We start from the raw sequence: 144179 nt of genomic DNA on the forward strand, positions 1-144179 counted from the left end.
CAAAAGACCAGAGAACCAAAACTTCTCCAGCCATGGTGGCCAGTAAGATTATGCAATTGCTGGACTGCTTGAGCATTTATATTACCTGGCGTACAAGACGAACATTAGGGAATGCATATAGCAATTAATCATCCCAAGGCACTGTTCGGAAGAGCAAACCGGTCTAGCGGGTGTTTGCTGCTATGATCTGATCAGGTACCTTTTGTGAAGTTGAATGGCCATCAAAAAAATTCCCATTCTGGATAGATCATGTACGAAGTTCCGCTAAGCTATCCAAGTCCAGTTGATATGGTGCAAGTCCACCCTGCTTTATTAAATTAAAGCATAACCTGAACTGGTACTGCCGGCAGAGTAGCGATCGGTACAAGGAGAATCTTGGGGCATTAGAATCCAGGATTTCCTGAAGGAAACACTGTATGGATGGAGCCATTATACATTTGACACGTAGATTCTTCTCTTAAGAACGTTGTCAGGAGGGAGCTAATGTACTCTATGGCAGCAATCGGGTGTGAAACTGATTATGACTGCCCTTGCGGAATACAGAACATAGCGTATGGAGCAGAAGGCCAGTAAAAAAAAAAATTGCTGTGCAAGGACCACGGCACAGAATGCCCAAAGTCTGCTCTAATGGGCCCAACAGACCAGAACGCCCACTGGTGAAAGGATCCATCCTGACCAAAACAGAGGGTGGAGATTCTTCTGCTGCCACCCGCTTTTCACCAGTGATAGATACCGGTCAGAGGGCTGCTTTTTTTCTAGGCTTCACCGCTTCAAGTGGACACCAATATGAAAGGAGGCTGACTGGATTGAGTGGAGTACTTCACAACCAAATCAGTAGCCTCTAGTGGAAGAGACAATGCTGCCTCCATGAGCCCGCAGGTCAAGTTACTTAGTAAAGGCTCCAGTGCAGCCTTCTGATGCAATACCAGGAACTCTGCTTTGTAAGACTACCCAAAACCCATTAACCAATCAGCCAGTTAGTGAGCTGAAGCTAAAAATTGGGTGTGCTCCATTAGGTTTAGTTTTGTTGAGCCCCAGAGATGAAATTGGGCTGATACAGCCAAGACAGAAATGACCCCTCTTGCTGGGTTGAGACACCCTTTGCAGGCAGTTTTGGGCCAGACAAAAAAAAAAGAAAGTATACCTCTCACTGGCATGATTAACTGCTGAAACACTACTGCTGTCCTGCACAATTCCTCCCAGCGTGTTAGCGTGAGAATGGCATGCAAGGGTGTCACGAAGCATTCTACTGGCCAGAAATGCTCTGAACCGAGTCACAATAGTTAGTGAGGAGATGATTGCAAAGGGTCCTTCACCGGCAAACAGTGTATTTATACAAACAAGTAACAGATTTGCAGTTGACGCAGTGAGCATGCATGTAGGTGCCACTAGGTGCAAGGCAGGCATGATTACAATAAGGTTGCTCTGCATCACTGAAGTCCCTGACGAACTACATGTTGCCCATAAGGAAACGGGACATGGCTAAATTAACATTTCACAACTACCAACTTCTGAATACAATAAGATGGATGGAAATGCCATTTCAAAAAGGCTAGGATTTCCCCTCCCAGCACGAACCATTGTGTGCAATTTCCACATGCTCACTCTTGAATACTGAAGACCATGTGAACAAAACATGCAGTGACTAACAAATAGTCTGAGAAAAGCAGTGGGAAAAAAAACACAAACATTTACACAAATAGAGCTTTTTATTAAGCAATGGAGTCATCCATCACCAGGTGTGTACATCACAGTAAAAAACCTTTAAAGACAAAGATTTCAGTTAGCAAACATCTCCCCTAAAACAAGGAAGTGTAAAAGAATATTGACTGGCGCCCCACAAGAATGTCAGACATGAACTTAATTTACAAGCATTTCATTTGTTATATTTACAACAAAATCAAGTTGCGTGCAAAAGTTTGCATGTGTGAAAACAGGCCCTGTTGCGGTATAGAAGTCTGGGTCCTCTCGTTTACCACTGAAATGCGCAGGTCACACTTAATCGATATCCACCAATTCCACTTCGAAAATCAATTTAGCATTGGGTGGTATTCTGTGCGAGTAAGAATCAAGGAAATCAAAGCTTTGGCATGATTACAAAACAAAGCTGCACAATAAAAAGGGAATTAGTAAAGAAAAATACCCAATGCAGAATTCTAGATTAGGGCTCTAGTAAAATATAAAACAGGTTTCACCATAATTTAAAAAGCAGCTGTTGTAAATTGACACATCTTTACTTAAATCACAGGTACAAACACATGATACCAATAGTTGGGTTACAAGTAGCTTATCTCTGGGCTCAATGAAATTCAGTGTCACTGCTGAAACCATCAAAATAAAAAACATAGCGACAACTGAAAAAACAATTTATTTTTGGGTTACAAGTCCACCTTTCAAATACAGGTATTAAAAACAATACTTTAATTACATTTATATTTACATCTTTTAAATACAACATTCAAACATTCTTTATACAATTCATACAATATGTACCAATCATACCAAAATGTGCTATTAAAACACTTGATACCCATGTATTGACAATTAACGTGAAATTAAAAAACAGTTCATTGTCAGATTCAATTTCAGTGATGTATTCGACTGTAGACCAACAAGGAGGTAAGCTCCAGGACTGAAGTTCACAAGTATCACGGCGGTGACTATATAGCGAAGGCTAACAGCACTCTCCTCCCACATGTTACTCGAGCCATAAAAAAGAAACGTCAGTTTGAAAAATTAAGTGACCATAATTTACACTTTACAATGCATCTAGGTATGTAGTTGGTCCATAAGGAACATTTTATTCGCTACTAGTAGTGCCTTCACTCAACCTACTCATTAACACACATAGTACGATGTAACTCCTAGTTCACTGAAATTCTGTACTCTTTAATCCCGATTCATTTGAACATTTTAAGTTTAATTAGCAGGCCCATTCACTATATCAATTTCTTTAAATGGCACAAAAAAACGAAAATGTGTGCAACTAAATAGAACACAGAACCAGATTGTTGGAATACCTAGATCGGGGCTGAAAGTGTGCACTCTGCACTAGTCATTGGCTACTAATAGTGGACTATTGCCGAGTGAGATAGTGTTTGATGCATGTGAAGAATTGTGGTAGAGTGACTTTATGGCTGGGTAGTAGGTGGCAACTTGGACTTTGCATCCCTGACCAAGATGTCGGCAAGTCAACGTAGAAATAATCTCGGACTCTTGCACCATTTTCTTCAATAAGCCACCACGTATTGAAGTCTCATTTAGACATGCTGCATTCCTAAGAAGAGTGCATTTCATTTAAAGGAAGAACCAATAACCAAACTTTGGCACGGTTTCTTCCTATGGGTACATTTCCTTCTGCGCATTAGTCAATTTTAGTTTTGGCTAGTAGATGGCGCTTACAACTATTACATCACAGCTATGAGTGAGATGGACTATGAGGGACACAAAGCTTGTAGAGGTTTGGTTATGTACCCATCTATTGACTGCCCATCACCATGCTAATCCTGATGGCCATCCCCACCCACTTTGACCCTCCTGCCAAAACACACCCTTTTGGGTTAAGCTAGCATAAGATGCAACATCAAACTTTGCTCTGCAAGAACGCTGGCAGGCACTTAGAGTAAATGTCATTCTTGCAATACACTACTGGTGTAATAACAAGGTCTTAATCAAGAATGTACATTCAGCTGCTGGATTTAAAAGCAATATGCAGGTTCTTTGCTATCAACTTGTTAAAAACAAGCTGTTAGATAAAATTTTCATAGAAATAGCAAATCTTCCTGACCTGGGTCAACCCCAGATCTTTTTGCTTTACTGGTAGATTATTTTTCCTTAAAACCTCCGAGTGGGATCCTTTCTCCACACCCACAGAATCTTACTCTTCATGGGCATCACTTTTTAGACTATAGTGTCTTTTAAGAGTTAGCCTCTTTAACAAATTTTGGCAACAAGTGCCTGTTGCTGGGTTGCCCTAAGGGCTCCACATTTCAACTTTCTCTGGCTAACCTTCCAAAAAGTAGTCCAAGGGTAGAAAGGATCTTTGGATCCTTTTACATTTGGTGAAACCAGCACACCCCCACCTTATGTGGAGTGCTGGGGAGCTACAATGAATCCCCTTCCACATTAAAACTGTAAATTGTTACATGGACAAGTACAGGGACAAGCTTATGTTCAATGACTGGTGGCAGTAATACCTTGTATTAATTTAGTGCACCTTTACAGTGGGCTGTGTTCACAGCTGCAGTAAAGGCACCCAAGGATTTTACCAAAATGGCCTTTTTTCACCATTTTAATGTTTCTTGTTCCTTCCGACATTCAGTGCAGGAAATTCCTTTGTGTGATTTGTATCTTCGGCAGGAGTCCCCTAGACTCCCCGCCCAGGCTCCAGTCTGTCTGAAGGCAGGAAGCCAGGGAGGAGTCCAAAACTCATTTGTCTCCCTCCTTGACTGAATGGGGACAAATCCCAGTGGGGAGGGGGGGGGGCTGGCTGTCCGATTGGGACAGGCAGACCGCCCCATGTAAAATGCAGAAGTTGTGCTGTAGTGCCTGTTAAATACTGCGACCCTGGAAGCTGGAGACAAGCCGATCACTGGAACCGAAGAGTATGATGAAGGAAAAGCAGCTGAGACTATAGCCAGCAACCAGAAAGCCTGCTGTGTAACTGGAGCCTGCTGTAGCCTTTCCTTCCAATCGACCTGGAGATTCCAAAGACAACGACCCAGAGCCCGTGAGACCCACTAGACTCAGGAATACCTGCATATTGGGCCATCCCACGTGTGGCTGCCACCTTGCAGGGCTGCAATACCCCAATGCCCTGGGACCTCAAGCCATTATGTGGTGCACAATCTTCCAAATCTTGCTGAAACTTTGTGGGCATCCTGGTGCATCTTCAGTTACACGAATAGAGTCCGAAAAGTCCCCCCACCCAAGTGCTCGATCTTTGTAACAACGAGAATCCGACTCTGATATTCAGTCTTCTGTGCTGCTGTGGCACCAAATCCCCAGAAGCGCATCCAGCCGCAAGGTAAAGCCTTGCCTAGCGCTTTCTCTGTTGATCCCTGCTGCACAGTCCCTTCCAAGGTCCTGTTTTCAGTCAGAATGACAAGGAATCCATCAACCGGGTTTTTGGCTGCAGATCCTGAAGTCGTCATGCTGCAAAATCTTCGATGAGGTACTGTGTTGGCTTGGGTATGTACTTACCTTAAGTCTCTTAGGATTCCTGTGTAGCTGTGAGGTGTTTTGTGATGGGGAGGCCTCTCCTCCGGGGCACCAATCCCATTGCTAGAATCCTGCTAGCTGGTCTTTTGTGAAGCCCCTGAATGACCCTCTAACTCTAGAAGTAAAGTACTGGCCTGTTTGCCCAGTCGTCCTGAGGAACTCTAACTTTTGCTACTTAAGAACCTATTTCGACACTAGATCCTAATGACACCCCCTCCACCCCCCTTTCTGCCACTGAGAACACTTATGCTCCAAGAATAAGGGAAAAGACTTGAAGGGATTGGGCCTTTTGCCTAGAAAAGAAAATTTTTAAAAGTTACTAAAAAGAGTTGATTGGGAACTGTAATTCTAAGTGAACAGTTACAAAAGTTCTTACATGTGTGATGCACTATTCTCAAAAGTATGTTTAACATCTTTCTTTGCAGACCCTTGGAGCGCGGTGAGTGTGTGCCCTGTAGAAACACCCACCTGGTGTTTGGTTTTCGCCCTGTAACCTGTGGGACCCGTGCCCAGGAGCAGGCCCTTGCATCCCCCTCCCTCCCCGCATCCCTTCCTGGCAACCCAGCCCTCCCGCCTCCCGCCCCGCCCCGCCCTCCCTCCGGTGCTTCCACACTTCATACCCGGTCCACCCAGGGCAGCCCTCTGCCCGTGCAGCCCTGCGGCTAAGGGCCCCAAGACCAAGGGCGACTCCAACAGAGGCGACTCCAGGAAGTGTCAGCAGGTGTCCGCAGGGGAAGCCAAGCCAGTGGCAAGCCGTCAACCAGCAACTACAAGGACCAGTATGGTAGGGGGGGGGGGGGGGGCTGGGGTCGGGAGAGGTACAGCTCTACCCTAGATACATGGCCATTGGGCTAAACCAACGTCTACCAATGTGATCACCCCTTGTCGCCCCAAAAGGCATTGATAGCAGGGCCGCCGTGCCCTAATTGCACTGTCTGTTCTCCAAACTGCATTGATAGGCTTCTCTCCCACTATACAGGTGTCTCAAACTTAGCAGGGCCGCCGTGCACAAATTGCATTGTCTGTTCTCCAAACTGCATTGATAGACCCGTACAGTGGGAGAAAGGCCTATCAACTTCAGCTGGGGTTTGCATGGTGTGACGCGCAGATTGCATTGGTGGGCCTCTCTCCCACTATACAGGTCTCTCGTGTAGTAGGGTTCCGTCTTCATATTACATTTTATCATACTCAAACTACATTAATAGACTGTCTCTCAAGCCTTGCAGGGCTTCGATACCCTGACTACATCAGGGAAGTAAGCCCTAGCTGCGCCCCTCAAAGTCATTCCAGGGCCAGCGTGTGCCCCCCCGAAAACATATGGCTAGCTCACCACAGTGAACCACGCTCAGGGAGACGGAGACTAAAGAGAGCCACTGTTAAAACCCAATTATATAACTATACAACCCTTAACTCCACCCTTATACCCCGACCGAGACAAGAACTAAACAAATAGTCAACACTATCAGCTGAAAATACGACCCACAAAGACTAAAACCGGTAGCGGCCAACTTCCACACCAAATACTAATAAGACTAAAACTCCTCGGAATTGTACAATGCCGTGCAAACGACCCACCCAGAGGGAAAAAAAGAGAAGAACAAACACTCCGAAACTGCAACTAAGAACCGCAACAGAACACACCCCCACAGACAGATTAAAAAATCGGACCAACACTGAAAAGAGACAAATCCCTCTACCTAACTCCATACCTCGCTGAGACCTGCTCACCAGATCGAACCAACGCAAAGCCAACACCAACTACATTAAACAACCTAACAAAATCACGAAGGACGAACCCCACCAGATACAACAAGCACACAACTGAATCAATAACACCTTACATCACCAAAGCAAGAAGAACCCCCAACCCACAAACACAACCCCTGGAAGACGAACCAGATGAAAACAAAAATCCCAGACTAAACCTAGAAGAACTATTCGAGGACGCCGACAACCTGAAACCTGCTCCTGAACAAGATCAGAAAACGACCCTAACCAAAAAAAGCCAAACCAAACTACACCTCTAAACTCCACTGCAATCTAATAAATGCGAGCTCCATGTCAAAACACTACAGAGATCTTCGACCTACTCGACGACAATGGCATCGACATCCTCTTCATCACAGAAACTTGGCTGAACGACTACAAAATCACACTCCAAAGCTGCCTTCCAGCAAACTTTAAATGCCTTCAAATAAGCAGGAAGAAAAAGCATCGCAATAGCATTTAAAGAACAGCTAAAAATAAGAACAGACGAACCACTCAACATCCTCAACTGCGAGTCCATGGTCATACACCCAACAGCTAGCCCAAAAACCAACATCACATTCATCCTGGTGTACAGACCCCCAATTTATGATGCATCCTTCGTCAACAATTTCATAGAAGCCATAACCAACATAGCCATCAACCACGGACACCTAATCATACTGGGGGACTTCAACATCTGGTTCGAAGACAGGCATGCAAACTCCCAAAACTCACTGATTGAACAACTCGCCACCATGAAACTACGACAACTAGTAAAAGGGGCAACTCACTGGGCCGGACACACCCTGGATGCAATTTTCGCTGAGGAAAAACTAATCACCACGGAACCGCCAATACAAATACTGTGGAGGGACCATCTCATCCTCCCATTCGTAATCACTCTGCCTACTCAAGTCTGCATCCAACCTCCTAAACTCACAACCACCACCAAAAGAATTTGGAAAGACGTCAAAAAAGGCAACCTCAACAACAGAACTAGACCTAGATGACCTAGACAGGAAAGCTGAGATATTACACAAATGGATTGCAGATATTGACAAGATGGCCCCAGAAAAACCATTCACACCAACAAAAAAGAGCAATGGCAAAATGGTTTACCCCACTACTAAGCACCATGAAAAAAGAAAACAAAAAGATGGAAACGGAATGGAGGAAAGATTACAACCCAGACAAAAAAAACACTGTTCCAGAAGCAAATTCGCGCATACAAGAAGGAAATTCAAAAGGCAAAGAGAGAGAAGTCATTATGCCGACAGAATCACAAATGCCACCAACTCACAAAAAGAAATGTTCCGCATCATTAAAGAAATGAGAAACCCACCAGGCTGTGACAACACCCCAACCCCCTCGGAAAAACTATGCAACAACCTTGCAGACCACTTAAAAAAAAAAAACAATGACATCCGACGAACCATCCAACTGAGGCCAACCAGCAGTGACATACAACCAAACGAACCTAACTCAGAACTGCAGCACAAACTCAATAACTTTCCTGAAATATCAGCAGGGGCATTCGCAATGCTGGTAAAACACAGCAAGAAAGCGGGCTCACCGATGGATCCCTGTCCCCGGACATTTACAAATCAATCCTCACACAAGGAACGCCAGCAGAATACTTCAGAAACCTTCTAAATCTATCACTAGCAACAGGAACCGTACCAAGGATCTTCAAATCGGCTTACATCAAACCACTTCTGAAAAACACAAGCGGGGGACGTAGATCTCTCCAACTACAGACCAATCTCCAACATCCCCTAACCGGCCAAACTCCTCGAAACCTACGTATACAAACTAACCCAAGAATACGTTGAAGAACACCACCTGCTAGACCCAGCTCAAGTCGGCTTCAGACCCACAAGAGGTACAGAAACAGCACTATTATCCATCTGGGATGACCTAAAAACAAACGCAGACTCCAACACATTAGCCTTTATTCTGCTAGACCTCTCCGCAGCCTTCGACACATTTAGCCATGACACCCTAACCAAAAGACTAGAAGACATAGGCATAACCGACACAGCGCTACGCTGGACTAAATCATTCCTAGCAGACAGAACTGAAACCGTTTGGATCAAACCCTTCAAATCCACCCCACGAGTCAACGACTGGAGTATCACAAGGATCCTCGATATCACCACTGTACTTCAACATCTACCAAACCCCAGTTATCAGAATCTTCAAGAAACATCAAATGCTACAACTACGCAGACGACACTCAAATCATCTACAAGATGGAAGACACCCAAGCCGTTCATTCATACTTAACCGACTGTCTAAAAGAAGTCGGTGCCAACAACCTGAAAATAAACCCAGGAAAAAACAGAAATCATGATCATATCCAAAGACCAAGAGAAGGAAACCGCCATCCCATGGCCAACGGAAATGGGATCTTCACCATCACCATCACCATCTAAGGTAGTAAAAAATCTGGGAGCCCTGATGGACAACACCCTAACCTTTGAACCGCAAATAAACGCAACAGTCAAGAAATGCTTCTTCCTCCTCCACACGGCAAGAAAAATACTACCTTTCCTCTCCTTCACACACAAAACACTCACTATCGTCGGCCTCATCATGTCAAGTATCGACTATGCAAACAGCCTCTACCTCGGTATACCGGAATACCTACTGAAGCTACAACGGATCCAAAAAACAGCAGCCAGACTACTCCTCAAATCATCCACAAGAGACCACATCATCCCAGCCATAAGAACACTACACTGGCTCCCAGTAAAACACTATCACCTTCAAAACAATGTGCATAACGCACGTGACAATCTGCAGACAAGGAGCAGAATTCCTACAAAAGAAAATAACAATCTACAAGCCAACGAGACCGCTCAGGTCAACCAACGAAACCCATCTGGAACTAAAACCTTACATCTAGAAAAAACTCAGAGGCACCGCCTTCTACCAGTTAGCCGCGAAAACCTGGAACATCCAAAAAGTAAAAAGGAACACCAAAGATCACCTTAAATTCAGAAAATTACTAAAAACCTGGCTCTTCAACACCAGAGACTAAAAACCGAAACAGTAAGACAAATGACTCAACAAGCCCCTAGAACTGACAGAAGTACTCTGAGCACTAGTAGAGCTGATGCTGAACACAGGGGTCCACCTGCGAGACCCAGGGAGACGGAGGCAACAACCCCAGCCAATCCCTACCATCCCCCACCGCCCGTACAGCTACAACTAGGTACCACGGGGCTGTGGAACGGACGAGATACCACCAATCACCATATAATCTGAAGTATGAACACTAGCAGGTGCGCTGGTCATGTGGGTGGGGGTGAGGAGCATGCAAAGTTACTGAGGGAGCTGACGGAGGGGACAGCTAAATGCTCAAGGGGCCTCAAATGCAAACGGCCACGTACCTTCTGAGGCACAAGGTACGCAAGCATCCAGTCGTGTACGATTACCCTGGAATGACCAATTGGATTCGTGTAGAGATACCAACTAGCCAATACCACTAACAATTTCCTTCTCTGCATACACCAAACCAAACACAACCACAAACCTCCAGCACAACAAACCGCACAAACTTCACTACACTGCAACAACAAAACCACAGACTTGCACATCAGCACACGACGACTACTGGCCGCATACACCCCAGGCCCAGCCGACGGAACCACCGGGCTGAGGCTGCCAACAGCACATCACTTCAATCTTGCACTTTTCCAGTCTCCACCCACTAACCCACCTCTCCCTCCCTCTTTGAGCCGCCAGAGCGCCAGGGGACCACTCCGGTGGTGATAGTGTGCGGTACAAATGTCCTTTAACATTAACATTTCCTTAGAAAACCATTTTGCCATTCTAACAGTGTATGTGAGGGTATATTACTCACCCATTTAGTTTATTATTTATAAAGCGCGCACAGCCCTGAGGCAACTCAGCGCTTAACTTATGAAAAGTTACAGTAAGTGCAATACAGGTTTACAGAGGAACGCAAAAACAGGAGGTACAGGAAAATAAACACAGGTAATCAGGTACATAGGTAATGAAAAACCATGTGTTAACGACAGGTCAGATAAGTATACATAAAGATTTGTGCAACAACGGTTCGTTCACCTTAGTGGGGAATTGACAGACACAATATGGTTAGAGCAGGGGCAGTCACATAAAGCATGTAAAGTTCACCACTTATAGGGAACTGGTGTACATAGTAAGTCAAATCAGGTAGCAGGGAAATGTACGAAGATAGTTCACCTCAAAATGTACATAGGTCAAAACCGGAGGCAAGGATATGCAAGATGGTCGTACGCCTCTTATAGGGGACTTCAAATACATAGAGGGTCAAATCAGTAAACAAGCATATGCAGTATGGAACGTTTGCCTTTTGTAGGATACTACACTGGGTCAACCTTGCTGTAAGCGCCATCATCAGTGCAAGATACATCATAGTTCGAGCATGGAGAATATGCTAATGGAGGTTCACCTTGTGTTGTAGAGCATAAAAGGTGAGGAGTACATAATAAGTGGAGATGGAAGCAGGGCAGTGCAATCAAGGAGTGGTGAGGTAACTAACCGCTCAGTATTAGTTAACATTTATACGTTTAGAGAAGGTAACGATAGGGGGGTCAAAACGGAACAGTATACCAAGGAAGAAGTTGTTCCAGTACCTATATGCAGAATTTTCAAGAACCAGGGTGGCTGATATGTATTACTGCAAAGGTAATGACAAGGGGCTGTGCAGGTTTAGCCAACTTAACGCAAAAATCCCTACAGGTTTAAACAATCACAATTGAGCAAATAGAGGCTAGTGGCAATAAGATAATAGCTAAGAGGGTGGCTAACACCTTGGAGAAGGAGTGTGTGGAAACGGTAAACATGTACAAATCATGTTCCCGATAACGTGCGAGTGTTAAACACAGTTGGACAAGGGTCATAGATGGTAAGGAGGACTACAGCAGTGAAGAGAAACCACCAAGGAGAAAAAGTCAGTGCAAAATTTTCACTGCGGATACAACGCTAGCAGCGCTGGCCAGCAAATGTTCAAATAGTTCCTGAGTTTTTCGCAAAGAACCAATAGATGAAGCATTTGCAGCAAAGTGAACGTGACAGGGCAAGAGCTAAGGAGAGATCAGTAGGGAGGAGCTCAGATAGCATTCTTGTCTACCATTCACCACGCTAAGTGAAAGGGCGAAAAGGGAGTATAAACATACACATCTTACCTTGGACAAGCCAGCCGTGGGAACGTTGCAAGATCCAAGCAAGGACCGGGAAAAGACAGGGTGGAGCCCTTATGCGCAGCCCTTACATGTGTGACCCGGCTTCGCCTCATGGCTTGGCCGGGTCTCTGCATTTGTTGGGGCATTTGTTGGGGCTATCAGCCAATCAGGCTGCAAGAACTGGGGAGGTGCCTCCGGGCAACGAGGAAGAGGAACAACGAAGAAGGCATGGCAGATGCAGCAACTACAGCTGATTGTAGATGTATTCGCTAGAGTCCCATGGTGGCCTGGGGGGGGGGGGGGGGGGGGGGACAGTGGGGGGGTAAATGACAGGGTTGAGCCCTTAAATTCGCAGATTAGGTTGTGCCTGTGATTAGGTTGTGCCTCTTCCCAACAGTAATGTGTTGGTTTCACCAGATTATTCCTGTTAGGATAAAGTGTATGAGTGTCCCCCAACTGGGTCTTGCTTCCCCCAACTTGCTGCTAGCCTGTCCAGAATAGGTCTGCATTAGGTCTTACCTACCTAGAATAACTGAGGCATTCAGGTTTTTACTGTACCTAGACTAAGTGTTCCACTAGTCAACTGTATACTGTCCAGTTGACAGATTATGTGATTTGTTGCCGAGCTTCACGGTACAACTGGTAGGGTCTACTGCTCTTGAATAACTGAAAATTATTTTCAAAGTAAGCATATTGAATGTGTAGGAAAAGGTTCGACTCCCCTAGAACTACCGGTGCTCCAAATGAGGTTTATGCTTTGGTCTGTGTACCTTCAAGCATAGTGTATTTTTATATTTGTGATAATTACGCCTAGATTTATCTGGGCTGACTTATTTAAATAAATCCTTTATTTTTACATACATAGCGTTTCTTTGCACCATTTGTATCGATTCTACAGCCCCCTCTCCCTCCTAAGATAAACCTGGCTGCTCGGTCTACGCTACACCATGAACTCAGGTGGTACAGACAAGAGTTGAGTCTTGTACTGCCTCAGTTGAATGGTTTTACTAAGCCCTTAGTTGGAGTTCAGAAAAACTGTCCCAATACAAGCATTGGCAAAGCCAACAGGTTTGGCTGGTAAATCAGCATTAGATATGCATTGGCCAGGTGCTGCGGTTATATGCCCAAGGACTTGCAACAATTTGCAGCTGCTACCATTAATGGCTAGTTAGTACCATTACTGCAGGGCCTGGCAAAGGCTTATCCCATCCTACACAAAACTGTTGGCATTGCCAATGCTTTTTAAAATGGCTTCATTCACAGACAGAATCTAGAAAAAGGTAAAGGTTACGAGGTGGCATTGTTACAAATCCATGATTGTCTCAGTCCAGAGCGCACCAGACCTGGCAGATTGTGTACATGTATGAAACACTACTCGCATGTGCACCCACATCTAAATTCCACCCAATTCTGATGCCCCATAGTGGCTAATAAGTAACAATAAAATAAACTAGAAAAAGAGCAAAAGGAATGTTAGTGTACTCATGGTATGTAAGGGGGTGAGAGGGATGTTGGAAAAGATTTATACTTTTGAAACTTCACCCATTGATGGTAAAGCGAACACCCTGCATATCTGCTAGAGGTGAACTGCTTATTTGGCTGAGGTCTTTTTAGCCCCACCCTCGTGCTCAAATCATTTGGGGTGCAATGGTATCCCCTTTGAGAAGTCCGATAGCAGTGACCCGATTTGTTCTCTTTCTGGGTGCACTACTGTGCACCTTTGTTTTTTTAAATGTATTCCGGTGTTTGACCTGCAAATGCTAGCCTTTACCTAAAATTCATGCAAAATACTTGCCAATCCCGACCTTCACTTTTGATACAGAAGCCTTTTTAAACATTCCTTAACATACAGAAACAGAAAGAAAAACATTTAAAAAAAAACTCCAAATATCATTTACTACGTTCCTTGATAGAGATTGCACTACAAAAATACCATGGTTTCAAACAGGGGTCCACCTGCAAGTCTTGGCTGAAGTGCCTACTTCTAAAATGTGTGCGACTCTGGTTTAGCTCTGTTGACATGGCATGTCAACACTTCGCCTAGCAATCCTAAACCACCAATAATCAGGGAGATTATTTCCCCTGCACAGACCCAGTACCATAGGTCTCCTCCCCCCCCCCACCCCCTTCCAGGAATTTCCCCAGGTGTCCCTACCCTGATGTTATTCAGTCCTTGACAACCCAAAACTACGTGCTCTTTTTCCGCTACCTCCCTTCTTTTGCAAAATCCAGTCTGGGTCGTACTACTCCATCGTTTCCTTGCCAGCAGTACTTCCTTTGTAGGGTACCGATTTAATTGGAATCTTAGGAAGTTCTGGTGCAGCAGACTACAGGGCATTTTTTCCAAATATAGGGCATTTTCTCCAAATACTTGGCCAAAACATCCCTCCCTTTCGATTCCCAAGCAGTTATCGGGAAGAGTTTGAAGCCCACACTTCGTTGGCAAGTTAGAACCCAATGCCTTTTCTATAACCTTTTAACCAGCATGGGAATTTGCACAAGTTTTTCTCATTCACTTCCAACTCTAAGAGGGATAGGCAGACTTCTTTCCATTTTACCAGCATTTGATCATTTCTCTTTGTAATTGCAGCCCCCAAGATTTTTAAACCTCCATCTGATTTTTCCCCCTAATACATGTTCGCCAAAGGGAAGGTTTTCAAAATGACCATTGCTTCCAAGGAGAACAGTGCCAAGCCATGCCTTATAACTTGGATAGGGACTCCTCCAGGGAGCCTGAGCACTTTCCTCCAAAAAAGCCCCTCAAGTTGCCCCCACAGCCTCATTGGTGTAGGCAGTGCACCTTCTGCTCCATAGGTCATGGTTGGTGGAACAACCTTTAGCCGGTATAAAGACAATGGAATAAGGGTAAACGTACAAAAACCATTTGATGGCATCAGTCCCTGTCCTGCCAAGCTAATTTTTGCCCTCAATAGCTCTACCCTTCGTGCATCATTTCTACTACTATTTAAGGACATTCCCAAGTATGTGAGGTTATCCACCCTTCTGAGCCTTTTGCCCTCTAGGAACCCATTTCTCATCTTCGCCGCCCTTCCCAGCAAATGCTTCATAACAAGGATCTTGGACTTAGATGGATTAATACGCAACCCATTGTAGCATATTTAGAGCACGTCCAATTTTCTTTTCTAGGCCCACTGGTGTTTGGTCCAAGAGTACCAGATCGTCCAGGGACACTATGTGGCCTATTGGCTCTACTTAAGCTTGGGGAAAATCCCCTTACCTCACCCAGTGCAACCCCCCCTCCCCGCCTCCAATATCTGAAATTAATAGAGTAAACAAAATAGGTGCCAATGGGCACCCCTGTTTAAGTCCACTAGATGGTTTTATGGTTTTGGACAATAAACCTGGACTGTTCAACCTGACCTTTGAGAGCTCGTGTAGCGCCATTATGGCAAAGACCAAATCACTTGGACAGTCCCACCTAGCCAGTTTCTGCCATAGTGTCAGTCTGTTAATCGCATTCCCTTCACGAAACCTACCTACAGAGGGTCGAATCGCCCCTCAGCTATGACACATTCTTCTGATATCTGCCAGAGTATACCTGCAGAGATCCCCCCCCCCCCCCCCCATTACACGCAGCAGAGAATCCGTATATAGTTTATGGGGTCCCGTCTCCTTTTTTGAAGATCAGTATCGGGATAATTGATTCCAAGAGGCTGGGACACAACCTACTGCCAAGATTTGATTAAACAGGATCGTTATAAACTCTGCCCATGCCATCATGTCTTTTTTAGCATGATGTTCATTATCATGTGCCACTGGGTCCCTCGAATTGCTTGCCTTTATGAGCACCAAGATGTCCATTTTATCAAAATCAATAGACAAACCCCTGCTTCTCTCAAATCGTTTTGACGTCATTGGCTCCACAGTTATGTTGAACAATTCTGAAAAATTACCAACCCAGGCTTTCTCTGTCACAGCATTCGATTGAATTGACTGAGGACCCAAGTGAATTGATCAAATTCCAAATTTCTCTAGGGTTTTTGGTGGGTATTTCCCATAACATAACTTCTGCATCCTTCTTGAGTTGCAAGGCACACCTAGAATGGGAAAACGGGACCAATTCCTATAAACATGGCACCTGACCCTCTGGAGTCTCTGCCTCTCCTCGGCCGCAACAGAAGGTAGGGATTTTATTGCCTGAATATTTTTTCTTAATGAGCGCTTTGCCAGGACCATTTTAAGGTCACGTACATGCTTTTTTACAAAGTCTGTTCACCCCTGTTTTTTCCTTGAACTCTACCAAGAGCCATATAATCGACAACCTAGCTCCCCACACCACCTCACTTTAGTTTCTCATGTGCTCAATTTTCCCTTTACCAAGTCTCAATCTATTGCAGCCTTGTGTCGCCTCCAGATCATTTGGGCCCCATTCCATTTTTGCCAGAGTTCCACTTCCCCAAACCATTTTCAGGCAATTATGGTCACCATTTACCATCTCATGGACCTCCATACTCGTGAGAGGAACTTGGCAGAGACAAATGTGGTTGATGGTTGAGCTGGACTCTTCAGGTGGGCCTACTTGGCAAATCGCCACAGACCGACCAGCTTAAGATGTGCCACACTTTCAACCCCATCTCCTCCTTCCACGCGCTCTCATTCTCCCCCCTGCCCTTTCATCTCCCCCTTAACTTTATTCCCAACGCTGCTCCTGGAAAGGGCACATTGAAGTCCCCACTTAAAATAAGCAAGTACAGCCAGTATATGTTGCATACAAGTAGATCCAATTCCTTGCCAACCACCTCCACCCCCGATCTAATCAATAGAGCCAATAGGTTAGGGTTGAACAATGCCATCCATGTCCATCCCAGACCGGATCTAACAGCCATTAGGAGGCCTGACATTGACCTACCCTTTTCCCCTTTCCTTGCTGGGTTCAGGAACACAGAAACCATCCAAAGTTATTTTTAGTAACCACGTTTCATGAAAACAGGACATCATATGAAGTAAAATCGCTGATCCCCTCCCCAAACAAGTGAGCAAATCCCCTCATATTCCAAGGGCACAGACTTCAACTTCTTTGGTTGTCCCCCACATCTAGCAATCATTGTCCACCCTTGTTGGCTAAAACTCTAGCCAATCCCAGCTTTCCACCCCTTCTTGCCTCCCCCTGCCCCCTCAGTAAAGGGTTCAACTGTCCTAATCCTGCCATCCCGGCCATTAATGGTTTCTTTGAAAGTGGGTTTTTCCTCCCACTTGAAGTACTCTTTGGCGCGTCTGATCCCTCTCCTCCTCCCCTCTTTCCTATCCCTTCCCCACAGACCCCCCCCCCCCCACCCCCCCCCCCCCCCCCCCCAACTCCCTCCCAATGTCCCATTTTCCAGACCACTCTACCCTCCATCCCCTCTCACCTTCCTCACCACCCATCCTTCTCTGGCAATGCTTCAGTCAGGTCAAACCCCAAGGGCAGCAGAAGGGCAGCGTCCTCCATCAGCCTCTTTCACCAACTTGGAGGCCAAACATAATTTTACGTCATCAGTTGGCGTGCTACTCAAAACTCTGACTCAATCGAACGAACTACACGTATCCTCAGTAGCTGCTGCAACAACCTCAGCATATTTTCCCCCCCCACCCCCATTTAGGATCAATCTGTCTTATGGCCAAAAATCCAGGTCAGTCAAGACACACCTCCCTTCCTTACCAGGCGTTTGAGGGGCCCTTGTGCCTGTTCTTTGCCACACTCTCCCCTGCTCCAATCCCTTCGGATTCAAGTTAGGCACTCCAAGCCAGTGCTCAAGATGCTCTTTCTTTGCTGTTCCAGGGTCATGAATTCTAAACAGTTGAGTGGAATTTTCCCCACAAGTTGACTGTTCACCCCCTTCCTTATTTCAACTGTGTCTCGGCTTACTGATGTTTCCTGGGGATTGTTCTGGCACAGGCTCAAGCTATGACAGAGCCCTCCTGATCAGGAGAATAAGTTGACAAGCTCAAGAGCTCATGTTTTCCGTTGATGAATCACTGGCATTTGGTGAATCTTCTCCCCCATTACCCACATTCACAAGTGCAGCTTCTTCTCTTCCCTCTGCTTTGCTTTGCTGCTCCACCCACCCCAAAGGAGCTTTTAGTTGCTTTGTCGATGTAGGGGTCAATTTCGCATGGTCTGCAAGAAGATTGTATATACCAGTGTCTGCACTGAGTGTGGTTTCATTTCCTCCCGTTCTTGTTTCTTGCCCCTCCACTTGATCCTCTGCTGTGGAGTCATTAAAGGCCATTTCCCAGAAGGCAGAGTGTTGCCGCCTCCTCCAGGATCTCGACCCCATCTTCCTCGGTCACGGCTGTCAGTTTGTACAGAAGCATCCGCCTGATTCGGGAGGACGGATTTCTGTGGCGAGTATCTTAGCCGGTCATCTGGTTTGCCAACACTTACTATAGTCTTCCCTAGTGCCGTTGTTGTGAGAGCAGATTCCTGTCTTGAGACTCTTGGCCAATCCTCTGGATTGCCATCACTTGCTATATAGTCTTCTCCAGTGCCGGTGTCACCAAGGGCATGGCTGAAGTTCTTCTTTCATTCGTCATGTTTTCCATGATGCACTGGATGGCTTTGACCTGTCGATCCAAGTTATTATCCAAGTTTCCCTGGACCACTGATACAAAACCCCCAACATACATCAGTTGTGGGCATCACAGCCAGAAGGGCTGCCTGGTCTTTGATAGTGTCCGTTAGGGATTCATACCATTTTGTGAATGAGTCCAGAACTATAGCCAAGGCAGCCAGTGTTAGATCATTTCTCGCCCCCCTTCTCAGCGTTTCATTCTCTTTCTTACATGGATGTTTGCATGTCCTCTGAGAGCCTTCAACTTTATCTGGGAAGTCAACACGCTTGTCGTCATGTGCCCTCCCAGACTGGTTTTTCCCCTGCCCCAGAACTGCCTCCGGCTCAATGTTCAACTGGGGCTTCCAGCTCAGGGCGAGCACTTGCCTCCCCCTATAGTCTGTCGTTCCCCCCTTTGATTTAGATTGAAGGGGTCTCCCACCTGGACTACTATTTGATGTTAGAATTTTCCGACCTTCATGACGCCATAGTTGGGTTTAAGATAGCCATCTCTGGGACCCCCTGACTGATCTCAACTTGTTCCACATGGCTGACATTTCCTCTGCTTCGCTCAGTCTTCAGGGTACGATTAAAACCAACTTAGTCAAAATATTAAAGAGTTCCAAAATAGGTCACTTCCTGTTTGCTTCTCTTCCCTAGGCCTAGGAGTTTCGCCAACAGTTTCACACATTGGTTTATCCCTTTGATCTCCACAAGGGATCTTTCCTGGCCGTCTTTGTTGTAAAATAAAAAAAAACACCTCTTGGGTGATTTCTCTAACCAGTTGAAGGGAACCCCACCTTGATCACAGTACTCCGAGGTTGATCGCGCCCCCCCCCCCCCCCTACTCCACCCTGGTGTACCACAGAGGACCAGCCTCACTTCCTAACTCGTGCAGATAGGAAGGGGGAGGGGTGCAAGGGAACATGAGTGGGGGCCTGCTGGCAGGTGCCCCTGACTGCTGGGGGGTGGGGTGCAGAAGGACCCTTCCGCAGCCTCTTGATAATGCCCATTTGTTAGAGGAGTTCCTCTCTTCTTGTCCCTCTGGCTGTTTATCAATTAGGGCCACCACTTCACTTTTTGTGCATCTCTTTACATTTTTCTTTCTTCTGGCCTCGTTTTAGTAGGTCATCACTTTGGCTCAGTTGGCGCTCCCTCGTCTTCAGTCTCTGCTCTGCCCTTAGAGCCTACCCTCGCCGCACAATCTCAGGTTCACTTTGAATCTGCGTGGCTCGCGGAACGCTATCCAAACCATTTGGTGTCTCCCTTTCCACCTCCCACGTTTGTGGGCAGCATGATGTTTCCAGAGTACCCATACTTGGCCTCTCATAAGAAGGAGGGGGGGGGCACGAGAGAGCGCACGCGAGAGTGTGTGGGGTGGGGGGGCAGTGCGGAAGGTTCTCTTCGCCTTAACTTCACTGCAGGTACGGCCTGACAATGTATTCGCCATTTCACGCATTACTTTTTCAGCAACTAGTTTGCCCCCGTAGCAGTCAGATTAGCCTCCGCCTTGGGTGCTCAATGTTCCATTCTTGGTGACAAAGCCAAATCCCCAATGCAATTACGTAAGTGGGTCTCGGTTATAGCGACCAAAGTCTTGTACCATTATCATTCAGCTGTGCAATAAGTCTTGTGATACTAGTACAAGTGTGAAACCTCTTTTCAGTGCCTATCAGTGGGGATATTGCAAGTAGGATCATACAGGGATTAACTACGACATGATCCGTATGGAGGGAGGACAGGACACTTATCCCAACCTTCACCTATGAAGATGGTAAGGAGAGAGACTTTGCTAACAGACAAATATATTCAGTGTGGTTTTGAAGACTCTCCACACTGTTTAAACAACAAGGGGTATAAGTTGTATTTGCCTTTGCAGGGGAGACACACGAGGCAAAGCTGTGAATCAGCACAAAACACTATCATGGCCCTCATGTCAAAAGTCGACTATGCAAACAGCCTCTACCTCGGAATACCAGAATACCTCCTGAAGAAACTACAACTCATCTAAAATACAGCTGCAAGACTACTCCTCAAACAATCAAGAAGAGAATACATCACTCCTGCCCTAAAAACACTACACTGGCTCCCAATAAAACATTGCATCACCTTCAAAACAATGTGCATAACGGACAGAGCAATCAGCGGACAAGGAGCAGAATTCCTACAAAAGAAAATATCAATCTACAAGCTTACTAGATTCCTCAGGTCATGCAACGAAATCCGCTTGGAACCAAAACCATACCTCAAAATATTTTGAGGCACCTCCTTCTACCACTTAGAGGCAAAAACCTGGAACAACATCCCAAAAGAAATAAACACCAAAGATCACCTAAAAGTTAGGAAATTACTACAAACCTGGCTATTCAACACCACAGACTCAAACTGAAAATGGAAACAAAGGAAAAAGGATGACTAGACAGCTCCCAGAACCCACTGGGAAGCTCACCCGGATAAGTCTCACCGGGTAGAGTGTAAACTGCTGACACCCACGGAGACGGCATCCACAAACCCTACCTAATCCCACCCAACATACGCACTCGCCCCCTAGTTCCCACCAGGTACCACAGTGGTTGAATTGTCAGGATACGTAGGCGTAGGCAGGTGCAATGGCTGTATGAGTGGGAAGGGAAGATGGGTAGCGCTGTGAGGCAGACAGCGGAAGGCGTAGTGCAGTGAACATGCTAGAGACAGTAACACTTTAACCACTAGTTTTCAAAGTGAAATGGACAAGCTTGGAAAGTTAAAGATGCACCCTACTGAGACCACAGAAGTGTAACAACTGCATACAAACAAGAAGGGGAAATTAAGCAAGTTCAGCTAGGACTGGCCCAGTGGTATGAAAGAAAAACACTAAATCATAGCTACACAGCAAACATTCCTGAAAGGAAAAGTGCATGGACTTGGAACTGCCAAAGCCTCTGTAATTAAAATTAAGGATACTTTGCATCCGGCTGTCCTTTCCTGCCATAAGCCCATTCCGATTCAATTTCCAGGCGAGCCTTCTCACCTTTAGTCATAGTTAGAACACCTTCATCCCACTGTAGAGAAAAACAAAAAAGGTTTGTTAAGTGTAATATAGTTCCCCAAATACAGACTGCTATGTAATGGTTCACACACAGTCCATAAAACAAGAAAAAAAATGGGAATTAGGCCTTCTGCTAATTAGCTTGCTTATATTTTATATATAGAATAGAGACCCTCACAAGAACGTTTGGGAAGAGATACCGCCTGGGAGAATGTACTTTTTTATTGGGGGCGGGGGGGTTAGTGGTAGTATTGGGGAAGATCTAAATTAAGTTCAGGCAGATTATGAAGCTAATTTGAAGTGCAATTTTGTTCACGCTAAACGTGCTCCAACATCTGAAACAGACTGAGCCTTAGCAAAGACTGAATGGGACTGAGGATTGGAGGCAATCTTAAACGAACAAAAACTTGTAAACAGTGTCGCTATTAGCACTTCCCATCAAAAACAGGACAGGAGGCATTCAAAAACGTGGTTGGTGTAGAGCAGTTACAAAAACTAAACCATGGCTATTAACATGTTGGCTTTGAAATTCATTATAGCCCACAAACACTCCTTGTGAAATAACGCAGCATGCTGCAGTTCAGCTGGCCACTTAGATGCTCGAAAAAGCACTTGTCGAGTCACAGTTCAACGAGCAAATACCAATACCCAGTATAGGTAAAACACGCTTGAGAGGTGCATGAAACCGCAAAACAAAGCTATCGGCCACTTTCTAAATGCCATATCAGTGTTTAGTGAAATACTGAAATTTGTGGCACTGGTTTGAGCTGCCCACTTAGTCTGACAACTTGTAACGAAACACACCACTTCTGATCGTTTCCCCAAGAAGCAAAATATAATGCCAGTAAGTATTCATAGAGCAACATCTAAATTGGTAATATAGTTTAATTGGCAATGAGAAAAATAGGACCGGTTAATATTTGGAAATAGGATAGCAACACTGAGAATGCAACTGAAACGAAAATTTCAATGCATTTTATTCCTACAACCGATTTGAAAAAAGAATGGCATAGAAACGTAATGAAACATGGTCTCTCCATGTGGTGGTTTCATTGAATATCAGTTGCTCGGTAATACTCGCAACTCATGTTCTACTATTGTTTAGAGCCGTTTCTTTGTGAAGAGAGTCTTCCATCCCCACTATTGTTCGTTAGAGAACTACAGGCTTTCCTTCATGCACCCATTTGCTTCCGATACCCTTCACGAATGCCATGCAACCACTTCAGTTGCGTGATGGCGCGCACTGACTGCACTGCAGAACTCTCCTGAACGCTGCCAGGTGGTCAAGCAAGAAAGTTCGTGACATTATAATAAACTATACTTACTCCTCGGATGACTCTTCCCAATCCAACCTTGAAACTCAAAGGCCTCCCCACCTTTTTCTTCTTCAAACCTGTAAAAATGGATACATTTTTAAAGTACAGTTCTGTGCAGAGGGTTCTAGTTGCCATTGGTAGGTCATGGTGTCTTGTGTCTTACGGTCCCTTATGTTAACGTAATTCATGCATCACCCAGCGCTATACATCATAGGAGTCAGTGAGAAGAACGCTCTGGCAGGGTACAAAGAACTTATCGGATTCCAAGGTAATGGATTGTATTGAAAAGTGGTTTATATTCAACCATTAAAAAATTAAATCGTTTTGACTGGTTACTGAATAGTTTATAAATAGGTCAGTGCCTCCCCCCACCCACCACACCCGCCTCAAATCCATCACAGCGGGAGGCGAACATATCGGACATGGTGCTTTGCCATGCATACTAGTGCAGCCTCAGTAGCCCACTGTAGCTAAAAAGGCAAGTTGAATGCAGTGGTGACAGCTGAAGGTGTACACCGTACACCCTAGCACCACATTGGTCCAAATCCACGCAAAGAAATTTAGCATTTTGTAGTTCAATATTTTGACAATCTTTGCATTACTGCTCTAGACACACGACACCGTTGAGCCAATAACGGAGTACTGGCTGAATTTCTGAGCAGCAAATAAATCCAAGAGACACAAAAAAGACAAGTCAGCGTGTATTCAATTCAGGTAAATAAGCCAAGCGAAAAACCCATTTTGCACGAACAAATGTTTCAAATGACAATGGTGGAATCGGTTCCTTATACATAACAATGCTGCCGCTTTAGTGAGAAAACAGACACTTACATTTGTGGACTACCTAATATGCAACAGGTAGGAGGTTCTAAAATGCCAACATGTCGCCTTGTTTGCAGAGTACGTCTCCCAAGCACGCATGCAAATAATCTACCTACATTTCCAAGAATTGGTGCCAACAGGGCATTCGAGGGGTAGCAGGAAAAGGGTGCAGCTCACTAGTCAGGAGTGCAGTTGGTTGTGTTACGGTTTCCCAGAAGTGAAATCGTGGACGTTCTATCAAAGCCATAACGCTCTTAAAAAAGCAATGACCTCATCCAGAAATATAAGACAAACCCAACCCAGGACACTTGTGATGGTGTTGTCCTAACCGGCCAGCATATATGATAGGCTATTTTATTTATATCGTGGTCGTACACAAGTGTTTCAAAGCGCGACCAGGCGAAGGGAGGGGAACAAGGGAGAAACAAAAACAACGATTTTACTAGGGCCAGTGACATTGAGAACGCGCAAGTGCATGGGTAAGGGAAAAGGGGGAAGTGCGTGGAAAGGGGGGAGAAATGAAGCGCGGAGCATAGGAGAGAACGAAAAAAAATATGTCAAATAAAGGTGATAAACCATGGCAGTGCAGCCGTTAAGTGGCAAAGTGCTAGGTTAGTCAGATAGCGTGCATCTGATAAGTGAAGAGGGGGGGTGGAGGAGAGTACGGGTACAGATACAGGACCCAGTGCAAGGGGTGGCCCGGAGGCAGTGCAGGAGGGTGGCAGGGTGAGCAGGTACCTGGGACTGAATGACAAAGGGTGACCAGCGGCACAGTGCCTAGAGAGAAAGCAGATCACCAAGGTAGAAGAGGGGCAGAAGCGGAAGGACTTGAGGAGCTTCCGGAACCGTTGATGGTTCTCCAGTTTCAAGGTGGCTTGGGGGGGGGGGGGGGGGGGGGAGTTCCAAAGGGAGGCCCCAGCCGAAGACAGATCTACTCCAAGCTCGTTTCTCTGAAAAACGACTGACCCTAAGGGAGTTGGAGGTAGAGGAGCGAAGGGCTCAAGAGGGGAGGTAAATACGAGGGATGGTAGAAGGTATTTTGGGCCCAGGCCCCAGAAAGCCTTGGACAATGCAGAGGGTTTTAAATTTAATACTTGCATCCACTGGGAGCCAATGAAGGGATTTCAGAGCTGGAGATCCGATCACAGGGCTTGAGGTCAAGGACAAGTCTCGCAGTCCTGTTCTGGATTAGTTGTAGAGGGCGGAGCATGGAGGCAGGTAGATTTAGAAAGAGGCTGTTCCAGTAGTCCAACAGGGACGTCATTTCACCAAAATGCTAGGGGTAGCGGAAGTGACACGACCCCCTGACAACATCACAGGAAGTGGTGTCATTTGACGCCACTCCGAAGTGATATTGCGGGAAGCGATGGAACATGACCCTTCACCCGTTGACAAAACAGAAGTGGCATCACAGCATTGTACACTATGAAAAATATGGTTACATTATCACTATAATGTGATGATCGCCATATGTATCGTTAAGATCAGTGTATAGGCCCATATTACCAAATTACTGTGAATGCAAGCAGATGTCCATGACCAAATGATGTGTTATTATATAGCATATATGCTTAAGCGCTTTATATAGAAAAAATACCTGCGTTGGTACTAATTTATCAACCTCAGAAGGATGAAAGGCTGAGTTGAGGCGTTTAACAGACTAAACCAGTGACTTACCCCCTGAAGTGTGCCTGAAATAAACCTTTGAGTCTAGCAATTATTGTATAGAATTCCAGAAAGACACATTGTTATTCCTATTCCCTAATTGTTTTATTTTATTATAACAATTAGTTTATACAAACAAGGCAGAACAACAAAAATAATCCAACCACACATTCCACTTAAAATTTACTGTTTGGTTGAGACCAAGACGGAGTGCTATATACTTCACACTCTCCAACCTCAGAGTTCTTCAATCTTTTAACATCTCATAATGACCAAAACAACCATTCAGTAGGATCAGGCATCAGCACAATTTGAGACAATTACAAACTGTCCCCTTTTCCAAGAGTTTCTCAAGAAAATCTACCACTGCACAAGTTAACAGCACGTTATGTCCCATTAGCAGCCTACACCACCATTCATCCAAGTTAGAGTCAGGCGGAGCTAATCTGCCCAAAAAACGTGATCGCTGTACTACAATTTGTAGGGCATTCTATAATTAGATGTTTTAGGGATTCCGTTTCAATTGCGCAGAATCAACAGCGATTGTCTTCAGTCTTCGCCTCGTGTCTTCTCCACAAAACTTTAGTTTTGTGGACATTTAGTCGTAGCCTCAGAAACTTATTCCGATGTGGTCGTGAGGGAAATTGACAGGTATTTCAGTAATTGTCTAAACAATTGCAAGACAGACCCAAATCAAGAGATGACGGCATTATTCCTCATTCAAGATCCAGTTCCACCGTCTTAATTTTTTTCCTTTGCCAGCTGGGGGGTTGCCATCACCATTTGCCAAGATATATCAGCAAGCCCTAGGATTCGTCTGATTTTGTTTGCCCAGTCTAGCAAAATTCCTGCATGAGGATTCTTAGTTGTGTGTTCAAAAATCTTACATGCAGGAGCAATATTTACCAAGTGCATTTTGCGTAGGACTGCAATCGATTTCCATTGAATGGTACCATGTAGTGCCTCTGTACCTAGTTCATATCTTATTGCAGCAATCGGGGTACTACACGGGAGTCGCAGAATTTTGATCTAGAATTGGCCTTCTAAAACAGCCCATATTCGGTTGATATTCCAACCTGCTTCAGCCCCATATGTAATCGCTGGGACAACTTTCTGTATGTAGAAGGCCCGAACGGGATTAAGTGAAAATTTTCCGTACTCGAAATGTAACTTCTGTCCTTGCATTGTTAGTATGCCCATACAGGGTTTCAGATCAGCCACCCAGTCACAAACAGATCCATTTATTCGTACTCCCAAATATCGAACTGCTGAAACAGACTCTAAAGTCTCTCCTGCTGCAGTCCACTGGAATCGATTGAAGTTTTATTTGGATGCCATTCCAATTGACAATTTTGGATGTCACTGTTGATTACAAGGTCATTTTCTTGAAATTATATGACTAAATTGGTCAAGAGTCGTTGAAGACCAATTTGAGTTAAATCAACAATACGATGTAATCCGCATAGTATGCCCAACTGATGTGTTGTCTGTTTAATTTCGGAGGAAAGCGTTGGGTTTTTCCAGTGTGCCTGAGATGTCCGAAATAAAGAGTAAACAGGAGTGTGGCTAAAAGGCACCCCTGATTTACACCTTTGGAGGTTCATTTCATTGGTTAGGTGACCAGTTGCATCTAGACGAACTCTGGTAGACGCATCATTGTGCAGTGCAATCAATGGGTAGAGTAGGGTTGATGGACAGGACCAAGAAAGGAGTTTCTTCCAAAGTTTCACGGTTATTGGTGTATTCTTTATTACTTCGGGTCAGTGCTGAAAGTGTTAGACTTGTGGCACGCCTGTTTTTTTTTTTAAGGGGCCTGAACATGAAAGCCAACCACTCCAGAAGTAAAGAGCCACATGGTGCTGGTCACAGCCCAGGAGCTTGCATTACAAAAATAAATACAATTTCATTTTATTTTTCCTGAGGTCGCAGTTGCGACCTCTGGCGGCCCCTAAATGAAGTCCCTGGAGTCCAACCTAGAGGGAATCAGTTTGGGAGACAGTGGGCTTCTGAGGGAAGGAGAGGAAAGAAAGAGTACCTCTAAGGAGGTGCAGTAAGAAGTTAGACTTTTTAGAGACGTCAGAGAGGTGTGCAGAGCTCAACTTGCACACATTTTGCAGCATTCAAAAAGGAACTTACTAGTACAAGGGCTTCATTCAGTGATGTTAGAATCCCACAACACACAGTACTCAAATAATGTCCATCTGCAAAGTGAAACCCTTTGAATGCTAAAAAAACGTGCACAAGTTAGGGTTTTCATATTACATCAAGCACAGACCTAGGAAAAATAAAGCTATGCTTAATGTAATAAGTGTACAAGCCCCGCCCTACCCTTCACACAACCCACCAACCCCCAGGGCCATTACTGGCCCTACATACTAATCCAAGACACCTACCAGCTTCTACATTGTCTCACTAGCTACTGCAACGCCTACTCACAAGCGGGATGCCTCCACCCAGAGGAGGCAACGGCAGCCGTGTTTTCACCCTTAAACCGAACAGGTTTAGCCCATCTGCGAGAGTGAGCATCAAGGCAGAACGCCCACCAGCTCTGCTGTTGGTGCCTTATAAGCCAGGAGAACAATCCACAGATACGGTCAAGGGCTACTGTATCCACTCTGTGAAAAGTGAAGGCTCCTTTGTACGGCATTTAAGTTTCATAATGAGGGGGCATTGCTTAAAATAATGCACATCGTATTACATCTGCATTACCACAGAACCACAAGAATAGGGGGAACAAACAGGACTCTCCTGCTTAGCACCCAGTCTATGATAAAAGTTACCAATGTAGGCAACACTGGTCCCCCGCTAACCTACACTCCATGAATGACAGGGACTGCCCCTCTTTAAAGGGCAACTCGCTGATCGATCAGTCAACTTCTCTCCCCCTTGGCAGCTCCACTATCACCTCTACCACTACATATTGTACCTGTACCCCTCTTCCCTCCCACCTTTCCCACTGCAGTCTAGGTCTGCCCTATGAAGGGACTCTGTCGCTTCCCAGCTGGGTTTACGCTTTGTTAATCCCATACACATGTAAAATAGCAAACTCAAGTCACGCCTCAGGGAGGGCGGGGGAGAAATCGTATATGGTTACACTGTGCTAACTAGAGTTAACCACACAAGTTTTAGTTCAAAACATTAATTTATTTGGTAGCAACAGGAACTTCACTAGCACGTTGCATGCAACTATGTCACTTTAATGAGAGATGTTAGAGGAGGTCTTGCGCTTCCAAATGAGGCCCTAGGTATCCCCCTTCACCTCTGTGTGCAAGTGCAGGCAATCAGTGCTCAGTGACAGTTGTTCACGGCCAATGTTCTATATAGAGACAATGCTTTCCTATGGGGCAAGTGCCTGCAATTTTCAAACCTGCGCATGTTTCCGACCTCACCAATGCAATTCAATAGCCCAATGCTACCCTATGACCCGTCGGAACCCTGGCGTAACCACCCATCAAACATTCATGCAACTTTTGGAAGTGGTCTCAGTTGCCAGCACCACTCCCATGTTACTGGTTACGAAAGGGCAATGTTAGTTCTGAAAGTGCCAAGGAGATCCAGCGACAGTTGACAAATTGAGGCAAGACCCATAAAAAACTGAACATATTGTACTGCGGACTGAGCAAATTGGGTCCAACCTGAACTAGAAGAATGGTTCTGCTACAGAGTCTGCAGTGAGAACCCCACGAAAGTAGTAGCCAGATCTGCCTCTTGGAAACTAAAGTTCCTTTCTTGGCTCTTTGGTTAACTCCAGTCTGTAGTTCCTGTAATTGACCATGTTACCCTTCCTTCAACCTTCACTTCATTCGTTTCCCTATCAGGGCAACACCACATGCTCATCACGTCAGGAAGGGAACAATTAAGTCTGAAATGGTTGTCTCCATTACTAACGGGAACAAGGTACCGCCTAAGCGTCATTTTTGGTTGTCAGTGTTTTCAAGTGTAAACTCACTAGGAGGGCTGCACCTTGAGAAGGGTCTAGTGCAGGGATGAGCAGCAATTGGGAGGTCTTGAAATCATCCTCTTCATGGACATATTCGAGGCTGCAGATTTAGAAGTGGGAGTATTTTACTCCGGATTTTATGAAGTTGGAAGTCGTCCGTTTTTTTAAATGGAATAAATGCTATTCCATAATTAGCATTTTTTATTGGATTAAGCATTTTTAACTCAATCCATGATTCGGTTTAAAGATGCAGGTTTACAATTTCATTTCATGCAGTTAAAACCGTAGGTCTCCTACCCTTGCGTTAGGAATTGGTTTTCAATTTTGCTGCTTTGCCACCATGGATTTCAATGGGACGCCCTGCATGTGTGTGTCTGCTGTCTCGAGATTAAGACTTGTTAGGCTGGCCCCAACCCACACTTCTGCTACCGGATGTCCGCTTCTGACCAGATGCCGGGTAACTGACTTTCCATGACTTGACATCCCTTGTTTGACTGGTGCAGATCATTAGCACTGGTGAACTGGGCAAACATCCCCCAGCCTGGATATTGTGGATAAAAAAGTGCTGGAGCTAGGAATCCAAAGACTGCACTGAAGACCAGTTGGACTGCTGAAGAAAACCATCAATTGCCAAACCATGCACCAGTGAACATCTGCAGCCTCTCCTGCACGAAGGAAATACCCTCAACAGTGCCTTCCTCCCATGGACTGATGGGCTCAACTAATCCTGCATCAGTGCCCTGCCAGACGACCATCCTGAGATCTGACCCTACATTGACACAGTGTCTGGCACAATCACCACCACGAGCTGGAGCTTGCGACTCTGCAGGTCCTCAGCCAACAGAATTCAGCTGCATATGTTGCTCTACATCCTGCAGGGGAGCCTGGGCAGCCCTGCTGAAATAGTCCTTGAACTGGTGATTGGAACCCACCATCCAGTTGGACCCAATCAGACACTTCAGCCACTGGTCCACGATAGACCACGCATGCACCCCTGACCGACATACCCCCAGCAATTCCGACTCCTAATGGGGTGATTGCAAGGGGCCAGTGTATACATTATTGCTGCCGACCTCCCACCACCCCCTCAGCATAGGCCTGAAGTAAAGTGCACTCCCATCACTACCCTTTGCTGGCTGTGGAGTTCTACTCTAGGATTCCCCCTGGTAATGCCCAGTTTGGTGGATTTGGAAGTGTACCTCCTCTCCCCCCCCCCCCCCCGCCCAAGTTTGTCCTAAAGCCCATCACCAAAATGTGTGCTTTGCTTTTAAACTGGATTTTACCTACCCGTTGGCTGTAGCCAAAACGTGTGTACGGGAACTTGAGCCTTCATACCCCCCCCCACCCCTCCATAACCTTTTCAGATCCAAGCAGATTTCTTCCCCCCCACTGGCCACCTTCACCAAAACCCTGTTAGCCGCGTCCAGCTTCAGCGCTACAGGGAGGGTTATGAATCCTGCTTAGTCATCACTAAACACCAGCGTAAGATGTGGCCAGGGGAAGGCAGCCGCAACTGTATCCTAACCCTAGGGGTGGTAACAAGAGGGAGGATCACATGGGAGGAGATGGCTATCAGGGGGGTGACTCCTATAGAACTATAGGAAGATGCGGTAGTCTGAGTGAGATTTCCAAATACCTAATTGCATGCTGTCTGTGTACAAGTCGCTCCTATTGAACTACCCAAAGCACATGCTATGAAAAGCATGCTAGTTGGTAACCTTGGGAGTTCAGGAAGTACATATGAGCATCTCCAATGGTTACGATTCTGCCTTAAAGAGGTCCTAATCCAAGAGTAACTCAGACCCTTTTCACAACCTCCCAACAATGACAAATCTCAGTTCACAAAGCAGTTAAACTGACTATAAAGAGTATAAAGAGGCCAAAGCCACTAATACTTCAGAACCCATAATGCCTGTGGTACTGGGAGGAGGAAGAGGGACTGTCAATCAAAGTTGAGACAAAATGCGAAGTCTAGTTGCAGTGTGAGGCACCCGAGTGGGACATTTGAACTCAGAAATGAGTTGCAGCTGGGGTAAGGAGATGTTGGAGTAATAGTGATAGAAGCAGGTCGGAATGCACCGTTTGCTGTAAAAGCAGGAGTGCCAGCTGAAGTTGATGCGTGAGAAGGCATGTGGCAGTGCAGAGAGCAGTGGGAAGCAGCGGTGTGCGCTCTGAAAAGGTTGAAGCAGAGGACCCCCCCCCCCCCCACCGAGCTGTCAGAGCTCCACAGAAGAACTGCACACAGCGAGTTATGCAGGAGCTGGCAGAGGAGCAGACAGACCAGATAAGATCTGTCGCAGAGCCAGCGAGGAAAATGCCACAGAAGACCTGAGTGTGCCTGAGACTACAGGTGACCCCAGGGTGCTCCGAACAAGACATTAGCAGAAACGAATATTTAATACTGAACCAGTAAAAGCAAGACAAAGGCAGCAAGGGCGCAATTCCTCTTACATGGGACACCAACTAGGGGAAACCTGTAACCTGCATGGTCTACATCCAAAAGGGTACAGAAGAGTAACACAGGGGCACCAAGGGCGCAATGTCCCTTCTGTGGGATTCCAACTTGGGGAAATCTAACCCACATTGTCAAGAGACTATAAAACGCAGCCATTGTTTAAACCTCCCGACATAAGATACTGGTGTGGAGAATCTTGGAACAAATACAGCCACTAAGAACAATTGTAGTTGTAGGAGTTTCTCATCCTGGCAGGCGAGTAAATCAGGAAAGAAGATGATTTGAAGAAATGAGTTTATGGTAAAAAGGTTGGTGGAAAGACTTGTTAACTCCATAACCTTTTTGACAAACTGTTGCATTACCAAAAGTAGTTGCTGTGCTATCCCAACAAAAGGATTTCATTTGAAGAATAAGTGCAATATGCTAATAACTGCTTGGCATTCTGAAGAGAACAATTGCCTAGGTATATGAACTTAGGTTTTGATAGGAAGACATTTGCTTTACCAAGAAGGATATTGTGGGGAATAATAATGTATTGATTTTAAGGCCAAGCATCTGTGAAAGACATTTATTTTAATAAGCTGAAGGAAGCAGCGAATGAAAAAGACTTACACTGAACAGAACTGTTGAATCAGAACTTTGCTCAGGGTATTCCTGAATTGATCCAGGGGAAGGGAGTCCACTCTGGTCACAAGGAGTAGTTTCTAAAACCTTTTCAGTTTAAATTGGTATATATTGCTTTGAACTAAAAGACAGCCAAATATTCCTTGTATAATGGTGTTTGTATTGATGCGAGTGTCAGACTTTTTGGACAAAAGGTCATTTTTATTTAGTTTGATAGACAGGGACATCATTGCTAGGATAGGTAAAGATACGTTTCTCGCTTTTTTTTTTTTTAAACGTAACGACCTGGAGAAAACTATCCCTTTGTGTTGTCTCGCATTTCTGCTCTCCTCCAGGATGCTTACCTCATGCAAAGGGGCAACTCTGTAAGCCTGTGTCTCATCACCTCTCTCGGCCCCCCCTCTCCCTCCCTCCGCCCCCCACTCCCAACTTCCTCCTCTAATGCGAGGGACAACCCGGCAACCCCTAGTCGTCCCTCCGGCCACACTTTCTTCAGCCGCTCAGTCTCCTCTCACACTACCCTCCACCATGTACCCTCTACCCAACCTAAACCAGCCCGATCCCATGCTATCCTTACAACCTCAGTCCACCACCGCTGCTGCATAGACCAGCCCCAGTTCTGTCCTCTTTCACCAAGCACTAAACCCAACAAGTACTTGCCTGTTAATTTAACTCTGAGACTTCAACTACTTACCTGATCGGGATTAACTGCTCAAGTTGTGTCTGAAATACAATTATAAAATCAGGGGGGAGAACATCAACCACTTTCTTTCCCACGTTACTTGGTACAGGTTTTGCATTGCTGAAGGCTATGTGAACAGGACCCTCTGCTTTGTGAGCACTGGAAACAGGCATGCTCCCTAGATGTGACCGATCCCTTTAGGGGTTCTCTGGCAATCACCCTGGACTGCAAGGGCAGAGCACAGGACGTATCTTTCCTGTGCTGGGTACTGGGTCTCAGAGAAGTCCAGGAACAGCCCTGGGTCCCGCAACAAACCGCTTGCGAGTCACACCAACCCAGACATCACCTGCATGTTCCAAACATCTTTGTGCCACATGCCGTTGCTGCTGAGACTTCACCCTGTGTCCCCCTGGCCTCCCTTAAAGGACCCTTGAAACCTGTAAAACCCCCACACTCTACCTTTGAAAAAAGCATTTTGAAACCTTTGCTCCTAAAATTCTTGCCAATCTGTACCCCTAATACACAATTCCCCTTTGTTCCAAAAACTGTTACTCTACTTGGGTGGGTTGTTAGTCATGTGTATTTTTATTAAAGCTTTTTTATAGAAACCTGGTAATCTCATTTTGGGTCCACAGTAGTATGGCTGGGCAAGCTTCTGTGCAAGTTCTTATTCCCTTCTGAACATTATAGCCAGCGCAGGTTACCAAACGAGGTGAAGGAGGTATACCGGTCCGGCTTTTCCAGTTTCACCTTTAGGATTGATCACTGCTGGTTTAGTATCAGTGCAGGGCTGAGTAGGCGCTTTAGCCACCAGTCATCACTGCACCCCTGCTGATCAGTAGTTCTTTCATCACAAATGGTCAAGAAGAGAAGCAAAGATGAGGATCTACATTTAGTTGCAAAGTATGCAACTCAAGCGTATCTCGCCAATCCCTCAGCAGTCGGGTTACTGGATTTAGCACTTCATAGTTGCATTTTTATTCCCACACATTCGCACTTGGTAAGATAAGGGGGAGTTCTGGACCATACCTTAGGATCAGGGTGGGAAATGGGTTGAATGGACCAGCAATACATTGTCCTAAGGGTCTCTTGGTCCAGTCGTGACCATTATTAGTTATAGCTACAGATGTCAAAATTGGGCACATTGTGCTTACCATCAATGCTGGTAATCACTTTCAGACTGGTCAGTATTTTAAATTGTGCTCAATGACCTACTATATTTACAATCATATTACATTTAGCAAGTATGACTATGTAATCAGATATTTTGGTCTAGAGGGTCAGGGGGTGGATCCTGGCTGCAAGCGCCAATGAGAGAAGCATACTTGTAATGCCGAGTTAAGGTATCAATGTTAAGAAACCCAAGCAGAAACAGCCAATCTAAAAATAATTTTAAAAAAGTACAGCTGAGACCACTAGGGGGCACAGAAGGCAATGGCTGCCTGAAGCTCAGCTCCTCGCGCCTCGCGCCGCGGAGACAGATGATTTAGAGAGATCCAGACCCGAAAAACCAAAAATGTAAGGCTTTGATGGCGAGAAGTGAGTCAAGGCAGGGGCATCAAGAGAAAACTGAAGCGCCATGATACCTTCCGGCATGTGTGCGCTTTATACATTTTGATAAACTGCCAAATCGTGGGAGTCCCGCCATCCGAATAAGGTGCCCATCTCCCACTGGGGCCTGGACGCTTGCAAAGAGCGCCAATCTAGACCAGAGTGAAGGGAAAGCGCGACCAAGACAAGGGTTGCAGTGGCACCTACACGAAAAGAAGCAGGCAGCAGCGACCCCATTACAAGGGCCTGCGGGGCTAAGAAAAATGGGTCGTGTCACGCGACCAGAACCAGGGCTGACAAAGGGGAGGAAGCACAGAACCCACGGGCTGAAGGCTTCGCAACTTGAAACAAGGAACGTAGACGCAGACTACCACCCACAAGCAGATAAGTGAAATCTAAGAGCTCAGAAGGAGCGGCGGCTCAGATCGAGACTGGCACCAGGGGGCCAGAAGGACAAAACCAGCAGTGACAGGTGAGAGTCTCCCTCCCCCTGCTGCACAGAGGAACAAAGACCAACCGCGAGGGGGGCATCATCCACAACTGGGGGAGGGAGCGGAGGCGTGGGGAATATCAGCAATCAACCCAGGCTCTGGGGGTATAGGGGGGTAGCCAGCCTGCGAAAAGTAGAGGAAGCGGGCAGGCCCCACAGAGAAGCAGAGTAACACTGCGCAAAGAGCAGTGTCCAGGTGAACACCCCCCCCCCCCCACCGATCAAATAAAGGAGACACTCCCACCAGATTAGTGGAGATCAGCGCAACAGGATTGTGCAATCGCTCAAAATGAAGCCTGTATAACTATGCCTGCAGGGAGGCTGTGGGAGAGGTACCCCAGACACAGCGGGGGGAGGTCCTTGAAAAGCCTGGTTAGGAAAAGCCAAAGAAGAAGAAAACAGCCCATGTTAGCCACCCCCCCCCCTCCAAGCGTAATCAAAGGACAGGCCAACAGCCCCACCGACAAGAGTAGGGGCATGTTACAGAAGAGGGACAGGCTCCACCACTACACCTCCCGTAAAAGGGATCCCAAGGAACACTCAGTCTCCATTGCCCCAAGAGCAGGCAGCGAAGCGCAGTCAGAGGACAAGGCTAGAAGACAGACAAAAGGCCCAAGGGGACGCCCATCACAACACCGCCATAGGGCCAGCAGAGGGGGAGGGAAGCCTAGTACGGGCCCAGCTCTCAAGAGGCATGGATAGGCTCAAGCAATACAGGAGTAAAGAGGCGTCCACCCTGTGGACCATAAAACCCTCACCACGCACCTCACACTCAGCACATTTCTCCCACTACGCCACTTCATGGATTACATCCTTCCTGGAAGGTAGAGCCATGAAAGTGTTCTCAAATACTTCCAATGCAGCTCCTACAATACACTGCGGTGTCCCACAGGGCTCATGTACAGCCTCTACGCTGTAGAACCTTTTCACAAAGCCCCTGTTCGATAAACTGGATGCACTTGGGATCGCATACACCAACTATGCAGATGATACCAAGTGCTCCTACCCCCAACAGGCTCTTATGACACAGACGCCCTAAAACAAATATACGCCACCATTCAAACATGGATGGCCACCAACGGCCTTTGTCTTAATGGGGATAAGACAGATCCTTATTCTTGGCCAAAAGTCTACACTTGCCAAATTAGACAGTCTCTACGTCAACTTTATCATAGACAACTGCACCATCCCAGTTTTAGCCTCAAAACGTTAAGGGTACACATTGATGCAACCCTGTCCATGAATAAACAAGTCAACGCAATTGCCTCTGCATTAAGCTCCAAATTAATTAACGCCATCAAACCTTTCCTAACCAAAAGAAAACTGTCCTTCAATAGCAAGAGCTACAATAGGCGCTAAACTTGACTATTGTACGCACTTTTAGCCGGCACCTCTAAAAAAAACACTCCATGTCACCCAAAATAATGCACTGAGAGCAGCCTTAAGCATCTCGAAAAAAGAACACATCTCAAAAGGAAGACAATCCGTTCACTGGCTCCCTGTCAATGAGCGTATCACCTTCAAGATTCTCACCACAACCCACAAATGCCTCCACAGCACAGCGCCGCCTTCTCTCCGACACTCTCCACAGACCCATCACAACTAAACCCACAAGATTATGCTACTCTAACCAATTTACAGTACCACAAATCAACAAGGCCACGGCAGGAGGCTTCGGATTACCCTACATAGCTCCTACACTTTGGAATAAACTCCCCCCTCTGAGAGCTGAAAGAACATTCACAGCTTTCAGGAAAAAAACCTCAAAACAGCTCTTCAACTAAAAACGCTACTCCTCATCTGCTGGACCAATACACAATGACAATGTTTTCTCATTAATCATGTATGTACGTGTCTGTGTAACTAAGTTCCTTCTATTGCTGTAACTAGCGCCACGATGCCTCTGGGCTGTTTTGTGCGCTTAACAAATACGAATAAATAGCAGAAGGCACCCCCCCCCCCCAAAATGAGCGGTGCTTCAATGAAGGAGGACATTGCAGGGCTGATGGGGTAAGATTAGGGCCCTACGATCTGACATTGAATCCTCCACCTTGGAAAGAGGGAAAGCCAAAAAGATAGAAGGGAACTTAGAAAACCTGGAACAAAACCAGGTCAACATGGACCTGGTGGAAATGAAACTGAAGGCAAGAATGATGGACATAGAATTAAAAAGAAGAACTCACCCTGAAGTGGACGACATGGAAAACCGAGAAAGGAGATCGAATTTACCTATAATTAGCCACGAGGAATTTGAAGGGGAGACACAGGCCCAGATCGAGATAAAAGTACAAGACAATCTACTTTTCAAGTCGGAGGGAAGCAAAATGGTGCCAGTTAAGAGCTCAGAGGAGGAAGAGCATTTGGAAGAGGACCTCGCTCAATAATCGTGAATTGCACTACACAAAAAAAAAATTTGGAATTCTCCTCAGGGCAAAGCAAGTACAGGACATGGAGTTCGTAGAAGGATATGCAGACCCCTCACCACATGGCTCACCGAGCAGGAATTAGTTAGATATCGATTTGCAGCGACTTTTGGGGCTATCCATTTGCAGTGACTTGAAATCAAAAAGGAGAGGACTGACACGCCGGAGGAAGCAAAGCAGGTGCTAAAACACCTAACAAACAGTGGACACTAGGGCCCAATGGCACCCAAAGGGGCCCACTTGCCAAGACCTCAGCATCCATAATGCTACCTCCGATGCCAAAGAAGCAAGGCGTGAACAAAAAAAAAAGTTAAACTGGGATCCCTGTCACCATCAAAACCATCCTGAACAATGAATGAAGGGGATGCCCTGTAAAAGGACAATGAAGCCCCACAACTTAACAATGGAAGGGGAAAGGATTAGAAGAGCCCTCCCGGCGCGGAGTGAGCTCAAACCTAGTTGGCGTCAGTTTAAGAGGCCTCTCAACTCAAGGGACCTCAGTCAGTTTATAGAGGGCGTGGTCCTGTTTAGTTATGTTCACAGTTACAAGAGGGGGAGGGGCCTTCACAGACGAGAGCAATATTGAAACAGGGGGCAGAGTTTCATGCAAAGAAATGGGAAGAGCAGGGAGGGGGCGGACAAGAGAGAGGGGCCAAATGTAGAAATGGAAGAGAACTTAAGACCCGAGCCAGGGAGTGCAATGCTAAAGGGTGGGCACACTTAATACAAGGGGCTGAACTCCCCCGCCAAAAGGTCGCTGTGATGAGGGGAATTTGAAAGAGCCGCCCTCGATATTCTCTTTATCCAAGAAACCAGACTCCAAGCGGGGGATGAGAAGCCACTGGGGGGGAGGGGAGTGAGGCAAAATACCGGGCCTCAGCCGAATACCAGAAAGGAGGAATAGGCTTAATACTGCACAAGTGAATTAGACTGACAAATCCTGTAGTGCTCACCTCGATGGGAGGCAGGCTCCTACTGGTTCAGGGGAGAATGGGTGGTATACATATCACTAACGGGAGTACACGCACCCAGCCAAGGTGAATTCAACAAGGAGGCCATTATCACCATTGCAGGAAGAAGTAAAGGCCCCACAGTGATGGTGGTGGAGGGGAGACCAACGATATGGGTAGAACCCAAAGACCCCCCCCCCCAAAGGCGCAGAGTAATAGCTTCATGAAACCCATAAGGGAAGGGGGGCGCATGGACTTCTGGAGATCACTGAACCCAGACAAGAAGGGATATACATTTAGGTCCAGCGTCCATAAACCTTCACTAGAATAGACTATTTGCTGGTTAACAGGGAATCTAGCCCTAGAACCAGGGGAAGCGCAATCCGCCTAGTTGGCTGGTCCGATCACGACATGGTGACCGCAACACTAGACATGGAGTGATTGGGATAAGTGGCGTTGCAATGAGTTCTTGTGGCGAGACAAACTCTGAGCCGGGAACTCAAGGCCACAATCGAGGAATAGTTCCAGATTAATGACAATGGGGAGGTGGGAAACGCCACAGTATGGGAAGCAGTCTCTTATGAGGGAGGTGGCAAGGCAGAAAAGGGAATGTAGACTGCAGGAGGAGATATTGGGGAATTAAATCTTGCACCTGGAAGAAAGGCTACGCACAGGGAACTTATAAGAACACTGAAGGACAAGCTAAAAGCATTTGAAGATACTAGCCTCCAGGCTGAGAGCACTGAGGGCAGAAAGATGGGTTGAGAGAATTAGGACAGAAGGGGGCTGGGCCACAACCCCAGAGGAAATAGTGAACCACTTCACTAAATATTATAAGGGTCTATATACCACAGAGGGCACCAGAACTGAGACAGATGCAAGAATATATTGAAGGGCAGGACTAACGCCTATTGCGAGCAGAACAGACTCTTGGCATCACCCATCTCACCCGAAGAAATAAAGGTGGCGATGAAGAGGCTCCCGCCGGGAGGGACTCCAGGAGAAGACTGGTATACCAAGGGTTTCTATAAAGAATTCTCAGACACCCTGGCCCCGCACCCAGCTAAACTATTCAACTATATACAAGAATCTGGTCAGGCCTCACCATCCATTACAAAAGTTCATATAGTGATCCTCCCCAAAGCAGGAAGAGACCCCACATGTTGTAAGTCATACCGTCGGATATCATTGTTAAACAATGATGTGAAAATCTACACAAGGGGCCTGGCCTCACGCATGGAAGACATGCCGCGCCTAATCCACCCGGACCAGGTGGGCTTTATAAAAAAAGGCAGATGCCATGCGTAAGACGCTGGTCATCATGGAGCATTCTGAAGGGGTGAACGGGGGACAAGCACTGCTAGCCTAGACTCTGCAAAAGCATTTGATCAGGTGGAGTGGGGGTTTCTTTGGGCCATACTAAAGAGCATGGGCTTTGAAGAAAGGTTCATAAGCGGAATACAGGCAATATACAAAACCCTAAAGGGAAGGGTTGTGGTGAACGGCAAACTATCAGAGGAGTTAGACCGATCAAGGGGAACTAGAGGGGTATGCCCACTCTCGCCCCTCCTGTACGCCCCATCATAGAGCCACTGGTAACGTAATCAGAAATGATATGACCATAGAGGGGGATCAAGGTGGGGACACATTATAAACTGGCTATGTTTGCTGACAACATGCTCCTTTACCTGGAAGACAGCCTGACCTCAATACCCAAAGTCCTGCGGACAATATGAGAATTCAGCAAATGGGCAGGGTTGAAAGTCAACGCTGAGAAACCCACCCTTTTCCCTTACAACGCCTCAAGTGACCCAGACGTAGGAAGCCAAAACATGTATGTAGGGAATACTGATAGCACTTGGAAGCTAAAATACCTGGGTATCAACGACAAGGACGAAAGACCTTCACGAGGCAAACCTGCCACCTCTTGTCAGAATTATCAAGGGACCTAGACAGATGGGCAAAATTGTCAATATCCTGGCTGGGCTGCCTCAACGCGATAAATGGTGATCCTCCCCAAGGTCCAGTACCAGATGCTCCCAATAGACATTCCAGGGAGCCACCTCAGACCTGAAACAATTCCTAAGGAAGGGGAAAAAGCAGCGAATAGCCTACATTACTCTAACGAGGTGCAAGGAAGAAGGAATAACTGGGCTACCAGACTTCTACATATTACCGTGCTGCCCAAATGAGGCTCCTGGTGCTGCACCTAAGAGGGGATAAAAACAAACAATGGGTGGCAATCGAAAACCACCTGCTGCGGCCAGTAAGACTAGGGGGATGGCTATGGGCCCCAAAATCAGCATTCCCAACCAAGGTCACCAACCATTATGCGTTTGGATCCCTCCTGAAATTGTAGGAGAATAAAGGAGAAATGAAGGGTGTCACGACATGGCCATTGTTGCCCCCGAGTTGCATATGCCACCCATCCCCCCCCCCCCTCCCACATCAGAAACAATATCCAGGACCCACAACGCTTCCAGAAATGGTATGAAGCAGGTCTGGAAAGAGTGGGGCAGAAAAGGTTGACAGATGCTTATCACTCCAAGAGGTGGAAACTGGCCTACAACTTAAACCCATGGGGGTATTCCTGTTGCTGCAACTAAGGGGAGTCCCATCAGCCCTGAAATGGAAGGATACACTGCAAAGGGACCTCACGCCATTAGAAAGAATCTTAAGTGAAACCCCATCGACCAAGGGCCTCATCTCTGTTATACAGGACTCTCCTACGCAGCCAAGGGAACACAGTCAGAGTTCTCAGAAAAAGATAAGATAAAGGGCCCCATGCTGACTGAATACTTATGGATGCAAATCGGCCCAAAGACCTCCATTTCAGTGCAATACAAGTTGCATGGTTTAAAGCTACTACACAGGTATGATCCCAAGCGACTCTCCAAAATGTTCAACCAAGTGAGCCCTGCATGCTGGAGGCAATGTGGTGCCCAGGCAGACTACTGGCACATGTGGTGGGCCTGCCAGAAAGTTAAGGTGTTTTGGAAAGAGGTACTAGCACGGATCAAAAAGATTGATGGGTGACGCGCGAGTGTGACCCAAGACTAGTGCTTTTTGGTCTGGAAGAACAAGAAGGCTGGTGGTTGCGACTCCCCCATATGCCTCACTTCCTTTTGCTAGCGGCCAGGGCCTGCATTAAAACTGGAAGTCGAAGCAAATCCCCCCCCCCCCCCCCCCCAACAGTCAGCCTGGGCCCCGGAAAGCCAGAGAACTGTACAAGATGGAGATCATCACAGGAGCACTTCGCGAGATTTCCCCCAAGCAGAGAAAGGGAATGGGCACCCTGCCTTAACATCTACGAATAGTGGGAAAAAACGCCTGGGGCAAGGCGCCCCATTGGAATGCACGAATCCCGAACTCTACGAACACTAACCACGACTCGTCTGGTCTCGGGGGGGGGGGGGGGGGGGGGGGGGGGGAGGAAAGGGTTGTTAATGTTGAAAAGCACGATACAATTGTGTCTTTGAAAATGCACAATCTATAAGTTTAATAAAATGCTCAATAAAGAAAGTTTTTTAAAAAAAATGGTTCAGCTGGTTTGGTTTATGACCCAGTACTTTCACTGCAATAAATATTTCAGTGATCCATAAATTGTGGGAAAGATTTTATTGGGCACAAGACTTGCAGGGATGGAGGCCGAAGGGTTTCTCAAATGCACATCTGTGCAGATTAGAGTTCTAGGCCTCAACAATGGGAAAAATTCAAGAACGCCAGAAATTCCAAAGTTCCTCCACCTAGGTGCAGTGGGACCATACGCCAAGCATGTGGTGTTACTTTTACCAGTTTCAGTTGCATTTTATTACTACCAGCAGGAAATCCAAGGAATGTACTCAATGGAGCAATCCTTGTGCGGCAGTGGTTTGAAGGCCCCATTTTAGATTTGTAATACTGCTATACTCTATTTGACCAGTTTACCAAGTATTCCCAATTTGACTGATCAGTGCACCTCGGTTCCTATACTGGATCTGCTCAAGATGTTAAAATTTGGTCAAGCAAGAAATCTAAGATTAAAGCAAGGGTCACCCAAAATAAGTTTCCAACTCGTGTAACTAAACCACAAAGAAGGGCTGGTCGCCACAGAAAAATGATATCTTGTATGCATGTACCTCCATGTCCCAGTCCAAATGGTGTTTTAAGATCTAGTCAACCAATGCCAAAAAGGTGACCGGGAGCAAGTTGAGCACATGTGCGCCATGGATTTGATAAAACCGTGCTTCGGTGTTATATAGTGCATCATGCACAAATGGGAAACGCGAGCTGGAAGCATACAGTAAATTATTTTATGAGGGCAGGCATTTTCACTTGGAGCATAGTGAAACATTTGGAGAGTGAAAAGGTACTTGAAAAAGCATCGAATTTAACAGAATTGAACTTAATAGGGAAGGCTTCCTGTAAAGTGGCAGGGAGTTGTGCTTAGCTGAGGATTTCTAGACAGATCATTGCACGCCTATACTTGAAGATGGAGCATTTTCACAATTAACTGGGTCATTTAAGGGCTCTTGCTTGGTTTATTATTCTTTGGGTCTTCGTAAAAGACTTTTAGTTAGTGGATACTTGTAGCTAACATTTTCTTAAAACTCCAATTAATAAAATTGACGAAACTAAGTTAGTGTATGCATTTCGCCTCTGCATGTTCTATTGCCTGAGGTTGGCTGTCTGAGACACAAAAAGCAGCAAGCTGTACCATGTATACCTTAATTGTAGAAGGCAGTCCCTGTGTGTGAATCATGTTGGCACACTGTTCTCACAGGCCCATTATAGTGTATGGATTTCAAAATACTCAATTTGAGGTTAGTTTAACTGCAGTATTAAAAAGATTTTAAACAAGCAACTATTGACTCCTTTTCATTCTAAAACTAAAGTCCGAGGGTTGGCGCTGTGTGCATTAGAATAAAAAGGTTTAAGGAACACATTGAAGAGGGTGTGTGAGAGAGGGGGGGAAGGCCTGCATGACTAACTAGTCCAGAGGCATATGGATTCATTGTCACATAGTAGGCCCTCCCAAATACTTATCTTGGAATGACCACTAAACTGGCAATGGCAATTTTCAGGACCTACTTGAGAGACTAAAATCAAGGTATGATTTACCGGCGACTTGTACCAAGGAGGTATGAAACGCTCCAGCAGACAGAACATTTTTCAATCAAACGAATGTTTAAAAACGTGTTGTATTAAAATGAAGTGGCCAGTAGGTGGGAACCTCTGGCATCCCATGTATACTTTAGTATTGGGAAAGCACATGCCCACCACAGCATTATCAAATAAAGCTTCACAACAAATCACAGTATTGTTTACCTAGCAATGTTACAAATTTTGAAGCAAATAAAAATGCAGGAAACAAAACAATTAAAAAAGGCATAGTCTGAAAAGAATGAAAAACACCAAGGGGAGAAAAGATTGGCAGCCTTACTTGTTGAAACATTTGTATCAAATACAGTCCCATTCTCCAATGATCCTGTATACCAGCAATGAACAGTGTCTCCCTTTTTCGGAAATGTAACTCTATCTCCCTTTTTCAGAATGGATTTTGTGTACTTTGGTGGACCCTTATGTAGGAAAAACAGAAAATACAGCATTACCATCGCAGTAGCCCAAAGTAATCAGCAGGAGCCGGGCTTTAATTTATTACAGGGTTAAAAAAAAAATTGCTTAACATTCCAACAAAAAACCATGCCATGTAATGCTAAACCTTTAACTTATTTCTAACAAAAATATACTATATAGCCAGCCTGATTTGGGAAATTCAGGGATCGATTGGTAGGGATTGTTTGGCAGGTAAAGCAATTCCATTTATTTATTCCTGAATAGGAATTTACCGACCAAAATACCCTAAAGATGTAAGTTTAACTATACCCTCAGAAATCTGGGTCTTGCTCAACCTGGTGTACACATTCTGCGGTAGTCGGGACACAGCCAGTGATGTGGTGGCATCAAACAATAGTTGGGTTGGAGAAGTGAGTACCCTCTCCTGAGCTTGCTCAAGAGAACATTCAGTTTGCGAGAGGCTACTGGAAGGTGGATGGGAAAACTTGGTCAGGATACAAGGCTCTATTAGCACTCTTCACCCCGCCCCTATTCTCCCCCAAAATTCAATGCCTTTTCAATTAAATAAATCATTTGCCATTTTAAGGCTTGTGAATCATGTCCCAGTGTTTTGTTATTGGACAAGACCTGGCCAGGCAAGAGGATTCACTCCTGACAAGTTCAGGAGGTGACAGGACCTAACGAGCCCAACAGCTGCCAGACAGTACAGGGATGCTCGTCTGGGTCATGGGACGTCAAGGAAGCAGGAAGAAAATGCCAATCTATCCCTAAATGAAGGTGGTTTCCCAACCTAACAAAAGATACTGGGGGTGGTCAGGTAGTAAACAGTCTTTGTCAAAACCCTGCTATCCCCAATGCTACAGCAAAACTTTATAAGATCGCCTGCACTTCAAGGGAGACTACTCCCTCCCCATAGCAAAATTTAAAGTTTATTGGTATGAAGAAGTCTCAAAACAGAGTTCTGATAAACCGGGGAGGATGTCTCCCTCCTCACAGCGAACTCTTCATAAAAAGAAGTTGTGCCCCCTGTGACAAAATAAAAAGTTTCAAAGCAAAGTATGGTTGAAGTGTTCTGGTGTAGCAAACAGTTCTACAAAAATGTTCCAAAGCAACAAACTCAAAATTGTATGTGGTCCTGCCCGTGACAGTAAGGATTTTAGTAACAGTGGATCTTCTTCCAGTCCCTAAAGTATGACAGTGTAGAGTTTTGGCCCAGTACTCTAGATCAAAACCAATCTACACTACGGTTTAGCAGGGTTCAGGTCCCGATCCCACCCGGACTTAGCATCTCCCCACATACCTTGGTTCCTCAGTTCTTCTGAACCGCAAAACTAGTTCTTGTTCTTCAACTGGGGGCGCGAAGAGATAGGGATGGGGTGCTCTAGCTACTTTGTTGGTTTGTTATAATCAGGCATGTCTGGAGGCACGTGCCTTGTTACAATGCGAACAGGATGAAGTCACTGTGCTCCCACATAGTATCATTTTGGAAATGGCTATCCAGTCTAGGGGTGTGGCGATGTTCCCAACTCTTCAGGTCCCTCTGTATGGATTTCTGCATCAGAAGGGACCCTGGCGGTTCTCTGGTATCAATTTTCTAAAGGACACAGTCCCGACAGGGTTTTGCCCTTTCGCAGTACCCCTTTCTGCTCCAGATATCGAAAAAGTAAGATAACCCCTCTGCAGTGGAGAGGGGGTGACCAAACACCACTGCTGTAACCTTGGATTTCACGATCGGTAGGTGTTGGCGGCTCTGCAGTGGTTCTTCCGTTTTGGGTCACTGCTTCACCTAGTTGTGGTGAATCTCTCCCAGTTTTACAAAAGTGCTCTCTAATCACAACTGTCCACCGTCTGAGTCGTGGGGAGGGGGGGGGGGGGGAGATGGGGTTGGCTGCCCACTGGCTGAGTCGTTGGTCGCCAGACCTCATGTCTACCGGCTGTTGCCTCCTACCAGGACCCAGTGATCGAAGCGAGGGGGGGCAGTCGGGAGCAGTGTTCACTACTTTTATTTTTATCCGTTTACCATTCCTCCATTTTTTTTACATTTTTTTAACACCCATATTCACCATTCTATAGAGGATTTATTCATGTCCCTGTGCCAAGTGTGAAGTTGTAGCAACTTAATGCCCCAGCTGCAACACCTAGTCACATGTTGCACTATGCTCCCACCGATGCTCTTCCCTACCGAGACCACAGTTCCGCTACTTTTGTCTGTCCACTTCTATCACTGCCAAGAACTCCTGCCTTGGGCTGGGTAGTATTGCGGTTCAGCAAGATACCAGTTCTGTGGTATCCCTGGTGCACTCAGCTTCCCTGGACTCTCCTCTCCCAACAGTCGGTCAGCTACCTGGGCCCACGTATCCCTCGGAGCATTCGCACACCTTTATTGGCTTACCAGGCCGGGATCTACTTGTATTGCCCCCAATTTCCAGTATCACCAACCAAATTGCAGTATTGGACCCTTTAATATCAAATAGGAGTCTCTGCTGCTCCTATGGCTTCCGCTGCTCCTGCTACTATGGCTTCCGCTGGTCTACTCTTTTTCTGCCCTTTTCTCTTTGGCTTATATAGGGAGCTCCGCCCAGCATCTCATTACATTCTTTACCATTCATTTGGAAACGTTCGCTTGATAATCCTTTACCCCCCCACCCCCTTCCCCCACGACAAGTGGTCGTTGATTTGAAGGAAAAGGATATGATCACCCTAAGTATCATTACACGCCGGGTTATCAGCTACTGGACGTTTTTACAAAAGGGAACACTCAAGTGACCTGGGTTCTGAAAGGGCCCATACCCTGGCATAGCGTCACTCCTTTTTCTCCCTCCCCTGCGATCTTCCTGCGTTGCACCGCCCCCCAGGGGGGATTCTTGGTTAGCGGCCGACACTGCCCTGGCCCCATGGGAAGACCTTACACCCCCCCCAAAGTAGTGACACCATCTACAAGAGCTTCACAGTCACCAAGCATCACATGTACAAATGGATGCATACTAATTGACCTTTTCACAATTCATCATGGGAGAATTTACCTTTTCACAGTTGATCGTGACCCCCCCCACAATGCAAACCCCCCGCAACCCCCTACCCAATCCCATTATTTCACCCCAAATATATACATGTAAAATAAAAGTAAAGGTCAATTAGGACCACTATTACACTGTTCCTCCAAGTACAAAATTAGACCAGAGTATATGCATCCTAACACCGGATTGGGACAACGAAGGCAGAGCCACATCAAAAGTAAACACTTGATTAAATACTTTCATTCAACAGTCTTCCAAGCAGCACATCAAAACCTGAAGAAAACGAAACAATTGAAGACATGATTATAAAAATACCTACAAATGTTTCTCGCATTGAAAGAATACAAATCTTTTGTTGCACAAACAGGCTTTATACAGAACCATACCAACAGCAAAGATCTCTTTTGGGTGACATTGATCGGAGTAATCTCACCATCAGCCATATTGCTCATTTCAAACAAATTCAGAAATGGCTTGAAGTATGATAAGTCATTTATAACGTGCCTGTACACAAGTGTTGCTAGGCGTGACAAGACAAGGGAGGAAAGAGAGGGAGGACAAGACAAACTGTCTTACTAGCCCTTGGGTCATTCAGATCGCATAGATTCGAGAACGAAAGTGAAAGGGGGCTGGCGGGGCTGTGCGCAAGGGAGGGGAGGGGGAAAAACATGGTAGCAATGGTCCAAGTAAGTGCAGCGCAGCTCTGGGTAGTGCAAGGAGCACAAGGGACTGTAGAGTTACAGTTAAGTGCGTGGTAGGCGCGGAGGAAGCGCAAGGGTGACTGATCAAGAAAGATCCTGGCACCCAGTGAGACTGAGGGTAGCCAAGCAACCAGTCTGAACAGAAGACTGGTCAGCAGGGGAGAGAGAAAGCAGGAGACACTGAATGTTTTGACCCGCTTTCGTAACTTCAGGCAGTCCGGCTCAAGTTTGAGGGGCAGGGAGGCCATTCCAGAGGGAGGCACCTGCAGAGGAGAGAACTACGTCCCACTCTCTGCCTGGAGAAGCGTCTAACCCTTAGAGAGTTGGAGGTAGCTGAGCAAAGGGCTCAAGAAGGAAGGTATTTTGGAAGAGAGTGTGGGATGTAGCGCGGGCCCCGGTCCCAGAAAGCCATGGGGACAATGCAAAGGGTCTTGAACTTGATCCTTGCAGCCATCGGGAGCCAGTGAAGAGATTTCAGGGCTGTAGAGATATGATCCCTGGGCTTGAGGCCAAGGATAAGTTTTGCAGTCCTGTTCTGGAGTAGTTGCAGAGGACAGAGTAGAGGAAGGCAGATTGAGAAAGAGGCTGTTGCAGTAGCCCAGCTTGAGAGAACCAGGGCTCTGGGGACAGTGAGCTTCTGGGGGAAGTGAGAAAGGAAAGAGTCCATTTGAGGAGGTGCAGCTGGTAGTGGGACTTCTTGGCGATGTCCGAGATGGGAGGAGAAAAGAGGAGTTGAAGGACACCAAGGTCCCCCCATCCCCCCAACCTCACAGGCAGGTGAAGAGGGCCCAAGGCCGGCGGCCAGTGCAAGAGGGGAAAGCAGGGGTCCCAACGAGTAAGATCTCCGTCTTACTGACATTAAGGCAGAGATCGTTGGAGGCGCACTATCCTGAATCGTGGATAGACCGTCAGGAGTAAGCAGGAGCCTGAAGGAAAGCAAAGCATCACCCACGTTAAGAGTAGAAGGAAGAGATCAGGTGGGCCAAAGGAGCCAAGTAGAGGTTGAAAAACCAGGGTCAGGATAGAGCCCTGGGGAACGCGACAGGTAGAGAGGTGGCAGAGAGAAAAGGTACCAAGTTGGACTTGGGAGTGGCAGTCAGCCACTCCAGGGCCTGATCCGTGATGCCCAGGTGCTCACGGAGTCGATTGATCAGAATGGCATGGTTTAATGTGTCGAAAGCAGAGGAAGGATAAGAGTGAGGACAGAAGGAACGCTGGAATCAAGGTCACAGAGCAGATCTTCACAGGTGCACAGGAGAGCAGTTTCCGTGTCTCTGGCAGCTCTGAAGCCAGAATGATGGTCATGGAGACAACCAACAGATTCTGTGTGGGTTAGATGGTTTTGTTTAAAATCCTTGTACAAAAAACAAATGGAAATAAAACATTTTACTGTTTACATCACATTTGAACAGGTCACACAGAAACCCAAATGCACAGTATTCCAGTAGTCCCAAGAGCCTACGGGGAGAATACTTGAACACAATTTCGAACACATCGTTTTTTAAAGGCATTATTTTCTGGCTAACTGGTTCTGCTGGAAGTTCGCTTTACCAAGAGTTTGGATTATTTATTTTCCCAAATAGCCAGTAAACCAAGCAGTGCCACAGTTTCCATTACATGTTTGAACCAGGGGAGTGATTTTCCACCCTCCTGTAAAACAAGGTCATTAAGTGCCTCTATACTTACTGCATAATTTGCTCAGCCATACCAATATCCAGGATAACAGTGGTCCGAGTGCCATTTCATTTGACGCTTTTCAGACTAATTTCCATATGTGAAGGAAGATTTGGGCTGCTCTTAGGGCGGCCCTAAACCTTTTCAGAAAGTTTTCTAAGACAGATTGGTATAACTGGGTGAAACCGATAGCTTTGCCATGCCACCTAAATACAAGCTTGCCTTGCCTGCAACTTCAAAACATTTAACATTTTAAAATGCATTTGTTTGGAAAGGTGCAGTGGCTGCTGTATTGTGCCAATGTGAGATTACTTCTAGGAATCCGATAACCCAAGTATAAGTATTGCTAAATCTTATACATCATGAACTATTTGGGTAACTTGTTCAATGGGAACATAATTCTGGCATCGACTTGCTCCATACTGTAAAGACCATTGAATTGGTTTTAGACTGGTTTGTTTCCAGCTCTTTAAACTTGACCACTCCGGAAAGCTGCAGAGCTGTTTCCCCAGTCCATTTGCCGTTTTCGAAATGAGTTAAAACAACAAGGGACTCTTGCCTGAACTTAGAGGGTTATCTGCAGAAGCAGCTAGAATCTAATCATGTATTCAAAGTTTTGGGGCAAGCATGCATTCCAGCCACACAATTTTTCCACCTTCAGCGAACTGATTACATCTTTGACTAAGCTCCACCAGACTACTTCATTATTGTTATACAGGGAGTAAAATGGCCAACAGATGGACAACGTAATATTAAACCTTTTGACCATCACATACTTTTGTAGCAGGAACCAACGGTCCGTCTAATCGTGCTAACCTCCGCCGGAAATACTTCTTGATGACTTTGTTACTACCCTCCATCCAAATCGGTGAGCAATACTTCTTGCCTAGCCCATCCACAATAAAGACTGTGGGAGATGCAGCTGTGGACAAGCACGGTCAAAGGCATCTGGAAACCTTGGGATCATGTCCTTGAAACAAGGGGAATCCCTCGACATCTTGCTTTGTTAGGCTGGTGGGCGAAACCAGCCTTAAGTACAACACAGTCTTGCTCTCTGGACCATCCTTAGATGAGAATGCTGCTTAATACCAGTTTGAAAGAAGGATCAACACTGATCATCTGGACTCGCACCAGTCACCTGCTGCTGCTCTCCACCAAGATGGGCCTGCTGAACATATGCAGGATCACGGAACAAACTCACCATGCCCAAGTGCCCTGGGTCCTCCAATGCCATGAGTGGAAGCAGTCATCCATCGAAGTCAGGGGTGGATCACTAGAACCATTAGCCCTGCAAGAGACTAGTACCACTACTAGCCAGACCCAAACTGCACCCCAAAGATAACCACTGCAACCCCTGGACGTCCCGCCACTTGTGCATACGCAGTAATAGTTGTCCTCAAAAGACCTCTTAAAATGGATTGGAGGGGTCTAGGTCCCCAGTGTTAGTGAACAGGGTAACTGACACTGGCCTAACCGAGCTAGCACGGTAACTTAGACAGAACAGTACAGGAGATCAGGGGGCAGGGGTGGACTGGGAACCAAACGAGGCCCTGGAAATGTGGCCCCATATTACACATTTTGAGCAAGCCCAACCCTTTTCCTATGAGAGAATGTGAAAATAAAATACAAAAGCAGGGTGCAGAGGCCCACCGGGAAATCTCCAGAGAACCCTGTAGGCCAGTCCAGTCCCGTCGAGAGGGGGGGGGGGGGGGGTGAGGGGGGTGTGCAATGGTAGCTAAAATGATGGGTCTACTAAGATCGCAGAAAGAGGCAGGGCTTCATAAGGATTTGGCAATGCTGGTCGTCCTCAGTGCAATGTGCACCATGGTGCTTTGCGCTTCCGGGCTGTGCAGCAGGGACTGCAACCAACACCAGAGCGACTCGCAGAAGGGGATGTGGCACAGATCTACCAGGGGAAGAGGAGAAATGGAAGGGTGGCCCCAGAAAATGACTAGAAAGGGGGTGGGTAAACAAAGCGATCTGGCAGGGGGTGGCCTTTACTGGAGCAGTCCTCCACAACACCTGTATTTTGTATGTTGGTTTTGGCACTATATCCAAAACTTCAGAACAGCCTGGATATACTTTCCTCCAGGATACCATCCTGGTTGCGAGTCATTCAGAGAAGGAATAGGATACCTACTTGGTTGGGGGGGGGGGGGGGGGGGGGGAGTTTCAAGTGCTCTGAAGAATGGGCTAGAGGTCAAACGGGAGAACAGCAAAGTGCATGGACAATGAGATTTATATCCTAGGCACAAAATCAGCAGGGATGGCATTACACCCAAACAGGATTTTGTAACGTCATGATGGGTGCCCACTGACCTGGGACTAAGACCAGCTTACGTTGATTTTTAACTAGTAAAGTACGATGCTACATTTGTCATACGTTGAAAACAAGAGATCCATTTAAAATACAAAATTAAAATATTTTTTTTAAAGTGCGCTTTAATTGGAAACGGTCACGCCAAAATGTTTGAACTACTCAAGCTTTACACAAGTACAAAACCCCAAAATGCACGTGTTCTATCAAATGCCAATATTTTTCTCACAGTAGATTCCAGCGATCATTGGGGCGGTGTGGAGTGAGTTATGGCACTGGTTCAGTGTGGTAAGCTGGTAATTACTTTTGCCTTCAGCACATTAGGTGGGGCAAAAATAAGGTATACCACCATTGAAAGTGACTTGAACAGTCAAACGGGCGATGAACCGCACCAATACATACCTTTCATTCACAGGTTTGCCGTCAAGGATATGTGAGAAATTGTGCCCTGCACCGCTAGGTCGTAGAATGGATTCCAACATAAAGCCAGAATACATGATTGGAGACTAATTGTCTTTAAAAGGCTCCTAAGGAAGATGAAGGACTTGGGACCAGAAGAAAAAGCGGTGGCTATGCTCCACTCAACCTGGTCACAAGCAAGGAGTGGTTTTCATGCAGCCACGGAAACCAGGGAGCCATCTTATTTGGCAAGTGCTCCGGGTGGGATGGAATGCAGTCGCAGAAGCTACATTTCTAAGCTCAGGTCCTTCTGAAGTTCACCAACAGTGAGTGGGGTGGACCGTCCCGTAGCCTTAAGAGGGAGAACGATAGGTCTGGCCCAAGAAGGGCAGGTGTACTGCAATTTGAACAAACACAGTACAAGATAAATACGGATGGCTCTGGATGCCAGACTCTGCATTAAACAAGCTAATGCCACCAGGAAACGAACGCTCGAACTGGTTTAATTTCCCAAAGATGCTTAGACAAAATGGGGCATTCTTTCTTGTGCTCTTAGTATACTACATCTCTGGTTCGGTGGAGCGGCAGGCCTCAAATAAAGCTAGCACCATGGCAGTTAAAGTTCAATAGGCAAGTCTTTGAAACGGGGTAGAAGGAAATGGGGACAATATCAATACTACACACCAACGCACAGCTCGATTATCCTCCGGCCACAAACTGACTGACGAACAAGCGCAATAAGGATTGTGCAAGCAACCTGAAATGTAGGTACAACATGAGGCCAGTGACCTACGTATCAGTGCGTCCTACATGCCAGCACCAGGGTTGGGCCATATGGGAGGGACGGAAGGGCCTGTGACAAACTAGTCACTGCTAACGAAGGTGGAAAACACCACCACTTTTGATGGGTTGTTGGTAAGAGCTAGACTTCACCAGTCGCGAAGCCCATAATGGGGCCAAGGGTAGGACATTCACTGTGGCGACTACATACGTGTAAACACATTATATAGTCCTATGCATCTATGATGCAGAGACCTATCCAACAACTTCCTATCCTTGAGGCACATTCAGCAGTTTAACATTTCTCCTATACAAACAAAACACGAACTTTTATCGTCAAGTCATCCGCTATTCTCAATTGCTCTTGGATCACCTTCGGCATCCCTCCATGTGCCACACAGACTATGTGTAACAGATAATGCCTACTTGGCAAAGGGCGTTACCGCACGTTTGGAATCGAGGTGACTGCACGTAAGTGCATTTAACAAGGTAAGGACGTCAGATTGCAGCGAGACCGGTACCACCTGTACTTCAGAGGCATTTATAAACTCAATCATACCAGGGCCGGTGACATGGTTTCATACAAAGGCAAAAACCGGTCTACACAGCAGCAGCAGCAGGCACTTCAAAGACCAGCATATTCACAAATAAACAAACCTCATCTATTATCTCTTCAGGCTTAGCTTCCTTGGCGTCTTCATCGAGCTTCACATTCTTAACTTGCTCGGTTACTTTCATTATAGTGTCAGTCCCTTTGAAGCGCTGCAAACATTGAATGGAATACACATTAACGCCAAGTAGCACACAGTGTACAGAAGACAATCATACATTTCTAGTAGTTCGTTAGCATAATTTCACTGGAACGTAAACCTGCTAGGGTGCAGGGCCGACACGAATAAACGCGCTTGGGCAACATTTGCACTACAGGTTGGCAACTAACAGGTATGTGTGGGCATGTGGAGGGAAGGGGGAATACATAGTGCTATTAGAGTAAGCACAGATCGTGGTGATGCATGCCCGCTTAAAACTTCGTGCTGTATCGAGAGTGGGGTGTTGGTTGGAAAGTGACGATATGCTTGTAGAGCTGTTGCAGGATGGGTAGATGTCTTTAAGGGGACGGCTGGGCATTATCTGAGAAACTAGGGTGTGAGGGATCGGTTGCAGGGGTAAGCCAGGCAAAAGGTTACTTGCCCCATAGAATGAATGTCTACTCGCCACATGCACAGTACTACATTTCTCATTCACCAAGAGTAAATGATCACTCGCTGGGCTCGGATGTGCCGGATACAACAGTAAGACAATGCAAAAACCATCTGCTCTGTACGTTTTGCTAATCCTTAATATGGGCATTCCAACCCATTCCAGTTTGATCATTGATAATACTGCATACAAATGATTGTTAATTCGCTGCCAGTGATCATAACAAGTCCTACCTGCTCAGCAGTCTTGCCAATCACTGATCGACCCAAGGACAATATCGCTAATCCTGGTTTCCTTTTTGCAGATCACTTGCTTGCTAATCAATACTGCAAATTCTGCTTTACAAGCCTAATCAACAGTCCCATGACCATTCTTGCTAATCCCGTCAGAGGTTATTGCTAAAGTAAGGGTTTGGAGACATGGGTTCTATTGGTCAATGCACTGGAGAAAAATCTGCTTAAATTGCAGATCGTGGACTTCCACCTACAATATTTTAGTTGAGAAACCTCTGCATTAAACATTACTTAGCCAGTATGAGCAGGGTGAAAAACGTGAACTAGCCATTGGCTAGTGATATTGGACTCTTGGGGGAGTAAGAAATTGTGTGCACGTTATGCATCATTTGTATAGCACTGCATGCCATTGTTATGGTTTCAAAGCATGGCAAGGATGAATGCTCTGCGGAAGACCGTACTCTGCATGGAAAGAGTAAGGAATGGTCAAATGCATGTATGCATTTATAGCCAGATAGAGACTTCCTTTCTCTACATACCTTCTAACAGCAGGTGAAGGACAGGTGCTGGAGTCAAGCTTTGAACAGCTGGACCCAATTTTGCATAGGTTTCCGCTGTATTCTATGGGTTTTAGCACTGGGGGTATGTTTAGGGGTCAGGTATTGACAAAATAGTATGCATCTGAAAGGCTTTGTGAACAGCTGGACTACATTGTGCATGGGATTCGGCTGTATTCGGTAGGATGCAGCCCAACAAAGTAGCAAACCCAAAATGGGAACACACTGGAGGCAGAATGCAAATGTGGTAAAATACAGTGGCAAACCTGCATTAGGAACACTGGGAAGCAAAATGCAAAGGGTCACCACCATTTTTGCCCTAAAAACGGATCTTTAAACTATCGGATGCCGATGTTCACAAGAAATCTGGATGTTGGATCAGCATTACTTAGATGGTTATAGTGTATTTTGTAATGTGGTAGAGAGGGGAGACAAGAGGGCAGCCATTTGGTGGCTGGATAGTGAAGTTGACCAATGTTTTACTGCCCAACAGATTGCACTACCCACACAAGTACAAAATGTGATTTGAGGTGGCCTATTCACATTCCCCGTTACGCAAAAAGATAGTCAACATCTATGACCCCGCTGGTGGGTCTTGTACTCATTAAATACAATAAAACTATTGTGTCTATCTTGATTGACTGGGCAGAGCGTGGCAATGATGAATAGGTATTAGGGGGGAGGGGATCTCAGTTGCGGAGATACCACTTCATCATCATAAGGCTAGCCGGGATGCGATGATGCGCAAGGCCAGAGGCGGTTAAGCTTTCTACATGACTTAACTGGTTATGCTTATTGGTAGGACCGAGGGTAAAGCCCCAGGCAGAACTACATAGGAAGGAGGCATAGCGAGGGCTACATTGGATTACCTTTTTTGCCGGCCGCAAAGGCCTGCAAAAATGTGCGCAGTGATCATAACCCTATGTAACTGGCACTGGATACTGATAGATCTTTGTGTGGTAGAGATTAATGGAGTGTGGGGGTGAATCGTATTGATTGCAACAATGAGCAGGTGTGTCGCTCAACTAAATGAAGATGAATGGATGCAACTGTGAAGAGGTCTGCAAACGAGAAGGAAAGCTGATTTTTTTTTTTTAAACGACCTCTGCAGCAGGTGTACATGGTGGGGTGCCCTGTGTCAGGGATGGCAAGACCCACCAGTACATATTTGATAAGCAGATACGAGACGCTAAATGCCTTAAAGTTATATAGTTAGAAACTCTGGTCTGGGGAACGAGTTATAGGGAGTGTAGGAAGCTCAACAACAAGCACCATGATTGGGTTAAGCAAAGGAGGCCACTCATTGCAGATTTCACAATGGCAAGGCTTGATCACTACATTAAAAAGCGGGAGCATATCCAGGATGTGGACATTGGTGAGACACTGTAGGAGTGGTCAGCGAGAAATACTTATCAACCTAGCTGGAAAGGATTGGTGTGGTTTTATTAGCTCTACAGAGTCCCCTCTAATTGAGACTTACTCGGTTGATAAAACCAGTCAAAGCAGCAAATATCCATTTATTATCGACTTTGATCGGGATATGGTTCTGGCTGCAATTAATAGATTTAAGATTTCAAAAGGTGCCTGCCTTAGTGGCCTAGCTAACATTTTATTGAAAAATGGAGCCGTCTAGGGAAATATTATTTAAAAATCTGTGCCAGGCGGGTGCTATACCCATTCACAACTTTAGTCCACAGGCTGCGCTCCTTGCTAGATGCAACTGGGAAACTTTTTGATGTTAGGGTATTGCGAGAGCTCAATATACGGGTGAGGAAAATAAGATTCTAAGCCCCCACCAGACAGGATTTCGCAAGGGCTGGTCGACCTCGCACAACTGATTAGCCTTGAATCGACTAATAAAAGCTGCAAAAGATAATCCCTTTATATGTGGCCTTCACAGACTTCCAAGCTGCTTTCGATACTACGGTGGAAGAAATGGTCTAGTGTACAACTTCCTGAAGGCACAAGTGTGAGCGTGCGTCTGAGTAATAGGGGGCACGCACACCTAGCGTATCCACTAATGGATTTAAGCAAGGTTGTGTGCTTGCCCCCTACCTCTGCCTGGGAGGCTAGATCTGGTGCCCAATTGCACTACAAAAATCAGCCACAGCCACCTTGTGAGGTGGTCTGTTTTATGCCCATTAGGTTGTCATTACGGATACTTTAGTGGTCATACAAAGATCCTTAAAAATAGTGTGAGTTTGCTGCAGAGAACTCAGTGTGAACATAAACAAAACTTGGGCCATAAGATGTCTACCAATGTGGGGTTCAATTATCAAACGGAAATGTATTGTAATCTGGGCCTGCCTATACCCATAAGGCTCTACATGAAGAAATAGAATTTAAGAAAAAGACGTTCCCAGACAATCTTCCTTACACAATGTGGTGCAGCTAGGTGGTAGAGTGCAAGCCCACCTGAAAGCGATCTTACACACAAGTGGATGTCAATAAGCAGTCGCACTTTTCGGATCTCTTTGGAGAACATTTTAAAAAACATTTTGTAATTTAATGTGTTATTACTTTAAAGAACCCACAGCCAAAATAATCAGAAATTGAAACGTTATCTTTTCTGAAATACAGTACACACATCACCAAGATCAACTGTGGACAAACACTGCTCAGCAATAAATAACCACAGTGACAAACTTATACTTTGTCAGATAAAGCTAAAAGGAAAACAAAACACGCACACAGGATCTGCACCTACCTTACATTGAAAAATTTGGTTGTAAGCAGCAACTATTTGATCCTTATTTGCAGTCTTGGCAACATTTTTTATATTTCCTTGTAATTTATGTTCTGCAAGAAACTGAATAGAAGATTGTCAGCATAGCCAGATCCAAGAGCAGGAACCATTTCCACATCATTGGGGACAAACAAAAATAATCCTGTGCTCTGTAGAACATTTATGCCTCACGTACACGAAAAGAGAGCCCCTGGCACATTTCATAATGGGCCTTAGTGCGGCAGCGAGTTGAGTATCTTGATACATAGGAAACCGAAAAATGAAATGTTAATAACTTGACTCGTATTTGGCAAATGTAAAAAAATAAAAAGGGGAGGATAAAGTCTACATTTCTGTGCAGCGCACAGCAAAAACTGCTGGACTGAATTGAACCAGGTATAAAACAACTTGGGCACAAAGTGTTATTCTGGGAAGGTTTGGGGTGATTGCATCCAGCAGTTTTTAAATATTTGATTAAGGGGGTGTCCCTTACCCCAAAATTATAGCTATATCTCCCATGGTCCTTTGCAGGAATGAGGCTTTTCAGAAATGAAAACCCGCCTTTTCGTTCAATATGCGAGAACCAGTTATCGCCACGTATAAAGAAGTTTAAAACAAACAAACTTGGAAGGGCTGTGGGGGCTAGGAGATGCAATGGCTTCAGGTTAGAGGTGGGGAGGGGAAGAGGACACCATGGGAAATTGGGGTGGCCGGGGATAACCGGGGCTATTTGGCAGGATAACTGCAGTTATAAAGGTAAAGGCCATCAGGAATTAAAGTGACCCGAGGGGAGCCCTATGTGAGAGTAGGGAAGAGTTCTGGATTTTGCACACCTTTTTATGGACAACTGCAGTCATTTGTGTGCACTTACAGATAGCCGTGGTTATTTGTAGTACATTTCCACTACAACTGTGGTTATGGAAAAACAAAACAAAAAAGTCAATGAAAGTTACAATAATTAGAATACAAAAAATTCAATTGCATTTTACAGCTAGAGTGAGATGGGGGGCCACAGCTAGTGGCCCAGTAGGGTTTTAAAATATACAGTGGGCATAGCCAAAGGCCGTGCTTACTGGCCAGGGCCAAAAAGCCATGCATAGTGGCCACGAAGGCTGTGGCCACCTAGTGGGTAAAAAATAAATAAAAAATAAAGACATACTTGGGGGGGGGGGGGGTGACATGTACAGTAGACACAGCCAAAGGCCAAGGCTAGTGGGCCAGTGGCATTTTAAAATATACAGTGGGCACGGCCGAAGACCCTGGCTAGTAGCCCAAAAGATATGTATAGTGGCTCCAAAAAGACATATTGGGGGAGCAGTTACAGTATTTCTGGGCGATAGGGATCAAAACATTAATCATAATATTTTTGGGCTGAATGGCAATATAAGATCTCAATATTGTTTGTGGGTTAAATGCTCTTAAATCGCCAACTACATGCGAGTTGTCACAAACAAGACATTCAAAATAAAGTGCAAATACAGGGTTCCTCTTCGAGAATACACAGTGTAAATTTCAAAATGTAAATAAATAAAAAAATAGTATATGCAATAATGGAGATATCGATGCCAACGATATGGCCTCATCCTATATAGATTTTGAAAAGACATTCATCTCAAAAACTATCACCCAGCCCTTATGTACAGTGGACCAGACTAAAGGCCGTCCGTCGCCAATGGCCCGTAACAAACTATGGCATAACAAAACTCTTGAAATACACTGGAAAAAACGTTAAAGGGCAGTTAAGTTGAGCAGATTTAATGCAACAAAACGATTGGAATTCAACAGATGTGGAAAGTCACAATCAACTTAACTCTGTGTTCCCGTTGCAAAGCCCATAAGGGCATACATATCATGGGAGAAGGGATTCATAATGACATACCAAATGGCATTATGGTGACATCAACAGGAGTGCGCCGAGTTCAGCTGGTCATGACTTCCCACATCCGCTGAATTTCAAGGGATTTGTTACATTAAATCGGCTCAACTTAACTGCACGTGGACTATAGTTTGTTCAATGAATATAGAGAGTTCAATGCAACTAGCAATAGCCTCATCAGCAGATCTACAGTCTTTCGCTATCCATGTAATGCATGGAAACCCCCATGCGCCCCGCCACCCCCGCCCCATCCCCTCGACTGTGGTCTCTTCCAAACAGCAGAGCAGGTAACTGCCATTTAAACCAAGGAAAGTAAATGAACAACTACTTTCATATAAGAAAGAAAAACCATTAGTGCACAGATTTGGTCAAGGTCAGACATTCAAAGTGACCAAATCACAACAGAGCCTGAATGCTAAGGTCATATAGGTTTGTACTGAATTCCCAAAAGTAATCATTGTAGGCTCTGCCAACTCCCGCACTTTATTAAAAAACAAGCCAGGGAGATGCAGTCAGATACCCACCATAAAAGCTACTCCCGCACTGAGCCACTAAAATGCCTTTACATATCTTGTTGTGGGACTACAAACATCAATCCAGAACAGTGATAAGAACGGAGTGCTCCAAGATCTAATACTGAGCAAATGTTATAGCCAAATTACCACTGACAGGGCAACAGATTATTTCACCAACACCAGAACAGCGGTACTCCTCGTCAAGTTTAGGAGCTTCATCCCCAGCATGGTTTGACCCAACCACCACACATGCGATGCCAGGTCTCACCACATAACTTCCTTACTAAGTTGCACATTTGGGGTACATCATCCTTGGTTACTCATTCCTCCTCATTCATGGGTTGCCATTCTCACACCCCAATTCTCCTCTTTGCAACTCCTGCTCTAGTCATCAGTTGTCCTCCAAACCCATACCGTATTGCTTAATTTCACCACCCGCACAACTCTCACTGCGCTGAAAGGTACGAAACAGATCAATTTCTACAAATATTAAGACAACAAAACCAGCAGTGCGTCTTATCAGTATACACTTTGGCAAAACAAAGCAAGTCAGAATGAAGGTGCTAGATGAGAAATAAGGCCGTGCAAAGACTTATCATTACGTTTTTCATTCTTTTTCCTAACATCTCACTCATCTTTGTTCTTTAGACATTGGAATGAAAATTGATGAATGAGGACAACTGCCGAAGGAAAATGGGATATCCTAAAACACACTAGTTAATGTCAGGATAATGATTTCTCCTCACTTATCCAAATTATCTAATGTACATGCTACACATGAGCGCTGCATCATTCCGGAATATTCAAACAGGTCTGAAAATGTGTACTCACCCATGTCTAGTGATAACGGACTCTTGGAGAGTTAGAAACGATGTACAGCACGAGTTTATAACCTTCACCTCTGCAGATGTTTTTCACTAAAACTCCCATCATTCCTAGCCAGCATCGTCAATGGCGAGCCTGGTATCATGGGAATTTCAGTCCAAAATACAGAGCCACATGTTCCAGACTCCTTATGTAGATAGAGAATTGATGGGGTGGGGATTAGTTTATGGACAGCTAGTAGCTTGACAAATGAAAAACATCCCAGATTTAAATATCCTTGTAGCATGAAAACCTCACAAGTTGTGAAGAGGTACATGGTGTGAGGGTGGCAACTGGAGAGTAGGAATGAGGACTAAGGAGGAGTAGTAAACACTAATGCACGAGTTAAGAGAAGAATAAATGTGCAAGGGTGGCAACTGAGGAGGACTAATATCAATATCTTAAAATGTAGCATGTGAGGATGAGTGAAGACGAAGGGCTGATCGTGAAAAGAAAAAGATATAAGAGGTCCTAAAATTGATGCTGTACACAGTTCCTCCACAACCTCCCTGCACCCGCCACATCGCAGGGCTGCTTCATACACAAGTCTGTGCCAAGGCTGCGCACGCCTCCTCTTCAGTTATGTACAATAAGTGAGAATGCCTTTACCTCAGCCCTTTCTTCTGTGCGAGGGGTCATCAAACCTCTTCCCAGTCTACTCCAGGACTGAACTGATCACAACCCTCCAAGTCAATTTTGTTTGAGAGCGGGTCAGTCACACCCAACCTCACCACTCATACATAACATGCCACATTGCAGTCCTGGTTTTAACTGCATTCTGGGACTTGTAGTCCTGGGTTTAGAATGGTGAAATCTGGACTACAAGTCACTTAAAAACAGGAACATGCCATCATCTCCCAAATGGGACATGTATGCACTACATGCCATTTTATGTCAGGGCTCTTCCAGTACTAGAGAAAAAACTATTTGGGAATTTCCAAAAATAACCTTTTGAATCGAGAAAGGAGGCAAATTGTGCTGGATATGGCCTAATGGATGTGAAGCGCTAAATGCAACAAGCCAGCAATATAGTTTTATAGACCTCACCCGAGGGTCGCACCAGGTGTTATATGTCCTGAAGACTGAGTTAAAAGGCACTGGCTGCGCTCAGGGCTTTAACGAGATAAGAGCCCATAACGACGGTACAGCCCGAAGGCAAGGTCTACAAAGCCATTAGAACCCAAGGCCTAAGAGAAAGAAGTTCATGGGGGCCTTGAATATTCCCTATGGAATATTTAAGTTTCAAAAAAACATGAAAGATAAAAAGCTAGCCGTGATCACAGTTAAGCGATGTACAATTGGAATGTTGTCATATGCGCTGCATGTTCGGTTTGTATTGTTTGAATAAACTAAAAAAAAATGTTCTTAAAAAAAGATTACAAAAAGCTATTAGAACCCATGTCCAAAGAGAAAAGTTGTCTTAATATGAGTTAAATTATTATATTGTTTTTTTCGGGACTTAAATATTCCTTGTGGAATATTTGAGTTTAAGAATAGCATGACAAAAATGTAAATCATGCTTATAGTAAGCTTTGGCCAATAGATCACCGTTAATGCACAACTTCGAGCTGAAAAGCAAGGGCAAAATTGTAGGCATAATGATACCGCGAGCTATAGTTTCTTATAACCCGCAAATTGACCAATAGGAAAGGAGTATTCACCTGCCCAGGGTTCTAATACATCATGAGGCCCTACAAACACGTATTTTGGGTCACTCAGCACGGTCTCGAATGGTCTCATCTGCATGCTGCAAACAAGACTTCCTCTGCTTGTTTTGAAATCAATTGCTATAATAAAATAACTTATTTCTCACTCGGCAATTAGGGAGTAAATCGCCTTCAGTCTGTAAATATATGATCCAGCCCAGTGTACCAAGTGGCTTTTCTTAAATGCTCAATTAGGGTTTCAGATCCCGTGATAATCTATTAACCCCCTGCAGAGAAGAGCTAACTATAATTTAAGCGCCACACACCCTAGGGCTCAGAGCGCTAAAGAGGAAAAGATGAGGGAGCAAGAGGGGAGTAATCACAGAACAAAGATAATTTAAGGTCAGACCAGGAAGCAATAAAGTACAATAGCCCTAGGGCTAACATTCACAATTCTTGTGTAAATGAGGCACATGCTAGTAATCACAGTTCCGACGTAAGGTAATGTAGAATGGCAGCGTTTTCTAGAGTAGAGTAATTGCTATACTCCCCACCCATGCCACACTTACTTCGGCGGATTGATGCTGGTTGATGGCTGGTCGCTGGCTTACCCTGCCGACACCTGCAGACACAGTATGGAGCCGCCCCTGTAGGAGCCACCCCTTGCTTTGGGGCCCTAAGCCGCATGGGCTGCCAGGCAGGGGGCTGCCTGCCCTGCTGAGCTATGCAGGGAGAGCTCCAATCAGGGGGCAGGGGCCATCCTGGAAGCAGGATAGAGCCCTAGCAGGCTGTGGCGCGCGGGAAGCCCACACTCCACGTGTTATTTAAACACGATTGCGGTCCATAAATGGGACGCGGGGTGCCTTCAGGGCACTCACCTTGGCCAGGGGTCTAGGGGGCTGTCCATTATTTCCTCTTATCTACTACCCAGTGTTCGCCCCTCCTTCTGTTCTCCCAACTCTTCCCTTTATTCCCATTCACTCCTCAAAGTTCACTCTGACCCTCTCCACAGGCCCTGCGAGACACTCCACGCGTTCGGAATGGCCCTCTCCACGGGCAGACCACTCTCTCAATGTTAGTACTCATCAACCCTCTTCCACAGGTTCACAGTTCCCCCATGTTAGTGCATGAATGTCTAGCATCTAACCATGCATCACCGGCACACTCCCGCTGTTGAAATGCAAAAGCTTATTTTACACGAGATACCTCTCGGTGCCGACTCCTTCACCACAAGCCCTCACCACTGAATGACTAGCCACCACATGTGCTCCTCTAAAAGAAACCAACACAACTTGTACCATCAATGACGCAACTATAAAATAGCCTGCACTACGTGCCACTCCTGCTCTACGCCAGGCGTGCACACATCAGCAACCACTCCCTAGCGGGTGGTACACCAATATCTACACTACTATGGCCCATCGGCCTCCCTTCTCCAAGGAGTCCTATACACCATGAAAAGAACCCATCCCTCCGTAGGCGTGCATTATTGTGCAGCATCTTCTTGCACGGTTATACTCAGGTCCTGGATGGTACTAAGCCTCCAGCACAGGCTCTCCCCCACCGAGCACGGGACGCTGCTAAGGACCTGGCAGACCTTTGCAAACTCGCTGCAGGGCCTCTTCGGTGATGCGCAGTGAACAGGTCTGCGGTCAGCAGACCCGCGCCCCCAGGGAGGATGGCCTGATATCCTCAGCAGTCTGGGAGGAGAGATCACATGGGGGCGTCCAAAGTTATAATATAAATAATCGTTATTTATAATGTCGAGATTAATAAAAACCACATACTCAAAAAAGTAGAGCAAACAGCAGGGAAGAAGCAACACTGTTCATTACAGCGGGTTGAGCACAAATCAAACAGTGAATAAGCTCTGATCGAAAGGCTGGCATCTGAATGGAATATCAACAGTAGTTTTATACCAAGAAATGCAATGGTCAGAAATTCATCGTACACTTACTAGTTGGAGAATTGGATTTTTCTATGTTCCCCAGGGATTTCATTGGTTCACAGACATCACCTCAATTAGTGAAGAGTAATTTGAAGCTACCAGTTTAACAGTTCCCCATTACAATGCGTCCCCATGTGGTACCACATGTATTCACATCCCACCGAGGAAAAACTTGTTATTACTGAAGTATCATTTGTGCTGACTGCCATTTGTCAGCACCATTGAGAACGGAACACAAGACACCCTGCAGCTGGTGGGAAAGGGAACATCACATGATACCCATTGGATAATGACCGTCGCAGATAGATACTTGAGGCTGGCCACCTCCCCAGAGCTCATGAATGAACCGTCTGATTGGTTCTCCCAGGAACACCACTCTGTACAGCGTTCCTCTCCCACAGCCACCTGCCAGTGGGCTTCGGCAGTCATGTGACTGGCATAGAGCCACCCTCCCCGTCGCAGTGTAGGTTGGCTAATTTGGCAGACCGCCCTGTAATTACAACACCTTGCTCTAGTTATGTTTGTTCTCGCAATTAGCTTGAGCCCCACCCACCCCCCTTTGGAGATCTGTCATTGGTCACGTGATTCAAATCGAGGTTTCACGTACAGCCTGCTCAGAGGGATTTCCCACAACGTGCGTTTATGATGGCGCCATTTCTATCCTTTCCCTTCTTTAGGTAATCATAGGAAGCATCTTGGACTGTGTACAACCAATGCAACATTACCTCCCATCGTTCCCAGTGAAGCCCTTTGTGCGCAGCGTGTGGCATAGAATACCTGTCATTTCCCATGTAGATGCCCCTACCATCCCTTCATTGTCGCAGTTGGTAAGTGCGTCCGCCCGCACCGCCCCACCTGGCGCTGAATTAGCACCTTTAATACACAAGCAAAGACCCAGTCGAGTGTGTTGCCCCGAGTGGGAGAGAGGGTTTTTAGAAAAAAGCCATTGGCATCGAGCATGAACTGAAGAGACACTGCACTTGTCATTAGGCCAAAAGTTAAAGTCACATAGCATTAGCATGCAAGTAGAATGTTTCAGCAGATTGAAAATCATTTACAGTCTTTATTCAAAATCAGGCATGGGTTGAGGAGGTCGATAGAGAGTAAGAAAATTATGAGGTTGTCAATAAGCCTAGCATGGAGTAGCTCGCAATTAGCCAGTGTACGGCAGACTACTTCATGAAAATCCAGGGTATCTATGTATTAAGGCAATCCCACCACTCTTTCAGGAGGTACGGTCAGCTCTTAATATTTTGTATCCCGGCAGAGTGGCTAAAGAGGTACAATGATTCACAAGAGACCAAGTATCGAGTAGCACAGTTTTGAAAGTATCATGAAGTACATGAGTCGAGGGATAAAAAGAGTGATGTTGCATGGGAGGTCGTATTAATGGAATCCTATAAGAAGAGAAAGATGTCAGAAGGCCTGGTCTGAGTTTGGCTAACATCATAGCTAGACGCGAGAATTAATGGATTCCTGCGCGTAGGCGGACACGACAAAAGATTTAGTTGGGGCTTGGCAATCATCATGGCTAGGCCCGATAATACTAATACCGTTCCAATATTAATAGTATGTATTTATTCCCTAAGGAGGCACCAGTCTCCTCAATCTAAAAGTCGATATCACTTTGAATGTGCAGCGGTGGCTCTTTCATAGTGGACGCAAGGGCGTCGACACGACACACGTTTACGAGTTAAGCAATCCCAGTGAAAAAGCACTCCCAGCTACTGCAAGAATTTTGAGCGAGCGCTCCTGAGCGAGGTGTAACCGAACTGACAGCTCAGTAGTACCCCATCATGCATTCCCAATGAGCCATGCAGGGCTGGGGGCATTTTGCTTGCCTAGCATTACATGGCCCATTGGGGATGTCGGCTATGGTACTACAGTGTGTGAAGGGGCACTCTTGCACCTCCCTGCAAATCCAGGGGCAGACAGAGGGTCGGTGGGGGGCACTTCGGCTCCACCGTGCATATATGCAGGATCCACTCTCAGCTTCCTGTTGTATGCTGCGTGGGAGCCGGATGGCCTTCCTTACAGCAGGCAGCGCAAGGCCAAGTGGACTGGTATTTTTACAAATGTATTTGTGGGTGCGTGAACAAAAGAGTTGTTGCTTCAGTGGGCGTGTTTATGTGCGAGCGTATAAATGCTATATGGAATGTGAGTGAATGCAGAATTACTGCTGATGCGTGTGCATGAATATGAGAGTAAAGAATGATGCCGAGGCATGAGTGTGAAGTGAAAGTCAATTAAGCATGAACGAGGTATATGGCTGCACATGCACCAGCGGGGCAGCAGGCCTCTAATTGGGTGTAGCAGGGGACGGCAGTCAAGGGGACTTTTTTATTTTGCGTCCAGTTTGGACAAAATCTCTGTGGCAAGATTTTTTACTGCACATCAAGAGGAAAGGAAGCATAACAAGAGTTCCCATGTTGTAGTGGCCCACATTGGTGGGTAAAATGTGGGCCAGTGCCATGTAAGAAGACTCAGCATGAGGCATTCACTCATGCCCAGTAACAGATACCATACCACAGTAGCTTAACATGCCTAGAGTGGACCCACTATTACTGGCCAGTGCCACATTTTTGTACTGGGCATTAGGGGATAAGGCATCACAATGGGTGTTCCTACGCGAAATTGCCCTACATTGATGGTTCCAGTCTGGATATGTTTACTGAGCATCAAGGGTGAAGGCAGCATGTGTTCCTATATGGCACTAGCCACATTGGTGGGTCCAGTCTGGGCGTATTTTTTTTTTTTTTTTTTACTGTGCCATGGCTTTTGGTACTAGTAAAGCCAAGAGGAGTATTCTCTTATGGTAATACTGCCATATATTGGTGCAGCCTCCCCACCAATACAACACCTTATAGACTGGATTGCATCAAGAAATATCACCAGGATGTCTGTATACCAAATGTATCCGTCTGACCACTCGTTTGTTGAATGCAGTTTTCAGCTTCCGGAAAAGCCAGCACATAAACGTAACATCCCTGTGAAAATAGTCAGCAGGAACTTAACGAAGATCAAACCAGAGGACCCATGTCGTTGCCTTAAATGAATCAGGGACGCCACCACCAACTCAGAACCCCCTAATATAAAACGTCTAAATCACACACGTGAAGGCTCTTTATCCAAATGTTGCTCCCATGAAAGCCAAGTTATAAGAGATGGAGTGTGCAACCAGAAATAGTTTACCCCAGACCTTGTCAACCTTAACGGGAGACCAGTAGAGCAGGTTTGGGGAAAACACAAATCCGATAAAAACAAGGCAGGATGGAAATTACTGGAAAATATCTACAAAAATAAAAATCTATGAAACAAAGGTTTTCTTAATGATCAAATCAAAATAGTCCTAAGAAACATTTCTAAATCTACAGAAAACTTGAACCGAATGTTCAACCACAGTCTTTCACCCCTTCCAACGAGGGCTGTGCTAGGATTCAACAAAGTTTTTTAGATAAGGTCTAAAGAGGGAATCATGCTAGTGGTAAGATAAAACCTAGAATATCAGAGGTTGCTGATAGTAAAAAGCCTAAGTTCCACTTCATCTCAGTTACTGAGGTGGGGACAAAAAAAAAAAAAAAGGGCATGCGTCCCACTTCCTGCCCGAGCGATCTTCCCGTCAAAACTAATCTTTGGCAACCTAAATGTCTTTATCCCCTTCCAAGTACGCTTTGTAAATGTGTTCTTCAGACACAATTTTGTCCCCGACATCAAATAAGTTGTTTTAACCCCACTGGTGAAAAAGCCAGCCTTGAACCCCAAAGAAGCAAGCAACCAACCTACGGCCAAGCAACCAACCTACGACCAATCACCAACACCCCCTTTTCTTTGAAGATGGTGGATAAAATCACTACTACCCATATACAACGTCTTTAATGTGCGGTTATGCGCCATCCCATTCGGGTTTTAGGGCGAACCATGGGGACGAGCGTGCCCTACTAGACTGCCAAATACACATGCTGAACAACCTGGAACAAAGCAATTTGGGGCTGCTTATATTACTAGGTCTGTCGACAGCGTTCGACTTGCTTGATCACCGACACCTGCTGGAAACAATAGGGAATTGCTCAGAGGCTACGGATTGGACCCGTTGAGCAACAGGAAATCTAGGGTTTACTGGGGCAACGACATTCAGAAACAGAGCAAAGACACTCTCCCTGCAAGACTGCTTTGTTTAATGTGCACATCCGGCCTCTCTGATCTACAGACAAATCTGGGATCTCAATTTACAGACAGTAAAAGTACACCAACGACTCGGATAGGCTAACGGGATGACTAACAACTGGATGTGCCTCAATAGTGCCAAAATTTATGGCCCCATGCAGGGCAAAGCTGGATCTCAAATATGGAAAGCTGAACATCGAGTGCAGCTGCATCCATGCGTTAAATAAGATAAAGGCCCTTTGCGTCTTCCTAGAGGCCTCTCTTGGGGCCGACGCTCAGGTATGCAAGGATGTCAAGGGATCCCAGTACCACCCGAGAGTACTTAAATATTTCATGGCACCTAAGAACTTCAAAACCTTGGTCAGGGCTGTTCTGTCCAGGCTCGATACTGAAATGCCCTTCTGATTGGGGTTAACAAAGACAGTATGCCCAAACTTCAGGTGATCCAAAATGAGGCAGTCAGGATTGTGTGCGGTGCCAAAAAAAAGAGATATTTCAAGTGCGAGAAACAAAAAACTTCCCTGGCTGCCCGTGGTCGTGAGAATACGATTCAAAGCCATCTCCCTGATCCACAAATTCCTCTATGGAAGACTCAAAGTTTACAAGCCATACAGATCTATCAACTCCCAATCCAAGACCCTAGAGATTGAGGGGAAACAGACAGTCATTGCTGGTACAAGCAGTCTTGGCCTGGAACACACAGGAAAACCGTTTGTTAGCATTCCAAAAACACAAAGACTCTTATTTGAATAATTGGCTGATAGCTTGCTCCTTATCCCATTTTCTTCCTGACCGGTGTCGATGTCCACCAGGGTGCACGTGGGCTGTGACGCATGATAAATAAATGGACATGTGCACAGACAACATGAACATTTATACACTCAAATATTGCGTGCAAAGACTTAATGAAAATAAAAAAAGAATGCAAACCCCATTGCAAACAGTGGCTTGTTACCCAGTATCTTACAGAAAGTGTGCTGAAAATGCACAATGTAACATTTTAAACATGTTCTGGGGTTTTGGGACCCAGACCGCATAGCATGGTTCGGACGCCAATGCTATGCTTGGTCCCCATTTGCACACCACAAAAAATAAAAATAAAAACACGTCACCAGCTGCCACTGCCCCTGCCCCATGCATCTACAGCAGGCCCTGAAATCACTGATGGAAGCACCTGGGACCAAGGCAGGGACGACAAAAATGGCCAATTGTAAGCTACTGATCAAGGAGCCTTTTGGGGGACACAAGAGCACTTTTTTTTTTTAAAAATATAATGGAGCCTGCAACCCTTGTGTGCACATAATGCACTCTGGCCTTGATGCCGATTAAATTTATGTTAACACCCTACCACTAAAGTGACGTCAAACTACGTGTTAAAAGTAGACTATTGGGATTCAGGTGCCGACTGCCCTGCTTTATTCAGGCAGACGGCATCACTGCACGTGTTTCGATCACAGCCACAAGTCACCCTTGGGCCTCTACGGGCTTTTCACACCAGCAGCGGTCGAAGCGCATGAAAAGCAGTGGAATCATGTTGCCTGCTCCGCTCCCCACAGACCCCACCCCCAAACAAATTTCAACTGCTTCCTAATTTAAAACTAAACCATTCTCGAACGAGTGCTTTTTAAAATAGAAGTATTTTAAACAACGAGCACTGCTCCCAACCACTGACTTCAGGTACTTACTTGTGGGGAACTGAGAGGGCCATGGCTCGAGGATAGTTTTCTGGAAACTGCTGGGTACGGCTAGCACCAGCCCACTTAAAGCCTTCGTGGAGTTTATGGGCATGTATTGATGGAGTGAGTAGACATCAGGGGACACGATAGGTGTGCCAGAGATTATTGTACAGCACGCTGCAACCCCCCACCCCCCGAGCTACAGTTATAACATCGGCCCAATAAAGAAATCGGCTCTGTGCCAGACCAACGAACATGTGAACGACCTCTGATTAGAATTGTTTTGGGTGGTGGAAGCAAAAAGTAGACCAAACAATGAATAAACGACAAAACACTGCCTAAATTGGATGTCACATGGCCTAAAAGGCCCAGGCTCGGATTGACACGGCTGTTTCTGACGTGCAGGCCCAACATGCTAACGTGGGCCCGTTATTTTGCCCAAAGTGGACCCGTTTTATGAGTTTCTTCACTGTGCACCTTGTAATTTTAACAACCGTTCTGTGCTGGGCATTCTGCCGGATTTGAGATCTGGCACAAACAAAATGCCTCCCAGATCCGGGAAAATCTTTTTGCATCCTCTAACGTAATCGATCTGTTTTTTGTTGCTAAATATAAATCATTTAAGTACAGATTTGTACGTTTAAAAGATGTACACCGTTTGGGATTTTTTGGAAACGCTCCTTAGTTTACTTCTCCGTTAATAATCTATTAATCTGCCGAAATAGAAAGATTAGATACTACTCGAACCGTCAATCACAAAAGCAAACAACTGCCATTTGCAATGGTGTGCAACCCTCCCCCCTTCGCACCACGGCTACTGTCTCCTGCCACAGCCACTGTGCAGTTTCTCCCGGCCACACCAGATGAATTGCCCTGTCACACAGACGCCCCCCATGCGTGTTCCATTATCCATCCGCAACACTAGACGCCGTTTCTCCGCTCCCCGCCCCTAACCCCAGCCGGGTAATTTACCGACTCAGATCCGTGGTCCTGCAGGAACTTGATAATGTCCTTCTTGGGTAGGTCGTCCTTCTTGAGCTGCTCTTCGCTCCATTCCCGTTGCGGTTCGGTGGCTGCCATGACTCTGCTCAATAGCCGCTCTTTGCTGATGGCGCTGTGAAAATAAAAGACGGCTAGGAGGGGTGGGAAGTAGAAGACCGCATGCGGCCTAGGCTCCAAGATGACGATTCTCTGTAGCTAATTAGGCAGCCACCTTGGAAGGGTTTAGTTCGTGTTCCAACCAACGGTGAGCTATCTGAAATTAATGGAAAACATTTTTTTGTCTTTGTTGCCGGTAATCAAAACAAGAAATACGTATAAATCTACTAGCACGTTTTAAAAAAAAATATTCTTTAATCTTTATTTCGATTACAAAATCTGTAATGTCTATCATAGCAAAATACAATAAGACTCCCTTAATTAAATTAGTATTTTTTTTATTAAAGAACACATTGTGTCATTGAGGAAGAGTTTCCTTATCAGGAAGGGTAGCCCATAGGCCTTGGTTTGGACTCTGCCATTACTATTTAGCTTTGCAGGTTTTTTGCCACCCGTAAACTCCCTTCTACCAGTTCTGCTGGCTAGGCGGGATTTTAACTGAAACACTCTGTTCAGGCAGCTTCAGTAGCATACGATTTTTTTTTTGTTCAAAAAATGTTATTGTATTTTCAACAGAGATAACAGTAGATATTACATAACCAATGCCAAGGCCCTCGCAGAAGGACACAGTATGTCAAAGATAAATGACAAAGTGAGATAGTATATAATACATAAAGGACCAGGCTGCAGGTACGCAGAGGGAGCCATATGCTAAGAAAATGCGTAGAATGTTCGAAAAAAGAACATATTAACGATAATCGTTTGAAAGGATATAGGTGTTATTACATAGGTAAGGTCATTCGGGATGCATTTTTTTTAATTCAGAGATGTGAGGTGTTTATTATAAAAAACATTCAAGATGCTGTTGCTGGTGTGCCCCAGTGCTACCTGGAAAGGAAGGTACAATGTAAACTCTGACTAATGTTACTACTGAAAAGCAGCTTGGACACAGAGAGAGAGAGATGAGAAGAAGGAAAGAAAGGAAGAAAGTAGAGGTTTAAAGGGGGAGGACAAGGGAACCCATCCTATGTGAACAGGGGCGTAGGAGACACATAAAATCTTTTTCACACATTTTTTGTAGTCAGTGATGATCATGCACATTTGTACAAAAAAAACAAATATTTATTTCCAATGGAGCAATCCCATTAAAAAAACCTTTGTAAAACAGGCCCAAAGAGTGCTGAACAATATAGGATGGTTCTGGTGTAGTAACACATGCTAGCTTATTTGAGAATCCATGATCGTAGGGAGCAGGACCACTGGCACATTTAACACCATGTTATTGAATGCAACCTGGTAAATTTGCACAAGGCTCGGAATTATAGCAACCGCTTGGGACATTAACAGATGGGCAAGTCAGAAAGCACCTCCAAGCCACAGTTACCGAAAAGATAGGAACATGTGATAATGCAATAAAACGGTGTACACACCCCAACATAAATAAAAGCCGTTCATTACCTGAAATACAGGAAGCGCAAATTATTGTTCCTTGGCAGTGGTCAAAGTGTATGAAAAGAAGTAGTGGAACTATGTTGCCCGTTGGCCTGCCCCACTCCTCACAAAGCGCATTGCCCACCCCATACCACACATAATACAAACCCCCAAACAAATGTGCCTGCTGTTAAAGGGAACATTCAGTGCAGTGCATGGAAGTGCAAATTTCAACTGCTTCCTACACTTTTATTTTAAAACAAAACCTTTCCGGAATGGTTTCTTTTTCAAATAAAGTATAGGAACAGTAAACCGTAATAAGAAAAAGTAGAGGAGTACCACTCCTAACCGCCCACTTCGACCACTGTTCCTTGGTAAGTAAAGTGCCCTGCACTGATAGTCTATAACGACACATACTTTTATCAAGTGATTGCTCCTTGTAGCAATGTGTAATAATTGACTGGTAAGCCGAAACACAGTCTCCAGCTCCTTACGATTACCGCATATTAAAGCAAATATAATCTCTTCATCATCACATAAAATGCAACTGCAAAGCCGCAGTCCACAGGACTATGCAGGAATTGGGAAACACTATGAACACACCAGTACTACTTTGGGCAAACCTTCATGCAGACTTATACATAAGGACTGGCTGCTGGCCTCTTTCTGAAAAACGTGCCAGATGCTGCACAAGTGCCAGTGTGGGGTCGGCAAGCACTTACCATGAAGCGCCAACTAACGACCCGATTGAAGATTACACAACCATGCTTTTTTGCATGCTGCGCCAATTAGCAATATATTTCCAAAGCCAGGCTACGTTTTGGGGATGAGCCAGGCAGGTAGGATGAACAACAATTTAAATTAAATAAATAATAAATGCACGCTCTCTTGCATCATGGACGAATGTGCATGGATGGATAACCCATGGATGGGTCTCTGCCATTCCTGTGCCCTATCGAAACGAGCAATAAAAGCCAGGCCCAATTGTCTGTGCCATTGGAAATACATAACAGGGCCACGTTCTACACCGCGCCTTAAGTGGCCTGTTGGCCTAATTAATACCCTTCTTAATCTCACGTTACGAATTTACGATTTACACCCTGCCACTTCCCAATTAATCTGGTACACGGACTGATCATACTCTGTGAGCTGACAGCCTGTCCCTTCATGCTCCCCAATTCTGCCACAACAATGTTTAATTGATTACCAATGCCATAACTCGGTCACTCTTTGGTTCACCTAAAATATACAGTACCTCGCACACTATTATCATGCAGCATATTATATTTCTCTGGATCAGGATGCATACAAGTAATCAGGATGCATACAAGTGAATTCAAGTTCGGTTTGAGCAAAATATTCTGGGGGGGATAAATTACATTATATCCCCCTGCTTAATATTGTAGGGGGATTTGTCCCCCCGACCTCCATGTCCTACGCCCATGTATGTCAACTACAATAACTACAATATGATATGATATGGCATTTATAACGCGCCTATACACAAGTGTTTCAAGGCGCAACAGGTTCAGCTTGTGAGGCTAGGAGGTTCTTCTGAGAAGGTATGATATGATATGATATGGCATTTGTAATGCGCCTATACACAAGTGTTACAAGGCGCGACGAGGCAGGGAGGGGGGAACAAGGGGAGACAGACAACGATCCTACTAGGCCAGGTGTCATTCAGATCGCGCAAGTGCATGGGTAGGGGGACGGGAAAAGTGAAGGGGGAAAGGGAGAGGGGAAAGTGCAGTACAGGGTTAGTAACATAAAAGATAAATAATAAGGGCCAGCTGGTGGCAAGTGCAAGATAAGTGCAGACAAGTGCTGCGCACCTAGCGAGTACCACGAGTACTGTTGGCTGTGAGGACCGGCTGCCTGGGAATCCTTCACATTCTCCACTTCGTGACAATTCGGCCGGAGGACGTCTTTACTGGCAACACTTGTTTGCCTGACTTCGACTCAGGAAGTTGAAAGAGTGCCCGCCCCAGATTTGGCCGCACCTTTTCCTGTTTCCTTCAAAAACCACCACTTCTGCGCACCCGCGCTGCGCACCTAGCGAGTACCACGAGTACTGTTGGCTGTGAGGACCGGCTGCCTGGGAATCCTTCACATTCTCCACTTCGTGACAATTCGGCCGGAGGACGTCTTTACTGGCAACACTTGTTTGCCTGACTTCGACTCAGGAAGTTGAAAGAGTGCCCGCCCCAGATTTGGCCGCACCTTTTCCTGTTTCCTTCAAAAACCACCACTTCTGCGCACCCGCGCTGCGCACCTAGCGAGTACCACGAGTACTGTTGGCTGTGAGGACCGGCTGCCTGGGAATCCTTCACATTCTCCACTTCGTGACAATTCGGCCGGAGGACGTCTTTACTGGCAACACTTGTTTGCCTGACTTCGACTCAGGAAGTTGAAAGGTGATTTCAGAGACACTTGCAAAGACAATACCACCACGTGTTGGGTTTATCTCTAATATTGGACTTCTCCAGTCGGTGACTGCTCTATAGTACGCCCCAAAGGGGCGTCACAGATATTTGTATAGTACGCCCACAAAACGTCCATAACGTGCTTAGACTCACAATACCCATGTCATAGACACCATACTTACCACCCTTGTTTGTGTTTATTTTTCAGAGTGCCCGCCCCAGATTTGGCCGCACCTTTTCCTGTTACCTTCAAAAACCACCACTTCTGCGCACCCGCGCTGCGCACCTAGCGAGTACCACGAGTACTGTTGGCTGTGAGGACCGGCTGCCTGGGAATCCTTCACATTCTCCACTTCGTGACAATTCGGCCGGAGGACGTCTTTACTGGCAACACTTGTTTGCCTGACTTCGACTCAGGAAGTTGAAAGGTGATTTCAGAGACACTTGCAAAGACAATACCACCACGTGTTGGGTTTATCTCTAATATTGGACTTCTCTAGTTGGTGACTGCTGTATAGTACGCCCCAAAGGGGCGTCACAGATATCTGTATAGTACGCCCACAAAACGTCCATAATGTGCTTAGACTCACAATACCCATGTCATAGACACCATACTTACCACCCTTGTTTGTGTTTATTTTTCAGAGTGCCCGCCCCAGATTTGGCCGCACCTTTTCCTGTTTCCTTCAAAAACCACCACTTCTGCGCACCCGCGCTGCGCACCTAGCGAGTACCACGAGTACTGTTGGCTGTTCGCTGTGCGAGGTGCGCTGCAGCTGGGGCGGTCCTGATTAATTGTTTTATGTGAGATCGTGTCATAATTCAAACTTGTCCATACAAAGTGAATTTTGAGTTGGAGGTTTTGATATCCACCTCCAATAAATTATGGCATATCGGCTCACGACTTACATGCCTCCGCAAATTGCAAACATGTATATTCCATCCACAGTCTGCACAAATCCGATTTTGGATGATAGAATTAATATAAATCCACAAGAATTCCTCTCTGCCCATTCTGTCTGTTCCATAGACACAGGTAAAACTACATCAGCAACACCTAAGTTTTGTTTTGATGTGAATACAGACGATTCTATTGTATCCATATCCTCAATGTCTACCTCTCATTTGAAGGTTTCAAAGGAAGGGGCTCATTCCAATTTAAAGAGCAATTCTCTTGCTCTCAACACTCCGAATGCGGCGGCGAACGCGCGCCCATTATCAGATATTACAATGCTGGCATCAACGCAAAATTGTCCTCGCTTATCTTCACCACGGCTTGGCACTTCTCCAATTTTCTTTCCCTCCCTGTTGCAAGATCATACAAACTCTACTGCAGAGTCTAATCTAAGTGAGTCTCCAATCGCATGGAGTATGTCAATATATCCACCTGTAGATCAACAGCATAGTAAACTATGTACGAATGATCAGTCTCAATCGCTGTCTCAATTACACACCTCTGTTTCTATGTTACATTCATTTGCATTGCCTACACCGAGACCCCCAAAAATAGCTGAGACTGACTTACTCTCACAACACGCAGCTATGATACAACCGGCTATGTTAGCCATCAATACAACTATTATGAGCCTTTGTAAGTTATTTGAGTCCTTAGACACAAAGGTGTCACAACAATCAAGACAATTCAACGATCTAATGAAATGGCTATCAGCCCATTATGTTTCATCTGTAGAAAAAAACATAGTTTTACCATCAAGTGTTATAACGAACTCTGACTACACAGGGAGGAGCGAAACGTCGAAGTCGGCAATGCCTGAGTCTATCCCTATTCATGTGCCGGTTCCAGACAACGTAAAATATACTGCATTACCTTTTATTACTGGCATCATTCGCCCAATTGAAAAAGAGACTGGTAGCCCATTAGTGCAACATGAACCTAATTTGACGGCTCAAACAGACACTACATCAGTTGTTGAAGTGGTACCTCTGTTACTTGAGTCGTCTTATAGCAAAAATAAATATACAATGTGTGGGCCATTTGGATGCATTAAAAGCTAGGAACCCCAAGGTTGCTCCAAAGAAACCACTGGCCTTAAAAAAGACCAAGAATATGGTCAATGTAAAACAAACAAAAAAAACCTTGAATTCCTTTTTCAAAGCCCTGTGTAAGTCATCTGCATTACAAGGTAAAGAAATACCACATACAAACCTCCCTTTCAAGGATGGGCAACCCCTGATGTTTTCAGGTGCCTCACGGACTGATTACTCTCTGAAAAAAATCAATGAGGAGGCTCAGTTGATTCTTGCAAATTCGGCATTTCTGGCAGATCAGACTGCTAAATCTAAATCAATCACACAACAAAATTTGCTTCACTCTGATCTTGTGAAATCCTCTGTAGAGTACACACATGGACCTGTGATATTAGCGACACAGTCTAATGACAAAATATTGGAAGACTCTTCGTCACCTTTGTCAAAGTTGGTATCCTCCATAGAGCGGAATATTGAGGCCGATAAGCAATATTTGGTTCTAAAATCACAAAATGATGCACATAGAAGACACTTTGGAAAATGTTGCACTCCTGACATAAGGAATATCAGAGAAGGAGATAATGAGCAGAGTCAAGGTACATTGAATATCAAAAGTGGGCTGAGATCAATGATGCCTCCAACTAGCACTGTACCATACTCAGACGTGCAAAATAAACAAAAGCTCAAATTAACTCCAACTGATTCTGTATTGCCCATACAGTTAGCAAACTTTAAACAAACGATTGATAACTACCTGGCCACTAGTCTTGCTCAGGCGAAAAATGCCTTGATTAAGTCCTCTGGTGCTATGGAAGACAGAAAGCTTCCATCTTTGGCTTCTACTCAAAATCAAAAGAGAGAAGATGACGAGGATTACCGTGAGTATAAACTACAGGGTATGCCCAGCTTGCAATGGGCGCCCCCGAAAAATATTAGGGAGACGGTGTCACGTCATCTTAATCCACGACGTGAACATTTTTACACACTTATTCTAAAATGCAGAGAGGGAAATTTTCCTACCTACGATCTGAACCGTAAAAGCGTTCTTAACATCTTCCGAGACATCAACGATCTTAAAAAACTTGTGTCTAATGACATTGAACAGATAGAATTCATTTCCGAGCTATCAACATCAATTGTTAGGCTATGGATTCCCTCAGGACTGGTTAGAGATGCAATTTGGCAATGCAGAATGCAACTGTTCACTATGGGCTTTCTACTAGCGGAAGAACCTAAAAAAATGTCTGAGCAAACCCAATACCTAAGACCTAAATCGAACATTTATGGTGGTGTGAAGTATGAGCTGAATGATGCCCCGATTGATGATTATATGCAACAGTAACCATCAATAGTGGATGTGGCAAGTACCATTTCTCTATTAAGTTGGAATACGAGGGGCTATCATCATCTTCCGCGTACTTTTGCAGATTTTAATGATAAATATCAGTTGATAGCTCTTCAAGAGACTTGGCTCCTTGCTCCTCCAATCTGGGACGGCTATGATATCGTTCTACTTCCTGCGCTTCCAAGTGGAGGCCGTCCCTCGTCAGGTCTATTAGTGGGTGTTCACAGTGCTAGTGGGTTTTCCCTTGCTCCGTGGGCTACGGTAGGCGCTCAGATCCAATTAGTACTTATTAAGGGCAATACACAAGAATTAGCCCTATTAAACATCTATCGCAATCCCCTCACCATGAGTGATGTAGTCTTTTTTGATGGTATGGAAGAAGTATTGAATCTAATTTCTGCTCGAACATCGATTATTCACACCATCGTAGCTGGAGACCTCAATCTGGACTGCTGTGATGGTACCAATCTTTCCCCTGCGGCCCATAAATGGGCAACTTTGATGGCAGACAGAAATCTACATAAACTAAATGGGTCAGTAGAAGGGGATACACATTCCAATTTCACCTGGCATCGGGGAGCTAGCACAAGCACGCTAGACTACATCTACGTGAGCACAATGTTGTTTCAAAGTGTCCACTATTTCTCAATCATGCCCCATCCGAACAGTGATCATTGTCTCTTAGTAGCACAATTGGCATGGTTTTGTGAACACAGCTTACCACATCAGATGCACACTGCTGTACCATTGGTTAACAACGCTAGAAATCGACTCAAGTGGAGTGCTCGGGGGATGGAGACTTTTACAACCATTCTGGAAGATGATGCATGGCGTACCAATGGGGTCTCATATTCAGACCTTTTAAAACCATTTACTCGCACTATTGCCATTGTAAAACATAATCATGTCAGCCATCCGCATATTTACGATTCTTCCATCAAGATCATAAAAGCGGAATATCGGAGAATAAGGAAAAACATACTCTTCCAGAATGGCCCATATTGCCGACAACTTTTGAACACTGCCAAGTGCCGATATAAAAATTGGCTCAGACAAAGGAAATCCCTTAGATTTCAACGTGATAGTCTCACTATGTTGGCAGCCATGAAACATAAAAATTCAGCACAAATGTGGCAAATGTTCAAAATCAGCATGACACTCTACAAGGTGACGCCCAAATCAATGGCGTCTCCGAAAAAGACTGGTGCATGCATTTTTCTAACTTACAAACTTATATGATGACCCAGCCTTTGCCAATTTTGAATACAAACCGGCTAGAAATGATCCCTGGCAACTTGATGTGTCTGAAGAGCTGATTTTGTCGATTATAGCAAAACTCAGCTCATCAAAAGCTCAAGGTCCAGATGGACTATCGAATGCCATGTTCAAATCAGACCCAAAATCATCGGCATATATTTTGCATCTCATATTTAAAAACATTCTTGATACCCATAAAATACCATCAACTTGGAAAACGTCAATCATAATACCAATTTTCAAGAAGGGAAATCGGCGTTTACCTGCTAGTTACCGACCGATAGCCCTCCTCGATGCGCCGGGGAAGGTATTTGCAAAGATCATTCTATCCCAATTTAATGCTTGGACACTCCGTACAAACTTACGCGATCCCCATCAAACGGGTTTCGTGGCGGGCATGGGGACTTCAATAAACCTTTTTTGCTTAAATGCAATTAAAATGCAGTGTCTACATGGGGAGCAGTCAGTTTTTATTGCATTCATTGATCTCCATGCAGCCTTTGACTCTGTTAGCCGGGTACTCCTAATGAATAAGCTGCGCGGAGATCATTGTCCTACAATGCTTATGGATATAATACATGCCCTTCATTCAGATACATCAATCATGGTACGATTGACTCTGGGGGGCCTTCTGTCACAAAAAATCTTGACCGCAAGAGGGCTCAAACAAGGATGTTTACTAGCATCTGCCATATTTAATTACTTTATTCAGGATGTAAGATTTGCACTGCAGAATGTTGTCTCGGATTCACCAAAACTGAACGGTTATCCCATACAAACTCTCCTTTATGCAGAAGACCTAGTCTTAATTGCTAGGACACAAGTGGGACTCCAGCGCCTTTTAAATGCATTTATGACATATACTGTTTCCAATGAACTGAAAGTGAATTTCACTAAAACACAAATTGTTGTGTATTGTCCCAAAAGACGTGGAACCTCATATGTATGGTCCATGAATAACATACCGATCATGAGAGTGCCACAGTATGACTACTTAGGTATTGTGTTTGAGACTGGTAAACACCCAAAGGGTCATATTTTGCGCATTGAAATGAGATTAACATCCCTCACATCACAGGCTATCATATTGATGCATAAATATGGCAAATTTTCGGTCCTACCAGCTTGGCACTTCTGGACATCAAAAGCTATCCCAGCACTTATACATGGGTTAGACACCTTTCAAGATATCCCATCTGACTTGTTAACAAAATGGGAGGGGAGATACTGGCGCCGTATCTTGCATTTGCCAAACTGTATACCAGTCCCCTGGTTGAGGTACGAGCTTGGATTAATTTCACTACAAGCTGTCATAAATTGGCGAAAATGTGCTTTTCTTAGAAAATGCCTAGTTTCTACCGCTACTGAAGCATTCTTGAAACTTATTTCATCATATTTTTTTTCAAGTAAGCATCAGTTTATTATATCATGGCTATCATCTGTCTATCATGTGTTAATTGAAGCAGAGGTATCATTAAACCTCTTGTTATATAATCCAGATAAAGCGAAATCAAAAATATATCAAACAGACTGGATTGCTAATAGGCAGAGATGTCTCACATATGTTGATGCTGATGTAATCCGATTTCCCCACAAAAAAATGCGCATACTGCCTGCATATTTAATACGTTGTCCCTCAGCCAAATGCCGACGCCTCATTATGAAATTGCATCTTAATTTATGGGACACCAAAGATCTGTTGGCAAAAAGAAAACTAATAACTCAAGCAGAAAACTTTTGTTGTTTTTGCTTGTTGGCGGAGGTACGAGAGACCATGAGGCATCTAATCATAGAATGCCCTGTTCTCCGTCCACTTCGTGAAATACATTTCGCACGACATTGCAACTATTTACAGCTTGCATCCGAAGATCTAACTTGGTCCTTAATCATAGGATCAAACTATCTCCCTCTACAGATTGCTGCTATAAACTTTCTGCAAAGTTTACACTTAGAATTGGAATCAGAATGAATTGATGCTGCGATATTTTGGTTCACTTTTCTGGTACTTAGTGATTAGCTAAACCTGTGATGCGTTGGATTAATTTTGATTTTATGGTATCGCATAACTCTGCTATGTATGTTTTATATTTCTTTTCTTTTCTCTTTTTGCCTTTGTATAATGTGTATTACAATGTTTTAAATGTGTGAATATTGATGCATTTATACTTAAATTTTGTTTTGAAAGGTTGATTAATTTCAACTAGAACAAATAAAAAAAAAAATAAAAAAAAAAAAAAAAGTGCTGGGAAGGGGGGCTGTAGGGATACAGAGACAGTCCCGCAGTGCAGGGGTTGCCAGGGCGTCAGTGCAGGGGAGAGTGGCTGGGCCAAGGACCGAGATTGGTGAGTGGCCCAGTTGCTGATTCAGTACAGTTTCAGTGATTTAGCAGGGGAGAGGGGGAGAGAAAGCAGAAGCAAAGAGGAAGGTTTTGAGGTGCTTCCGGAACCGGAGATGGTTCTCCTCAAGTTTCAGGGAGGCAGGAAGGCTGTTCTAGAGGGAGGCCCCTGCTGCGGAGAGAGATCTCCCCCCAACTCGTTGCTTGGAGAAGCGGCTGACCCTGAGGGAGTTGGAGGCGGATGAGCGAAGTGCTCGAGAAGGAAGATATTTAGGAAGAGAGAGTTGAAGGTATTTTGGCCCCAGGCCCCAGAAGGCCTTGTGGACAATGCAGAGGGTTTTGAACTTAATCCTCGCAGCCACTGGGAGCCAGTGAAGAGATTTCAGTCCTGGAGAGATACGGTCCCTGGGCTTGAGGCCAAGGACAAGTCTTGCAGTCCTGTTCTGGATGAGTTGCAGAGGGCGGAGAGTAGAGGCAGGCAGATTTAGATAGAGGCTGTTACAGTAGTCCAGCTTCGAGAGAACCAGGGCTCTGGAGACAGTGAGCTTCTGGTGGAAGGAGAGGAAAGGAAGGATACCTCTGAGGAGGTGCAGCTGGTAGTGTGACTTCTTAGAAACATCAGAAATGTGAGGAGAGAAGGAGAGTGTGGAGTCGAAGATGACCCCGAGGTTTTTTGCCTTGCAGGTAGGAGCAGGAAGAGGGCCAAGAGAGGCCGGCCAGAGAGCTGCAGGGAAGGAGGGAGTGGGTGTGCCGATGAGTAGAATCTCAGTCTTACTGGCGTTAAGGCAGAGGTCGTTGGCGGCACACCATTCCTGGATAGCAGAAAGACAGTCAGAGATGAGGGAAGGAGAAGAGGAGGCCAAGGGTAGCCTGAAAATGAGCTGGGTATCATCCGCATAGCACTGAAAGTTGGGGCAGAGAGCAGCGATGCGGTGGGCGAGAAGAGCCAGATACTGGTTGAACAGCCAGGGAGAGAGGTTAGAACCCTGGGGGACACCACAGGTAGAGAAAAAGATGTCAGAGAGGAAAGACCCAAGTTGGACTTGGGAGGGTCGATTTGAGAGGAAAGAGGTCAGCCAAGCCAGAGCCTGTCCAGTAATACCCATGTTAACACGGAGACAGTTGAGCAGGATGGTAAGGTTGACAGTATCAAAGGCAGAAGAGAGATCAAGCAAAATGAGAACACATGGAATGTTAGAGTCAAGGTTCGAGAGCAAGTCCTCACGGATGTTCAGGAGAGCAGTTTCCGTGCTTCTGGCAGCTCTGAAGCCAGACTGATGGTCATGAAGGCTACCAACAGATTCAGCATGGAGATTTAGCTGGGAGATGGCCAGTTTCTCCAGGAGCTTGCCCAGGAAGGGAGTGATGGAGATTGGGCGATAGTTAGCTGGGCAGGAAGAGGGTTTCTTAAGAAGGGGGTGCACAAGGGAGTGCTTGAGAGGGGATGGGAAGACTCCAGAGGCGAAGGAGTGATTGCAGAAGTCAGCAAGGGCAGGAGCCAAGGAGCCGATGTGGTCCTTAATAGTTTTGGAGGAACAGGGGTGGACCTGTGTTGACAAGACTTTCATAGATTGGACTTGTCTCGAAACCTCGTCAGTAGAAAACAGGGGAAAGGCAGAGAAGGAGAGAGGAGGGGTGGCTGCAGAAGGGCCAGAGGATGGGCAGGGAATAGAGGGGGGAGGTGATGGGAGGAGAGTGAGGACAGGATGTCCTGAGTTTTTGAAATGAAGTGAGAGGCCAGTGCCTTACAGAGGGCCTGGGAGGGGACAGGAGAGGTAGAGACTGCAGTAGGGTTGGCCAGCTCCATGCAGATTTTAAAGAGTTCAGCCGAATTGTTAGATGCCGCAGTGATGCGGGCTTGGATAAGGGCTCTCTTCTTGGTGAGAACGGAGAGCCGGTATTGCCTTTGGAGCAGGCGACAGGCCAGTTTGTCAGAGGATGAACATGAAGCACGCCATTTCCTATCTGCCACCCTACACTTGCGTTTAAGGGTGACGAGATCCGAGTCATACCAGGAGTTACATTTGGCTTTGGGCTTCAGACGGATTCTCATGACAGGGGCAAGGATATCAAGAGTATCAGATATAGCAGAGTAGAGAGTGGAGAGGGCTGTGTCAGGGTGGGAGTCAGCCGAGGGGGGAGGAGGGGGCGAGAAGGTGGCAGCGAAAGCCTCAACTGACACACGCTTCATTGGTCGGATGACCGAGAAGGAAGATGGCAGTGATGAGGGTGGCTTTGTCTGTGGGGTAGGGCGGGTGAGGTGGGAGGAGAGGAGAAAGTGATCACTCCAGGAGAGAGGAGTGGAGAGAGGGACAGAGAGGGGAAGGTCAGAAGAGATCAGGGCATCTAGAGTGTGCCCTGCAGAATGAGTCAGCCCAGACAGGAGAATAGAGAGTGAGAGAGTGTTGCAGAAGTCGCGAAAGAGTCCAGAGGGGGGACAGGAGGCATCCAGGTGGATGTTGAAGTCTCCAAGAAAGAGGAGTTGAGTGGTTGAGGACAGGAGTGAGGAGGAGAGGTCCGCCCACTCGGAGAGGAAGGATGAAATTTGACCAGGTGTCCGATAGATAGTAGCCACGGTAAGGGAATGGCTAGGAGAGAGAGAGAGTCGGCAGACAAGACATTCAAAAGAGGAGTAGGTCTGCGTGGGAATAGCAGTGGCAGGAATCCACTCAGGGAAGATAAGGGCCACACCCCCCCCAGCACGGTTGGGCCTGGGCACGGAGAGGATTTTGTAGCCGTCAGGTAGGAGTGTGTCAAAGCTGGTGACAGAGCTGGCCGTGAACCATGTCTCAGTGAGACCGAGTACGTCAAGGTCCAGTTCCTTAAGAAGGCGGCAGATATCAGAGGAATGTTTGACGGCAGAGCGAGAGTTAAGAGTGGCAATGTGGAGAAGGTTGCCATGTTTGAAGGACTTCCGGGGAGGGGTACAGATCAGAGGTACGCCCTGCGGAGGTGAAGAAGGAGCACGGGAGGGGGCAGGGAGGGAGGGTAGAGGCAATGTAGCCGAGGACAGAGGAGGGTGGACAGCAGGAGAGGAAAGGAAGTTGATGAGGTGCGGGAAGCGTCTATCAAAGAGGTGAAGGTTGGCCTGAGTGCCTTGGACCAAGACGGTCCCATTAGCATAGACATTAATGATCGCCTTAGAGGAGTGGAAGGAGGCCAAGAGGACATCCCAACGGGTGCCACCATTAATGGGAGAAGAGGAGAAAGGAGAGAGCACAGAGACCATATGAAGAGTCCATAGGTCAAGTGAAGGCATGAAAAAGAGGATGTCAGTGAGAGTTTCCTTAGAGGAGGCACTGGTGTAGGTGTCAGCGATAGGGAGGCCTGGGTTGGAGACCAGGATGTCCTTTTTAAACTTTTTCCTAGCAGATTTAGTGAGGAGAGCAGGATAGTCAATGGAGAAGCAGTTAGAAAAGATAGGTGAGATAGAGAGCACCATGGGATAGGAGGGAGAGGGGGGGTGCAGGACAAGCACAAGCGGACAGGAAGAGAGCGGCAAGCCCTAGTTTACCACAAATTCAGAACACAGTGAACACAATAATGCATATCAGGTACCCAGTGGAGAGGCCACCTAAGTTTGAAAATCCTGCAAGGGGAGAAAAAACCCTAGTTTACCACAAATTCAGAACACAGTGAACATGGTAATGCATATCAGGTACCCAGTGGAGAGGTCACCTAAGTTTGAAAATCCTGCGACGGGAGAAAAACTCTAGTTTACCACAAATAATGCATATCAGGTACCCAGTGGAGAGCAGGTGGAGCAAACAAGGTGGACCGGCGCCAGGCGTCCCCCGTGGACACCTGCAGACACAGAGGGAGCTGCAGCCGTAGGAGCCGCCCTTTGCCTGAGGGGCCCTTAGCCGTGGGGGCTGCCGGGCAGGAGGGCTGCCCAGGAGGGTCGGTAGATAAGGGGGGGGGTGGGCAGGCAGGGAGGCAGGCTGGAGGAGGGCACCAGGAAGAGGCTGCATGGGGAGGGGGGAGGGAGAAACACAACCACGCGCTCGGAGCGCTAACAAAATGCAAACACAAACACAATTCCGCACTTGAGGCCCAGATGGACCGGCAGGATTTCTATCCTGCAACTGGGCTGCCCGGCGAGCTGCTCTCGACCCCAAGGATCCGCGCAAAGAGGCGAGCGGGGAGAGCAGCCGTCGGGTAGTCCAGAGGGACACCCGAATGGAGCCAATCAGAAGGGGGGGTGGGCAGGGAGGCGGGCTGGAGGAGGGCACCAGGAAGAGGCTGCAAGGGGCAGGGGGAGGGAGAAACACAACCACACGCTCGGAGCGCTAACAAAATGCAAGCACAATTCCTCACTTGAGGCCCAGATGGACCGGCATGATTTCTATCCTGCAACTGGGCTGCCCGGCGAGCTGCTCTCGACCCCAAGGATCCACGCAAAGAGGCGAGCGGGGAGAGCAGCCGTCGGGTAGTCCAGAGGGACACCCGAATGGAGCCAATCAGAAGGGTGGGGGTGGGCAGGGAGGCGGGCTGGAGGAGGGCACCAGGAAGAGGCTGCAAGGGGCGGGGGGAGGGAGAAACACAACCACGCGCTCAGAGCGCTAACAAAATGCAAACACAAACACAATTCCTCACTTGAGGCCCAGATGGACCGACAGGATTTCTATCCTGCAACTGGGCTGCCCGGCGAGCTGCTCTCGACCCCAAGGATCCGCGCAAAGAGGCGAGCAGGGAGAGCAGCCATCGGGTAGTCCAGAGGGACACCCGAATGGAGCCAATCAGAAGGGGGGGTGGGCAGGGAGGCGGGCTGGAGGAGGGCACCAGGAAGAGGCTGCAAGGTGAGGGGGGAGGGAGAAACACAACCACGCGCTCGGAGCGCTAACAAAATGCAAACACAAACACAGTTCCTCACTTGAGGCCCAGATGGACCGGCAGGATTTCTATCCTGCAACTGGGCTGCCCGGCGAGCTGCTCTCGACCCCAAGGATCCGCGCAAAGAGGCGAGCGGGGAGAGCAGCCGTCGGGTAGTCCAGAGGGACACCCGAATGGAGCCAATCAGAAGGGGGGGGGCGGGTAGGGAGGCGGGCTGGAGGAGGGCACCAGGAAGAGGCTGCAAGGGGAGGGGGGAGGGAGAAACACAACCATGCACTCGGAGCGCTAACAAAATGCAAACACAAACACAATTCCTCACTTGAGGCTCAGATGGACCGGCAGGATTTCTATCCTGCAACTGGGCTACCCGGCGAGCTGCTCTCGACCCCAAGGATCCACGCAAAGAGGCGAGCGGGGAGAGCAGCTGTCGGGTAGTCCAGAGGGACACCCGAATGGAGCCAATCAGAAGGGGGGGCGGGCAGGGAGGCGGGCTGGAGGAGGGCACCAGGAAGAGGCTGCAAGGGGAGGGGGGAGGGAGAAACGCAACCACACGCTCGGAGCGCTAACAAAATGCAAACACAAACACAATTCCTCACTTGAGGACCAGATGGACCGGCAGGATTTCTATCCTGCAACTGGGCTGCCCGACGAGCTGCTCTCGACCCCAAGGATCCGCACAAAGAAGTAAGAAGTAAGAAGAGGAAATTAAAGACAGCAGTAAGATAGGAAACCAGTGAGGGATAGACCTTAGGAATAAAGAAGGGATGTGAGGGAGAGGCAGAAGGATGGGCACAAGCAAGTGAGGAAGAAGGCTCAGAATTAGAGATCTGAGAGAAAGATGATAGTCGGGGTGGATGAGGAGATTGGGTAAGAAAAGAAGACAGTAGAGGAAGGGACGGTGCCTGCTCGAAGGGTGGCCACCTTTGAAGAAAAATGGGATGAAAAAAATCAGATGTACTTAGAATGGAGTTCAGTGAATAATCGGGAGAGAAAGAAGATGAGAAATCGATTGAAACAGACGCCTAGGATGAGTAGATTGAGATTGCATAAGATCAGAGTAGTAGGAGCCTTGATCTGAAAGAAGAAAGTCATCATATACTGTGTGATGGGAACAGAAAGACAGCTGATCTTCGTCTGAAAAGGAGAAAGGAGGTACGCCAGCGTCGCTCGAGGTGGCAAAGTACTCGTCACATAGAGTGCAGGTGGGGGGGTGCTAGTGTTGAGATGGTTTCCGAGAATGGCAAAAAAAAGTAGTGAGGTAGAGAGAATCAAGAGAAGAAGAAAGAGAAGAAGACAATATAGTAGCCGCGTCATCAGCAGCGGGAACAGCAAACGAAGGATACGTAGGAAGATTCCAAATGCAAGAGGAAACAAATAGAGGAGTATTAAAAGGCACGACGATTTCAACTTACATATGTCAGAGTTTCAGAGCCAGTGGATGTAGGTGAAAGAAGAGAATGAAGAATCAGACATGATGATCAGAAGAGTAAACCGGGTATACAGAAACAGACGCTTTACTGCATGCGTGTTTAGATTCTGGGACTTCTACTGCGCACTGCTACCATTTACATAGTCTCCAGCCACTCTGCGGATCCTGGGCTGCTCTCCTCCCGGGGGCCTGCTCCTGTCCTCCTTCCCCTGGGGTTCCGGACGTGTGTCCCCGCGGATCTGGCCCCTCTCCCCAGGGGCTGAATGGGCGGCTCGGGCTCCTGTCGCCTGCTCGGTGGCTGTGTGTTAAATTGATAGGGTAACTTAATGCATTAGACCGTTTCGGAGTAGCTGAGTGATCTATGTGGCTGATGTGCCAAGGATTGCAGCATAGGGGGCGGGCCCTGCCAGGATTGGCTACAAAATAGCCTGTGACAATAAGGCAAGCAGGCTGGATTTTTGAGTAAAGAAAATGTTGTCTTAATTTGACTTTAAAATATGTCAAGGAAGAATTGTCCCAATGAAACAAAGTTGTTCAAAAAGAAAAAGATTTATTTCGATTTTTCTTCTGATTTACTTGGGGTTCTTTTCCTGTTTCTGTGTAGGGATGCAGTAAGGACCTCTGGATCTTCTTTTCTTATTAGTCCTCGTAAGCCCACAAACTTCCCCCAGCTCCAGTCTCCACGTCCAGCTGGTTCTGCAATGAAAACAAGAGTGAACAACTAACCCCCTCCAAGCCCTGCCCCTTCCTCTGGAAACAACGAGGAAAATGGTGTCCTGCTTTCTGCAAGACCCAACACCCCGCTTGGGACCGGGTAATGAAGGTCAGTGAGCTTGTTTGTTTGAGTCTGTAACTCGTTCAGTCTGCCGGCATCGTGTGTGGCTGTGTGTGTGTTTTCCGCGGTAGTCCTGTTACGAGGGGAGAAAATGCTAATATGGAGTGGTGTGGCACAGCGCAGTGGCTCTGCTGTTCTGTCCCCAGGCGGCGTCTCGATCGGGTCACTGGCGCTTTCATCTGCCCAGTGGCTCAAAACACATGCTCCTTTGCTCTTGTTTCTATCTTCCCTTGGTTCGTTCCTGTCCGTAAAATTGAGTTCAGCGGCTGGTTTACTCAGCCTGGCGCTGGCTCAGATAGATGCACTGTTCAACCTGGGAGTTCCTGATAGTCCCACGTTGCGTCCCCACCACACCCCAAGGTTTGACTCTGTTTGTTGTAGTTCACTCCCCGCCGAGTTCTCCCTCGATACACCATTCTTTATATAGTGAGGCATTTGGATGCCAATGTTTTCCTCTTGACTGTTACACATACCCCCCCAAGCATCGAGCCGTTCGGGTCAATCTATGGTCTGAGATAGATAGTCTGGAATCAGTTGAAACGCTGCAGGTTTGTGTATGGTTTGAAAACAGAACTCCTGTAAGGTGAGGAACCACCTCAAAACTCTTTGGTTAGAATCTTTGTGCGTAGCCAACCATTGTAGAGGTGCATGATCTGTGAACACCGTGAACCGACGACTGGCCAAGTAGTACCGAAGCGTCTCAATTGCCCACTTTATTGAAAAACACTCTTTTTCGATGGTGGAATATCCTAATTCATGTGGCAACAGTTTACGGCTGATAAATGCCACTGGTTGCAAATCTGTCTCACTACATTGTGAGAGTACGGCTCCCAGACCTAACCCGGAAGCGTCTGTTTGTAGGAAAAACTGTTCCCTAAAGTCCTGGCATCTTAGAACAGGATGGGCTGATATTCTTTTTTTAAGTTCAATAAAAGCTTTCAATGCTTCTTCATCCTTTAATATGTCCCCAGTGTATGATGATTTAAGAGCATCTGTTAATGGACTAGCAATTGATGAAAATAGAGTAATGAATTTCCTGTAATAGCCGATGAACCCCAGAAAAGCTCTTACTTGTTTCTTGTTGCTGGACATAGGTAGTTTTATGATAGCCTCGATTTTGTCCAATTGAGGCCTAATCACTCCTCCCCCAACCACATGGCCTATGTACTTTGTCTGGTTGGCTGCTAGTATGATTTTCTTGGGGTTTATTTTGAGTCCGGCTGTCTGTAGTGAGGTTATAACTGCCTTGAGATGTTCCAGGTGCTCGTTCCAGGTTTTGCTAAAAACAATTATGTCATCCAGGTAGGCCGAGTTATACTGACTGTGGGGTGCTAGTATTTGATTCATCAATGATTGAAACGTAGCAGGACCCCCATGTAATCCAAATGGTAGCACCGTAAGTTGATATAGACCAGAAGGGGTCGCAAATGCTGTTTTTATTTTGTCTAACTGCCTCAGGGGAATCTGCCAGTACCCTTTCGTCAAGTCAATATTGCTAATGAATCGTGCTGAACCCAACTGTTCAATGAGTTGGTCGATGCGGGGCATAGAGTATGCTTGGAAAGAGAATACGTTTCTCAGCTGAAGGATAAAGTTTTCCAGTTCTTTCTTTTCGACTGGGGTGAGTTGGGCCCCCCATTGGACTGTGCAGAAAGCTGGTTCTTCACTTTCTATTATAGCCACATTGACCGGCGTAGTACCATTTTCGGGTTCTTTCCACTCTTTAAGTAGATTTATGTGGTAATTCTGGCTCTTCTCTCTTCGATCCGGCTGCTCCACCAGGTAATTTACCGGTCCTAATACTGCAGTTATCTTGTAGGGGCCTCTCCACTGAGCCAACATCTTGTTTTGGCTAGTTGGTAACAACACCAATACTTTGTCGCCGATTTTGAAGTTGCGTACTCTGGATTTCTTATTGTAGTATTTTTTTTGTGCCAATTGTGATCTTCCCAGATTTGCTCTGCTCTGGCCAATTCCCTTAGTTTAGACAGGCTGTCCCTTAGCTCTATCACATAGTCTGTGAGGTTCATGGTTTCTTCTTGCTCTTCCCATTCATTCTTGGCAATGTCTAAGACTGTACGTGGTTGGTGTCCAAACAGTAACTCGAAAGGTGAAAACCCTGTTGAGGATTGCGGGGCGTCTCTTAGGACCATGAGTACCCATGGTATAGCTCTGTCCCAGTCTTTTCCTGTAGGGGCTGTTACTTTCTTGAGCATTAACTTGATGGTCTTGTTGCACCGTTCTACCAACCCATCAGTTTGGGCATGGTAAATGGAAGTGCGTATCTGTTTCATTTGCAGCTGCTGACAAGACTCTGCGCATTACCCCTGAGACAAATTTCCGGCGTTGATCTGTCACGATTTCTGATGGAATTCCCACTCTTGCAAAGAAAGGTACCAGCTGGTTGCATACCTGTACCGCACTGATACCCCTCATGGGGAAAGCCTCCGGATACCTCGTAGCATAATCCACCACCACCAACAGATACTGGAATCCGTGACTGTTAGGAAAGATTTCATATTGTATGTAATTTTCCCTCCATGTGGCAACCCCCAAACATGTTGCTGCTGTTTTACACCCTGATCTAGACTTTGCCAGAGAAGCGCAGCCTTCCGCCGCACTCCTCTGGACTTTTGCTCAATTCTTATGGGGAAACTGACATGCCCGTAAGACAGCCAGTACTGGGAGACTTCGTTTCCCTTAGTCCTTTCCTCATGTTGCAGCTTTTGTGCAACATGAAACAAGAGTGCACCGTAACTTACATTACCGCGCTCTTTGGCCTCTAGTCATTCCAAAGGCCCTAGAAACTCTTGCTGGACTTATTATGAACTGTGCAAGTATGTCACGGACAGGACTGGTGGCAGCTATCGGATTCTTTTTTACCATGTTATCCGCGCTTACCGCTTTTGCCACAAATAGGTGGCCTGGCTCCCAAAATGGCCATGCCACGAGGTTCTTTGTCCTGTCCGCTGACCGTCTTTCCCCTTCACCTTCCCCCAGGTCAAGCCGACCCGGGGCCGTCCTTATTTGGTCACACACTTTCCTGCGAAACCCCAAAGCTTTTGCGGGCTTCTGCATGCCTTGTGTGTGCCTCCAGGATGTGGGCTGGGATGTCTGTTCCCAATACACATCCTGGGTGCCAGAGAGTCTAGAGTGTCCTGAATGCCTGGGACCACGGTGGTCCGTGATAGGTCCACGTATGGTGTGAGTGTTTGTGAGCCGATCTCCCATTGGGTCCTCTCCGTTTTGGCGCGAAGGGAACTTTGGATATGAGGAGGCTGAAAACACCACTACCATGTCGATCTCCTGAGTTCACACAGAACAAGGGATAAGGAGCCAAGTATCCTGCAACAAGAAGCTGAGTCGAGGAACCTCTGGTGACCTGCTGAAGGTTTGGCACCCTGAGCCGCTGTCGTCCTGCGAGACCCCTCTGCATCTGATCATCCTAGAAGGTCTCGACCCATTGGAATAGTGGGATGAACTATTCCCGGCACCTTCATCAAACCCTGCAAGTAAGCATCTCCGGAAGTGTCCCTGGGCCAACCAGTGGGCTGACCAGCTTACGCAGGACACTTTGCTCTGTCACCGCTGCCGTTTCGGGGAAGCCCTCGAAACTTGGTCTACTGCTTGCTCTGCGTCCACGGCATCCTCACACCAAATTTCGTACACTTGGCATTCCCAGGTCTGAAGTGAGACAAGTGCGCCCGAACCAGAGTAAACGCGGTTGCCATGTTGCGGTAACAACCTGTGCACATCGCTGCATTTGGGACACCCTCTACCCTGCATCCTGCTACGCAGAATCTACACGGTGTCGAGACATCCTGATCATCGCAGCTGAACCTGCCAGCAACGTGAACTGAACTGGAGAAGCCTGGGTCTGCCTGCGTCGGGGACCGGTGAGTAGTCCATACCCCAACCGGTGGTCCCTCACACAGGAGCCTGTTTCTTTTCTACCGCTGTTGCAAAATAGCGACTCTATCCCGCACTCTCACCGTGCCTCTGCCCACAAGTGGAGGCCTTGGTTGAGTAGTGGGGACTCGTTCTGCATCGCTTCATTCACCTTCCTGAACTGCCTGATATCCTTGAAGAGGCCCTCTTTTGTCCATTGGCACCAGCGCGTGCAGGTACTTTTGAGCATAAGGCTCCTCTCTTCGTAGGGCTCAGACTTCCTCCTAGTTAGGTGTATTTCAGATGTCAACCTGGGTCTAATGATTACTTGCACTGCCCGTTTTCCTCCCCAGCTAGGTGGTCTACATAGTACATGCTCCTAACTCCTTAGACCCCTCGGTCTTGTATAAATATTGTATTGATTGTGATGTGTTGGTTTACTTTAGTATTATTGTGATTCTTTGCTATGGTCGATATTACAAAGGCCTTGTAATAAATGTGTCTATAGTTTTAATATAACACCTGTCTGGAGTAATTTGTAAGTGTCCTTGCTTTGTGTGCTCACTGCGCGCTTTCAGTCACCCTCACCCCTCTTGAGACTTAGTCTTGACCGCCGCCCTTGCTACCCTGATTGGTCTGGCTTGTCCAGAGGTTACCCTGTTCCAAGAAACTAGGCTGGCCTTCTGAACCTCTGCCCCTCCAGGTCCGAGTTCAGAAATCCATCTTAACAGTGACTACTGGGCTCCAGGGGTCCCACTAAGTCCATTCCAAACCACAAGGCCACTGAATCTTTCCAGCCACTTCTTTTTCTCGTCCCGTACTTCTCTCCTAGTTTTCCTTGGTAACCGCAACTTATTCTCTATGATCTCAGTATGGGAAAAAGGTGCAATTGTTAGCCACTCTGTATCTGACACACAGTCTTTGAAGGTGGGTAAATCGGTTCCTATTAATACAGGGGTGGGTAGATGTGGCATAATGGCTACCTCCATGGGGGTGTTAACTCCATTCATTTCTATGTTAACTTGTTTGGAAGGGTACGATTTGGTATCCCCATGCACGCATTTTACCGGAATTACGTGGTTCCCCCTCGCCCCAGAAACACTTACTTCTGGTCTGATGGCGGTCTGTTCACTTCCGCTGTCGAGAAGACCTTGCCTTGGAACCCCGTCAACTCTGACCTCCACCATGTTTGGCTCCCGTCTTCTTCGGAATTCACGGTTTTGGATGCATCCAATTTCCATTGGCTCGGTCTTGGGTTTTCTAGGACAAAATCGGGCAATGTGGCCCCATTCCCCACAATCGAAACATTGTGGCTGTCTGTTGGTGTTGGGCCATGACACGCCTTTAGGTTCCACTCTTTGTGGTTTGGGCTCTGCTCCATTCCCTGTTGTTCTCGTAGGGAGATTCTTGTTGATTTCCAACGGTATAGCCCTTGTTCCATCCGCCTTTTGGAATGCAGTGGCAGTGTCAATTGCTTCGTTGAGGGTTGGCCTATGGTGTTGCCGTACCCATCTTTGCATCGCACTGGGAAGGGCTTCCACAAACTGTTCAAGCTTTATCTTTTCGAGTACCTCCTGCACCGTACTGTGTGCTGGTTTTAACCATTTGTCCGTTAAATCATGCACCCGATAGTACAGCTGCCTTGGGGTCTCGCCGTTGCGAAGTCGGGTTTCCTGGAGTTTCTGGCGATACGCCTCTTCATCTACACCCATCCTCTCCAGTATGGTTCTCTTGATGTCCGCATATGTAGTTTCTCCATTTGGGTTTGCCGCCTGGTAGGCCCCTTGCATAGAGCCTGTCAGTAACGGAGCTATATAGTGCCCCCATTTTTCTACTGGCCACTGTGAATCCCTGGCAACCCGTTCAAAGTTTGTGAAGAAATAGCCAGGATCATCACCCTGTTGAAACCTCTGCAATACATTGGAAGGGGCAGGTGTTGTTCCTCTATATGCCACCACTGCCTCCGTGACTTGCTTGAGGGTATCCTGTGTTGCAGCTTGCCGATCTGCTTGGGCTTGCTGACTATGGACTTGCACCAGTTGCTGCAGTTGTTGCTGACCATCTGCCAATGCCTTAATTATTGATTCCATGGCTTGTTTGAATCCCACCCCTGCCACCAAACTTCTGTGACAATAAGGCAGGCAGGCTGGATTTTTGAGTAAAGAAAATGTTGTCTTTATTTGACTTTAAAATATGTCAAGGAAGAATTGTCCCAATGAAACAAAGTTGTTAAAAAAAAAAAAAGATTTCTTCCGATTTTTCTTCTGTCTTCTGATTTACATAGGGTTCTTTTCCTGTTTCTGTGTAGGGATGCAGTAAGGACCTCTGGATCTTCTTTTCCTATTAGTCCTCGTAAGCCCACAAGCTTCCCGCAGCTCCCGTCTCCACGTCCAGCTGGTTCTGCAATGAAAACAAGAGTGAACAACTAACCCCTTCCTTTCATGTGCTTTATATACACACCGTTTAATGAGCCAATTAGGGTCCGGTTTACTCGCCAGGTAATATAAACCCCTTCAAGCCCTGCCCCCTTCCTCTGGAAACAACGAGGAGAATGGCGTCCTGCTTTCTGCAAGACCCGACACCCTGCCTGGGACCGGGTAATGAAGGTGAATGAGCTTGTTTGTTTGAGTCTGTAACTCGTTCTGTCTGCCGGCATTGTGTGTGGCTGTGTGTGTGTTTTCCGCGGTAGTCCTGTTACGAGGGGAGAAAATGCTAATATGGAGCGGCGTGGCACAGCGCAGCGACTCTGCTGTTCTGTCCCCACGCGGCGTCTCGATCTGGTCACTGGAGCTTTCATCTACCCAGTGCCTCGAAACACATGCTCCTTTGCTCTTGATTCTATCTTCCCTTGGTTCATTCCTGCCTGTAACATTGAGGTAAGCGGCTGGTTTACTCAGCCTGCCGCTGGCGCAGATAGATGCACTGTTCAACCTGGGAGTTCCAGATAGTCCCACGTTGCGGCCCCACCACACCCCAAGGTTTGACTCTGTTTGTTGTAGTTCACTCCCCGCCGAGTTCTCCCTTGATACACCATTCTTTATATAGTGAGGCATTTGGATGCCAATGTTTTCCTCTTGACTGTTACATAGCCCAAGCTCTAGAAAATATTGTGTCAGATGGAACTGTCAGGAGGTCATTAGCTGTACCTTTTACTAGTTAATAATAACTGAGGTTTGCAGACTTCTAGGAATTTGTTATTAGATGTGGAGTTAGGGAGGGACTTGTATATTACATTTTCCAGAGGATTCCAGACCTCTGAGAATTTCAGAGTTTCAATTCGATTTTTAAAAAAGTTGAATACGTCTTCTGCCACCTCACAAGTACATATTGAGACGCAGATGAGTGACATGGGGGTAATAGTCTTTTATTTTTGATTTTACTATTTCTAAAATATATATACATTTAATATGTATTAATACTGTCACAAAATAACTTTTCATACTTTTAACATCAATAAACACATTTTATGAAAAGAATCAAGTTCATTAATACACACAATAAATTAGCCAACAAGCTGGAAACGGCTAAGCATGTATTCACGGAATGCATAAAACCCTGCAAGTATATATGTGCAATTTAGACCAGTTTGTGAATGACTACGACACAATTAAGTACATGGACGTTTGGTCTTATTGTCTTAACTCAAATTCTATGTCAAGGCCCGGAGCCTCAGATTATGCTCAACTCTACACTTTTCTTCTCAAGCAGCAAATGTAAAACGATCACAACCATAATAACAACCAATAAAAGAACTATAATTCCCCTGAACATTAAGTGATTTTGTAGTTTGTTCTTAATTGGTCCATGTTTTGCGTGACTTTCTGCATCCAAGCACAGTCCTTGATCCTATACAACTTCCCTTGACTTTGTTCTATCTTCCTCTTTCTTTGCTGCTCCAGCAGCAGATAAGTGCAATTTTATTATACCTTAAGTGGACAAGCGCGACTGTGATATTGGTTGCAGGAGTGTGAGATTATGTGCAACTACAACACAGGCGAAGGCGTGCAGCATAGCGGAGCTTATCCGCACATCGATAGAACGCGACAGGGTTTGGTAGTGTGAGACAGTGATGTCTTCTGATGTCTTCTGATGTCTGACAGTGATGTCTTCCGCGACATGCTGTTCCGTTCTGTTGTTTTGGCAGCTGTCCAGTCTTCCACCAAGATGGCGCCGCTCACTGCTCGCAACAGATCATTACGAGCGTGAACCACAGACACAGCGTGTCTCAACTTTTGTGAACTTTTGTGAATACTGACTCTGTTATGATTGTTCTTTTTCCTGCACCTTGCAGCCCCCTTGCCTTCCCGTTTCGCCTGTTGCTGTAATGCTCTGACCGCTCCTGCTTCCGCTCTTCCTCCTGCCTTCCCTGCCCTTCCCTTGGATTCTCTCCCAGTACCCTTTACTCCATCTTCAGTGATCCTTTCTACGGAGCCTTACCATCTCTACTTCACCTTCAGTGATCATCCTTTGCAAGCGGACTGGCGTTCCCATATTCCTTCTGTGATCATTCTGACTAGCTTCCGCAGGGTTTTTCTGGCTTGCCCTTTTCCCTTCGGATACAGCGCAGAGCCCTTAACGTGGGTTCTGTTTACATCGAGACTCTGTATTCAAGTGTCAAGCGCTAGTTCCTCCTCCTTCTTCATCTACTGCATCATGTTTCTACAAAATATCGGTAAGTGGGCTAGTTCTGTCAAATCTCACAGTTTGAGATGCCCACATAAACAAAAAAAACAAAAAAACGTTTTGTGTCTTGCAAAATGGTACAGATACAAGATCTCGTCAATGCGATGCAGTCCTTGTCTCAGGAGGTACAAGCCTTAAAAGCAGAGACTGCCACTCTATGTCAAATCATGCCTACAAGAGAAACATTGGGTGTAGAGCCTCCTGTAGCCTCCCCTAACATGGAGAAATTTGATGGGAGTCCAAAGAACATGCAGGACGTTCTTAATGCAGGCTCTGTGTATTTTTCCTTTTGTCCTCTATCATTCTCCTCCGATAGAGCCAAAATAGGATTCATTGACTTCAACCTAACCAAGAGTGCTCTTGCATGGGCCAACTCTCTGGTTTCAGCATATAGTCCAGTAATTAGGAACTATACTTCCTTTTTGCACTCCTTCAAGGAAACATTTGGAAGACCAGATCTTACTTATACGGCACAAGAATCCTTACTGGACTTCACCCAGGGGTCATTGGACATCATGCTTACGTGATCAGGTTTAAACAGTAGCTGAATCTGGATGTCCTGAGTCAGCACAATTCACATTGTTCAGGAGGGGCCTGAATGATGATCTGAAAGATTAATTTGCCAGGGTACCGTGTCCCGGTACTTTCTCAGAGTTGATAGCTCTTGTTCTACAGATTGATTATCGGATGCTAGAAAGAAGAACAGAAAGGAAAAAATCTCGCTCTCTTCAACAGTGTTCGTTCATTGGAGAAAATCGTACCCCTGAACCTGAACCCCACCATTGATTGGACGGATCAGGTTGTACATCTGGGTACTCCTTACTGTAAGGAACTCTGTTACCAACATGACCAGAACAAGCATTCTGACCAAGTAGTCTCTACTGATAATGGGTCTTCGCATGTTACTCTTGGGAATATCTCCTTAGTACCCCTGGAATATCAAGAATACATTGACATCTTCAGTGAAGAATCTATTCAGATCCTTCCGCCACATCGTGCATATGTCTATGCCATTGAATTGCAACACGGGGAAGTCGTTCCCTTCTGCAGAATGTTTGTACTATCACAAACTGAGAAAAAAAAACCTCAAAGAATACCTCCAAAAGAACTTATAAAGTGGTTTGATAACCGAATCCAAGAAAAAAGTTTGTCTGGTGTTGAGTCCATGCCTTAATTATAGGGGTCTAAACACCATTACCATCAAAGACAAGTATCCATTACCACTCATCCACGACATCCTAGAAGTGGTTTGAGGAGCAGTCATTTTTATGAAACTAGCCGGAGCCTACCATCTTATACGGATACGCAAGGGTGATGAGTGGAAAACCGCATTTAGAACCCCCCTTTAACCATTACAAGTACAAGGTTATGCCGTTTGGTCGAACCAATACTCCTTCTGTGTTTCAATGATTCGTTGACCACATATTTGCTGACCTGCTTTTCCAGACAGTGATGATATACCTGGATGACATCCTCATTTATTCCGATTCCATCAGCAGTCATACAACACATGTTAAAGAGGTCCTATTCCGACTTCGTAAACACCAACTTCAATACAAATGGACCAAAGAAAGATCAAGGCTATACTTGATTGGCCTATTCGCCGATCCATAAAGGAGATCCAACGTTTTCTTGGACTATGTAACTTTTATCTCAGATTCATTGATTGGTATGCTACCTTAGTTTTGCCCATCACTCGCCTTTTAAAGAAAAATGTCCCCTTTGAATGGAAAAAACTACAAGATTTTGTGCCTTCTGTGCTTTCAAAAGATCCTTCACTACTGCTCCTGTTTTGGTTCAACCTAACGTTCAAAGACCTTTCATCGTTGAAGATGATGCTTCTGAGGACTCTTTAGGTGCTGTGCTATTACAAGAATAAACTGATAAATCGGAACACCCCATCGCGTATCTGTCTCAGACTCTATCTGATAGCGAAAATAACTATACAGTTCTGGAAAAAGAACTATTAGCCATCAAAACGGCATTCAAAGAATGGAGGAGACATCTGTTACTCGGTGCACAGTATCCTGTTGAAGTACGGACTGATCACAAAAATCTTAAAGTCTTACAGAACATGGAATGAAAGAACAGCCGACAGGCACGATGGGCCTATTTTTTTGCTCAATATCAGTTTGTCATCACGTACATCCCAGGAACCGAAAATGTTGTAGCAGATGCACTTTCACGTAGTAACGTACGGGTTCCCGGCGCTTGCCAAAAAGGGCCTATATTCTGTCCTAATACCATTGTCGTGCACGTCAATACCTTCCTTCAAACACTCAAGGAAAACACCAATGTCTTTCTTCAAAACAACCCAAAGGAGAAATCACTTCAGTGGAAGGATGGATTACTCATGAAAGGGAATCAGGTATTTATACCAACTACTCATTTACAACAACAAGTAGTGACCTTATGTCACGACAGCTATAGCACGGGTTCACAGAGAACTTAGGACTCAAGAGGTAGCTTGTCGATATTTCTGGTAGCCCACACTAAGATCCGTTATTTGTCAGTATGTTACCATGTGCCCTGTTTGTGCACAAAGCAAATGGCCTACTTCAGCCTCAATTGGTGAACTCAATCAACCCATTCTTCCTTCCAGACTGTGGGAAATTATTTCCACTGATTTCGTCACTGATCTTCCAGTATCCCAAGGACACACTGACATCATGGTGACAGTGGACACCTTTACCAAACAAGCACATTTTACTCCTTTACCTAAAATACCTAACACAAGTGAGATGGTGTGTGTCTTTCTTAGAGAGATATTCAATTTGGGCGGGCTACCATCTGTGAAAATGTCTGGGAGCATCACAGTATACGTCCCATTTTTGGTCTATTGCATGCTCCAGTCTGGGCATCCAATGTGCATTATCGTCAGGCTACCATACCCAAAGCAATGGTCTTACAGAAAGAACCAACCAAACCATGGAGCAATACCTCTGTTGTTTTTCTGCCATAGTTCAATACAACCGGGCTGCTCTGTTACCAACCGCAGAATTATCAAACAACAACTCAATACACTCCTCCTTACGGACGTCCCCCTTTTTCTGCACCTACGGTTACCATCCATTGGCATTTCCGGTTCCTAAGATTGCTGTTCCTCAAGTACCCTCTGTCGATCAACACGTCTCCACTATCCAAGAAGGACATAAAACAGCTCTCATACAGTTACATAGATCAAGAGAACAAATCAGACGTTATGCTGACAAACATCATTCCTTGCAACCCTCCTGTTCTGCTGGTGATAAAGTTTGGCTGTCCACCAAATACCTACCTCAAAGATTGAAGCCTTCTGAACTTTCTCAGTTGTACTTGGGACGGTTTTGCATTGCTAAAGTTATCAATCATGTGGCCTTTAAACTTTCATTGCCTCTGTCATGGTATAGGATACATCTGTTTTTTCACACTTCACTTCTTAAGCCTTACCACCCATCCAGGAAAGGACATACCAAGACCGCGCCACCTCCAGTCTTGGTGGGTGGCACTCCTGAATACGTGATTCATGGGATTTGTGATTCTCCCTTCTTTAGAGGTGGCCTCCAGTATTTGGTCAATTGGGAAGGGTACGATCCTTCTGAATGCTCCTAGGAACCAGCAATGCACATACATGCCCCACATTGGTCAGGAGATTCCATCAGCTTAATGCCTGGAAGCCTGGCCCGGCGAGTCCTGGGAGGGGGTATACTGTGAGATTGCGGCATCATTGTTAGTTATGGCGACGGTGGTGTCTTCCGCAAGGTGCTGTTCTGTTACGTTGTTTCAGCAGCGGTCCAGTCTTCCACCAAGATGGCGCCCATCACTGATCGCAACAGAACACTATGAGCGTGAATCACAGCACAGCGTGTCTCAACTTTTGTGAGTACTGAAACTGTTATTATTGTTCTTGTTTCTGCCCCTTACATCCCCCTTGCCTTCTCGTTTTGCCTGTTGCTGTAGTTCTCTGACTGCTCCTTCTCCCACTCTTCCTCCTGCCTTCCCTGCTCTTCCCTTGGATTCTCTCCCGGTCCCGTCTTGCTACAGAGTCTTACCTTCTACTCCCTCTTTAGTGATCCTTGCTACGGAACCTTACCCTCTCTAGTGCACCTTCGGTGATCTTCCTTCGTAAGCAGACTGGAGTCCATATATTCCTTCTGTAATCATCCTGTCCAGCCTGCGCAGGGTTTTTCTGGACTGCCCTTTTCCCTCTAGATGCAGCACGGAGTCCTTGAAGCGGGTTCTGTTTACATCCACACCCCGTATTCAAGTGTCAAGCGCTGGTTCCTCCTTCTTCATCTACCGCTTCATGTTTCTACAAAAATAGTGGTAAGTGGGCAAGTTCTATCAAATCTCACAGGTAGGACTCTGGCGTTCTGGTAGTGCGGCGACAGGAGGCTGTAGCTTCACGGAAGTCGCAGCAAGGCGCGACAGGACTCTCGGGGTTCCGTTGCTGCTGCATACTTCCATGAAGATCCGACATAGAATTAAGAACCCAAACACAGAGGAGATGCTTTGCAGAGAAATACAATTAGTGATACAGCTCACAGAGCGAAAGCTTACACAGGTGTCATCTGCTGGTCAAGAGGCGTAGAGCGCCTGAATGAGGTAAGAGATATCAGCTGCTGCAAGATATTACGGGTTCAGGCCCAAGGTAAAACAATATGGGCCCAGTCCCAAGGAAAACTGCATACAGCTCCAGAAGGTCATAAGCCCAGGAGTTGCTTTGTGTCATACGGGCACAGTACCAAGGAAAACTGATATAACCCCCAAAAGCCTGCCTAGCTGTGAATTAAAGTATTGTGAATGGGGCAACCAAAGTGAACTGCTACATGCAGCATATTTGAGTCAATAGAGCAATAATCAACATAATCGGCAGAGAGGTCTCCAGTGAAGACTCGGATGTGCCACACGTGAGTGGTAGTAGAATGAGTCATGCAGTACAAAGGGCACTGAATTCCAGTATGGGCCCATATAACAAAGGCATGGGCATTAATGGACAAACTCTTAGCCTTCTCTCAGGGTATGCAGGAGTTGAGAAGGAGAGTGAATGGGAGAAGAAGGAAAACCCACACGGCACACAGCACCCGTACCCCCCCACACTGGGTAAGCCATAGAAAAAACACAGTGGTAAGAGAAGGGCAGGGTCATGGGGGAAGTACGGACATAAAAGCGTGGATGAATCTGCAGATGAGATCTGGCAGAGCAGTGAAGAAGCATCTGAGATAAACTCATGCGAGTCAGATGAATCATCGTCCAGCAGCACCAGAAATCACTATAATAAGAGAAAGAGATCAGCAGACAATGAGGAACTGGGGGAAGAGTTTGACCCGGACTCTTTAATACATCCCAGGTCCTCGGAATGGGAACCACTGAATGAGAAAACGGCAAACCTGAGGAAGAGACTGAGGGCCCCCTAAACAAAGAGACCAGAAATAGGGTGAGAGTACAGTGACCCAGACAAACTGGCCTGTCTCCTGCTCCAAAGGCAATATTGTCTAACAACTGCCCCAGAAAGAGGGCTCATATCCAAGCCCACATCACTGGCACCACCAAAAACACGGCTGAACTTTTTAAAATCTACAAGGAAGTTGCCAATCCTACTGCAGTCTCCTCCGCTCCTCCTCCCTTCCAGGCACTCTGCACTGCACTGGCCTCCCACTTCTCCTCCAAAATTTAGGACATCCTGTCCTCACTGCCATCTACTCCCCTCCCTACCCCCTCTTCTCTCACCTCCCTTGGCTCCCCTCTCTCCCCCCCATACTCTCCTCCTTCTCTCCCATTTCACCTGATGAGGTCTCTAGAGTAGTCCGTTCTATTAAAGTCTCCTCTAAATAAGTGCTCCCCTGCTCTTTCAGAACCATCAAGGATAACATCACCTCTCTTGCCCCAGCCCTGGCTGACCCCTGTAACTATTCCTTTGGCACTGGCTCCTTCCCTGAACCACTCTCTTATGCACCTCCTCCTAAAAAAGCCATATACTGACCCTTGTTACCCGGCTAACTATCCCCCTATCTCTATCACCCCTTTCTTGGGCAAACCCATGGAGAGGCTGGTCATCCCCCAACTGACCCTCCACACTGAAGCGGCTGGCTGCCTCCATGACCACCAATCTGGTTTCAGAGCATCCAGAAGGACAGAAGCTGCTCTCCTGAACACACATGAAGACCTGTTCTCGAGCCTAGACTCAAACTCTCCCTCTGTTCTGATCATCCTCAATCTTTCTTCTGCCTTTGACACAGTCAACCACTCCATCCTCATAAATCGTCTCCATGATACCCTAGGCATCACGGGCCGGGCACTGGCGTGGTTGACTCCCTTCCTCTCAAACCGACCATCCCAAGTGCAAATGGGCCCTTTCCTCTCCTCCACCTCACCCTCTAACTGTGGCATCCCTCAGGGCTCTATCCTATCACCATCTGGCCCACTTGATCTCCACCTTATCTCATTTCCAGTGTTATGCTAGTGACACACATCTCTCCTTTAAGCTTCCATCCTCAAACTCCTCTCCTTTCTCTCTCATACCTGACTGCTTGACTGCTATTCAGGCATGGTGCTCTGCCAATGATCTCTGCCTTAATGCCAGTAAATCAGAGATCCTTCTCATTGGGAACCCTGTTCCCTCTTTCCCCCTCACTCTGTGGCCACCCTCTTTGGGCCCCCTGCCCTCACCCTCTTGTGAGGCAAAAACCTTGGGATCATCTTTGACTCCTCACTGTCCTTCTCTCCACACATCACAGACCATGCCAAGAAGTCCAACTTTCAGCTCCACCTTCTCAGATGCATGCTCTCTTTCTTCACCTTCCCCTAGAGGATCAACTTCTCCAGAGCTCAGGTTCTCTCTAGGCTGGACTACTGCAACAGCCTCTTCCTCAATCTGCCTCTTTCCTCCCTCCACCCCCCTTCAACTAATCCAGAATAGGTCAGTGATCACAGTTTAAGGGGGTTTATTGAACAATGAATGGAGGGTAGAAAAACGCCTAACCTAAAGTTAAATCTAAGATGGGAGCAAGCGTCGGCCATCAAATGAAAAAATAAGGCAGTCCTAGTGGCGTTGTGTCAAATAAAAGGGCCTATACTAAGAAAAACCTATTGCCAATTCCTTACTAATAATTATAGAAAGAGTGTGGGATAGGGTTTCAATAAAGAAAAGAAGTGTTCCAAATAATATGTCAGGATATGATTGCCAGTGGTCTCCCTTCTCCACGTTTTCAGCACGGGACAAAGTGGGACTTTGGAGCACAGCACACTCCCAGCACGAGCCGACTGTTTCGTATCAGCTATCAGGTTCTTCGATGGCCAAGTCTCTTTTCACAAAAGTCTCTTGCCTTCGAAGCCTGATGTATCCAACAAACAAACAAACAAAACGTTATTTTGCACAGTTCACGTTGGGTGATGGCTTCACCCCTGGGTCCCCCTCTTCTGGGCGCCGACCCCTCACGTATCCAACAAATTAACTAAACAGTTCCCTTTTCAATGAACTTTGGATGATAACTTTCCATCCTGGATCTCTCTCCTTCGGGCTCAGACCCCTTTCAGACGTTCGCCTCCCTCCTTCGGGTTCACTGTGGCTTTTTGTACTTTTATGAATCTTAATGTCTTTTTAAACAGTTATTTTGTCGGTCAAAGACTTTCGACGGTACAGAGGATTTTACAAGACGCCTGTATGACCACTTTGACCACTTCTTGCCCCTTCCCAACGGCTTCTGGTTATGGTAGTTTCTACCATCGCATATTTGCCCAGAGTTTCCTGCCTGAGCACCCACGTGGTGCCGGACTCCTCTGTTTCTAGTTTTTCCCCTCTTCCTCCATTGTATCTTTAATTCTTTCAATGTTCAAATTAGCTGTTAACACAGTTCGGTTTCTTATTGATTCTCCCCTCGACTCACTGGCTGTGATGAACCGCTTGCCTTTCTTTATCCTTGGAGTCAAAGTTAATACCACCAAGACCACCGACCTTCCCCAGCTTGGTTATCAGCAGATGAGGGATAGACATCTGCTGCAACACACGCTGGCTATTGTTTGCTGTCTTATGATTCCTTCTGTGCAGGATTCACGGGCCTTGGTCAGAAAGGGCAAGGTTGCTTCTCTCCTTGTCACCCTCTTGGTTTGCGCTGTCTTTCTCCTCTTCTTGAACTGCCGTGCTGAGTTAGCTCTCACGTTGTGTGGTCTGCCTTGCTCGTCCTGTACTTTCATGCTCCACCTTTTATCCCTGTGGGGAAGGGAAAAGGCTGTCAGGTGTGTGCGAGATTCTGGTCAATTGCCTGATGTTGCCTGATTCAGGTAAACGGCTTTGGTGTTAGTCCGTTGTCTTTTGTGTTGTGCGAAAGTGTTCATGTAGGAAAAGGGGGGGGGGCAGTGTTTTGAAATATCCTACGTGGTAGGATGGGGAAAAGGTGTTGAAAGAAGGGGAACACCGTGTCTCACCCATCGTTGTCCTCCCTCCCACTCACTAAGGACCCCCTCCAGGTGATCCTCCCTCACTGGTCCACCCTCAGGAACTGGATCCAATAGCGATGGGCATGTCTTGGCCACCTGGATGACAGATCCCCGGGGACTAGCTAGGGAGACACCTTCAGGTTTCTCACACCACCTCGAACTGTAGCCTAATCTTCTTAAGTTCTGGAAACTCCTCAAGACATTCCTTTTCTCCTCTTCCTGCCCTCTCCGCCTCTGGTACTAATGTCCCTCTGCCACTGCGACTGGTGTCTGGTCCCTTCTGAGTCATACAGGGGCCAGACCACCCCTGACTAGTCGCCCCAGCATACCTTACCAGCACTTGCCCTCGGGCACCCTTCCCCAAACTAGCCTGATCCTGGTCTGCCCTGTCCCTTGCATTTATCTGCCCCTCCCCTCTATTCCCCCTGGCACTTGCCCTCGTTAGCCCTCCTCAGCACTTACTCACCCCCTTGCGCCCCCTTTCCTGGACATCCTCACCCCCTCCCATCCCTGCCCCCTACTCCTCCCTCCCCTGCATTTATCACCTTTTCTTTTCACTTGCACGGTAGGATTGTTACAATGCCAATATAACCGTCATTGTTTGTTTCTTTTTCCTATGTCCCCCCCTTTTTTTCTTGTGGCACCTGGAAACACTTGTGTACAGGCACCATACAAATGCCCCATAAATAAATGGTGCCAGATGGGGTGGCACATACCCTGGAGATAGATGAACGTAAGCTCACCTTCATGGGGAGGTATGGCAAGGACGTTAAGAGGGACATAGATAGATCTTGGACAGCGTGCCATAACAAGCCCTTAAACTTTGTAGGGCCAATAACGAAAATCTGGCAGCTCACTGAGGATGCCAAACAGAAAAAGGAAGCGGACCCTGATATATTGGCAGGTTGGGCACAAAGGGTGATTTGTTTACTAGGAAATGCCAATAGTGCCATGGTGACCGAAAGAAGACAGTCTATCTTAATAAAGATTGACCCCAAACCGGGTGAATTGGCCTCATCGGAAGCAGCAGCAGCGGCTAAGGGGAAACTGTTTGGAGAGACATTTATCAAGGTTATGGCTACATTTGCTAATATGTATGCCTCTCTGGACAAGGCGTAGGCCTCATTGAAGAAAGTATTTGGCAGACATTTTTTCGACGGGGCTGGCAGAGGCAGTGTCCACTCGGCAAGCCGATACTCTTCATATAGGTCCTCTACCAACAGAGCCAACTGGAGAGAACAAGAGTGCCGTCGTCTCAACACTTTGTTTCAATCGAGAGGAAGAAGTCGAGGCAGAGGGTGGAGGTCCAGTGGTAAACTACATCCTAATAACACAGGTAAGAGCGTTGTCCGCAAAGCAAGACTTGCAGCTGGATGCAAACATTCCACCCATGGGGTTAGGGGCGGATAGCGCAGCCTATGCACAAGTGGAGTGAGATATCCAGAGACTCCTGGGTATTGGAAACGGTACAAGGTTTTAAATTAGAGTTCTGTCAGGAACCGGTGCAGGCGTATCCGCCGAGGCCGCTCAATCTTACCAGAGAAGACAAAGAATTATTGGACATGTAGAAAGGGAATCTGTGGTAAAAAAAAATGCCATTGCACCAGCAACTGAGGTGTCGGTATGCTTCATAAGCAAAATGTTATTAGTAAGGGGCAGACACAAAGTCAGACCAGTCATCAACCTCAGGGCGCTGAATGCATTTCTGGTCTACATGCACTTCAAGATGGAGGGAATCCATCTATTGAGAGACATAGGGCCTCATTACGACCCTGGCGGTAAGCGAAAAACGATGCCGGTAAATGATTGCCGGCATCGTTTTCCACTAGGTCCGATCATGACCCGTGACCGTTAACTATGATGCCATTAGCGGCATTGTAGTTAACGCTCCCGCTAACTGCACCAAGGTCGCGCGCACGCGACCTGCCTCGCCGTAAATAGCGGCATGGCGCAAAGCTAAGCGGATCACGACCCAAGCGGACATGCACCTAACGTCATCACAAAGGTCGTTAAGTACCTTACCGCCATGGTGCTAATTACGCCATCGCGAACCAACCGTAAATGGCCATGTAAAGTGAACCCAGCTGCCACAGGTGCACAGAATCAGCACAGGTGGAGGCAATACAGACTCAGGAAGTACAAAAAGAGCACACCCCACCCCTTCCCACACCCAGTCACACTCCACAATGATACCAATAGGACTAGCAATGTTGGGGCTGGAGGACCTGATAGCAATGCAAGTGCTACAACAACAACAGGCAGCACAGAGGAGACGCAGGAGGAGAAGGAGGGCAAGGCAGGGCCAGCAAGCCCCACCAGCACAGCCAGTGCCACCACGCAGGCAGCCCCCAATCCCACGCATTAGAGCCAGTCCATTCAACCTCACTGCTGAGCAGATCCACACCCTGTACCGTTTGGACCGGGACACCATCACCGCCATCGTAGACATGACACACAACGACATCGTCAGCATGATAGAAACACCAACTGCCATCCCACCCCTACTGAAGGTAGTGTCTGTACTCCACTTCCTGGCCACAGGCACCTACCAGCACACAGTGGGGCACTTGCATGGCATTTCACAACCATTATTTTCACGTAGACTGATCCAAGTGCTCGATGCCCTCCTCAAGCACACAGACGACCACATCTCATTACCACGGACTGCCCAGGAGATTGCAAACACCAAAGTGGGTTTCCATGCACTAGCCGGCATACCTGGTTGCATTGGTGCCATCGACTGCACCCATGTGGAATTGGTGGTTCCACATGCCATGGAGGTACCGTACCGCAACCGTAAACTATTTCACTCAATCAACGTGCAAATGGTCTGTGACTCCAACAGGATCATCACACATTGTTGTGCCCGATTCCCCGGAGCAACCCATGATTCAATGGTCCTGAGGAACTCCACAATACCACACTACATGGAGCGACATGCAGGCCCAAGATCCTGGCTACTCGGTGAGTCTAATGTCATGACCATGTAAATGTGAAGTGGCTGAAAGGGGGGGGGGGGATGATGCATACTCCACCTGGCTGAAAGGGGGGGAATGATGCATACTCCACCTGCCTGAAAGAGGGGGGGAATGATGCATACTCCACCTGGCTGAAAGGGGGGGGGGTGATGCACACTCCACCTGGCTATGAGTAGCAGAGACAACGGAGCCAGATCATACCCTAAAGCAAAACAAACTTCACCCAACACCAGTAAACCCAATGCCTGATGTATGCAGCCCTACCATGTGAATGAGGTTGTGTCCCAACCATGGCACAACCATCTGCAAGTGCACTGTACCAATTCTGACCACATTGACTACAACGAAATGCACCTACATGCACGTCATCAAACACCATCAACCGAAAAGCCTGTCCCCCATAACTGCGCACGAAGGAGGCACATGACGGACAGAAACATCAACACACCATCACACAGACAGCAGGGCCCCCAAAATGTCCCTATAAACATCAGTATTGCTCACTGGGGTCATGATGAGGCCGACAGCAATGTTGCAATGATGTGAGCATTGACATCACAGGACACATGCCAGGCCACCAAAACAAACGGCATGAACGAACACAGTGGATGGGCACTCACAAGGCACTTGACCCCCCTGCATACATTGGTTGATGGCATGCAAAACAGGCCATGAGAGCCATGAGCATATACCGGTCGCATAGTGTGAATCAAGTGCATTTAGAAGTGGTCCAAAGTAACAGTTGGATGCAAGCCATGGTGGCACATCAAGTTTCGAATTAGACGTCATGACTGACACATACATTCTCGCCCACATACAGGTGTTGCAGGCTATCCCCTGAAGAGGTGGCTCCTTACACCAGTCCGGAACCCACAGAACCAGCACGAGGAGGACTTCAACCGTGCACATACACATACACGTACCCGTGTGGTCATTGAGCAGGCATTCGGCCTATTGAAGGCACGGTTTCGCTGCCTCAGCAGGTCTGGTGGGGCACTCCTGTACCGCCATAAGAAGGTGGCAAAGATCGTCATGGCATGTGTCATGCTACACAATATGTGCGTCAGACGAAATGTGCCCCTGCCCCCTGACGCAGAACTGCAACCACCTGACGATGAGGATGAGGAGGGTGCAGATGGGGCCGCACCTCATGGAGGAGGTGATGCACAGGAGGGGCGTGAAATGCGTCAAGATATCATCAACCAATGCTTCTAGCACACACGGCTGGTGTGTATGACATGGAGACGGCACTTGGGGCACTGTGTGTGTCGGGGACATGCACACTGTGGACTGTACACCAATAAAGCACACATACGCAATGAACAATGTCCACACATTTGATTTGTGAAAAAGGAAAATGTGTATTTTAAATGTGAATTGTTGTGACACACCCACTCCCCCCTCCCCCCTCCCCCCTGAACACCCCAACACACCCACTCCCCCCTCCCCGCTCCCCCCCTGAACACCCCAACACACCCACTCCCCCCTCCCTCTCCCCCTGAACACCCCAACACACCCAATCCCCCCTCCCCCCTCCCACCTGAACACCCCAACACACCCTGTGACTAAGTGGCTAATGTTGCATGATAACGGTGGGCAGCCGCTATTGCAAGCCCCCTCTCCCGGCCCCCAGGGCACCCCTGCCTGTGCTGCGCAGGTTCCTCCCCGATCGGCGGATGAGGCTGCTTTGGGTGGAACTGGCAGCGGAGGAGGTCCCTGCCTGCTCATGTGCACACATGTCCCGAATGGAGTTGGCTAGCTCTGAGAGCACGCGCCGCATGGCGGCAAGTTCCGCACACATGTCCTTTGAGGAGGACTGCATTTGAGCCCTCAGGGTCTCAGTGCTCCGCTCCATTTCAGCCCTCAGGGTCTCAGTGCTCCGCTCCATTTCAGCCCTCAGGGTCTCTGTACATTGTTCCATAGCTGCCCTTGCCCCCCCCACATTCTGCAGCATGCTCATTCATAAGCGAGGAGAGTTGTTGCTGGCGTGATTATCTCCTCCAGGGAATGTTGGCTCTGCTGGCCCATGCCTATTGCAGATGGTGGTACGAAGGGGCTGCTCCCCTCCTGCTGATTTTCGACAGGGCATGGGGTGGATGGCCAGTCCTCATCTTCTGAATGCCCCTGTGTGGGATCCTCATGGGGGCTGCTCTGGGACAGACAGGGGGAATGATGGTGGTCAGTGGGGGGTCTGACATCGGGCTCCTCTGTGTCACTTTCAGAGCATGCTGCAATGGCAGCAGTTTCGCATATGGTACTGCTTCCTGCAGAACCTGTGTCTTCTGTGGCGAACATTGTGGGGATGTGTGGTGCTGCTGCTGCTGCCATGCTGCCTGCTGTGGTGCCTGTCAGTGGCCCGGCCTGTGTACTGGCAACGGATTTCGGCTGCTGCGGTGTCTTGATCACTCCAGCTGAGGTGGAGGGTGTTGGCACAGTGGTCTTGGCCCTCTTGGCTGGTGTTGTGGCAGGGGTGTCCTCATCCTTGGGGTTGGAATTTGAGCCTGTGGTGGAGCAACGGAGGGAGAGTGTTATTGATGGGTCTGCGGACATTGGAATCGCGATGACTGACATCATTTTGGTTACTAGATGCAGCACATTTGAGGCAGGGGCATGCAGGTTGTCTCCTTTTTGTGTGGCTTTAGCATGGAGGTATGTGGGTGCCTGCAGTTAGGGTGTGCATACTACATGTGTACAGGGTGGAGGTCGGATATGGCTGTGGGCAGTCTCCTGCTGATGTGTTGCATTTACACTCTAGGGCAACATTGTGCTACACATGAATGGACTTCAGTGACTATTGCATGGCTTGATTTGAGGCATCTACCTGCATCGCCTGATGTCGGTGCTCCTCTCTCCATCCCTCCTACCCCTTCTATGCTCTCCATGCCGATTGTGGAGGCACAGATTTCCTCCCATCGCTGGAGTTTGATTGGGGAATCCGATCCTCCCCCGGTTGCCAGGCCCAGGTTGCGGTTTGCGGAGAGAATGCTCCTGACGCGGAGCCTCAGGTCGTCCCACCGCTTTCGACACTGCTGCGTGTTGCGGGGTATGGTTCCCACCGCACTGACCCGCTGTGCCACCTGGCCCCTTATGGCCTTCTTCTTGGCAATTGCCGGCCTGGTCATTTGTGTGGAGAAGACCACCGCCGCATTCTCCTGGAGGGTCTCCGCCAGCATAGTGAGTTCCTCCCGAGTGAAGCGGTCCTGCCGCTGCCGATCGCAGACTTTTTTGACAGCTTTTGGCATTTTGTAGTGGGAAAATGGGTGGGTAATGGGTTTTGACAGGTCTCAGGGTCGGATGTAGAGTGGTTGGGGAGTATGGCAATGGATTGTGTTTTTAAAGATGGCCGCCATGCTCTTTCCCGTTCCTGTGCGATGACGCTACTTACGGTGACCGCTAATTACGGTCGCCGCTGTGATGGATGGCGGTAATGCACCCTGCGCGGCGTACGATGCCGGTAGGGGCCGATTTGGGGTCTTTTACAGTATGGCATAGTTTACATTACCGCCATGGCGTAATGCTCGTGCGCGATGGGTCGGAATGTGCCAGACTTTACAGCATCGCACCAGGGCGTAAACGTTAATTACGCCATGGCGGTAATGTTGAAAACTTACTGCCTGGGTCGTAATGAGGGCCATACTCTAGAAGGGGGACTGGTTAGCAAGAGTGGACCAGAGGGACGCATATCTGAAAATCCCCATAGCACAGAATCAGCGTCACCTACGTCAGTTCCTCTGGAAAGGACAGAGATGGAAGTTTACAAGTCTCCCTTTCAATCTGGCATCAGCTCCTTTGTGCTTCATCAAGCTGATGAAACCAGTGGCGGGTCATCTGAGGGAACAAAGCCTTAGACTGATTATATACCTGAATGACATGGAACTGCTTTTAGAGCAAGTGAAGCCCACAACCGACTTACTGAAACAGTTGGGTTTTCTGATCAACTAGGAGAAGTCGTAAGTAATCCTGCCTCAATCATTGGAGTTCCTAGGTTTCATAGTTGACACCGAGCAGGGATCCTTCAGATTGCGGCTCGAGAAGGTGAATTCAGTCAAGAGCATTCTGGGGAAAAAAAGGATATCCCTGAGGGGTCCAGCCAGATTAGTAGGCTGTCTATCATCATCAATTCAAGCAATTCTTCTGGGCCCACTCCATTATCGAGCATTATGATGACTCAAAATACAGCACCTCAGACAGAGGCTGTCATACGAGCAGAGAGTCCACATTTCGCAACAAGCGAAGACGGAACTGGTGTGGTGGTACCATCACATGGAGGCCTGGAATGGGAGAGCGATATTTGGATCGTCCCCAGACCTTGTTATAGAGTCAGACGCTAGCCGATTAGGGCTGGGGAGCCCGGTGCAACAATTTGACAACAGGAGGGAGATGGTCAGAAGAAGAGCTGGCCCTCCACATCAATTGCCTCAAAGTGTTAGCAGAGTCATTTGAAGTCCAATGCTGGATCCAGGAGAGAACCAAATGTTCAATACTTCTCAAGATGGACAACTTCTCTGCAGTCAGGTACATCAATCGCCTTGGCGGGACAAGGTCCAACATGCTAACAGAGATTGCAAAGGATTTTGGGTATTTATGTCTTCAAAGGAGGGTCAGCGAGGCAGCGGAACATCTACTGGGTATTCAGAACCAGGTGGCAGACTAGAATTCAAGACACCTGAGAGATTTCAGTGATTGGCAGCTGGACTAGACGGTATTTCAGAAAAATCATGATACATGGGGGCCCTGTCAGACAGAACTGTACACATCGAGACTGAACAGGAAGTTAGAACGATTTTGGAGGCTGAATCCGGAAGTGACTGTGACAAATGCCTTTCCTCAGATCTGGGACCCAGCCACAGAGTACACATTCCCTCCGTTCACCATGATCCTGCGAACTCTCACACAAGGAGACAGAAAGCGAGATTAGTCTCAGTGACTCCAGAATGGAGAGGCCAAGCCTGGTTTCCAGACCTGTTAGAGATGTCGTACGACATACCAATCTTACTTCCCCAGATAGAATCTATCATATGAGGACCAGCAGGAGAGCATCACCCGCTGGTTCAGATAGGGAGTCTGAACCTAATAGTATGGGCAATTTCAGGGGATCCAGGACTAAGCCAGAACCTTTGGGAGAGGCTCCGAAGTTCATCTGGGAATCCTGGGCACCCAGAACCAACAAAGCTTATAAAGTACCTGGTCAAAGTGGCATAGCTGGTGCCCGGAGAGGGACGTACATCCAGTTCGAACAGATGTAATTCACGTGGTGAATTTTCTAGCTGCGTTGACGGCACAGGGTAAGGCATACCGGACAATCAACACATATCGTTCAGCAATTTCAGCTGGACATGACAGAGTGGAAGGTAACCGTATAGGGGAACATCTGCTAGTTTGTAGGTTGATCAAAGGGATAAAAATCATGAAACCTCCAGCTCCAAAATACTTGTGGTGTTGAAGTTGTTCGAAACATGGATTGACAACAAAAATGTGTACAGGAAGGCTTTATGGGAAAAGTTGACTAGCCTTCTTTGCCTCATTTCATGCAAAAAGGCTTCTGATGTCAGGGTGAGAGAGGTAAATAGGATAACTTTTTCGTTCAAAAAAGACAAAGACCGGGATTAGGATGGTAGAATACACAACCTTTCCAGATCTGCCTAAACTTGGTCTGATTAGATGTCTGAAGGCCTATGAAATCACAACAGCACAGCACAGACCCACAGGGAAATCCCAATTATTAATAGCTGTGAGGAGGCCATTATCACTTGTCTCTCCAGCTACCTTGGCAAGATGGGTAAAATGGTGCATGCGACAAGCAAGCATTGATGTGGAACAGTACGGAGCACATTCGATTAGACGTGCCATGGCATCCTAGGCATTCAGGAGGGGGGCAAGATTGTAAGACATTTTGAAAGCAGATCACTGGTCGAATGAGTCGACTTTTAAATGTTTTTGCTTTCGACTGATCGACCAGGTTTCTACGTTGGTGGTGAGTAAGCTTTAAACAAGCATAATCCGAGCCTCTGGGTCTTGACATAGAATACAGATTTTCAATACTATCGTAACAGAAAGTCATGATTCTATGAAAGACACAGGGGCAAAGGATTATCCCACCCTAACAATCGCGAAGATGGGATGCCATGGAGTGAATGGATAATTTAAGTGGAAGTATTAATTACATTACTGATGTATTATTTTATGCAATTGCGCGCCCAGTCAATGGTAGTTCTCAATAGGTTTATTTTTGTTTTGGCAGGTGCAGATCCCAAAGTTTCAGGGTCATGAAGTATAGGAGAAGATATCAGTTCAGGTTGAGGCGTTAACCAGTTGGGACGCAAGTTAAGAGTTGATGGAACAGCTAAAGAAAGAGGAAGATAGAACGAATTCAAGGAAAGTTGTATAGGATTAAGGACTGTGATTGGATGCAGAAAATCACATGAAAACATGGACCAATTAAGAACAAACCACAAAATCACTTAATGTTAAAGGGAATTGTAGTTCTTTTATTGTTTGTTATTATGGTTCTGATGGTTTTAAATTAGCTGCTCGAGATGTAAAGTGTAGAGTTGAGCATAATCCTTCGCCTCAGTGTCTTTAATAGAATCATGACTTTCTATTACGATAGTATTGAAAATCTGTACTCCGCCTCTTTGCATATTGCACTTTATCGTATCTGCTTGCAGGTTAAAAGATTGTTGAACTGATGAATTTAAAATATGCACTGAGGCTAGCAATGCATTTAAATGAGTGTGGTTTTTCCTATTCTTATGTCCACTATGGAGGAAGGTAATATGCACTATTAGTAGGCTAACTATTTTAACTATTCATGTTTTACTATTTGTAAAATATTGAAATGAATTAAATTGATGTGTTTTCGTGAAAGAAATTGATTGTTACCGTTTTAAATTAATTATTTGTTTGTAGTAATTAATTTATATCACCAATGTTACTTTAAGTTGTAAAATATTCTACATGAACTAAACACAATAAAATTAAATAAATACAAAATAATCATTGTACACCTTAATTATAGATTAAATACAGATTTTCCATACTAATGTGAAGGAAAGTCGTGATCCTATTAAAGGATTAGGCTAGACTCCTCTATTTACTTCTCCAGCAGCAATCTAAACAAACACAACTCCAAGTGCAAACATAAAGAAAAAACTACAACTTGCAGGTAAATAAGTCTTTTTCATAGTTTGATAGGCTTCACTTATAACACGTGACTCCTCCACCCAATCGTAATCCTTGGCAACCTTAACCTTTCCTGTATCTCTCTTCTCCTCCTCTTTCTTTTGCTGCCTGTGGAAAAAATCCAAACTTTGTGCCCCAACCGGTAGACTCTGCAATCCTGACTGCAACCGACTCCAATTCTTGAAGAACCTGCCAGTTAGGTCTCTGTGCCTGCGGAAAAAAACAAAGAATATCTCGGATTGTCACCAACTTTCAGGGCGGGCAACCGCAACTCTAGCTATCCGATGCGCTCTTCTATAATCACTGCTCATGCATCCTCATCATGCGCTCACTCACATCTCTGTCGCAATTTCACGGGTGTGGATAATCCTTCGCCTCTGTGTATTTAATAGAATCATGAATTTCCTTCACCTTAGTATGGAACATCTGTATTCTATGTCAAGAACGGAGGCTTGGATTATGCTTATTCAAAGCTTACTCCCCACTAACGAGGAAACCTGGTAGATTGATCTAAAATAAAACTGCTTAAAAACTGACTTGTTCGACAAGTCTGCAGCTTTTAAAATTCCTCTAGACGCGCACCAACGCTCAGTGTTTTAGACACCATTCCTCCTCTGGCTGAATGCACTTCCTATGCCCTAACATCGATGCTTGCCTGCTGCATGCATCAGTGGACCCATCTGGCCAGAGTAGCGGAAGAGACTGCGACTCCCCGGGTGGTCCAAGCTGTTCCGTCATCATATTGCAAGCCAACAGACGCCTCAAAGGGCAGAGCTTAGGCTGCTCTGGTAATGCTGGGTATGAAACTGACCTAATATTTGTCTTGGTCCTCCTGTTAATATAGAATGTAACTCCCGGAGGGGAAAAAGATTGGTCGACATCTAGAGCCCAACGTCAGAAATTCTTTTACAGGAAATAAGACAGAGCAAGGTTGTAACTTTGGCCAAGAGGGCTTTCCTTGATAGAGCCTCGTTGTCAGGCCAATTTTGAAACAGCTACAGGACTTCATTAACATCCCACAGTTAAGAATAATTGGCATCAGACGGCTTAACAACCATGCCTTACTCCTTTCAGCAGCCTAAACACCAAAGGGTGCTCTCCAACCGGTAGGCCTTGAACGTGCTTGTGCCCTGCCAAAATGGCAGAGCAGAAAGTATTATTTGTTCTGTAAGCCCTGCCCCGAGCTGCCAAAGCAGCCAGAAAGCTGACTAGATGAGTCACATCGGTTTGAGGGGGATGCACGTCCCTAGCCATGCACCAACTACACCATTTGGCCCAAGCGGCTTTATACGACATTTTGTTCACTATCAGCCAGGACTCTGCAATGAAGCGTTAAGCTTCTCCCGAAAGGCCTGACTTATGCCTATAAGGTTCATATTCCCTAGTTGGACTAGGCATGTAACTCTCCTGTTGGACCTCAGAGAATTGTTTTGTCCTGGTGAAGCATAATGGGATTCTCTCAGGACATCTCTAGCAGGCCTGGGAACCATGCTTGCCCCCTCCAGTCTGGCATCACTAGAACCAGCTTTTCCCGCTGTCTCCTTGCCTGAGCCAGAGTCCTCTATATTAATGCAAACGCCAGCAAAGCATACTCTGTTTGTGGACCCCACGTCTGCAGGAATGCATCTGTCGCCACTGCTTACAGATTCGGCCTCCAGCTGTATAACCGCAGAAGCTGTCTGTTCAGCCTTGACCTGAAAAGATCTGTCCAGCAGGGGGCCCTCCAGCTCATGATCTCATGAAACACCTCTGAGTCCAGCTGCCACTTGCTGGCATCTCGCAGGTAGCTAGAATTACAGTCAGCTCTTGATTCTGAAGGTCTGGGAGATACTACGCCATCACGCTGATGTTCCTCTGGAGACAGTAATGTCAGAAATCTTTTGCTAGCTCCGTTAGCATCCTGGCATTCATCCCGGCTAGCCGGTTGATATACCTGACTGCGGAGACGTTGCCCATCTTGAGTAGGACACAGCACTTCGCTCTCTCTTGTGTACAACATCTCATGCTGAAAGAGCCTGCTAGCAACTCGAAGCAATTGATGTGTAGGCTGAGCTATTTCTCCTACCAACTTCCTCAGGTTGCCATCTCCCTGCATCGGGCTCCCCAACCCCATCGGCTGGTATTCAACTCGACCACTAGCTCCATGGAGGATTCAAAAATAGCTCTGCTGTTCCAAAAGTTCCTGTGGTAAAACCACCAAGACAACTCCATCTTTGCTTTGGGGTCGTAGGAGGAGACACCTTTCCTGAGGTGCTGGATCTTTAGCCATTGCAGTGCCTGCTAGTGCAGCGGTCCTGGAAAGATGGCTTGAATTGTGGAGGCGAACCGACCAACCACTCTCACCAGTTCCCTCAGTGATATCACGTCCTTTGCCAGGGGCGCTTCGATCTCCTTCTTGATCGCGTTCACTTTCATTACCACTAAACTGAGGGAACCCAACAATTCCGTCGACTGGGACGAAGAAGTCTCAGATTTTTTACAGTTGATTAGAAATGCCAGCTCCTGAGGCAGTGTAGTTGCAAGTGTTACTTGCTCTTGCAGCACATGATTGTTCTGACACATCAAGCAGATGTCGTCTAAATATACTATAAGCCCGATGCCCTGTTCCCTCAGTTTGCTGACTGCTGGTTTCAGTAGCTTGGAGAAGCACCACAGCATTGATGCCAGACCAAAAGGCAAGCAAGTAAACTACCATCGCTGCCACAAAAACTACAGGAGGCAACAATGGCTCTGATTGATGAGCACCGTCAGATAAGCGTCCCTGTGGTCTATCTGGGCCAGCCATTGCACCTTCTGCAGGATGCCCGCAGCAGGTGAATCCCCTCCATCTTGAAATGGCAGCACACCAAAAAAGCGTTCAGTACCCGGAGGTTGATGACTGGTTTTAGTTTGTGCTTCTCTCCCACCAAAAACATTATCCTTTTCGTGGGAGAAAGACTGTTACTCCTATTTTGTGCACCAGCCGAAAGGCACTGATATAACAAGCCCTGTGGACTCCTCACGCATAGACTGTTTGGTCAATTGACTCTCGAGCCAATACAGCTAACATTGATGAGCATAGGCCGTACCATCCCCACAAGTCCAAACCAGGATTCATCAACCCGCAATGCGACATACCCACAAAATTTGTGGGAATCCTCAAAACGCCTAGCCTTGAGAAAGACCCGGTAGGGTTGAAACACATGTAGGCTGACTAACTAAAACTAGCCTTGAGGAAGGCCTGGTAGGGTTGAAACATATGTAGCCTGACTAACTAAAACTGACAAATCATTTTGTTGAAATTTTGGAAACCTCGATTACTTTATTCCACCAACCAGCACAAGAAATCCGGGTTCAACACCTTATCAGTCAGTACATGAGGTTTAGGCAATGCCGCCTCCTCCCGTGATCTTGCTGCATGTTTAACCAAGTCAGTTCACATTGAAATAACATACACCACACAATCAATCTCCAGGTGCTGCGTGAGTGGATTCAGTTTCTAGTGCCCAACCAACTTGTTTACTTGCACACTGAATGCTCATAGCTTTTAGTTCATTTTGCTTTCGGACAGAACAGTCAGTAGGCCTGAAAAACATGCTTATTAAGGGTTAACTGATTATCAAAGCTCACACTGAAGGCCTGCAGATTTTTTATTTAGTTTTCCCTTGAATCACTGGGCATCAACAGGCACAAGATGGTACTGAGAGTTCACAGTGACTTTGGGTCAACGTGATAAAACACCATACCAAAGTGCATCACAGCCGGTGTCTAGGGAGGTGGGGCAGGAGTGAGTTGGACACAGGTGCAATATTTTTCCATCGAAAACATGTTTGTGCAGAAACTTCAAGGGTTTGAATAATGTTTGATGGACAAGCGTATTCCATAAAACCACACACTTTCTGGAGACAAAGGGGAATTTTGCCAGTGAACTTGCTTCGTGTACATGGAAAGTGTCATGGATCATGGCCTCTTGTGCTGTTCATAACTGCTGCATCTAGTTGGGTGCTGGCTAGAGGGGCTGGTTGCAAGTCCAGTCCAGAGAGTCCAGTCCGGGTCGGTACCCAGTTGAAGGGATCCCTGGCGTAGTAGAAACACCTAAGGAATGTAAGATTGTGCTCCTTGTAACTTGTGTGACAAAGTGCAAAGCAACGTCACTCCAAAACGAGGATTAAATTCTTCTTATGATATCCCAAAAAGGAAGCAATAGCCCCACTCTTTTCCTGACCCTACAAACCTCCTCCCTAATGGACTCATTAGTGGTGGTCATCCTGCCGTTGCCCTAAAAAGTACCGGTACGAGGAAGAAGACAACCTGCCTTCCTGAAGATTACCTTGTAGGTGCTGACACGATGGGAGAAGAACTGAGGAATAAGGATTACCTACAGGAACCACTTTAAACATTCTAGTGGTTGCCGATTTCCCATTGGTTCCCTCCCAATAGAACTCGAGGAAGAGCATCAGGAAGTATTGTTAAGCCTTCCCTGGAGGAGCAGGGAGCTGGAATCCTGTGCAGGGGCAAAAGAGACTGTGGACCACTATCATATCCAGAGAGAAGGGGAACCATTGGTCCTCAGCAGTCTTTGGGGAACTAAGGAAGCCTGGCATCTCTCTCTCTGGGTACAACCTGGAGAAAGCAACAGGCTACAAAGGACTGAGGGAACCAGCTGATTTCCTCTGGAAGAGCGCAGCTGGGGAAGACGCCAAAGGAAGAACTTAGAGCCCAGGAGTAGTCGTAGATGTTTACCAGAGCTGCAGACGACCGGGACCCTCATGGTCCAAATACCAAGGTACATGAAGGGGGGGGCTGGGAAGGTGCAGGGAGACGGCAAATACCCATTGAGGTCTATGGTAGCACCAAAGCCCAGTGCAGCATTAGAAACCTGATACACGGGTAGGGGACCCATAAGAAACCATGGAAGCCACAGTTTAATACTGGAAAGGGACAAGGACCCATTGAAATCTATGGAAGTAAAAGTAGTAGAAGTGGAAGAAGTAGTAGACATTGACCAAAATACATGGAAGGGGAATGTGGGACTCACATCCTTTCTGGAAGAGAGCCATACTCCTAATCTTCATAGTCACAGTACTTGGAAGACAAGTGAGCCAGGTCTGCCAACAAAGGAACTGAGACACGGATCTGGAACCCACACATTAAGAAAGGATAGACAGTCCCTGGCAGGAGAGTATAGCAGGGCTGTGGATTGAGGACCGAGTGAGAGCTAAGAGGAGGGTGACTTAGCCAATGTTGAAGTGGAAAAGACCTCGGGAAGAGGGTTGTTCCAGACCTGGAAAAGTTAAGGGGATGGAGTCATCCATCAAGTTGAGTGAACCATTTGGATATATGATACTGATGTGAAACCCAAGTCAAACTTTACTTTGTGCACCTTTGGAACTTTGTTTTGTTAAGGAACTTTGAAAAAGATATTCACCTTTCACCTTACTTTGAGTTCATAGTGTAAGGGCAGGAAATAGGTTGTTTTGGACACAACAGTGGACTTATTTGACAGCCTGACCGACCCCTTAGTTTATTGTTTTGACAGTTTATTGCTTTAAGGTAGGGAAATTCCTTTTAGCCATAGGGAAAGATAGGTATTTTCCAACCTCTTATGTTTAAAATAAAAGTTTATAGACCGAAACATGCCACCGCTGTGTCTGCCTCATACTTCCATTGGTTATTAGCAAGTGTTTGGCTGGCTTACCGCAGGGTAAAAGTGAACAGGAGCGGAAAGTGGCAGGTAGTATGGGTTCACTATTTCTTGCTGCACTCAGGAAGATGCATGAAGGTGTGTTGATTAAAGAAGCGGAAATTGAATGGTGTGGTCTTATCACCAGAGGAATTGTTGAAAATGGGATCAATTACTTCTAACGTAATGTTAAGGCAGAGGATTCAGGGAGCGCAGGGAGCACAAAAAACCCATACATTGCTTGACTGGCTAAAGACAGCATTAACAAATTTATATGCAACCCCCATGGATATGGAAGAAACATGAGGGCCTTGGCATTCATTGGTAGAAGCGATAGATCAGCTGTGCGAGATCGGAATGCAGTGTGCATGTTACTAAGTGAATTTTGTAGGCCATGATATGGAAGTGTTTACTTCAGGGATGAGAGCTTGCCTGCTGCGAAATGCCCCCAGCCACATGAAAGGGGCTTTGTTATCACGGCCTGCACAAGAAAGACTGATTGGAGAAGGTTCCATGTGTTAAAATCGCAGCAAAAATGGCCGTGAACACAAAATATTGTGGCAAAATGCTGTGGTTTTGATGCCGCAATCCATGAAAAGGATGCGGGTGACACCCCCGCAACCCCCCGGCACATTATACCATTTAAGGGGAGCGGGGGACACCCCTGCAACCCCTGCTCCCCTTAAATGGTGTAATGGGGTACACCTTTAACAGGTCAAACCATGGCATTTTTGCCGCAATTTCTTTTACAGGCGATATTTTTGCCGCGATTGTATCACTGCATACCTTGGAGAAGTAACTATGCTACTTGTGTAGTTAGAGGGTTTGGTTGAAAGGAAGGCTGCACGCATTGTAGAATCCGGTGCAGATTCAGGAAAAAAGACAAGCCCAGTGCGCCCCCTGAGGAAGAGTTAAAACCAAAAGTACACACAAAGGGTTACCCTGATGGACCCAAAGGAGAATGGGGCTTAACCGCCCCACTGCTACTCTTGATCCGGCACTAATAGCACTGGACCGAGTAGCAGTAATGCTAATAGCTTTGGGCAGTATCACGGCGCAATTAGCGCTGTGATACCGCCCAACTCGTGATGAGACCCTATGTCCTGGTTTAGTTGCCAGAAATTTGGAAATGGTGCACTTAAATGATGTACGATTTGCATATTACATTGATGACATAATTCTGACTGGGGAAGACAAAACACATGCAGAAAATGCTACTGAGATATTGATAACACATATGCAGAAATGAGACTGGGCAATTCCTTCCAATACGGTGCAGGGGCCTGCTCAAGGGGTTACATTTCTAGGTCCAATATGATCCGGCTCTATAAAGAAAGTTCCTGAGCCTGTAATTGAATTGGTACAACATATGACACAACCTGTGACTTAAAACGAGGTGCAGAGATGTATTGCGCTTATAGGCTTCTGGAGAAATCACATGCCACATATAAGCTTAATTTTGAAGCCAATTTACAAAGTTACCAGGAAGAAGCATGCCTTCGAATGGGACATTGATCAGCAGACTGCCTTTAAACAAGCAAAAGATGCTTAGCAGAATTCCGTTGAACTAGGTCCTTTGACAGCTGAAATAAAAGTGCTTGTGCATGACAATGTTGCTGTGTCTGTGGCAGAGACAACGACAGAATAGAGTGCCACAGGGGTTCTGTTCTAAAAAGTTCACTGATGCCATGATCAGTGTGACGAATCGGACAAACACGTCACTGAGTCCCTGGAAGAAAGCCTCTCTTACTTGCGGGTGGTTATCTGCAGGAAAACCACGTGGGACAGGACAAGTTCCAGGGAGACAGTAAAAAAAATGAGTCAAGTCAACCCTTCAGTCATACCTTTTGGGGACAACCATGTGCCAGTGCAACATTCCTACATGACTTATTGTGATATGGAGACTGACTTCCCAAGTTTGTCTAGCCCATAACTTCATTTACCTCCACTCCACCTTTTTGGTACTGAGACGAGGAAGAGGGATGGAGTAATGAGAATGACTGGACACGGTAAGCCAACGCCACATTCTGGTCATTGAAAACTGCAAAGAAAGACCGAATTCAAAGATGACACAGATGAACCGAATTCAAGAGGAGAATGAGAGGGCCAGAGACTGGAGAGGCACCTGACAGATGCTGACACTGTGGAGGACACCGAAGGCAAGCAGACTGCTGAGCCCAGCGCAGAGGCCAATAGTCACAGTGTGCAGAGGAGCCAGGTCAGGAGAAGTTCACTGCTTTTCCGTCTCGGGCAGCCAGAGCTGCCGAACACAAAGGAAGACAAAGCAGGAAGCAAACAACTCATAGGCTACACTGACAGTCAATGGACTGGGAGCGCAGACACCCGTGAAACACGAGGAACGCTGAAGACGCTGCAGAGAGCCAGTAAGCCCAGGGAGAGTGAGCGGGTTACCAAGGCACTTCTGGGTGAATGCCGGGCAACGCGTACTACGTGAGAGAGCCAAAGTAAAGGCAGTGAAATCATTACCAATATGAATATTGATGAGAGAAAGAGCCCAAGTAAAGGCAAAGCAATTATTGCTGATACGAATATTGATGAGATAAAGAGCCCAATAAAGGCAAAGCAATTATTACTGATACGAATATTGATGAGAGAAAGGGCCCAAGTAAAGACAAAGCAATTAATACAGATACAGACATTGATGAGCAAAAGAGCCAAGTAAAGGCAGTAGAACTATTACCGATACAAGCATTGTTGAAGAGAAGAGCCTAACCAAAGGCAGTGGAACTACTGCAAGTACAAAATGTGATGAATCCAATGAAGTCATCACAGATTCCTCGGCGGGAACCCCCTCCCATGTGGCCAGGGGATGGCTGCCACTACCGGATCCTGACTCTGGGGGTGGTTACATGATGGAGGATCACATGGGAGGAGACAACTACTGGGAGGTTATTATGACTTCATTGGAGGAGTCACAGTATTCCCCTCCTTCCCATGAGAAAGACCCCCAAAGCCCCCCAAAAAACAAGAACGTAATGGCCTGTTACCAGATTGATTCCTCCCTGTAGAAGAAGTCAAGGAATCTTTTCTCTACATCCTTCTAGCCAGGCTCCCACTTTCCACCCAAGCACTCATAACTCATACATAACACCCTTTGTTCTTGATGTACCTTTATGTAAACTACAGGAGAAAAAACATTTAAGGGTTAAGAGTCCAAAGGTTACCATGACCTCTAATCTGGATGTGCCTTTTTGTGAAAACTATGAGAAAAACCATCCAGGAGTTGAAAGCCCAAAGAAAGTTATGGACTTCAACTCCCATAACCACTCAGGTACTGAGACGAGGAGGAAGACAAGGGAGTTTGTGCAGAGTGACAGGAGCTTGAAGTGCAACATGCAAACTAGTCATTTTTCTAAACCTGTAATGAGTGGGGCATTTAAAAATGGCATCCACGCTAAGGAGAAGGGAGATGCAGGTTCAGAGAGTTGTGCAGAAGGAGAAGTTGCCATTCACGCCGGGGCTCCTGAACGCAAAGCAAAGGAAAAGGAACGCTGCGTGCGAGCAAGAAGGGATGTGGAGACACCGGGAGGAGTGCAGAATCTCCTGGAGGTTCGGTCGCTCAGTGAGGCAGCAGACTTCATCCTGGGCCAAGAAGGAGAGCTGGCGTGTGACCGCTCTGAGGGGTCAGAAATGCGAGGTAGACAAGTAGATAGAGTTTTCTCACAAGTAGCCATTTTATTAAATAACAAGGGTAAGAAAAAGGCCTCACTTTTCCTAACCTAACAAGGATTTCCCTGCCTGTCAAATTAAGTCTAAAGGAAAACACTCTAATATCAAAAGGTATCTGTCCCTCACACTTATACATAAAATACAATCATACAGGTATCATATGGCTAGTCAAACTCAACATAAATAACAGTTAAATTCAAACATAAACTTTGTAAACATGTATCCTTGTTACCTGGGTCGGATCCCGTTCCCCAGGATTAATGCAGGATTTACCAACCCAAGGTTCCACTCAAGAAAGTTATTTTCAATAGCCAAGTCCTCCTCCAAATGCAACACAAAGTTCTTTTAAAGTTCTTTTCACTCCAAAAGTCTTTCACACGGCACTTAGATTTGCTAAACAAGATTCATCACTCTTCCAAAAAAATGATTGTTCAAAGTTTTCACAAGCTCTTGCTTAATAAACCGAAAGAGTTTGGGCCTCATTACGAGTCCGGCGGTAACCGTGCCGGAAATTCCGGCAGGTTACCGCCGGACTCGTATTACCATCCCGACTCCTTGATTGCCGGAATCACTGGGGCATTACAACCCTGGTGACCCGGTAATTCCGGAGGCAGAATTCTGTTAATCCCCACTCCCATGGAGTCCCCTAGGACTCCATGGGTATGGGGAAGTGGAAACACTGGCACCATGCTGTAATGGTGCCAGTGTTTCCATGTCGGCCTGCAGGCGGGTGGTGTTAAACCCACCAGGTCAGACCTGGCGGGAGTGACACCTCCCGCCTGCAGGACTCTTAATCAGCCGGTCCAGAAAGAACGGTGGTGGCGGATTTACCACCACCGTTCTTTCCGGACCGGCTGACTCGTAATAAGGCCCTTTGTCTTCACATTTCTTCTTCATAAAAAATAATGTTTTGTCAGGATGGTTTTACCACAGTTCGTCATAATACAACAGTGAGCTTGCCACTTTCTTTCCACCACGACCTTCTACCACAATGCAGTACTTGAATGTCTTATTCCTGGTTCACTAACCTGCCAGGACTTACCACTAAAAGTCCCTTTTCTGGTGTACTCAATTTCCAGGATAAAACCTCTACCACTATTACAAGTACTCTGTGGTGAGGATTGCTTCAAAACTCTAGAAAAGTCTTTAACTTTCAACAACATTGAGATTCACAACTTCTTCCATAAGGGTACAATACACATTGACATTGTTTTTTCCTTTGATTTATTTGCTACATGCAATGCAGGTTATATTCCTCTGCCCCTTGATGATTGCTACAAGGAGGGCTTCTCTTCTGCCACCTTTGTGTTCCTTCTACCACACCAGTTGACTGCTGGTAATGTCTCCAGTTCAAGTTTCTCTCTTTAGGAAAACTGTTTCCCTATTTATTTACAATTGCCCCGTTTGGCTTAGGAAATGCTGGTTGCCATCTTCCCTTTTAGGAACACACCTTCTTTATAAACTATTAGGGAAATGGTATCCATTTGTATTTATAATGGCCTGTCTTTGGCTTAGGCAATGCTGGTTAATATCTTGTTCAAGTTTGCCCCGTCTTTACTTTGGTAATGATGGTGACAATCTGGTTCAAATATTGTCCCCTGTGAGGGAGGCATGGTATCGCAAGTAGACACTGACACAAGAGCTGCAAGTTTCAAAACCTTTATTCATGGTTTAAAAGGGGTTGGAAAACTGATATCTTGCCCTATAACTAAGATGGAAGGATTCTCAAACATCAAACTAAAAGAGAATACAGTCCTAGTCAGTCCTTGGTTAAAATAAAATGGCCTATACTAATAAACCTAATGCCTGCCCTCTTTCTAATACAATAAATGTGTAAAGGGAATGTGTAATGCAATTAGGAAAATCAGTGTTCAAATGAAACTCCCTTCTCCACGTTTTGTAGCACAGGGTAAGGTGGCACACTTGGACCTTGTGACACACTCTGGCTTCAGACACAAGGATGCAGTTTGTTTAGTGGACCAGGGCCCACTTGGCCTCCCACGAAAAGTCACTAGTTTAATCGCTGGACCTCTCAGTTTTCTCTCACTCCAACCCAGGTAACCTTTTTGCTTGTAATACAGTTCAACAAAGGTTTGTTTCCTTCTGGTTACAACAATTCAGCATAGGTTTCCGTCCGCCAGGCTCACACCTTTTAATCACAATTTGTTGGGTTCCCTTCCCCATGCTTCAATCACACCTTCATAGGCTTTCCTCCATCAGGCTTGAGCCTCCTTTTACTTACCTTCCGCTGTCGAAGACTTTCGAAACAGCAAGGCTTTTGCTCTTACCTCGGCATGACCACTTCGGCCTCAAAGGTCATTTTTTCTCTCCTACACCAAGGCTTCTTGGTAAATGTAGTTTCGAGCATAGTACTTTTTTCAAAGTTCAAAGATATCTCTCACATTCAGGTTTCCCTCTGCTGGGATCAAACCTAACAGTTCAAAGACATCTCTCACATCCAGGTTACCCTCTGCCTGGATCAAACCTAACAATAGTTCAAATCTTGCATCTCAGTTTCTATCTCTTCCCACGCTTCTACGGCATCAGACATTTCACAGAGACTTTCGATTGGGCAATCCTCTTTTGCCGGACCACTCTGTTACTTTGTATCTTTAATTTACAGTTCTTTACAATGCTTTGCTTTCTCCTGCGTCTTATCGGCACATCCGCAACCTTCATTCATCGGATACTGTTGCTGCCAAGTTTCATTTAACACAGACCAGACTTTCATTGCTTTCATCAACTAACCGGCTATGTTAATTCTTTTTCGTCTTTTGCAGCTTTGATCCTGAAGTCCAGGCTGATACCACAACTGCTGCTGCACCTCCCCAACTCTGCTGTTCACCCGGGAGGGTGGCTGGTATCCTTGAAACACAAATTTCCAGTCAGCGGTCTATTGCGGAGCACCCCGGGGTTACCTATCAAAGGCCAACTCGCTGGTCTTTCCCTGTGCTTCAATTAGACGTGCTTCAACAACTTCTTCTCTGTTCGGGGCTTGGGCGTCTAACAGCTCCGGTCACACTCCCGCGCCTTCTGCACATGGAGCCTGCTTCGCTCCTTGCATACTCTGGGGCACACCAGCCACCAGAGCAAGGCACAGAATTAGGAGAGCTCCTCTCTCCCACGAGACAGCCAGTATCTTGTGAAAAACCTGAGGGCGTTTCACAACCTAGTCCCCAGGGATCCCATACTAAGGTGACCAGGGAAAGGCCATTGCTTTTGGATCCAGACCCTGGGGGTGGACAAGCGAGGGGAGATCACCTGGGTAGGGGGTCCACGGGGAGTGGGGAAGAGAGGGGGAGAGTGGGGAAGATAACCCTGATGGTGAGACATGGTATCCCCCTTTCCTCACAGTCCATCTAATGCCTGTACCTACCTATTTTATGGGAAACTACTGCTTCCATAATTCCTCCCCACTTCACAATGACAACACTACTAAGCCGAGGAAGATGTGGAATGAGGCCAGGAAGTTTACCTCCAATGACTTGCAATGGCTCTGTCCCTTTAATGAGACCAGGCAGAGTCAGGCACATAATCCTAACTACACACCTGCTACTTGTTAACAGTTAACACTCCCTATCAGGACAAAAGATGGCGCGCACATGCACACTCTGAGTGAGGCTGGGTATAAGAAGGAGCAGCCCTTCCGGAGCTGATGCAAACCAGGCTTTCGAAGTTGGATGGCCATGGGATTGATCAGCACTTGCAGAGAATGAGAGAGAGCCAGGTGTGAATCCCATACTTTCGTAAAGCTGTAAGCGTTCTAAGACTGAAACCGATTGAGAAGAAAGGATATACCTTCAAAGTGCTTCAAGGCGGTCTCGCTCCCCTCCCGAGTGAACAACAAAGTCGGGGAGTAGCAGAGGAGGTATTGGTAACGGCCTTGACTGCTACATGAAAGGCTTTGAAGAAAGAAACCCAATTAACACGAGTGAGTTATCGAAATTAAACTGTAACAAGAGTTGAAGGTTGCGTGTGTGCTGATAAACTCATTGATGGAAAAGGCAATTTCTGAACTGTGATGAGAGTATACAAAGTAACAGAGTGGTCCTGTGAGACAGAATCGCACATTTGAAAGTCCCTGAAAAATGTTTGAGGTTGTGATAAAGCGGGAAACGAAGGCGAGAAAGTAACCGCGATCATGAATGAAAGTTGATTGCGTGGAAAACCGAAGTGTATCAACTTTAAATATGCCAAAAGGGCACATTATGAACTTTAAGCACGCCAAGAGGGCAAAGTAAATAAATGGTAATTCCAAGGAACCAAGTACCAAGAAGCATTGGTGTTGAGAGTTGATGAAGATTGTCAGATTGTTTAAAGAGAGGTTGAAGTGGTCATACAGTGGTCTATGTAAAATCCTTGCTGTTTGAAAAGTCTTCAACAGTAAAAGTAAAGTAAGATAAAAGTTGTATGAAATTAAACTCGGGCAAGGGAACCCCACAAAGAGAAAAGAGGGTTTGAGCCCGGCAGAGGGAGAGCCATGTGAGAAGTGAAATTACAAAAGTTTGTGAAAAGGAAGACAGGCACAAGTCCGGCAGAGGGAAACTTTTGTTGAACTGTTGCAAAGTAAAAGTCAAGTTTGAAAAGAAAGGCAGGCTCGAGCACGGTGGAGAGAAGCCTGTGTTGAAATGTGGTAAAGCAAAAGTCAAGTGTGAAAAGAAAGACAGGCTCAAGCCGCGGTCGGACTGGGACAAGAAATAGGCATGGGCACCTAAAAAAAGTTGCCTGTCTCTCGCCTCAAAAAGAGGGGCCCTCAAACCATCATCCATGAATCGCGTCAATTCACGACTTTGCATGCACCGGTAAGATAACCAAATGGGCGACTAGACCTGCTGCAGAAATCTGTGGAGGAATGTTAGATATCAGGTGTGACCTGCCGTATAGAGGCATCTCACAAATTGTAAGCTGGACTTGAGTATCTGGCACACACTACCAACATCTACCCCACTTCGTTGGTGCCACCCGGTACTGCTGGTGATCCCACAACTCTCTGAACTTGCAGGGCATAGCTCCTGCAAGAACAGGTTATGCTTGATAGCATGCACCGTAAAATAATCCAGTGGGGTAACACATTTGCTGCACAAATCTGACAAATTAGGTTGTGTGTCGCACAGACATCACCCGCCGTTACAGAAGAATCACAGATGCACCCCATGTTCTGGATGTGAGTACCTGTGCTGGCCCAAGCTGCCTGAATCTAACCCTCTCCATTGGTGCCACCGGGCAGCCCAAGGCAATCCGATAACTCACCATGCAAGAACAGGCTATGCATGAAATGGAGTGGGTTAATGCATGTGTTGTACAATTCTGGGGACTGTGATGTGTGAAGTGGTGGAAGTGGAAAAAGAAACTAGTGGTACTCTGGCTGCATCCAAAAAGGAGTGTGGGATGGCAGAACAGCGGTGGAGGGGATGAGGGGGAAATGGACTAGGAGGATCACAAACCTTAGCTGAACAGCAAAGCGCCACTCTTCAAATTTGATCACACACCTTCCAAGCTTGACTGGGTACAAATAGTTTAGATTTCAAGGCCATCAGTAACAATGTTTTATAGAGTTTACTTACAAAAAACAGAAATGGCAACATGTAAATCCTTATAGCAACATGTTAAACCAAAAGAATATCATTGTGGCTTTCATTTTCACATCCTGAATAGTAAACTATAAGTCCCAGAATGCAAGATAATGCCAACCTGAAAAATCTATGTAAACACACTGTACTTTCAGTGATTTAAGACATGCAATAAAATAAGTTGTGTAATAAACTCAGACATAAAGATTCTGTGTCACAATCCTCCAGCTCTCCCAACTCCTGTCTGCTCATCCATCCATCCATGGACCCATTAATATATACACCAACCTATGCCGTCCATCCATCCATCCATCCATCCATCCATCCATTCATTCATTCATTCATTCATTAATTCATTCATTCATTCATTCATTCATTCATTCATTCATTCATCCATCCATCGGTCAGGTGCCTCCGTAGAGCATAATAGAATTCAGGTGGGAAGGCATTAACCTTGAAGAGCGTTTTTTAAACAGGTGCTTTTGGTCGATGAAGCTCTGTTGCTGGCTCACAGACAGCTGCATCATAAGAGCAGCAGATTAAGGGCCTGATTCTTGAAAGTGTTTTATAATGGCACAATCCCATAGGAAAACGTTCCATGAATTAGGCTGTAAATATGTAAATGTTGTGTCTCAAAGATGCTTCCGAGCTTTGCTCTGTTGAGGGAGTCCACTTAAAAATTTCACATAATTAGGATAATAAATAAATGCACTTTCTGGCTCCATATTTACAGTCTGGTTCACAGGATTGAGCAAAGTCTGCAGTGAATTGCATGTAGCTGCAGGTTCTGGGGCATTTCTGTGTAAAGCAAACTCACATGCTGAGCAATAGACAGGGACTCTATGCCTGCAAAGTTCACATTGCCATTAACTCTCATATCCTCCAGCATACAGCTGGCACTTGCAGCAGTAGTGGTGGAAGAAGGGTGTATCACATTGGTTGTGCTAGGCCAAACTGTGTGGAGTGTGCTCGACGCTGACTGAACGAGCCAGGTTCAAGAGCTAACTGCAGAGATTTAATCTTTGGCCCTGCATATCCATGCACTAATTCAACTTATCTTTTCATCAGAGGCGAACCACAAGATATTCTCCCCAGAGAACCGGACCTGATGCATCCGCAGATTAATAATTGCTGGAATGCCTCATCTACGCGTTGTTGTCCATGAAGGTGATGTTGAAAACATTTCAATAGTGACATAAAGCAACTATTTTTGTGCACATGTCAAGATATTAGTCATCATGTGGAGCGTACTGTGTTGCTGACCTGCACGGAGACCTGGTCTCGGCCGATTTAAATGAACATAAAACACCCCGAATTGTCGAGGCGTGTAGTCAGTTTACACATGCTTCCATGTACTGCAAAATTATACAGAGAGAGTTACAGAAATGGGCAGCGCCAGCCGCACAATGGAACTTAATTGTTTTGAAAAAGAAACTAGACTCTGAGCATGATTTCTAGAACTATACAGAATGGAACAGACAGTGTACTAGATGTATTAGATCAAACGAATAATTGAACGCTGCCATGCATACACTTTAGCGTATTCACTGTTAGACATGTTGTAAAAGATAAGGAAGTGGGGCCTTAGGGTGCATATTTTTGTAAGATATATAGATTACTACTGGGACATTCCACTCTGTTAAAAAGGCTGTTTTCATAATGTCATGTTCCATTGAAGTTTGTGTACATTGGGCAATTTGCCTGCTGGGTATTTCATTTCATTCATACACACTCTGCTACAAGGTGCTGAGATTTATTTTCTTGTTCATTCAGTTAACTTCATGAAGGCACATTTTGAACAAATAAATATAGTTTTAGATTTACTGGTAGCACTAGGAATACTCGTAACAAGAGACCAAAAGTACTAAGGCATGGTTGGGTGCTCTGCTTTCTTTCTCCCTTTGACCCTCAGCACATCTGTCCGTTTCAAGGAGTAGTCGGGTCATTTCTATTCATTTTACAGAGGTTTCAGACAGCGTTGTCTATCAGAGCAATCACTAGTTAATTTAAGTGGCTTTACAACAGGGGTCTCTGCATGGAGTGGATGTGCCTCGAAAACTGGGCTTGCAGACGGTCTACAAGCCCAGTCCAGTCCTCCAGAGATAAAAATGCTATAAAGAGTAGATGACCTGCCGGGCACCACCCCCTTCATTTTATGTTTCTATCTTCACTTACTTTTTGTGATCACGCTGGCCCAAGTGCGTGCACAAATAATGTCTTCTGCTATCCACCTAGGCTGGGCTGCAGGGCTGAGTTGGGCCAGGCGCAGGCTGCTGTCCGCCTGCTGCAGCTCCGAATAGAGGCCTTGTCGTTGTTACACTTGCAAGTTCCACGTGCTTTGCTTTGCCATAGCCAGAGGACTGCAGGCTGCTGCTCCATGTCCATGTGCGGTGGGTGTTGTGGTTAGTGGCCGACCACACACAGACCCAGTAGCACAACACACCATGCTCATGTGGCCTGCTCACTTGATTGGCTGACATGCCAGTCAAAGCCACATAGCAACGGCAGGTCCCTGGCAGTTGCCTGGCCTCTACGCCCAGGATCAGAGCGAGGTGGCCTCTACTCTAGGCAGGCCATCCCGCCAGCCGCCCTCCCCCAAAACAAACTTGCACACAACACAGGACAGGAACCGCCCACAGGAGGAGGCGAGCTCTGAGTTCACTCCCTCCCAACCCCCAGGACAAGTTGTTACAATTTGTTGTTTAATCAAAGTGTGGTTGCCTCCTGGCGCCACGCCGGCAGATGGCTGGGGACACCCACTGCCCCGCATGGCCTCAGCTATTGTGTGCATTCATCAAAAAAAGGTTAACACTTAGCAAGTGTTAACTTTCTTTGCTGAATGCCTGCTGCATCCCATCTGCTGTGCAGCGGCGAGCAACTCAGAGCAATAAGTAATGTTAAGTTACCTAAAGTAACTTAAGTTACTTAATCACAAAAATAATGTTATATTCCAAACGGGCCCCAGGCCATCCCAAGTCCAAATTGCATTCGGCTGGGGGCAGAATGTCCAATAGGGCAGTTCGCCCCTGGCTCGAGCCCGGCAGAGGGAAACCTGTGTTGAATTATGGCAAAGTACAAGCTAAGAGTTGAACTGTACTTTTGTGGCAAGGTGGACGAAGCCTAAAGAACTTGTTGAACTGCCAAAAGGTTGAAGCCCAAGCCTGAACTGTTGAATTGTACCAGTAAGCCAAAGTGTGCCAGATTGATCGAATTGTGCCAACCACCTATCCTTTTAAGAAACTCTTGAGACTCTGGGCCTCATTACGAGGTTGGCGGTAAGGGATTACCGGGACTGGTAAGGGTGCCGGTGCCGGTAATCCCTTACCTCCATATTCCGAGGTCCCTAAGCGGGTCCCGCTATGGGTGCCTGGCTTTACCAGGCGCCCTTAGCGGGAGCCGCTAAGGGACCAGGGAGCTAACAATGGGCCCGCTATTGGCGGACCCGTTATTAGCTCCATCCCCATTCCCATTGAGCCCTATGCGGGCTCGAATGGGAATGGGGAATGGTTCTCGGAATGAGGACTTACTGGGTCCTCCAAGGTTGGAATGACCTGGTAAGTCCCTATATCGAGAACCCGGACCTGGTTTTGCGGTAATGGGCTAATAGCACCATGGCTACCTCCAACCTCGTAATGAGGCCCTCTGTGCTTCTGAGCATGAGGAAGGGAGTTGTTACCTAAGCCCTTTTGAAAAAATATTTGAGACACTTTCTTTCCTTTTTATATCCCCTTTACACATTTGTCATTTGAGAAGGAGTGCAAGGTTATTTCTTATTTTAGTCTAGGCCTTTTTATTTTGACTAGACTGACTTGGACTTGTTTGTTATTTGTTTAATAGTCGAGACTACTCCCATTTTAGAGTTAGGGCCAGTTAGGAATTCTCCCAACCGTATCAAATACAAAATAATGGTTTTTGAAACTTGCATCTATTGTGTCTGTGTCTGCTGTTGATACCATGCCTTCCTTACAATCTGCACTGCTTCCCTCTGCGGGATCTCTACACTTCCAGTTCCCAACTCCATTGAGTCTCTCTGCATTGCAACCCGCTGGAAACACAGCGGCGGATCCGGCATCATTTTCCTTCTACTTCTGTTGCTTCCACTACTGCTGCCACTAATAGGTCCCGCTCAGGTGTGGGTCATTAGAACCACTAAACTGCACACTACAGTTCTCCACCTCTGAGCTCTTATTTCTCGTCCCCGTACCTAGAGCATTATGGGACTTGAAGTCCCTAATGTTCTTGTTTCTTTTTACATAAAAGGCCTCAATACTACAATAGGCCATTAAGACGTGGGATCATTAGGGAAGGTGGTTAGAGGGTTCGCACAATTCTCCTGACCCGAGTCCCCTTCCATTTAATCCTCCTGGAGAACACCACCCCTGGGGCCACTCCAAAAATAAAGAGCCACATGGTCCTGGCCACATCCCAGGAGCTAACATTAGAAAGAAAAGAAAAATAAAATCTTTTATTTTTTGTAGGGGTAGCAAGGGAGACCTCAGAGGTCGCAACTGCGACCCCTGGCAACCCCCAAATTATGTCCCTGGACAAAGGTTGATACTGTAATCACGCAGCATTGTTTTTACGATTTAGAAATCATGTTTTATGAATGGACACTGTTAAATGCACCAGTATGCACATGTGCCAACTACACTCATTATACTGTGAAAGCCAGTACACTACTGACACTGCAGGTAACAAAATAAGAAATCATGTTTTATGACACTGCAGGCAACGAAAGAAGAAGTCATGCTTTATGAATGAACACGTTTAAATGCACCGTACTGTATACACTGATGAGAGCTAGTACACTACAGACTTTGCGAGAAGAAGACGCAGCGGCTTTAATAATGGCAACAATTCACGGCGTGGTTTTTGTGTACATAAGGGACATGGCAATCTGTACATGGGATGCCCCTCCCCTCGCCCCTGATAAATCAAGATAGGTAAGACTGTCAGAGGCAGTATATAAGTCAATGAGAATAAAGAGGCAATAGTAACACATTTAAGTACTGTCAATCCAACACAGTTGAATGGTATCTGTATACAGCAACCTGTGACTCTGATGCATGGAGATGTTTTAACTGTCATTGATCGTTCTTTCAGGTATGGCAAATGTTTGATTTAAAATGTGCTGTTGTGCTGACTGTAAACATGTAGTTTGATGCATGTATGTTTCATTTTTCTGTGTAGTGTATTGATGTTAGTGCTAGCTGGCAATGCTGCTGTGATGTGAATTATTTTGTTTTTTCTGTACTACAAAATTCAAATCCTCCACTGAATTTGTCTGTTAGGTTAGAATTTCATATTTATGCTAAATCTCCCCAGAACTATTTTCTTTCTTTCCTGAATAAGGGGAGTCCCCCTCATTCATTCTTATTTGCTCTGACTTTTGGCACTCTATTCTGTGTTTTACCTTTACTATGGAGTCTACTTTGTTCTGTGTTCTACCTTTACTATGGAGTCTACTTTTCTCCATCTCTTTAAAGGCATCTGTACTAACTTTTACAGCACCCTATGTGCAGTGTTGCTAGGAACCATTTGGATTCTCCTTTGAGGTTCTTTTACTATCCTTAACTACTGTTCTTAAGGATAGAGGGATACCTTGTATCCTTAAAAAAACTGTATACTGTGGGATTAGTGCACACCACCTTATGTGGAGTGCAAAGGGGATATCTAGTATCCCCTTCTCTCTGCTCATGTGACTTTTTAGTCACATAGACAACCCTATAGTTGTGGCTGGTGGCAGTGGACATGTTTTAACTCTACCGCAGACTGTACCCACAGCCTCGGTTATGCACAATAGGTTCCCTTATGTAGGTCCTTCATTCTTTGCCATTTCTATCGTGGTTGTTCGTTGTTAGCCATTCTCCCATTTTGGGAGGGGGAGGTGTGTGTGTGTGTGTGTGTGTGCGCGTGTGTCTTTTGCCTTGGTGGGAACGCTTGGGTGTCCCTGCCTAGGCTCCAGTGTCTGTGAAGACCAGAAGTGGAGGAGTTTTACACTACCATTTGTCTGCCAGAGTGCTTGAATGTACCCAGTTCCCACTGGGTTGCTGGCTGTCCTGATTGGACATCCACCTGCCCCTTTCTGTAAAATGCTAAGTTTGCAGAGGAGTGAGTGGGGAAAACCAAATTGAAGGTGAGGTTGCTGAGGCAAAGGGCAAGTCGACCACTGGAACAGAAGAGGTAAAGCTGAAGACTACCATAGACGTCTGCAGACCATTCCAGTAAATGTGAAGCAACCAGTGCTGTCCTCACCCTGTTTTCTTATCGGAGGAGCTCCGAAGAGGATGACTCCTTCCCTTTGGCTGGTGGGACCAACCAGCCCTGAGACTAACTGCAAATCAAGCCATCTCCCGAGGTACTGACTCTACAGAGCTGCAGACTGTGACTACCAGGTGACCTTGACCCATTTGCAGTGCAACGTCTTTGCAAGGCCGAATCCATTCAGAACTTTGACGAGCTGCAGTTGGATATGCAAGGCATGATCCCACTCACTAAGTCCCCTCACCAGAGTGCAGGACTTCAGAAGTGAAGATCGACCAGGCGAATACCGTCTTTTGTTGGAGCTGATAAAAGGTGTCAAAACTGCAGAATGACTAAAGAGTCTGAAGAAATCCATACAGCGGGTCCTCTCTCAAAACTGCAGAGCCCCCCCTTCAGGGTCACCCCCATCCTCTTCGTCACCAGACCGAGTACGTCGCTGCTCACAGAGGAGAATGCAGCTATGTTTACTTTTTCTTCTAACCTCAGGTACTGTGGGGCTGAAGGTAGAACTTGGCTTAAGCCAAAGAGTCGCTCCAGTGTGACTGAAGTGCATGAAGGTGTCTGGGCGCCCACCCTACCTCTGACCCAAACTAGTCAACTTGTGTCCCTTTAGGGAGTCCTTTTGCAGGGTCCCCCTAACTTGGGTTATATTATTGACCATTTTATCCCAATGACTGAGCATCCTGAGGATCTTTGCTCATTCTGCTACTTTGTGAGAATTTGGCTCCGCTTCTAGAGTGCCTTTTTTATAGTTGGGGATTGGCCTTTAGAAGCATTAGAAGCTTTGAAAAGTGTTTATAGAACGTTATGAATTGCTGATGTGTGTATAACCAACCTTTTTGATTCCAAAAGACTTGGTTTTGCTAACTAAAATCACTGTATCTCTAAAGTAACACTAGTGCGCCGCAGTTTGTTTGTTTGTTTGTTTGTTTGTTTTATTACTTATATTGCGCACCAGACCCAGGGGTATTAGGGCGCATTGCATAAGACATCTTACAGCTTAGTTACATAAACAACTTAGTTACAAAAACAATTTAAATACACAAATGGAACAGTAATTGCACAAGCAGAGCAACTCAATGTCATATATACATGTAGTGCCAAAGGTAGGCATGCGTAGGCACTAAGAGGGAGCTCTACAGGTCTTTATGGGTCAAGGGGTTAGTAAATGTATGTAGGTGGCGGGACAGGGTGTCAAGCCAAGATGGTCATAGTTACACAAAGATCCTGTGGGTCAATAAGAAAGTACAAGTATACAAATATACAGTATGGCTAGACAGGATAGCAAGGAGGAGCAATCAGGTAGGTATAGGGCCTGTCCTTAATAGTCCTGATCTTATGAGGTTCTGTCGGAATGTAAGATAAGGTTGATCTGATCACAGAAGTGAGGTAGGGAATTCCAAAGTTGAGCTGCTTTGACCTGGAAGCTATGTTCCCCCACACTGGCAAGGTTGAATCTGGGTAGTGTGATGTGATTGGAGTTAGCAGACCTAGTGGGTCTGGTAGAGCATTTTCTGGTAATTCTCTCAGAGAGATAACAGGGAGCGGCATTGTTTAGGCATTTGTGTACAAGTGATGCAACTTTTAGCTGGATTTTGTCGTGTGTCGATAGCCAGTTGTTAGCTCTTCTATTATCAGAGATATGGTCTCTCTTGGAGATATCTAGTGCTGCTCTTAGCGCATTATTCTGAAGGAGTTTGATTCTCTTAATAGTGGTTTTATTTGCCCCGAAGTAGAGAGAGTTACAATAATCCAACTTTGAGAGAACATGTGCTCTGGCCAAGGTAATACAACTGTTGTTGGATAGGAAGGGTTTACCTGCTCTAATCAATTTGCAAGTGTAAGCAGTGGTGGACGCCATCGAATTAACTTGTTTATTGAAGGATAGGGTAGAATCAAGATAAAAACCTAAGGTTTTTACCTCATGTGCGGTGGTGATCAGGTTGTTGTCAAGTTTGAAAGTGAAATAGTTAGGTCCCAGTTTTTTAAGGGTAGTGGATGTACCCAGGAGAATGATCTCAGTCTTATCGTTATTCAGGCATACTCCATGGGTGGCCATCCATGCCTGAATGATGAGGTACACCTTGTTCACCAAAGCCAAATCCTTGTCATAATCACCCATAAGAGGTAGGAGAATCTGGGTATCATCCGCATAGTTAGTGTAGGTGATACCAAGAGAGTCCAGATCATCGAAAAGGGGCTTGGTGAAAATATTGTATAGGGTGGGTGAGACACAGGAGCCCTGGGGTACTCCACATGTGATAGGGATAGGGTCTGCAGCCGCCGAGTGAGAGAAGACTCTCATGGTACTGTTATTAAGAAAGGATTGTATCCAAGCTATGGCTTCTTCGGAGAAGTGGGCAGCCATATCTAAGTGCCTGCATAAGACCTTGTGATCAACCAGGTCAAATGTGGCAGATAAGTCCAGAAGGAGGAGTAGCGCCGATTTCTCTTTGTCCCTAAGCTCATCATTCTGCGCCTTGAGGTCTATTAAAGCAGTTTCGGTGCCATGCTGGGGTCGGAAACCAGACTGACGTGCACCTAACAAGTGGTTAGTTTCCAAATATTTTTGAATTTGTAGGTACGCCATTTTGTCTATGATTTTTAATAGAAAGGTTACTGTTGTGATAGGGCGGTAGTTAGTGGGAATGGAGGGGTCTAGTGTCTGTTTTTTAAGTAAAGGTAACACCCAGGATTCTTTAAGGTTACTGGGAATAGTTACCGTGGCAAAGGAGCCATTAATGAGTTTTGAAATGAAAGGGGCTAGGTCTCTCGCTGCATCCTTTATTAGTTGGGCTGGGCATTGGTCTCCTTTGCAGTTTGATGGTTTGAGCGATAGGATAGTTTTTTCTGTCTCGGTAATGGACACTTTGGTGAACTTGAACAGGGGGTATTGGGGATTATAGGAGACGACTTCAGAGTTTTAGGTGTGGAGGTTTGGGTTAGAGAGTCCTTTTTCTTAGCCATTTTGGCCTGGAGAGTTGAGACTTTGTTGGCCAAAGCTTGCTGTATATTAGAGCACCAGTCTTTGTCTTTTACACAGTTGTCTGGCACTGGGATGGGAGTTTCTATTTCTTTCAAGATGACAGAAAGTTCCCTTATACTTGAATTGCTTGGGATATTCTGTTATTGTAGGTTTCCCGCTTAGCCATCAGTATTTCTTTTTTGTAGGTTCTTGCTACATCCTTGCGATTGTTTTTGTTTACATCAGAGGGGTGTAATCTCCATGCGACCACGCATTGTCTTTTTTTGGTACGGAGTATTTTCAGTTGGGGAGTAAACCAGGAATTGAGGTGGCCTTTGGGTTTACTTTGTCTCATTTTGAGTGGTGCGATTAAGTCAAGAGCTGTGGCCATTGATTTATTGAACTCATTCACCAGGACTTCAGGGTCCAGGTTTTCTGGTAGCGAGTTAAGTTTAGGTAAAATCAAGGGAAGAAGATTATCCGGGGTGATGTTTTTTTTGTTCCTTGTTGGAATAGGTGGGGCCTTCTGGGAGTGAGTGGAGGTAACTCTATTAGTTGCGAGGGTGAATATTATGAGATGGTGGTCGGTACAGATCTGGGGGGAGATAGATGAAATGGCGACATTACAGTTATAATCCGCTACCCAGTCGAGTATTCTCCCTTTGTTGTGGGTTGGGTGGAGTACTCTTTGGGAGATGCCTAATTCGGTGAGAATGTAAGCCACCCTAGTTGCACAAAGGTCTTTGGGGTCATTGAAGCCCAAGTTAAGGTCACCAAGGAGAACAACTTGTGTGGAATGTTTTAAGTTATTGGAAAGGATAGTTGAAATATCCTCCTCAAAGGTTCCAATAGGGCCTGGTGGCCTATATATCAGGTGAATCGTTAGGGTCTGAGAGTTGTTGATCGATAATTTGGCTGTAAGACTTTCACAGGAATTGGTATCATTAGATGGAGCTAGTCTGATGGGCAGACTCGATTTGACAATCAAGGCTATGCCTCTTCCATGTGCTTTGCTTCTATCCGCCCTTAGGATAGTGTATCCACTACGAATTGCTAACATAAGGGCTGGACCTGCAGCGACGTGTGACCAGGATTTGGTGACGGCCAAGAAGTCTAGATTTTCAGTTTGGATAAGGTCTGAGATCTCTATGGCATGAGCTACCATGGATCTACCATTAATTAAAGCACCTTTAAGGTGAGGGATGGTGGTTATAGGTGCGCCTTTAGATTGGGGTGTGGTCATGGCGTAAGTAATTCCTTTATGTACCCTGTGTGGGAGGTTTTGAAGGCTTCGAGCACTCTTGTGCAGGATTATAGAAGGGGTGATTTTCCTACGGTTGGAGGTAGTGAGAGTTCTGGCTAATGGTTCGTATAGTTTGGTGAGTCTTGAGCGTAATCTGGCATTTCTAGAAGTAGTGTTATATGGATGGCTGTCGTATATGAGATGCTGTTGAAGACCGATATGATCATTAGGGTTGAGCAGTACATGGGTTTGTATCTGTGTCATAGTGGAATTGTAGTCAACAAGTTGGAGAGGGGCAGACAGTTCCTATTAGTACAAGCTAGGATTGAACGCAGTGTGAGGAGGGGTAGAACATCTCCTGGGGGAACACAACTTATGGTGGCAGAGATGTCTAGTTGGGTATGATATGTTGAGAAAAAGTCTGAAGCCTTAAGCTGTAAAGAGCAGGAATGGCTATGGTGTTAAAGATGTAAAGGCAGGTAGAATACAAGGTTTGCCAATGTGTACGGCGCTGTGTACAGCTTTCAAAATAAAATAGTGCAATCACATACAAAGCCGTGCAAGGACGCTAATTCTAACTCAATGTACTAGGATATGTGGTATGGTTTTAGGGAGCAGATGAGGTAATACAGTATATGCTATGTGAAGCTAGCATAGGAGGCTTCAAAGATGTATTGGGTAAAGAGGCTTGAATCCAGTACTGGCGGTCATAGCCAAGCAGTGCACAGTAAAACAGTACACTGATGCAATGCCTCTATTTGGTTCATGCACGCTATGGTCTAAAGCAGGCTTTCTGGTCATAGTAAGTGGAAACAGTTGGCCGAACGATAAGAAGCGTGTCGGTATGGGCGATTAAGTGGATTACTGAGATACTAGTACAATCATGACGCAGGACTATGACAATAACCATTCAAGCGGAGCCAGAAATAGAGCAGTAGCAACGTTAGGCGCATACGGTGATTAAGCAAAGCAACGTTTAGGTCATGCACATGTTGATGGAAAAGATACAGTTGGCCTGGCGGGGAACGCTAGACATAACCATTAGGTGTTTCTGAATGAGGTACTTAGTTTACTCAGAGATTTTGATTACGGAAGTCAATGTGCATAGTCTGAGATGCTGCAGTCATAAGTGGGAGACAAATTACAGTGCAAGGCTGGTTAAAAGCAGTGACAACAGTGCAGGGACGTTCACAGAGCTTATAGCACAGTGGGTTATGGCAGTGGGAGTACGGCAATCAAGGGGGTGGCGAAGCCGTACTATTAGCGCTATAAACAAGGTAGATCCAGAAGGCTGGGGACAGTTAGCCGAGCCTGCCGATAGTTTAGGTGATAGTCAAGCTTTTATAGGGGTGGATCAGGTGGAGATATGTTGGCCAATAACAATGTACTTACAGTTCTGCTGAGCTTTGGGCAGAATGGGCGGCCGACGGCACTACTGGCATAGGACAGGCTTGGGACAGGCACCTTTGTTCGAGTGCCTCTGTTCGAAAGGGCCGGGTACGTCTGCCAGCGTCTGGTTGGTTCTGAAGAAGCCTGATCAGAGCAATCAGGCGTCCGGATGCAGGCAGCAGGCAAAGGTAGGTGGAGGGGTGGCTTTCAAGAGTTGTGAGCCGCCATCTTGGGCTATGTTGGTCCTCGTGGTGTGCAATGGAGGGCACAGACTGATTTCCTCAAAAATAAACACAGCAGCCTGGGTGCATGGCTGTAAGGTAGGCTAGGGCTAACCTGGAAATTATGAATGCAATGGAATAGAAAATCGTGTTCCGCCACGCAATTTGCATTCGTCAGCTGTTTGCAGCTGGGAAGCACGCAAGCCCCACAGGCTTACCTGCGCATGGATAAGCTGCTCCGGGCTCTTCCCAGAGAGCGGGCACTGCTCCGGCAGTGTAGGAAATACATAGTAGGGGAGACGCAAGTTCCCTGGGGTACACCACACGTAATGGGTGCAGGGTGTTCAGCTGCTGACGTGGAGAAGACCCTCATGGTTCTCTCACTTAGAAATGATTTAATCCATGCTATAGCTTGGGGCGAGACGTGTGCTGCTGATTCTAGATGGTTATGGAGCACTTTGTGATCCACAAGGTCAAATGCTGCTGAGAGATCCAGAAGGAGAAGCAGGGCAGTCTTTCCTTGGTCTCTCAGCTCGTCGGCCTGG

At 46.3% G+C, this 144179-nt stretch overlaps 1 protein-coding gene across 1 annotated transcript; it reads right to left on the reverse strand.

Moving 5' to 3' along the window:
• Positions 1 to 1690: 1690 nt before the first annotated feature.
• On the reverse strand, positions 1691 to 71634 carry FKBP3 (FKBP prolyl isomerase 3). Its single transcript, XM_069638757.1, has 7 exons — positions 71479 to 71634; positions 57800 to 57901; positions 53760 to 53864; positions 44081 to 44216; positions 23066 to 23133; positions 21656 to 21753; positions 1691 to 2053 (listed from the first exon to the last, which is right to left on the reverse strand). The coding sequence occupies exons 1-7, from the start codon at positions 71584 to 71586 to the stop codon at positions 1999 to 2001; spliced, it is 672 nt and encodes a 223-aa protein (XP_069494858.1). The 5' UTR covers positions 71587 to 71634; the 3' UTR covers positions 1691 to 1998.
• Positions 71635 to 144179: the final 72545 nt, after the last annotated feature.

This window comes from Ambystoma mexicanum, chromosome 14, assembly GCF_040938575.1.
Source record: "Ambystoma mexicanum isolate Mex_15411 chromosome 14, UKY_AmexF1_1, whole genome shotgun sequence".
NCBI lineage: Eukaryota > Metazoa > Chordata > Amphibia > Caudata > Ambystomatidae > Ambystoma > Ambystoma mexicanum.

Excerpts from the sequence above, each read along its gene's own strand:
- FKBP3 (XM_069638757.1), bottom strand. The coding sequence starts at position 71,586 with ATGGCAGCCACCGAACCGCAACGGGAATGGAGCGAAGAGCAGCTCAAG. Across the intron at positions 57,902-71,478 it reads AGGACCACGGATCTGAGTCG|TTTCTTGCAGAACATAAATT; the intron begins GTAAATTACCCG and ends TCTTCTATTCAG. Across the intron at positions 21,754-23,065 it reads TGGGAAGAGTCATCCGAGGA|TGGGATGAAGGTGTTCTAAC; the intron begins GTAAGTATAGTT and ends TTTTCTCTACAG.